The 122,130-nt window shown below is 47.6% G+C and overlaps 6 protein-coding genes, 1 long non-coding RNA gene and 3 pseudogenes across 21 annotated transcripts; 3 read left to right on the plus strand and 7 right to left on the minus strand.

The window, feature by feature from the left end:
• Positions 1 to 4,168: 4,168 nt before the first annotated feature.
• Positions 4,169 to 5,158, minus strand: LOC306663484 (olfactory receptor 2T33-like; annotated as a pseudogene). The gene has a single exon. The product of its transcript is annotated as an olfactory receptor 2T33-like (transcript).
• An 11,070-nt stretch (positions 5,159 to 16,228) lies between these two features.
• LOC306663277 (olfactory receptor 2T8-like) lies at positions 16,229 to 17,392 on the minus strand (the record flags this gene model as incomplete). The annotated part of the gene is made up of 1 exon (XM_079143712.1): positions 16,229 to 17,392. One exon carries the CDS (start codon positions 17,390 to 17,392, stop codon positions 16,466 to 16,468), a length of 927 nt encoding a protein of 308 aa, XP_078999838.1. The 3' UTR covers positions 16,229 to 16,465.
• A 13,768-nt stretch (positions 17,393 to 31,160) lies between these two features.
• LOC306663485 (olfactory receptor 2AK2-like) lies at positions 31,161 to 33,319 on the minus strand (annotated as a pseudogene). Its single transcript, XR_013766668.1, has 2 exons — positions 33,289 to 33,319; positions 31,161 to 32,128 (listed from the first exon to the last, which is right to left on the minus strand). The product of XR_013766668.1 is annotated as an olfactory receptor 2AK2-like (transcript).
• A 407-nt stretch (positions 33,320 to 33,726) lies between these two features.
• LOC306663267 (olfactory receptor 2L13-like) lies at positions 33,727 to 40,180 on the plus strand. 3 transcript variants are annotated; one of them, XM_079143700.1, is made up of 3 exons: positions 33,727 to 33,865; positions 36,386 to 36,852; positions 39,077 to 40,180. In XM_079143700.1, exon 3 carries the CDS (start codon positions 39,091 to 39,093, stop codon positions 39,898 to 39,900), a length of 810 nt encoding a protein of 269 aa, XP_078999826.1. In that variant the 5' UTR covers positions 33,727 to 33,865; positions 36,386 to 36,852; positions 39,077 to 39,090; the 3' UTR covers positions 39,901 to 40,180. The 3 variants fall into 3 exon arrangements, with proteins under 3 accessions (XP_078999826.1, XP_078999827.1, XP_078999825.1); XM_079143701.1 differs by lacking the exon at positions 36,386 to 36,852 and having other exon boundaries at positions 33,731 to 33,865; XM_079143699.1 differs by lacking the exon at positions 36,386 to 36,852 and having other exon boundaries at positions 33,755 to 33,865; positions 38,903 to 40,180.
• Positions 33,763 to 85,859, plus strand: LOC306663260 (olfactory receptor 2L13-like). 3 transcript variants are annotated; one of them, XM_079143693.1, is made up of 3 exons: positions 33,763 to 33,865; positions 65,860 to 66,812; positions 85,741 to 85,859. In XM_079143693.1, the coding sequence occupies exons 2-3, from the start codon at positions 65,907 to 65,909 to the stop codon at positions 85,780 to 85,782; spliced, it is 948 nt and encodes a 315-aa protein (XP_078999819.1). In that variant the 5' UTR covers positions 33,763 to 33,865; positions 65,860 to 65,906; the 3' UTR covers positions 85,783 to 85,859. The 3 variants fall into 3 exon arrangements, with proteins under 3 accessions (XP_078999819.1, XP_078999820.1, XP_078999821.1); XM_079143695.1 differs by having other exon boundaries at positions 33,787 to 33,865; positions 66,022 to 66,812; XM_079143694.1 differs by lacking the exon at positions 85,741 to 85,859 and having other exon boundaries at positions 65,860 to 67,100.
• LOC306663245 (olfactory receptor 2W3-like) lies at positions 33,876 to 56,121 on the minus strand. 7 transcript variants are annotated; one of them, XR_013764402.1, is made up of 5 exons: positions 54,065 to 54,169; positions 53,317 to 53,566; positions 52,859 to 52,965; positions 36,875 to 36,962; positions 33,876 to 34,904 (listed from the first exon to the last, which is right to left on the minus strand). XR_013764402.1 is itself a non-coding variant. In XM_079143676.1 (4 exons), the coding sequence occupies exon 4, from the start codon at positions 51,831 to 51,833 to the stop codon at positions 50,889 to 50,891; it is 945 nt and encodes a 314-aa protein (XP_078999802.1). In that variant the 5' UTR covers positions 51,834 to 51,843; positions 52,859 to 52,965; positions 53,317 to 53,566; positions 54,065 to 54,169; the 3' UTR covers positions 49,939 to 50,888. The 7 variants fall into 7 exon arrangements, 6 of the variants coding, with proteins under 6 accessions (XP_078999802.1, XP_078999801.1, XP_078999799.1 ...); XM_079143676.1 differs by lacking the exons at positions 33,876 to 34,904; positions 36,875 to 36,962 and adding an exon at positions 49,939 to 51,843; XM_079143675.1 differs by lacking the exons at positions 33,876 to 34,904; positions 36,875 to 36,962; positions 54,065 to 54,169 and adding an exon at positions 56,102 to 56,121 and having other exon boundaries at positions 49,939 to 52,965.
• On the minus strand, positions 79,893 to 82,222 carry LOC306663302. Its single transcript, XR_013764447.1, has 3 exons — positions 82,161 to 82,222; positions 80,775 to 81,042; positions 79,893 to 80,300 (listed from the first exon to the last, which is right to left on the minus strand). It is a non-coding gene; the product is annotated as an uncharacterized lncRNA (long non-coding RNA).
• LOC306663268 (olfactory receptor 2L13-like) lies at positions 84,835 to 85,772 on the plus strand (annotated as a pseudogene). The gene has a single exon. The product of its transcript is annotated as an olfactory receptor 2L13-like (transcript).
• A 14,054-nt stretch (positions 85,860 to 99,913) lies between the features above and the next one.
• LOC306663243 (olfactory receptor 2W3-like) lies at positions 99,914 to 111,604 on the minus strand. Of its 2 annotated transcripts, none has more exons than XM_079143669.1 (2): positions 110,520 to 111,604; positions 99,914 to 100,873 (listed from the first exon to the last, which is right to left on the minus strand). In XM_079143669.1, exon 2 carries the CDS (start codon positions 100,869 to 100,871, stop codon positions 99,924 to 99,926), a length of 948 nt encoding a protein of 315 aa, XP_078999795.1. In that variant the 5' UTR covers positions 100,872 to 100,873; positions 110,520 to 111,604; the 3' UTR covers positions 99,914 to 99,923. The 2 variants fall into 2 exon arrangements, with proteins under 2 accessions (XP_078999795.1, XP_078999794.1); XM_079143668.1 differs by lacking the exon at positions 110,520 to 111,604 and adding an exon at positions 101,205 to 101,675 and having other exon boundaries at positions 99,914 to 100,954.
• Positions 111,605 to 113,035: 1,431 nt separating this feature from the next.
• LOC306663248 (olfactory receptor 2W3-like) lies at positions 113,036 to 114,917 on the minus strand. Its single transcript, XM_079143681.1, has one exon. It carries the CDS (start codon positions 114,590 to 114,592, stop codon positions 113,552 to 113,554), a length of 1,041 nt encoding a protein of 346 aa, XP_078999807.1. The 5' UTR covers positions 114,593 to 114,917; the 3' UTR covers positions 113,036 to 113,551.
• Positions 114,918 to 122,130: the final 7,213 nt, after the last annotated feature.

Genomic DNA, 122,130 nt, shown 5'->3' on the forward strand with positions numbered 1-122,130 from the left:
TTGCCTGGGGCAGAGGGAGCCAGCTGGAGGAGAGCAGAGGGATTCCTGGGACAAAATCTCAGAGCGCGGTGATCCCTCTGCGCCGCACTACTTCTATGAGTCAGATGGAATTGTGGTCATCAGGTGGAAGCTCAAAAGAAAAACTAACAAAACATATTGCTTTCCAGATGCGAAAATAATTCACCCACAGATGTTTGAGGTCTTAAAGTTGATTAAACATGCACTTCATTTTTCCTGACAATTTACATTAATAGGGACCAAAACCAGAATGTGTGTTAATTACATTTGAATGTGAATACTTGTGTCTACCTATGAAGTAAACACTTACATTTATTGTTTTTTAGGAATGAAAATGTGGTACTCCATGATTTGTTGACTTCCAGCAATAAAATATTGTGCCAAGTATGATTTACCTAAGAAAAGAAAGCCTCAAAATAAAACAGAATGAAAATAAATTGGAGCAATAACATCAAGTCACGTGACGTGTTTCCTGGTATTATCAGCAATACCATCCAGTTCTAAGATGTGCTGAGGACGTTTCTTCATTTAAAGGAAATAAATCTGATAGAGATGATCACAGCGTTACTTTGAACTCGGATGGCTTTGAAGCGCCAATAAGCCGTGAGGGGCCATCAGTGTGCCCAGTGTTCCTGCTCATCATCTCTCAACTCTGCCTCAGGAGCAAATTCACATTCTGAGCCGTCACTGTCACGCTGAACGGAAGTGGGCGGGATGGGCTCCGTCCTCATCCACAGCAGTGTCAGGAGAAGCGGCACTTCCTTGATTCAATGAGGCTAAGTCTGTAGAAGAGTATTTCCCCGTTGGAAAAAACCTGGAAACTTAATTCAAATATCTAATGATTTCAGATGAATGTTCTCTGCTCACTGTGAGGGACATTTATTCTAGTGGATTGATAAAAATTTCATTCCACATCGACAGATTTTTCTGCTTTATAGAGTTGCAACTTCTTTCTAAATATGGGTCTTTTGCTTCTAAAAAATGAAAGCCACATTCCCAATTCCATATCCGTGATTACAGTGTTTACGAGATTCTACTCAAGAAACTGAAAATAATATTGAAAACTGTTTTCATGAATGAACTTCTGCAGAACTCGAGCGCCTGCTGACGCTTTTCTGTAAACATCGGGATGAGTGGGTGACTGCTAGTGCCAGACGTCCACCCACAGCGGGCCTCGAGCTGGGCAGCTGGTGTGCCCCCCGGACCTCGGGGGTGCCAGTGCAGGGCACTCCCTCCCCACGTCTGCTGTGTGTGCTGCCATCGCACCTCTGCTGCCGTGGACTTCCTTCTGCTTTTCCTGGTGCGTCTCACTGGCCCCCAGGAAGGCCGTGTTCCAACCACGGCAGGGGTGTAAGGCCAATGAGGAGTGAGACGGAGGCTCCCCAAGCTTCTGTTTCCATGAAAACCTCCCTTCCGTCACTCACTTTTCATTTGCCAGCACAGTCCTGAAGTGACCCAGGACTTCAAAGAGGAAGAAAAGGGCTGACTGCTGTGGCCCATCGAGGGGAGTCTTCCCCTTTGCTCCAGAGATAGTGATCCTACCTCCTCAGTCACATAAGAAGACACCACGTGTGGTAAACCCGTGTTTTTCCTCTTTCATTTTCAGTACCAGTCGATACTTGCCCACTCTCATCCCAATGTGCAAAGACACACAGCAGCTCCCTGGCGGATTCCACGATGCCCTTCTCTCCTACAGCTGCACCGTCATCTGGTCCCATGCTCTGGCCCATTCCCTGAGGTGCAAATCCCCTTGGTCTGGTGAAGGGACAGTGGCTGCTCAGAGCGTGTGCTGTCCTGATGGAGGAGCCGCCTTCACACAGAAGGCTGCTTGCAGGGTCGGCTGGGACTGCAGCGCTCCCAGTTCACCCACGTTGCACACACCAGTCAACACGGGTGCCAAGCCCAGCGTCAGGGACACCGGGTGACGGGGTTGCACATGGGGAACGCTTCACGGGACCCTGGTGACGGGGGTGCGCGTGGGAACGCTTCACCGGACCCCGGTGACGGGAGTGGGGGTGCACGTGGGGAACGCTTCACCCAACACCTTCTTCAATGGCTCTGGGACACACGCCAGGGTAGAGTCCATACTAGGAAATGAAAGAAACCTATACTTTACCACAAGGAAGAACAGCAAGACAATGGGAAGCTTTTTAATTTGTTCTCAGTAGTTATTCGTGACGGTGGCATTCATTCTGATAAGTCACATGTAAATGCACCGCAACTTCTCCTTCTTCCGGTTGCAGGTGATACAGAATCACACTGGGGGTGTAGTCCTGTATACAATGGGGTCATAATGTCTGGTTCTTTCTGTTATTGCTCCTGCCCCCTCACCCTCCCCTTCCTACACTCCCCTGGGCCCAGTCCAAAGTAACTGTTCTTCCCTAGCCCCACTCACTAATTGTGAGGTTGCCTACGCACATCAGAGAAAACATTCGGCCTTTGATTTTTGGGATTGGCTTATTTCTTTTAGCATGATATTCTCCCTCTTCGTCCATTTACCTGCAAATGGCATAATTTCATTCTTCTTTGAGGTTGAATAATATTCCATTGTGTATATATACTACACTTTTGTTATCCATTCACCTGTTGAAGGGCACATAGGTTTGTTTCACAATCTAGTTATTGTGAATTGAGCTGCTATAAACTTTGATGTGGCTGCATCACTGTAGTGTGCTGATTTTAAGTCCTTCGGATATAAACCAAGGAGTGGGATAGCTGGGTCAAATGATGGCTCCATTCCAAGTTTTTTGAGGAATCTCCATACTGCTTTCCACAGTGTTGTAACAATCTGTAGTCTTACCAGCAATGTATGAGTGTGCCTTTTCCCCACATCCTCACAAACATTTGTTGTTGCTTGTATTCTTGATCTTTGCCATTGGAGTAGGAGAGAATCTCAGTGCAGTTTTGATTTGCATTTCTTTAATTACTAGAGATGTTGCACATTTTTTCATATATTTGTTGGTAGATTGTATTTCTTCTTCTGTGAAGTGTCTGTTCACTTCCTTACCCCTTTTATTGATTGGGTTATTTGGTTCTTTGGTGTTAAGTTTTTGAGTTCTTTTTATAACCTGCATATTAACACTCCATCTGAAGTGCATGTGGTAAAGATTTCTCCCACTCTGTAGGTTCTCTCTTCACAGTATTAATTGTTTCCTTTGCTAAGAAGAAGCTTCTTAGTTCAAATCCATCCATCGATTCTGTTTTTAATTTTTAATTTTAAATTTATTTGTTCTAATTACGTGTGACAGTGGAATGCACTTTGATACATCACATATCATGGAATATGACTTCTCATTCTTCTGGTTATACATGAGGTAGAACCCACTCGTCGTGGAGTCACATATGCACACAGGGTGATAATGTCTGACTCACTTCTTCTGGTTATACATGAGGTAGAACCCACTCGTCGTGGAGTCACATATGCACACAGGGTAATGATGTCTGACTCACTTCTTCTGGTTATACATGAGGTAGAACCCACTCGTCGTGCAGTCACATATGCACACAGGGTAATGATGTCTGACTCACTCTACTCTCCTTCTACTCCCATACCCCTCCCTCCCTTCAGTCCCCTCTACCTAATCTGAAGTACCTCTGTTCTTCCGTAGCCACCCCCCCCATTGTGAATCAGCATCTGCATATAAGAGAAAACATTTGGCCTTCAGTTTTATGGGTTGCCTTATTTTGCTTAGCATGATATTCTCCAGCTCTGTCCATTTACCATTGATTCTTAACTTTACTTCTTGATATCTAGGAGTCTTGTTAGGAAGTCAGGTCCTAAGCTGACATGGTGAAGATTCGGACCTACTTTTTCTTCTATTAGGCGCAGGTCTCTGTTCTAGTGCCTAAGTCTTTGATCCACTATGAGTTGTTTCATGCAGGGTGAGAGATAGGGGTTTAATTTCTTCTTTTACATATGGATTTCGAGTTTTCCCAGCACCACTTGCTGAAGAGGCTATCTTTTCTCCAATGTATGTTTTTGGTGCCTTCAGACAATGGAATTTTTAATTGATTCACCAAACATACACACACACACACAAATTCTTTAAAAAGTAAAATGGCAAAGTGAAAGCAAAATCAATTGATAGTGCACAAAAGCACAAGTTCAATGGAGCAAAAAAAAAAAAAAAAAAAACTAGTGATTGGTAAATGTAGCGTGAATCCACTTGGGGGTACCATTTTGGTAAGTGCTCAGTGTTGGCATCACATAGCATGTTTCTTGCTCAGCCAATTTCTGAAGGCCCCCTTGACTTCTTTGTTCCTCACACTGTAGATGAGGGGGTTCAGCACAGGTGTGAGGATGGTGTAAAATGCAGAGACTACTTTGCTGTGGCCCACTGAGCGGTAGGACTTGGGCCTCATGTAGATGACCATGAGGGCACCATAGAACAGCCCCACCACAGCCAGGTGGGAGGAGCAGGTGGCAAAGGCTTTCTTCCGGGCTGTGGCCGAGTGCATTCGCAGCATGGCAGCCAGGATGAGACTGTACGAGACCACAATGAGGGACAGAGGGATCAAGAGCATCAGGGTGCAGCAGACATACATGAAAAAACTCAAAAACAGTGGTATCTGCACAGGCAAGGCGCACCAATGAAGGTGCCTCTCAAAAGAAGTGGTCAATCTCCCTTGAGTGGCAGTAGGGGAAGCTCAGAGTGGCACTGGCTTGCATCAGCCCGTCAACCCCTCTCATAAGCCAGGAGCCTGCTGCCAGGTGGGAACACAGCTTCTGGTTCATGAGAACATGGTAGTGCAGTGGGTGGCATATGGCCACATAGCGGTCATAGGCCATGGCCGCCAGGAGGAAGCATTCTCCTCCTCCCAGAGTGAGGAACAGGAAGATCTGAGAACCACAGCCAGCAGGAGAGATGGACCTGGAGTTCATCAGGTAGTTGGCTGCCATTTTGGGAATGATGGTAGAGACCAGCATCAAGTCCATGAGGGAGAGCTGGCTGAGCAGGAAGTACATAGGGGTGCAGAGGCTGCGGTCAGTGTGGATGAGAAGGATTATCAGGGCATTGCCCACCAGGGAGGCGACGAAGGTCATGAACACCAGAGAAAACAGGACTTGATGGGTCAGTGTGTAGTCAAAGAGTCCCAGGAGAATGAAGCTCATCCGTGAGGAGTCACTGGAGTTCTGCATGGCTGCAGTCAAACCTGGAAAGATGAAAACGGTTGAGGAATTGGACCTGATTAAAAATAACAATTTGGAATTTCCTTAAAATGACCTGGTCAAGTGACAGAAAATGTCATCTTCGATGGTTAGTTATTTAATTTTTCACGTTTCAGCAAAATGTTTTTCTTAGCATTCCACTGTCCATAACTGCCATTAGTTTACCATATTTTGAATTCCAGCAAAATTAGACAAAGTGTATGCAGAGTGAAGCAGCAACCAGGTACCCCCACCAAAAAGATCCACCATAATTAAACTTCTCCAAACACCCTCCCCATAACTAGGCTTCTTGTCATCAAGACTTTGCAAAGAGTGCCAACAGGATTTCACAGGTGTTCTGCTGAGAGCTCAGTGGGGTTTGAGCTTTCTTCTGTCTTGTAAAGGACAGGTTTCTATTTATTGTAAAAGCTAGTTCTGCCAGCAAGCTTGTTGCTCCAAAATTACTATTCCTGTTTTTGTGATAAAAACTTGTGAAACCTTTGTCCAGCTAAGAATATGGGACAAAAGTACCTTTTGTGAATCCACCCAGTGTTATGTAAATCCTCCCCACCCACTGAGTTTAAGTCTAAAAGAATTTCCAGATCCAGGTCCAGAGATTTTTTAGTTATTAGCCTCTCTGGACTGCTGCAGCTTAAATAAACCTGCATCCTGGAAGACTCCTTGGGTGTCCAGTCTCATCTGTCCCACATCATTTGATGACCCAGGTGGGACAGTGGAGGTGAAGAGGGCTTTTGTGCCTCTCTTGTCTCTGGGTCTGGCTTCCCTGGGACAGTGGAGGACAATATTCCCCTGGTGTGCAGCACCAACTCTTTGCCTGTAGTCAAGGCGATTCAGCCAGCACCTGGAGCAGCCTCCCGAAGCACAGCAGAACCCACGAGGGAACTGGGAGTCCCACCCAACTGAACAGGTAGGACCTGGGTCCATTAGTGGTAGCCCACCTGACTTCCCCATGGAGACCTGAGCAGGGGGACGAGGGGCTTGATCAACCTCTGAGGGCCCCAGAGTTATCTCCACATAAAGGAACTGGAGCTCAAAAGGACGCTGTGAGTGGCTCCAATAGTCTCTTCAGTGTCGGGGAGCAGAAGGGAAACCATGACTCCCTTGGCTTTGGAATTTTGCAGATTTGAGCAGTGTGGAAATTTTGCTCTGATCATGTCTGTGTGAAAGTGCATGAATGGGATCGACAGCAGAAGGGCTCCAGCCCAACCAAAGCGAGCGTTGAGTCCTGATTGGCAGTTCTGTGGTACCTCATGCAGTCTAAGGCAGAATCTCACCAACCAACATCCTGGTTGGGGGTTTATACGGACCTGCCAGGTTAAAAGGACCCTCAGTCCTCAGAGGGGCACAGCTGGAGATGGATGCCCAGGCAGGGTGGAACATGGGAGGCACACAAAGTAAATCGCGTCCCTCAAGCCCCTTACAATGTGTGCTACAAAACCTGAAGGCAAGTTTTAAGGGAGATTATGGAGTGAACTCACTCCACAAAAGTTGCATACTCTTTGTGAAATGTCCAACCTTTCAAAGTCGCACGGAAAAAAGCCCAAATCTGTCAAGAAAAGTCAACTACTCAGGGACAATAACAACTGGGCCCTGCGAGGTAACAGGCAGTCTGTTCAATTCCAGTCCCTTCTCTTTGTCACCAGATCTGGGAGTTCCTGGCGCTGCCAGATTCTGCTGTATGCGGATCCCCAACTTTTCAGTTATGACCAAACCCCTCTTGAAGCTACAAAAGGGGAAGAATGGGATTCTCTGATGTGGGACCAACACAACAAAAGGCCTTTGAGGACAATAAACAAGCACTCACCAGAGCAGATGGGCTAGGACGCCCTGACCTCCCAAACCTTCCCTTCTGTATGACCATGAATGGTCTGGAGTAGCCATGGGAGTCCTGACTCCTATGCTGGGGACATGGCACCCTCCAGTGGCCTCTCTCTCTGAACAGCTGGACTCTGTAGCTCAAGGCTGGCCTCCAAGTTCACGGGCCCCTGTAGTCATGGCCCTTCTGGTGTTAGAAGCTGACACGCTGACTGGGGACAGGAGTTAACTGTCCAGATGCCCCATCCTGACCAATACTGCTGGAGAGCAGAGGACAATACTGGCTGACTAATGTGAGCATGGTCGGACACCAGGGCACGTTACGTGAAAATCCACATATCCACATCTGGACTCCAAACGAGCCACTCCACTGCCTCAGGACTGGACAGCCTGATCGCAATGCATTAAGGCCATGGATAGTGTTCTCCAGGAGACCGGCCCTGGCAGACCAGCCCCTCAGGGACCGACGTGGAGCACTTCACACGTGGAAGCAGGTTCATGAAGGACGGAGATGCACTGGTCACTCTGGACTCCACGCTTGGGGTGGAACCTCTGCCTCAGGGAACTTCAGCACAAAAGGCAGAACTTACCGCTCTGACCCGAGCGCTCCAGTCGGCAGCAGGAATCTGTGTCGATGTCTGCACAGACTCAGAAAACGCACTTACCACTTTTCCTGTTTATGGCGCCTTATGCAAAGGAAAGCAGTTAATTAACTCAGGAGGAAAAGACATAAAATATGGCCAGAAAATTCTCAATCTTTCAGATGCAGAGTGGGTTCCCAAAAGATTGCAGTTATGCATTGCTGGGCCACCAAAAGGGGACAGAGTGGTTTCTCAGGGCAACCAAAGAGCCGGCCAAGAAGCAGTATTAGCAGCTTGCAAAAAGCAAACAGCACCCTCAGCTCCAGTCTTAAATGCTGCTCTTCTCCCTAATCCTCTAACTAAATGGGAACCAAAATATTCCCAACAAGAAAGTGATTGATTTAAGGCTAAAGATGGAAGCTGTCTCCCAGGAGGATGGTGGAAATTTTCTGACGGCCCAATAGCCATCCCTGAGACTCTAACCTCTGCCTTCCTCGGAGAGTTCTACAGGGGAACACACCCTGGCTGCATGGCACTCGAGGCTGTTCTGAGTCGGCATATCTGCATCCCCAGCTCACAAGCATTTCCTGGCTGATCCGTGAAACTTGTGCCCAAAACAACCCACACCAGGGGCAAAGACTTCCACTGGGAATCCACACTACAGGAGGTGCGCCTTTCGAGGACTTGGAAGTAAACTTTACTGAACTGCCAAGCTCACAGGGCGATAAATATCTTTTGGTTTTTGTGTGTTCTTATTCTGGCTGGGTGGGGCCTTTCCACCCCGTAAGCTGACCTTCCAGAGGAAGGAAGCACTGGGGTAGCTTGAGGATCAGGACAACAGCCCTTCTCCAGTCACTCTTTGCAGAAACTAGGTCTGCCAGTAGGCTTGTTGCACCAAAATTACTATTTCTGTTTTCATGCTAAAAACTTGTGAAACCTCTGTCAAGCCCAAGACGGGGAAAAAAGTACCTGTTACTTTACCACCCACTGGTGTAGACCACCCTGACATTGAGTATAAATCTCAAAGAATTTGCAGACTGGGGGTCCAGAGATGTTTGGGAATCAGCACCTCTGGATTGTTGTAGCTTAAATAAACCTGCTTCCTGAACATTCCTGGGTGGTCCAGCCTCATCTGTCCTACATCAAAAGCCCACATAAAACGGCGACTGCTCTGGCATGTTTTTGCCAGCATGGTGCACTTCACATTGTGCTGGTGTAAAGAAGCGGTACTATGAAATTCCAGTTTTCCACAGTGGGATATTTTCCTGTTGAAGGACTGTTGTGTTCATGTAGATTAGTGGATGTTGTAATATGTCTTGTAATTGTGACTTAGCATTTTTCTCACATTTGTATTTCAGGGAGATTCATGAGATTTTGTTCAATGCTTGGATGAATTGAAATTGAAAATTAAGATAAGCAATCAAAACAAAATGTATAACCACTGAAACCAGACTTTGCTGTCTAGCAAAGGAAACAAGGTTACTGTATTCCACACAGGCAGGGGACAAGTTCCCGAGGCCAGCATCTGGACACCTAGCTCCTGCCCCACCACGGCCACCTCCTCACCTGGCCACCACTTCTCCGCAGCAGGGGCCATGGTCAGTACAGCACCCTTTTGACAAATGACATCAAACAGATGCTAAATCTGACTGGAAAATTCCTACTTTAAAAGTTGATGATTTCACAGAGGAACATAAATAACCTGAGGAGCATAAATTGTGCTACTCATATGCGCTCACATTTACAGTGACCAACGCCAGTCTGTTAACTACGACGGGTCCAAACAGGCTTCTTCACACGAGGTAAGTGTGAGCACTCAGCATGGATCATGAGCAGGACGCAGAGCCTCCCGCTCAATCGGAGAGGGCTCTCTTGTCACCATGCCATTTCTCTGCCATGATGTCCATCAGCAGATGCAGTCCTATAAGTGAAAGGCTCTCTTCTCACACCTCTGTGAGATTTATCTTCTAACAAATTCAAGTTTGCACTATCAATAAAACGATGCTGAGGTTCTGTCATAATCTGTGTGGAGCAAATCATTTCTCAAGTATTTTTTTCAAAATAATAGAAAAACCAAGATAAATTGTAAGTGGATCCCACTTTCTGGTAAACACGGCAGCTCTTAGTGAGTACTGTATGCCAACAACGCTCTTTACTTCATTTAAACACTTAGAGTTCTGCTTATCAAAACAGCAGTTATCATGATGTAATGTTGCACCTACTACTGTCCTGCTCTGTTCATTGTACATGTATGTTTATGTAATTCTTAATTACTGCTGCACCTGTTGCATATTATGCATATAGCACATTATATTTATAAATATTTAGTCTCTCTCCAATGTTGATATTGTGATCTATGTCCAGTACATGTGGCAAGAGTTTCTGTAGTAATCATTCTCAAACTGTTTTCTTGTTTCTTGAAGCTAAGTGAATTACTTCTTTTTCACTACCATCAGCAGCCAGTCTGTTTTATTTCCTGCATCTATGATATTGTTAGATTTCTCAGGAGCAGTAATAATAACCAATCATAAAACAGCAAAAATAATTTTTGAGTCACATTTCTCTTGTTACTGAGGGAGAAATTTTCCTATTCCTTGACCTCTGGATTCATCTGCAAACACTCTGTGAAGTCTTTTCCTCTTCTTTTCTATTGAAAATATTTCTTACGTGTGTTGTTATTTATACATAATTGCTTCATCTTATCATATAGATACATTGCAGATATCTTCCTCAACCGATTTCATAGAATCCAAAATTTTATTATATTATTTAGAACCAAAATTTGCATTTTTTCTTTGCCAGGTGTATGTAAAAAGGATAGTGCTCTGTGTCAGGCTCAACCACAGAGGACAACGGAGGGCTTGCTGCGGCCAAGCCGGGCAGCGCCAGGGTACTGTGGACAGAGATGCCATCATGGGCTGCTGCGTTAACATGGGGAGTGGGAGGAAAACCCCAAAGTCCTGCACAAATCTGCTCAGCAAATGTGTGTGAGGTGTGGGGCAGGCAGCCCTCCCTGAGCCCTGCCCCAGCAGGTTCCAGGCTCGGGGGACCCCACACTGACCTGGAGGCTCCCAGCCCTGGCCTTGCTGCTGCCTGGTTCCCCCTCTGACCCATGCTTTAGGAAATCAGCAATATCTCTGCCGACACCAGCTTCCCATGAAATCTCAGGGTAAAATACCTTAAGTGTAATTTGGAAAGTCTCTATTCATAAGTGAAGAAGAAATTCATTTGACGCTAAAAGTACTTTAAAACATTCATTGTAAAGAGGGGGGGGAAGGGTGGGGGGGAGGGAAAAATAACAGAATGAATCAAACAACATTACCTTATGTAAATGTATAATTACACAAATGCCTTTACTCCATGTACAGAGAAACAACATGAATCCCATTTGTTTGCAATAAATAAAACATTCATTGTGATTAGATTGAGCATTTTGCTCACTGAACAATCCTTTCTATTTAAATTTTCAAATGAATCCTACTGTGGAATAGCTTTGTATTAACCAGTAGGACATCTAAAATCCAGAAATTTATGTGACTTGTTAAGGAACATTTTTAAAATATTAAAGAACTGATATGTATTTGTCTTTCTTATTTTATCTCAATAGAATCATTAATTGTGCGAATATAGGAATAGAGATTTATGGTCTGGGTACTTAAACTTGAAAATTTATATATCTCATCAATAGCGGGCTAAAGTGAGCTTAAGTCAATCTAAAACTCAACTTTATTCTGTGCAGAATGGATGACGTAACAATATATATCAGAATAGTATCCACTTCTTTCATTGTTTGACAATTACAAGAAAAAAAATCACATAAAAGCATTGTAGCATGCATAAACCTTCAGTTCCACAAACATTACCCAAAATTATAATTTTTGAAGTATTATCAAAATGGTCATGAATAGATATTGACTACCCAAACATTTTGGGTAAAAAATAAATAAATATTTCAGGACTAGCTTGCAATATAATTTTACTTACATTAAAATCAAATAAAGAGCTTAAAAGACAATACTTTTAAAATCACTGTGGACTCTGCTCTTTATCCATCTTTCATGAATTCTTTGAATACACAACACTCCCACAAGACCACAGCTAATTTAATCATTGTAAGGCTATTGCACTCTTTGATTATTAGTCTTGAAACTTTTCTTCAATTAGCAGATCAATTTTAATTAGTCAAATTAATATACTTAAAGAATCATTTTGAGTTAATATATCATGGAAATTTTCATGTATAGAATAATTTTTAAAGTTTCTCAAATTTGGAAGAAATGAGTTAAAAAGATCAAATCCTATAAGGTGTTCATGACAAAAGAGATGTTGCGGCCAAATGAATACAATCATGGGCTAGTCCGTACCATTAATTTGAAGAAAGATTCGTAGGTCACAGTGTTGTCAGTTCCCTGCCCGTTTTCTCTCCACACTGAAAACAATAAAACCATGCAGCTGCTTGTTTACAGTTGTGTGAAAGATGTGATTGTGGAGCGCTCGGTTCTTGCATCAGTACATCCATCCCACCTCGACCTGGTCCCCAGAACGAGCAAAGCGGCAACCTTTCCACCTGAACGTGCAGGTCACCTGCCTTGCTGACCTCGCCTGAGGAGGGCAATTTCCTTCAGTGATCCACAACATTCACAATGAAAGCACGCCTCGCCAGCTCCGCCAGGGACAGTGGCAGCGAGGTTCCAGCACAGACGGGAAGAGCTGTGGAAAGTGTCACCTTAAGCCCCACTTTGTCACGGATCGTCTTCTCTAGTTTACACAAAGAAAGGAGGCAGGCAGTGCTTATGGTACAGAAAGGCAGGTGTAGAAAATGGGGTTTGCTTTTCCTGGCACATCAAAGGGAGACATCTCTTCTCAAAGCAGAGAGAGCATGTTCCAGAACAAAGACAGAGCGTTTCCTTCCAGGGTTCCCCGCTCCCAGTTTTTATTGCAACGACTACTCTGACGGTGGGGAGGCAGACTTGCTGAATGGAACAAGCAAAATAAACAATGGGCTTTCCCAGGCTTAGGCCGGACCAAAGGATAAGCTCTACTGTAACTGACAAGTCAATTCAAGTAAGGCCCATGATTTCTGTAGTCACTCTGGGTAGAAGCAGTGCCAGTCTGTTTCACCAAAAACACGCTTATTGCACAAAGGGGGCATGAGAGAAATACTGTAGTAATTTATCATAAATGGAAACTATTTGACTATGGGAATATTGACTTTACCGAAGGAAAGCAGTAGCTCCTGACCCCTGTAGCCTAAGTCACCAGCCAACCTATCAGTATGTTCCAGTGAACCCCCCATTCCACAGGCGTGGGTTGAGGGCAAGGGCGTGGGCTTCTGATGGCAGAATCACTGGTTTCTGTTACGGCAGTGACAGGTCCCGAGAGGTGGGCACACTTCCCGCCCCACCTGGTTGCAGTCAGTGTTTTAGAATATGGATAGAAACTGTATCACAGACTCATAAGGAAAACGTGGTGGTGCAGACAGAGTGATCCATCAATCACTGTCACCACGTCAGCTCAGTGAAGTGTAGAAACCACTGCTTTCATCTACTAAAAACTGCACTGCTCCCAGGGGCAGGCTCACACAGGTCCAAATGGTGAGATTCACGGCACTGATCTCAACTAGACCTGCACCTGACCAACTCCCACTTCTGAAACCCTCATTAATATCGTTTGCCTAATTTCAACTTGATCAAACGAGATCATTTCAGCAGAGATAGTATGTAGTCCTCATGGAAACTAAAGACAAGTCTAGAACAATCACTGTGTTTCCGCACTCACGTTCAGACTTCAGTTTCTCTTTGTACTACGCATTGCCTGTTGGAATATACTGGATATTAACGACAGCGTTCTAATTTCAAAAATGTAACCTGTTGATTAATGTGGGGTGAAAATGTAGGGCTAAACTTGTACCTGAAATTAACCTTAAAGAAGGGAAAAGCAACTTGAGCACACAAAAGTTGCTCCTTTACAATGTACCGTGAGGACTCTAAGAGAACTGTGAAATTGTTATCAGGGAGCCCACTAAGACAGGCAGGATGATCATGCTCTTTCACAGAGGTAACAGCTGTATTTTGCACATCTTACAAAATGTATTGGCAGAGAGAAAAAGGGAACAGTTATGAGGTCATTGGATGAGACCAAGATACTTTAATTCTCATTTCTCAAAATTATGATATAGCCCTTAAAATTGGAAATAAAATTGACAGCAACAAAAGCTTTAGAGACACTACCTCTTTTCAGCACTCAGACTCCGTCCTGGCACCAACCTGCCTCAGGAGCAGCGGCTGTGCAGGTGCCTGGAGCTCCCTGGCTCTGGCCCTGGATCCCTGCTTGGTGTGTGAAACCCCTCTGCTGCTTGTGTGAAATGAAAGGCACCTGTCCAAAGTCCCGAGCATCCCGTAGACCCGGGGAGTCTCAGCAGGAGCGTGTTCAGTAAACGGAGATGACCAGTCATTTGCTCTGCTTATTAGCTCAAGGCAGATGATTCTCAAATCCCAGGATACTGGATCCCTGAAGTGAACTTCCTGTTGGGCTAGTGCACTGTTGTCCTCGGGATGCGACTCACTTGAAAGGGAGGCAGATTTCCCACGACAAATGAGTTGGTTTATGTAAATGAATTCTCTCTTTCCTGGGATCACAATCCACTCTGTTGGCCTGTACTTCAGGAGTATCCTTGTGTCAAGAAAGGTCTGTTAGTTACAGAGGATAGAATGTTCTAGAGACACCTTGCTCTAAAAGACGTTCTTTTAAAGTGGGGAAAAGAATCTGGACTAAATGTTACTCCAGGAAAGAGGAAGTTGTGGCAGAAGGAATTCAGATAAGAGTAAAATAAGCCAGAGTAGAAACAAAATGGTGAATCTCTAAATATTTTATGTAGACTTTGCCTTGGAGTTGATTTTGTACTTGATCATTTTATTCTTTGGAGGGCATATAAATAATGCCTAGACATTTCTACATTACATGAATATTTTATGTGTGATTATTTCACTTGTAAAATTAACAGATTTGCAAGCATGCCAAATTTCTTGCTTGAAAATTATTATAGGTTTATAATAATTCACAAGTTAAGGATAAAATATATAGTCTGATCACTCGAAACCTCATTTTTGAAATTCCTTTTTTATCCTTTGTCATCTACTAGTTTTACATTTAAGCATAAAAATTCTTTCTTGAAAAAAATTCAGATTCTCAGTGGCATCTGCCTCCAACAGAATTGGGAGAGTGTGTGAATTGCGTACTATACCAAACGTGTGTGTTTCAGTTTTTCAAGTAAAATGGAAGAGGCTGAAGATATGTCACACAAATCCACAACTAGTTAAAAACAGTTCATCTTCAGGCATTGGATTAAAGCATGTGTTTGAAAATATATAACAAATAACTGAATATACAGTTTCATTTTTTTCCATCTAATACTAAATTCCATCTAGCCTTTTAAATGTCATGCATGGTCTATGAATGAGCTCCCACGTTGGGTTAATTGGGTAGACTACATGTTTTATTATTTTTTTCCAAGATTAATGACACCCAATTAACAAAATAAGAAACAAAACAGGCAGTAAACTAATGAAAATTTTACAAAAATGCTCAACATTAATAGCCATGAGGGGAAGATAAGCTAAACACAAAATCAGTTACTACCACACTCACTAGAAACTCTAAGATAGAAAATGTCTGATAACAGCAGAAGCAGTGGAACCTTGAACCCGGTGCTGGTGGAAATGTAATATCAACAGCCTCTTTTAGAGACCAATTCAATGAAAAGCTCACGGTCCATCTGCCAAAATAATAAAATAAAACGACTTATGATCCCACTGAAGGACCTTTAATGACAACAGATCCAAACTGAACATAGTCTAGAAGTCCAGCCAAAGGGCCTGGGCTAACAAGTTGCGGGACTTTAGACAATAGAAGACCTGTAGGAATTTGAGAGGGTGAAGACCTGGTGAAAGCAGGATTGCAGGGGAATCTTCACAAGTGAATTGAACTGGGAGGAGAACACGGGAAGTGGGTCTCCACGGACGAGAAGGCATAGCGTAGGCCAAAGCAAAGGGTGGGAATAAAGAGCAGACCAGTGGTCGTACTCGGGGCGGGGGCCTCACTGGCGGGGCCAGGGACCTTGGAGGCTGGTGGATGTGGTCTCGCTGGATAACCGTGCCGACTGCACAGCTAGTATTTATTGAAACTGCTTGAAAGAAAAGGCTGGGCTGTGAGCACCCCACTGCTTAAAAAGTTACCTCGGTTGGGAACAAACACTAATAATCCTCATATTGCTGGAATAGTGAATTCTCTTTTTGAGTAAAAATTCATTAAAGCATAAAGGTTTACTGATAAAGTAAAACAGAAAAAAAAGCAGATATACAGAGCCACATGAATTCAGTAGTTCTCCCTTATCTCTGGTTTTTGTGCATCATGGACTATGTTACCTGAAATCTACTACAAACAGAAAAACTGAAGCTGAAAATCCAGAAATATAAAATCAATAAGTGTAGAATCTGATATAATCTGCTTCATCCTGACCTGAAAAGATGAACCTTCTCCATTAATAATGAATGAGAAAAGAATTATAGGTGGAGGTTGCAAAGATCTTTGCTAAGAACAAATATATATGTGAAATTGCAAAGAAGGAAAAAGAAATGTGTGCTACTTTTGCTCTGGAACCTCAGATTGCAAAAGTTATGGCCACAGCACATCAGAGGTCAGCTAGATAAACAACACATTCACAGAGAGGCTCTGTCCTCTTAGGTGTCCACTGTGCACCTTGGACCATATCTCCCAGGAACAAGGAGGCATCACGGGAGATGATGACTTTCCTTTCAATTACGCAGACTAGCTCTGCACAACCATGGAAACTGGGAGAAATTTGCACACTATTAATAAAACATCAAGGCCACACACTGGCCACACACTTTCTCAGGGCCCCCTTGACCTCACTGTTCCTCAGACTGTAGATGAGGGGGTTCAACATCGGGGTGAGGATGGTGTAGAAGGCGGACACCACCTTATCGTGGTTAGCTGACCTGAAGGATTTGGGTCTCATGTAGATAAAAATGGCAGCTCCATAAAAGAGCCCCACCACGGCCAAGTGTGAGGAGCAGGTGGCAAAGGCCTTCTTGCGGGCTTCTGTGGAGCACATGTGGAGGACGGCAGCCAGGATGAGACCGTAGGACGTCAGGATGAGGCAGCTGGGCACCAGGAGCATCAGCACACAGCAGATGTACATGACGTCCTGAAAGACAGACGTGTCAGCACAGGCCAAGCGCACGAGTGTGGGGGCCTCACAGAAGAAATGGTCTATCTCACGCCCTCTGCAAAACGGGAAGCTCAGGGCAGTAACAGCCTGCATCAGCCCGTCAGCTGCTCCCAGGAACCAGGACCCCGAGGTCATCCTCAGACACAGTGGCCAGCTCATGAGCGTGGGATAGCGCAGTGGGTGGCATACAGCCACATAGCGGTCATAGGACATGGCTGCTAGGAGGAAGCACTCTCCACCTCCCAGAGTGAGGAGGAAGAAGATCTGCAAGCCACAGCCAGCAAGGGAGATGGACTTGCTCCCAGTCAAGTAGTCAGCAGCCATCTTGGGCACAGTGGTGGAAACCAGCATGGCGTCCATGAGGGACAGTTGGCTCAGGAGGAAGTACATGGGCGTGTGGAGCCGGAGGTCCCGATGAATCAGGAGAATCATCAGGACATTGCCCACTAGGGAGGTGAAAGCTATTATCAGAACCATCCCAAAGAGAAACTGGTGGGCTCTGGAGTGGTCCAAGAGTCCTAGGAGGATGAAATCTGACGTGGCGTTCCCACTTCCCATGGTCTCACACAGAAGAGACCCTGCCAGGAGAAACAGGAGAGAGCTTCATATGTAAAATGCCCCACGTGACTTGCAGCCTTCTAAAACATTGCTTGGGTGAAAATGAAACCTATTTCAATTCCTTCGTCTACTCTTTCAGCATGTTTAAACTGATAAAATTAACCTCAAGTTTTTATTCCTCATTTCCAAGTTTCACATGATAAACGCCTCATAGGCTGAGTGTGATGAATTGGCACAGTAAATCCAAATTCTTGAGCCATTGCAACTGACATGCAAGAGAGGCTTTTTTGTGCCTTGGTCCCCGGGTAAGTGGGTGAGCAGGAAGTGGTTGGTGTGTGTTGTTCATACTGGTGCTTTAGTGGTGTCATGCACAAGCAGTACTCTTAAAACGTGAATTGTCAATATTTTAGTTTCATAAAAATGATGAACTTACTTGTGAAAATTCTTGATCTATAACACATAAAAATTGGCTAAACTACCAAATTCACATCATTTTCCCCGACACTGACTCCTCTGGAAAGCACTTTTCTAAAACTGGAGGACTTACCTTCTCAGATCGAGAAGAGAGAAGCATAACTCAACTTGAAGTTGATAGTACCTTAGTTACTTTAGGGTTTACACTTGACATAATCCGGGTTATGTGATTTCATTCATCAGTGCAGAGCTCTGTTGCTCAATGCACACTTTCATGAATCCCTCAACAGGGTTTTGGTATTGTCCCTGGCAGTAACAAAAAATTACTGGCTAACGGGCAGTGAACTGTGGAGAAGCATTAACTTCTTCCTCATTCCCCACAGAATCTAAATCTTTAAACCAATTTTTGCGTTCCATCTGCTGCTGCCAGAACTGGATAAAGAAGCCCAGTACTGGACAGATGTGGCTACTAGTCCATCCTCAGGGGTGCGGCCCGCTTCATCATCCTCACATGGCAGAGGGTGTCCATCTCTTCGGGAGCACCATGACCCATCCTGAGTCCAAGTGCTAGTGGTGATTGAGAGGACACCAGAGAGGGCTCGCTCCACCCCAGAGAGACACTGCTTTGTCCAACATGTCTTCATCTGCCAGCCCCTGTGACCTGCACAGCCCTGTGTCTGAAGCACGCGCCCTGCCCCTGGTGACCACGTGAATAGCCCAGCCACAGCTCTCAGAAGGCTGAAGGAACCCCAACCCATTCTTCACTCCCACAGCCTCTCGTTGTTCAAGATCGACCAAGCTTTACCTGTGTAGAGATCACGCTGCCATTAGGTAACTGTGGGGTGTGGGACCAGTTCCTTTAATCTGCTGCACTGCACTAAACATGTTTAGGTGGCAGTAACACAGTGACATTAGGTACATTCACATGTTGGCACGACTCTCACCAGTAACCATCTCGAAAGGGCTTCTCATCTCCCCAAATGAAACCGTACGCCATCAGAGAGAGGCCCGTTCCTCCTTCCCTGCCACCAGCAGCCTCCTTCTCTCTCCCTCTGTGAACTGGTCGACTCGAGGAAGTCCATTTGGGTGATGTCAATCCAGCCTAGTCTGTTGCACTTCCTGCCGACCCCGACCCCGACTCAGGTGCAGGGGTGCTGCTTCCCGGGTCAGACTTCCCTCCTCCTCGAGGGTCACTGCCGTTTGCTTATTCACGCACACATCTGTGGCCCCTGGGCACTTTCACACTCTTTGCTGAGCATTTACATATGAGATTAATGGAATTTTACAGCAGATGTGAGAGCTTTCACTTGAATAAGTTGATGTCACTTGATGAGAGGTTTATGTGTTTTCAGAGAATAAATTCAACAACCACCATAAATTTTCAGTTCAGAAAATACACTTTCTTATTACAAAGTTTCTACTTGTGTTTAAATCATTTTGAATTTAAAATCATTAACCCTTAATTTTTCAATGGGGATAGGGGATTTGTATATGCTTTTTAAAGGTAAAATAAGTGTATCAATGCGATTTGACATTACAAATCTAATTTTCTATTCAGCATACTATAGCATTTAAATTCAAGGAGAGATCAATTGAATTCTCCAAATAAGAAAATGAATAGCAAGTAGTTATTTTTGGAAGAAATGATAATGGTTGACTTTACTAAAATTACTATTTGTGTATTCATATTACACAAATGAAGTAAGTTACACTAGTTAAAATATTTGCAAAGCTCTGCAAATAGGATTATTTGGGATTCATTTCTGGAACAATGATCATGGATACAAAGTATCCTCAAAACGAGTAAAACAGCATTAACTCCTCTTGCAAGTGAAATACTACATGCCATTAAAAGCAGAAAGGAAGCTTAAGTCCCGGCATTGGAGAGTTCCTCGCCCTTTCTTCTGTGTCTTCGTGGAGTCAGAGATTTCCTACCTACCTTCTTCCCTCGGCTCCCCTGGCTTTTCCTCAGAGCGATGTGACATGGTGGCTTTTCCCAGGTCTTTGCAATGCTGTGAGGAGGCAGATAGACCCCTGCCCTGTTTTCCTTTTAAACCAGTTTTTGGGTAATCATAGAAACATCGAGACAGCGCCTGTAATTTTCCTTTCTATAGTTTTTCAAACTCATTGCCAAACTTTGATATTCAAATGGTAAGTTCCTTACCCAGTGCCCTGAGAGGAACCATCAGCATTTCCTGTAACTAATGGTACCATACAGATCAGTTATTTGACAGAAGCGGCAGGTTGTGAGGAGAACCAGGCTGGGGAGCACCAGCTAGCACACACTGCAGCTCTCCAGGGGGTGACAGGACAGCTCGGAGGACACTGTCACACTGGTAGCATGGAGGGCGAGGACTGGCAAGACTTACCCGTGTGAGGGCAAAGTGGCTGCAGCAGGCTGCGTCGGCATCCCCTGTGAGAAGCATGGCTGCCGCCCCTCTGGCTGCAGGAGCCACCTGCTGCCGCCGCTGTGTCCAGGGGCCTATATCAGTGCCCTGCCCTGCTCGGGGGTGTGGCCTGGCACCTGCTGGGGCGGAAGCACCGTCTCATCAGCCAGAGCATCAGGGTGCCACACTTCAGGGGCCAGAGCGGCTTGAATTTCAGGAGTGTTTTCAAGAGCCCAGGGTTCTGACCTTCTATGTCTGCTTCAGAAAGCTATGAGTCACTCAATAACCGAGGGTCATCTGGGAGTAAGAGGGAAATGTGAATAAGCATCCATGGGGAGGGTCTTGATTTTAAAAACACATCAGTGAGTGAAATTCAGGTTTCTTTCCTGAATGTCAATAGAAGGGAAGATTAAAAAGTGAACCACTGAGACCAGCATTGTAAAAAACTAGAAATGAAGCCCAGGGTAGAACTCAGCTACTTTTCCCCTTTTTCAGCTAAAGTTGAGAGAATCAACACTAAACTACATGTGCCGAATTTTTTGTGTCTATAAAAGAAAGCTTTATTTTATTTGTATATTTGCATCTTTGTGTCTGTGCAACAAAACCCATTGTAACAGCAGCAGCACTGGGGAGAGGCACATAGCCAGGTGTCTCCTGTCAGGGGATGTTGACTGACCAAAGTGGCCAATCCCAATCAAACTCAGAAGGGGATTGATCAAGCACATGGGGACAGTCTACATTTAAACTCAAGTTTTCTTATTTCTTGTGAAATATTTGTAATATGTTTAAAATAGCTACTGAAGTTATTTCAATTTTAATTTTATTGAAAGAGACAAATGAATAAAGTGAAAGAATCCCAATGCTATAGTGAGATGCATTATGCCACAGGGAACTCGCCTATTATGCAGATTGCCTGGGTGAGAAAAGGGAATACTCATCACTAGAGGACACAGCTCAGGCATTCAGAGCTGAGGGAGGACGAGCCATCAAGCTTTGGTCTTGCTAGGAACAGGCCTTGATTTTCTTTTAAAATCGCAAAGCTTAACATAATGTCAGTCGGCTAAGAGATACTAGGCAGAAAATGGCTTCACAAAGACGTCCATGCAGCAACCTCAGGAATCGGTCAGCATGTTAGGCTGCTTGGCCAAGAAAAGGTTGCAGATAGAATTAAATCTTCTAATAGGCTGATACTCAAATATGAATTATACAGGTTAGTCCAACTAACGAGAAGGATGTTAAAAGTAAGAGGGAGGCAGGAGAGAGGATCGCCGAATGCCTGAGTGAGGAGTTGGCCCAATACTGCTGGAGGCAGGGCACCAGGGCCACAGCACCAGGGGCCTCCGGACGGTGGGATGGTGAGAGGACCCCTCGGCCCATGGGCTTCCAGCAGGAGGCAGCCGTGATGTTAACCTCCCTGACCTCGATCCCGACCTCCGTCTTCCAGAAGGAAGGCAGCATACTTGGATTGTTGAATCACTAAGGGTGCGTTCAGTGTTGCAGCATCAGCAGGAAATGAAGCCATGTCAGCATCACACACAGGACATCTGTTGACCATGAGAGGCTGGGAAAAGCACAAGACCCTCAGCAATGGGGTCAGAGCAGGGGACCCAGGCATATGCCAAACCTCAGAGCACCGACCAAGCGCACTCCCAGCTGTCGTTCCAAAACCACTTGCTGCGTTAGCCTTGGTCTCCTGTGCCTTCCTGTTAATGGGATATGAGAAGATCCCTCACCTTGGAATTGCTCCTGCCTCAAGAAATAACAGCAGGAATCAACAAATGGGATGGATTCAAACTTAAAAGCTTTCTCTCAGCAAAGAAAACTATCAACAATGTGAAGAGAGAGCCTGCAGAGTGGGAGAAAATCTTTGCCACTCATACTTCAGATAGAGCGCTAATTTCCAGAATATATAAAGAACTCAAAAAACTCTACACCAAGAATACAAATAACTCAATCAATAAATGGGCAAAGGAAATGGGCAGACACTTCACAGCTTCACAGAAGATCTACAAGCAAGTAACAGATATATGAAAAAATGTTCAACATCCCTAGGAATGAGAGAAATGCAAATCAAAACTACCCTAAGATTCCATCTCTCCCCAATTAGAATGGCGATTATCAAGAACACAAGCAACTATAAGTGTTGGCGAGGATGTAGGGGAAAAAGGTGCACTCATACATTGCTGGTAGGGTTGCAGTGTGGAGATTCCTTAGAAAAGTTGTAATGAACCACCATTTGACCCAACTATCCCACTCCTTGGCCTATACCCTAAGGACTTAAAATCAGCATACTACAGAGATACAGCCACATCAATGTTCATAGCAGCCCAATTCACAAGAGCTAGATTGTGGAAACAACCTAGATGCCCTTCACTAGATGAATGCATAAAGAAACTGTGGTATATATACACAATGGAATATTATTCAGCCATAAAGAAGAATAAAATTATGGCATTTGCAGGTTAATGGATGGAGTTGGAGAATATTATGCTAAATGAAATAAGCCAATTCCCCAAAATTAAAGGCCAAATGATTTCTCTGATAAGTGGATGCTGATACATAATTGAGGGGTGGGTAAGGCAAGAAAGGAGGAAGGTTTGAATTGTGTAGAGGAAAACGAGGGATGGGGCGGGGGAATAAAGATAATGGACCGAAACAAACATCATCAACCTATGTACACATATAATTACACAAACAGTGTGACTCTACTTCGTGTACAAGCAGAGGAATGAAAGTTGTACCCCACTTATGTACAATGGATCAAAATAATAATTTAAAAAAGACTGCAGGAACCATGAACCCTTCCCAAGTCACCGCACACTGAGTGCCCAGCACCCACGACTTTTCTCAAGCCCTCTTGACGAGACCTGCACCCCCTGAACCTGTTGCTGCATGTTCCTGCTCACCCCAAGGTGTGCCGAGTCAGGCTGCCCACCCTGGCCCTGTCCTTGGTGGTCCCTGCAGGGCAGGGAAGGGAGCGTCTCTGAGAGCTCTGTCATCTCTAACGCACTGGCCAGCTGACATTCTCATTCAGTTTTCCCTGTACAGGTGGAAGTATGCGTAAACGGGACCTGCAGCATGTGTTAATTTTCTTCATTTTATTTTCTCCGAAATCATATTTGTGAGATTCATCCATATGGTACGCACCTTTCGTTTTTAAACATTGTGTTTGGTGCGAAGTTACCTGTTCATTCTGTTCTGCTGTTGGTCGAAGTTAGACTCGTTTTCATCTTGGTGATGGCAGAGATGAGGCTCCCCAGACACATTGTACAGGTGTTTAGTAAATATTTTTATGTGAATTTGGGGCAACTATGCCTCGGAGTGAAATTGGCAGGCCGTGGAGGATGGCGTTTAAGTTTCTGGAAAACACAGAAATGTATTCTATAAAGGCCATGCCAGCCAGCGGCAAAGAGTTCCCTTAGGTATGGGACGGCAGGTGTTGCCTTCTCCTTTAACTGAGACCTGCTGAATTTGAAGTGGTAAGTGACGATGGACATGATTTGGACTTGGCTCACGTCTGCTGAGGCTGAGGACCTTTCCAAACCATTACTAACAGTGCTGCGGACTGACACTTTAAGATGATTGGGCTTGTTTGCTGAGCTTTGGGACACTATCTAGGTATTCAGAGTTTTTTTTTCACAGTGTAGCTTTGGGGCTATTCCAGCTGGTTTCAGCTGCTTGCACTTCAATTGTGCATTTTAAAGTAAATCTTTCTTCAGTTTATTGATATTTTTCTTCATACTTGGTGAACTGAGGGTTTTTTGCCACCTATAAAGTACTTCTGCTCTCAAGCCCTGATAATGTTTGCCTACATTATCTTCTTAAAATTATTGTTTCACCTTCAGTGTTTAGACATAAAGTCACCTGGGTTCATCTTTTATATTTACTTTTGCTATAAAAATAGGTCTCTTTTCATGCGTCTGAATATTCAATTCAATTGGCAGCTTTCCTCAAAAAGACAAGGGCTTGCGCACAGCCCTGCTCGTCCTAAATCAGAGATCAGGGCGTGAGTTCTATTGTGGTTGCCCTGTTCTGCTTTATTGACCTGTATGTGTTCAACAATAATCACTTAATTATCACATTTTAAGTAAGATCTGTTATTCTATAGCACAATTTTATTTGTGTAATTGGAAGAAAACTGGAAAAATTAAGTCTTTTTGAGTTGCTTTTGTCTTTGACATCATTGCAAGTTCTGTAGCATGTACACACACACACACACACACACATACACACACACTGACGGGAACTTAATGGAGGACCATGTGTTCTGAATCAATTTAGCAGGTAATTTGGGGGAAATTTCCCCTTTAAATTTCTTGTATAGTTGACAAGCAAAATACATTTCACCATTAGCTGTGATTTAATTCATTTTTCTCAGCAATATTACTATTTCTTCAGTTGGCATTTTCACCTTTATGCAGAAATTTCATGATTCTGGTTAGTTATTTGACGCTAATTTAAAATTTAATATTTGTTTATATAGTTCATAATGTTATCTAAGTTTTATTATAAGTTCTCTTAATCTCCATTCCTTACATGGAATTGAATAACCTTCTTTTTCCAAACCAATGTTCAGAGACCTTGGGGTCCTGTTGTTCTACTCTCTGGCAAATGCATCCAGATGTGTGCCCCAAGGTGACCGCTGGAGTGCTCACACCACCACTGGCTGCAGGTGTCCCAAAGAGGAGCAGCCGACCCCCGTCACCGGAGGAAGTTCTGGTTAAGTCGGTGAGTCACAGAGCAGAATTCCACGGATGAGACAGCAGTAGGATGAGTTGGCCGCAGAGACAAAAGCTCCACAGTCAGTCCTCACAAACAGGTCAGTGAAGGCCAAATGCACAGAGTGCAAGACACAGACGTGCAAGACACAGAGTGCAAGCCATGGAAGTACAAGACACACAGAGTGCAAGACACACAGAGTGCAAGACACACAGAGTGCAAGACACAGAGTGCAAGACACAGAAGTGCAAGACACACAGAGTGCAAGACACAGAGTGCAAGACACAGAAGTGCAAGACACACAGAGTGCAAGACACAGAGTGCAAGACACACAGAGTATAAGACACAGAGTACAAGACACAGAAGTGCAAGACACATAGAATGCAAGACACAGAGTGAAAGACACAGAGTGCAAGACACAGAAGTGTAAGACACATAGAATGCAAGACACAGAGTGAAAGACACAGTGTAAGACACAGAGTGCAAGCCACAGAAGTGCAAGACACACAGAAGTGCAAGACACAGAAGTGCAAGACAGAGTGCAAGACACACAGAGTGCAAGACACAGAGTGCAAGACACAGTGCAAGACACACAGAGTGCAAGACACAGAGTGCAAGACACACAGAGTATGAGATACACAGAGTGGAAGACAGAGTGCAAGACACAGACATGCAAGACACAGAAGTGCAAGACACACAGAATGCAAGACACAGAAGTGCAAGACAGATTGCAAGACACAGAGTGCAAGACACAGAGTGCAAGACACACAGAGTATGAGATACACAGAGTGGAAGACAGAGTGCAAGACACAGACATGCAAGACACAGAAGTGCAAGACAGATTGCAAGACACAGAGTGCAAGACACAGAGTGCAAGACACACAGAGTGCAAGACACAGAAGTGCAAGACAGATTGCAAGACACAGACGTGCAAGACACAGAAGTGTAAGACACAGAGTGCAAGACACAGAGTGCAAGACACAGAAGTGCAAGACAGAGTGCAAGACACACAGAGTGCAAGACACAGAGTGCAAGACACAGAAGTGCCACACACATGCATGCAAGCAACAATACATGCTATGACATGTGGGAAGAACTCTTCTACTCTGTTGGGGGGATGTAAATTGGTGCAGCCTCTGTGGGAATCAGTATGGAGGTTCCTCAGAAAACTAAAAATGGGCCTCCCGTATGATCCCACTGCACCACTCCTTGGTTATTTATCTAAAGAATCAAAGACATCTCACTTGGGAAATACATGAATACCCACATGTATTGCAGCACAATTCACACTATGTGGAACAAGGCTAGGTGTCTGTCAACAGATGACTAGGTAAAGGAAATCTGGTATGTAAACAAAATGGAGTTTTACCTACCCACGAAGAAGAATGAAATCATGGAGTTTGCAGGAAAACAAATGGAACTGGAGACCATTGTGTTAAGTGGAATCAACCAAACTCAGAAAGGCAAATGCCATGTTTTCTCTTGTGTGGGGACATTAAGCAAGAGAGGCACAAAAGAACACCATGGAAACAGGATGATGATAGTAGGGCAGAGGAAGAGATTGGGGAGCAAGGTGGAGAGTACAAGGAGGTTCTGGAGGGCTAAACTGAGCAAAATCCTACTGTGTGCATGTCTGACCATGCCACAATGAAACCCGCCATTCTGTGTGATTGACATTCATCAATAAGATGTTTTTAGAAGGAGACATTTGGAAATTAAATACTGAAAAATAGTCTTCAAATGGGACAAACTCTTTGTTATAGTCACTTTGGGTGGACACAGTCAGGCTCATTTTGCTACTAAATATATCACATTGCAAAGAATAAACACAGAATACGTATTTTAATGCATTCATGAATAAATGGAATATTGTATGTACAAGGTGACTACAGCAATGTGGATTTAACCAGGGGAAAATGGGAATTTCCAGTTCTCTACAACCTAATCACGTGAACAGTACTATCAGTGGATCCTAGAGGTGCTCGCAGTAGCATTTGAAGAGCGTGGGAGTGTGAGTTTGTGTGTTGTACAGCGCTCACTTCTGTCTGTATTCCAAGAATCACAAGTGCCGTGGTGCTGGACACGTTGCTGGAACCCCAAGAACCTCAAGTGAGCATACTGATGGGCACAGTAATTACATTTAGGATTGCTGAAGGAACGAAAGCAAGTTTATAGACAGTCTTTAATTAGTTACTTATATCTAGAAAGTCATCAATAAGCAGCAGCCACTATTCCTTCCATCCATTCAAAAACTGACATTTTTCCAAGGAAAAAGCAGAGTAGTAGGTCTACATGACAAAACTGAGTGAATGCATCTGACATCGGGCTGGACCACAAGCAAGTCCCTATGCTCCTGAATAGCTTAGCAACTTCCTGCACATAACTGGGAAAGGAAGAAGGTGTATTCACCTGTGATTCACTGAAATCGAACAAATGCACATTAAACAAGAGAATTGTTGCTTTCATACACTGGCACATGAATTAACATTTTTCTTTTTCTTTTCCAGTGCTGAGAATGGAACTCAGGTCTGGAGAAGGCCAGGCAACTGCTCTGCCACTAAGCTACATCCTCGGCCCCTGGCGTTTTTCTTTATTACATGCATAACAGTCAGAATGACAAGTAATTCCAGGGAAAGATCTCTTAGAACACATCTCTAATCTGTTCGGTACTTCTTAGTTTGAACTGTATAACTGGTCTTTTTCACAGGTGCCTTTTTGTGGGTTCTGGTTTTCATTCTAAGATGGAACAAGAGAGCTAGAATACCCAAGACCCACGACATTCCCTTCGAGTTTGTTCACAGTGTGTCATAAGAAGAACGACTGTGAGCTGGACCAGGTGGCGCGTACCTGTGATCCTGGCGGCTCAGGAGGCAGAGGCAGGAGGATCACGAGCTCAAAGCCAGCTCAGCAACTTAGCGAGGCCCTAAGCAACTCAGCAAGACCCTGTCTCTAAATAAAATATAAAAAAGACTGGGAATGTGGCTCAGTGGTTAAGCACCCTGGGATCAGTCCCTGGTAGGAAAAAAAAAAAAAAGGCGGACTGTGGGCTATTAAAGTGCTTCTGTGGAACTCAGCTGTCTGTGGACATGAGTCCTCCCCCAAAAGTCCTGCTAATGCAGGGATATTCAGAGGTGGATGTCTGGACTGTGAGAGCTGCGATCTAACGGTCCATCCTGCCTTGAAGGGGAACTCGCAGTGGCACCTGTGAGCAGCGGCAGGTGGCTGCAGGAGGTGGTGGCTGGGGCGTGTCCGGGAAGCCCTCTTGTTGCCTGGGGCCCTTCCTCCCTCTCTGCGGCCTGGTTGCCAGGAGAGCTTAGCGGGGTCCTGGCTGCGCCCTTTCTCCCCTCCCACCGACGCCCCACCCCCCCTCTTTTCCAGGCGACGACCACGCCCCCCACGAACTGAAGCTCTGGAACCATGAGCCCAAACACACTCCCTCCGCTGACTTGTTCCCCTCGGAAGCTCCGCTTTCTGAGTTCTGAAGTGCGTGCGTACATCGACGAGCTGAAGGGAGGGTTGAGGACGCTGGTGAAACGCAGACACTTTAATTCCTCATGACCGTGAGCCTTATGACAGAAGTCTTTACATTTGCAAGAAAAGAGACAACGCCCGAAGGCTTTGCAGGAGGGGTGCCGCCAGCCGCCAACGTCCCGGGGTGAAGCTGACCTGCAGAGGCAGCTAACGTCCATGGCTGTGGCCCTGGGTCACCAGGTGCAACTCCCCACCTGCCTCGGCTGCTGTGGAGAGGCCAGAGAATGTCCTCTGGGGTCCTTCGGCTCTGGGAGTGCCCCGGGATCAGGTGGGGAACAACGTGGGTTTATATTGGGTTGAGCTTAACTGACAAGTGAAATAAGTGTGCCTGTGGCGTTCTGATGCGTGTGTGCACTGTCACACTCGGCCAGGCCAAGCCTGCCTGTCTCCTCAGGTGCTCGTCACTTCTTAATGGTCCACTCAGAATCCTTTCCTAGTATTTGATGTAAGCACTACGTTCTTTTCAAATCTCAGGATACTTATCCTGAGGAAAGGGCCCTGGAAATGCTCCCTCAGTGGCGCGCTCCTTAAAGGTGAGCAAATGGCCGTCCTCCAGGGTCAGCTTGACAGGGACACAGCACTGGGACCGAGGTCCTCCTCCTCGACCTCTGGAGAGGAGCCAGGGTTCACGGCCACACAGTCTGTTTTCCCGCGTGGCTCTGGGAGTCTGCAGTCATACGCAGCTGGTGACCCCTTTACCCTCCACCAGGAAGCCCTCCAGGCAGCTGGTGAGCCTGGCTTCCCACACTTGTGCTGTGACCCCGCAGCCCCGGCAGCCCTCCTGACCCCGGTGCCCTGTGCAAGCTCCCTCTGCCCCAGCATCACTGTGGACAGTCCCTGGGCCCTGGCTTCTGCCCGGGTAACCCTGGAGGATTGCGACTCTTGTGGCGCCAGGTCACATACACCCCACAAATGCTGGGTCCCTCCCTTCGTCCCCCTTCGTGTTCTTCTCTTCCTTTAGACCAGGCCTGCTGTGACACCGTCACAGTGGTGGTTCTGTGGGACTGGACTCTCTTGTCACTGGCCTGGCTGTGTTCTAGGATTTACATGACGCTTGGTTAATGAAAGTCCCATAGGACGTGAAGCTCACCCGAGTGAACATGCACCTGGATAACCAAGAAACCATCCCTGGGACAAGACAGGAGGACTCCAGAACTCACGGAAGTCATCTGATCTTGTTCTGTTTAGTTAATAGGATGAATACACCTTAATTCTCTGCTAAAATAGTGATCTTTTAAATTTACTTCAAATGCATAAGTGGGATGGTCAAACAAGGCCTCGTTGTGGTGCCTCAAGACAACTGGCCTAGACAGAGAAATACAACGGTCTTCCCCTGAGAAAGCAGCCCCAGCCTCTGGGAGCTGGGCAGGGTGACCTGCCAGGCCTCGGTGTGGGAGCGGCTGGCCTGGGGTCCCCTGTTGGACATCTTGGGGACCTTGCCACCCTCAGAACATGGAGGTGCAATGAGAAAACCGGCCACCAAGCAGGCCCGTGTCTCAGCTGTGGATCTGCCACTGTGTGACCATCAAGGGTCATCGCCGTGCAGTGGAGCCGAGGCGGCTCATCTGCAGACACTTGGTCTTTTAATTCATTTATATATATATATATATATATCAGTTGTAGGGTGACACAATACCTTTATTTTACTTTCACGTGGTACTGAGGGTGAACCCAGGACCTCACGGGTGCTGGGCGAGCACGCTCCCCCGAGCCATGACCCCGCCCCTGCAGAAATGTCTGCTTTTACTCTTGCTCGCCCACATGGTGTTTGCGGCCCTCACCAGCGCAGTCAGATCATCAGACTTCCACTGACTGCACGCGAGACTGAGGGGACTAAACGTTTCCATTACATTAACCCTTGACATTATAAAAATCATCTTTATACCAAATGCTGGTAGAGTTTATTTTCTATGCATTATTTTTCAAGACACTAACAAGGAAGTTCACACTGTCAGTGCTGTGAGTGGGCGTGATGGGGACGTTGTGTTCCAAGCTGACAAAGTTGTGTTCTACTGCTTTCAGGGCTGAGCAAGTGTGAGAAGCCCTGTTTCTCAGGCTGATATACAGGTGTCTGGGCTCTGCCTCTTTCATGGAGTAACTCTTACAATGTTGAAGCCTCAATCAGCACAGGACTCCTAAATGCAGGTGACTGCACCAATGTCCCTCGCCCTGTCATGGGGCGCGATTTAAGAACAGACCGATCACCACTGAGAAGTCCAGATTTGAGAGTCTTTATTAAGCTGGCCGGCTGACTGTCTCACACAATGCCCCAAATAATGGCTATTGGGAGAACAGCCCCGACCACAGGGTTGTAGGGGTTCTTATACCAAAAATCACATCAATCATAAGTGTCTGTTGCTATGATTTGAAATTACAAACTAACATCATGAGATAATAAACAGAGGGGGAAGTGGGTCAGAATGACCCTTACCTAGGTACAAACTAAAGAATGGCTACTAACATCCACACAATCACTGTTACATGGTACATTGTTTAGGAACAATAGGAATCAAAAGAGCAATTCTTTACTACATAGGCGTTGCCATTGTATATTATTAAACATGTCATACCAAGTAACTGATGATGGGCACAGAGGCGGGGTGTTCCCATGGGAGAAGCTTGTTTCCTACATAACATGGAATCTCAGAGCAAAATGGAGTCTGTTTAGTCATTTCCCTTAGGGTCTGGCCTATAACATTCTCATGGAGTCAGATCTGTCAGCCCATCACAGCCCCAAGTCTCCTCGCTGCCCCCATGACCTCCCTATTCCGCAGGCTGTAGATAAAGGGGTTCAGAAGAGCTGTGATCATGGTGTGAAATACTGCCACCACCTTGTCCTGTGCAGGGGGATGCAAGGAGTGTGGCCTGGTGCAGGTGGAGAGGGTGGTGGCATAGAACAGGCTTGTCAGGGTCAGGTGGGAGGAGCAGGTGGAAACAGCTTCCGTCGGTCCTGTGCCCAAGCTCACCTGGAATATGACAACAAGTACCAGGTGTAGGAAGGGAGGATGGCCAGGAATGGCAGCAGCAGGATCAGCACTCTGCTCACCAGGACTGTGTGCTCACACTGGGACGTGTCCCGACAGACCACGCAGCAGGGATGGAACCTCACAGAAAAGGTGGTAGGTGCGCAGAGCCCTGCAGAGGGGAAGCTGAAATATGTACAGCGTGTGCGTTAAGGAGTTGGCAGCCCTGCTGCCCCACACTCCCGTGAGCACGAGCCGAGGCTCTCCCTGCTCGTGAGCTGGAGTAGTGCACAGGGCGGCAGATGGCCACTTGCCGGTCAAAGGACATGAAACCCAGCAGCTGGACTTGGATCCACCAAGACCCGAGAACACAGCCCCAAAATGTAACGGTCTCACTATTGGACAGGGAGTTAGGTGCCATCTTGGGGACCGTGGTGGAGATGTACATCATGTCCATGAGGGAGAGCTGGCTGAGGAGAAGGTACGTGGGGTTGTGGAGCCTGGTGTCCACTCAGATGAGGTGGATCAGGGTGACATTCCCCATCAGAGCTACGGAAAAGAGGATGGCCATCCAGCAAAGAGAAGGGCGTCCCTTCGACCATACTGGAAAAGACCCACAGGTACAAAATCTGTCCCGAAACTTTGGTTTCCTGCTTTCATGGCTTGAATTGACATAGCAAGGCAGATAATGAACGAAGAGTCCATGGGATAGTGTTGGTGCCCTTTGAGGGAATCAAGGAGTCAATAATTAAATATGAAAGGCTTTCTGAAATCATTTTGTGTGAGCACATCTGTCCTGTAGGAGATCTCTATCTATTGAAAATGCCTACTTCTGCTCCTTTGAGTTTTTTATTTGTGCTTTTGATTGACATGTAATAATTGGCCAAATTCACTTGGTTCATTGTGATATTTCAAGGCTTGCCTCCAGCGTGCACTGAGCAAATCGGGGGACCTCACGCTTCCCTCTCCTCACCATGTCTCCATGTTTGCAGCCTTCCAGGCCTGTCTTGGTGATCTTCATGAGTGACAAGTGGCGAAATGAAATCGCAAGTGCTCACTGGTTGCAGAAGTAAAGTATAAAATAGCAACTTAAGGCATAGAGGTGGTTTGTTTGCACAGAGTGCATTTTCTCTTGCATGCCTTTGGGGTGACAGACTGAAGCCCTTTTCCCTTAGTGTGAAAACATTCCTGCACTCTCTCTCTCCTAAGAGTGGCTCATTTAGTAAGAATGAGTTGGTAAATAATAGTATAATTGTAAAAGAAATGTTCCTTTTCAATTTCATTGTTTATAAATATGAAAAAGCTATATAGTCCAATTTGAGTGGAAGTAATGGATAGACATTATGAATTTATCATCATTAATTTCTTCTTGTAAATGTAAGTGCAATTTCATGAATTTGCCTTAAAAAGGTACATGTAAAGGAAGGGTTTTGAAACATTCCAATTTAACTTAACATTCATTATACTTTGCACACATAAATAATGACTAATTCAAAGCTAAAACTTGAAAATTCTGCCTTTTTTCCAACACAATTTCTGGCTTCCATATGTTTCCAGAGCAATCAAATTCTTTTGTGTGTGTGTGTGTGTGTGTGTGTGTGTGTGTGTGTGTGTGTAGTGCTGGGGATTGAACCCAGGGCCTTGTACATGCACAAACTCTTAATGACTACAAGAACAATGTGCTGAAAGCATTTGGTGAATTTTATGGCTCTATATCCTGTGCTCTGGGCACCTATTGGACATTGACTCTACTCTCTCAAACCAGAAGACGTTGGTGAACATTGCTAAGTATCTCAGAGTTCTCCATCCTGTCCTGGAATAGCTAGTTCCTCCCTCCTGAGACTAATTCTGGGCAGCAGGCCAGAGCTGCAGAGCTGACCACATGAGAGGATTTGCTCTAAGCTTGAGCTGAGTTCATCTCTGCGTCAGCAAAGTCAGGTGAAAGGGCCAGGCTCCTGTCCCTGTTGGATTGGACACTGGGGATCAATTAGAAGGAAGAGAGGACATGTAGGGCCTGCTGGAGGAAGGCCTGCACACCAGGTGCCACAGCTCCTCCCTCTGTCCCCCTGTGGAACTGAGTAAGTGTGACATGTGTTGCTCTGTTTTGGTTGCACAAGGAAAGAGCAAAGGAAGATAAGTGGGCAAATAAGATCATTATAACGCAGGGAAGCATTGCATGAAGAAGAAGAGCTTTGTGGTTTCAGCATGAGGTCGATGGCTAGAGGAGGTACCCTGAGCAGACTGTGTTCTGAGGACTCCTTGCTGGTGCCTCTGGAGTCTCCCACCAGGAGAGCTGGGTGAGATCAGAGCTGCTGCTCATGGCAGGACCTTGTAGCCTAGCATGGCAGGGAGCAATCTCCATGTGCAATAGTTTGAAGAAGTCAGTAAACTGTCAGCAGGGAATCTTGTAGTTACACAACTATTTCTCTCAAAATACAAACTTGAGAACTTCAGACAAGGTGAGTCAAGATGATATTAGTGAACTGAGTTGCTTTGGGATAGATTTACATAAGGGGAATATTTGGAAATGAGGTTTCCTATCGTAAGGACACAGTTGCTGCTGCACAAAGAAAACAAGGGTTTAATAATGACCTGGAAAATCTAAGGGTGAAAGTACATGTAGCATGAGGCCGTGTGAGCCTGTTAAAATCACACAGTGTGCTGCTCTCAAGTGGCTGGACCTTTGCTGAGACAACGACTTCCTCTGTTCCGGGGTCTTCTCTGTATTCGGCACGTGGTCGGAGGAAAGGAGATGGACACACACCACCACCCTCCATATGCTGAGCTCACAGAGCTCACTCACTCCTGTCCCCTAAATTCTGTGCTCAGAACCTTCTAGTAAAATGTGGGGAAGGAGTTAGCTGAGGCTCAGACACGTTGCTGGTTGTCTTAGGCTGATGGTCCGTAGTTTTAAAACTGGGCACTGCTTATAATATTTGCAAGGTAAACTCAGGATCCAACTCCTGCTATGCTTACATAGGCTCTGCCAAACGAGTGTTTCTTTAATTCTATATATTTGAGCAATGGGTTTTGCAGGATGACCAGCCTATAATCACAGGAAAAGTATTCTCCAAGTTATAAAGCAAACAAGAACGTGGTGACATGCTATTTAATGTGACTCTGCTGCAAGAAATAAGATGCCACCCCTGATTTTTAAAAAGGTACTGGTGATCAACGGAATTACATATTCACGTCACATCCATGTTCTCCGGAGCCTAAGGGCTAATTATCCAGTGTAGAGGATCCTAAAAGTAACCTTCCGGCCCATTGTCTGACAACAGGGAAGTTTTCAATTTCATAAAAAACAGTTTGTGCAGTCACCATCAAGCCTATTTTATGATACTCTTATCTGTAATGGACGCAGCACAAAATCTAAATGTAAAGATAGGTCTCCCTTCAGAATGAGTGACGCAAGGCAGGCATTAACTTACAGCCCACTGTGTGCTCAGGGCTTGGCTCTGCCAGGACACCTGGCTCCTTGCTTCCTCTGAAATTAACCTGGAATAAACAAAGGAGTGGAGAAAGTACTGGAGAGGCTCCTGGGCCCTACCTGCCAGGGTCTCTGTGAAAAAGATTGAGTTATACTGTGACCTAGTCACATGTTGTTAGTTCACTCTACGTTCCTAATATACTCCTAAGGCTATCATCTGGTTCAGTCAATCAGCAGATCTGCTGAGCCTCCTGTGCAGTAGCCCCTGAGCCAGGGGCAGAGACAGAGGATTCAGTGGGTCCCCCTGTCCCTAAGCAGCACCCAGCTCCGCTGATGTGTCCAGGCCTCAGGGCTCCCTAGCAGGCTTGGCTTCCTCTGCTAAACCCAGGGCAGCCCCACTGTCCTCACTGCCCACTGCCCAGGCTCCGTGGGGCTCCTCCTCTCACCTCTGCTCAACCAGAGCCCCCTGTGGGGACTCTAGGGGACCTGACCCATGCACACCCACTGGCTCTCACCTGGTCCAGAACAGACTCCAGTCCTCTTTCCTCCACACAACTGCCCTGGAGCCTGGAGCTTGCAGAGCCTTCTGTCTCTGTGCTGTGCTGAGGACAGGCAGGCTCCTCCAGGGCTGGTCCTGCTGCTCAGTCTGTGCACAGTGTTCCAGAGCCTGAGGCTCCCATGGCACCTCCTGGAGTGGTTCTCAGTGCCCTGCCCAGCTGGCCCTCTGTCCTTCCCCCTGCTCTCCTGTGCCAGCTCTTACTGATATCCACGCACCTCACAGCATGTGTGTGAGCTGCTGCTCTGTGGTCCTGTCACCCACTAAACATGAACTCCAGATTGTGGACCCTCGTGTGCTTTAACCACTAATCAAGTCGACACCTGCAGCACTGCCACAAATCAGCAGCACTGAGCACGTTTGAAGATGTGACTGCCTCTCAGTGCTGGGGACTCTGTGGCCTCCTTCTCTGTGAGGGCAGCAGCTCTGTGTCTAGACCGTGCTGGGTGCACAGGGAGCTGGGACCACGTCTCTCCGCAGGTGCAGGGATGCTGTGCCCTACTGGCCTCCTGACCCTTCTGTCTCACTCTCAGTGACAGCCCTCGCATGTGTCCCCTCTGGTGGGACAAGCTGTCCCTCACAGGTTTATTCAAGTTCATCACAGGTGTGTGAAGCAACAAGAGCTCTTGGGTCAGTGAGGTGAAGAGTGACCACAGACTCCTAGTTGCTCCTCTTTAATGCAAATGAACATCCTCCACAGGCTGAAGCATGAGGGCTCCTTCAGGTGGAAGAGCACCAGCCTCAAGTGGGAAATCTCACCAAGACTGGACCCGGGAGACGCAGACACACACTGCACACACAGGGAACCTGCCTCCACCTGTGCATGTCGGGAGGATGCACAGAGTTAAAACCCACTTGCCAGAGCTGAGATGCTTAAAGGCAGAGGTGGTGAAGGGCTGGGCTGCAGAGGCGCCTTTCAGGAAAGGCCTCAGCTAGGAATCACCTTGGGGAACTTGCTCTTCCTCATCTCACTTGGGTTTCCTTCACCTGCAGGACTGACATCTAGTTTTGTCTGGCTTCCCGAAATGATTAAGTCTGGACAGGGCACGTGCTCAGCTGTGTGAGCTCCAGTCAGGAAGCCGCCTCTGCTCAGGTTCCTCCCAGGTGCACAGCTCAGCAGCCCTTAGCTCTTGCTGCACCTGGGAAGCCAAACTGCAGGACAGCCAGGGAGAAGCATCCTCCCAAGCCCAGGTGCCTGACCTGACCGGATCACGGAACCAGGCGTGATCTTTGAAGGACAGTCACACTTACACCAACTACTTGGGTAAATCATTCCCCAGTCTCTAAATGTGGCATGGTGGAATGATTAGGATGTGACGTCACTGTCAGATCCCAGGCATAACTGCATTTGAGAATGTCATCTTCACATCCATGAATTCACTTAACAGGGGAAATAAAAACCTTCGGACCTAAGTTCACATTAAAATAAACGTGGTATTGGGAAGAAAACCTCGCTCCAGGTAAGTTATCTTCAAGCCTCACCTATACACAGAGGAAAGTGTGTCTTTGTGCATTTCCAGTCTCTACACCCAGGTTGTGTTTCTGTTACTGTTCTGGTTCCAGCTTGGGGCTGTGAAAAGAGTGAAAACACGTATATCGTAGTCTGCCAGCTGTATCACGTGTGATCTGCTCACAAGAAGTAAAATGTATGTGGAAAGGGACGCATTTGTTAAGTTTGCAAGGTTTCCACAACTGGCAACCTCATTAGGAGACAATGTGCAAAGAACAAGTTATGATCAGGGTGACAGTATGGACGTGCATGCCTTCACCATTGAAGAACAGCGCTTCGCATGGCGACCCACGTTTAGGAGCAGCAGGGAAGCTTCTGTTGAGAAGGTGAGCAGACAGCTCCTGGAAGAGACCCAGTACTCAGCTGCAGTAGTGCCCGTGGGGAGGGAAGAGCAGGAAGAAAAGAGGTGCAAAGACAAGGTCACTGAGCGCAGAGCGTCAGGGTCACAGAAAACATAAGAGCCGCACAGCGCAGGTCTGTGGCGAGCACGCAGTGTGTAGGTGAGGTGCTGGAAAAGCAGGGATCCTGGCCTTCGCGGGTGCTGACCCAGGTCCTGAGGAACGTTCCTGCCCCGCACTGCCTAGGAAGGACTCCTTCAGTGTTTCTTTTGTGTTTGTGGTTCGTGGTTGTGGACTTTGTGGTTCAAGTTGAGATGGTTACCTGAGAGAATAGATTCTATCTGTCTGTCAGAAGTGTACCTAGCAAAGATTTTCTCCCATCCTCTAGGTTCTCCACGTTTTTTATTGTTTCCTTTGCTGTGCAGAAAGGTTTTAATTTGACAGCATGCCATTTATGATCTCTGGGCATTATTTCCTGAGCTTCAGCGGTCCCGTTGAGAAACTTGTTGCCTCTGCCTCTCTGCTTTCTTCTGGATGTTGCAACTTTCTGGTTTGATACCTAGGATTTTGATCCATTTGTGGTTGAATTTTATGCAGTGTGGGGGATATCTTGTTTCATTTTGCTACACATGGATAATCTGTTTTCCTATCACTGATTTTTTTTGAAAAAATTGTCTTTCTCCCATATGTTTTTGGCACCTTTGTCAGGGATCAGATGTCAATAGGTGCCTGGCTTTGTCTTGGTGCCTTCTCTTCTGTAACATGAACCATTAGGAAAAGCGAATCAAAACTACACTGAGCAGTCACCTCGTACCACTCCAGTGGCGGCCATCAGGAAAACCAACAGTAACAAACGCCATGGACGACGTGGGGAAAAGGGGCCCTTCATGCTGTCAGCGTTACAAATCAGTACACAACAGTGGAAGCTGTATGGAGTCCCTCAGAAGACGGAGCATGGAACCCCTGCGTGTGACTCAGCTATGCCACGCTGCAGGGTTTATCCTGAGGAAAGAAGTCATCCTGCTACACTGGTACATGCACACCTGTGTTTACAGCCACTCCGTTCACAATAGTCAAACTACGGAACCAGACAGGTGTCCCTCAAGGGATGACTGATCAACAAATGTGGTGCAAATACAAAATGTGACTTTATTAAACCGTAAAGAAAAAATACATGTCAACTGAAGGAAAATGGTTGAAACTGGAGTCCATTATGTTAAGTGAAAGAAGCAAAACTCAAAATTGAAAAGTCATGTTTTCTCCCATATATGGAAGCTTGAGAGGGAAAAGGGAAGGAGAGGGAAAAGGGGAGGAGAGTCCCATGAAAATCACAGGGAGATGAGTGGAGGAAAGCGACCCAGGGGTGAGAGGCAGAGAGGGAGGAGGAGAGAGTGAGGAAGTGCTGTCAGCTGCATTGTCTTGCTGCATGTGTGCATGCACAAATCGAGCAGCGGATGTGATCATTGTCTACAACATAATGCACCAAAAAAGAGGAAAGAGGCAGAAGCACATTAGCTGCTACGACACCTTTGTTGTCTAAAGCATACGATGCTTGTATGAAAAATCCATTTAACAAAAGCTGTGGTGCTGCAGGATTAACAATTCAATCTAAACAAACACTAATAAACTTAACTTCTTTTATTCTCCTCTTGTTTTTTTCAGATTATTACTTAAGTTTTGTTTCAATTTTTATTCCAAAAAAATTAAAGCAGTGCATTTTCATGGAGAAATGGAATGAAACATCGAATGGCTTTATTTTGTTGAGGTTGTTTCCTCAAACTCACACTGGCCTTCTTCTCTTGCTCCTCATCATGGTTGTGTTTGTCCTCGCCTCAGTGGGGAACTCAGGAATGATCGCCCTCATCCTCTTGGACCCCCGGCTCCACAGCCCCATGTACTTTCTCCTCAGCCAGCTGTCCCTCATGGACCTACTGTACATCTCCTCCACTGTGCCCAAGATGGCGTCCAACTTCCTCTCTGGACAGAAGAGCATCTCCTTCCTGGGTTGTGGTGTGCAAAGCTTCTTCTTCCTGACCATGGCTGGATCAGAAGGCTTAATCCTGGCCTCCATGGCCTATGACCGCTTTGTGGCCATCTGCCACCCCCTCCACTACCCCATCCGCATGAGTAAAGTGATATGTGTGAAGATGATCCTGGGGTCCTGGACACTGGGCTCCATCAACTCCCTGGCACACACTGTGTATGCCCTCCATCTTCCTTACTGCAGGTCCAGGGCCATCAATCATTTCTTCTGTGATGTTCCCGCCATGTTGCCTCTGGCCTGTGTGGACACCTGGGTCTACGAGTACATGGTGTTTGTGAGCACAAGCCTGTTTCTCCTTGTCCCTTTCCTTGGCATCACTGCCTCCTATGGACGGGTCCTCTTTGCTGTCTTCCACATGCGCTCAAAAGAGGGAAGGAGAAAGGCCTTCACCACGTGCTCCACACATTTGACTGTGGTGACCTTTTACTATGCACCTTTTGTCTACACGTATCTCCGTCCCAGGAGTCTCCGCTCACCAACAGAGGATAAGAGCCTGGCTGTCTTCTACACCATCCTCACCCCCATGCTCAACCCCATCATCTACAGCCTGAGGAACAAGGAGGTGCTGGGGGCCATGGGAAGAGTGTGTGGGATGTTCTCACCCAGGAAGACATGAGCACAGCTGAGCCTGCTCCTCGGTGTGGCTCTTTCCATTACTGATAGCACGTTCTAAAGCAGTCCTGACCCATGGAAGAATAACTTGATCCACGTAGGTAATTACATTTCTAAAGATATATTTATCAGTAAAATTAATTTAATTAATAAAAGATCATTATAAACAAATATAGTAATGACTTCAATTGAAACTATTAAATTCATGTTAATATTTAAAATGTGGGTATTAATTACATTTTTATATTATAAGTTATCATATACATTCTATGCTTATATCTTATTGTAATAATATTGATACTGATATTGATGTTATCACATCGACATGCTGAACCTGAAACTAATATTATCTGTATACATTGTTTTCCTTCTATTTCATCAATCCTCTGTGTAATTGACATTGATAGCACCCAAGTCCCAGCTACTTGGAATATAAACCCTTCAAGTGTCCCACAAAGACATGGGGCCAGTGTCCACAAAATCAAGGGGCCTCCTGGAGTCTCGAGTCCTCTCCCTCAGGGAAGGAGTGGATGTGGGACCCAGTCAGGGTAACACCCTGGGGATAAGCCACAGTTTCCTGTTCAGGTCGCTCCTTGCCAGGTGGCTTGGATCCACACTTACCACAGAAGCTGTCACAACCCAGTCACCCTGGAAACCAAGCACCAGGACCCTCACAAGGAATCCTTGCTGAGGGCACCAGAGAGCGAAACTGAGAAAGGGGGCAGGAAATTGGGGCACATTCCAAGACACAGCGTCCTCAGCGAGCACCACACAGCCTCTGGAGGGGGTCCACGCAGCTCCTGTGCTGTCAGTCAAAAGTCAGAAGATAGACATGGGCGAGATTCTGGAAACTTCCTTGGAACCACAATAAAACTGGAGGGCAGCAGGGGCATGCTGTGCCTGTCCTCCTAGGAGAAGCCTCCCTCTCCCTGGAGACTACCCCTTTTCCCTTTCCATCTTGTCTAATAAAATCAAGCCTGCTACTCTGAGCACCACGTCTGAAACCTTTCCGACTTGATGTAAAAATCGGGAGTTGAAGGGGGCTTTCCAGTGCCCCACTTTCCCTAAGGGTCTCTGCTCTGAAACAGTTAATCAAGCAACTTGCAACCTGCCTGGTCCTGGCCAGCCTGGGGGATCTCACTGAATTTCCACCTGCCTTCATGTGGTCTTGAGGACAGGCTGCCTGAGGCCAGAGTCCCTCCTCGGGGACTGGTGAAGCTGGACCTAATATGCTGCAGAGTGACCACAGACCACCTCTGACTTCATCAGAATAACATTCCTGAATGTTCTCCCCGCAGCAGCCAGCTCTCCCCCTCATTCCTTCTACCCTACATCAACCACGGCCCCATTTCAAGGACGGGAAGTTCACCTGGGAGTCTATCTTCATACCCTCTTCTTGGCAAGAGTAATAGTGTCCTTGGCTGCTCAAAGAGTGCTTGGGTGCTCGGTCATGTTCCTGGTTCCACATTCCAAGAGGGAAAAAGGACCCAGTCTTTGGGGTCAAAAATTGTCAACACTTTGTTCTTTCTGGGTCATTTTTCTGGGAGCTGGAAGTGTGGACTCTCTCAACTGAAGATGAGGGTGGATGGAGTCCACTCAGAACATGAGTGAGCTCTTTCCAAAAAGAGGAGTGTCCCCAGGAGTCCAGGGAGCTCGGGCTCATTCCCAGGGATCTCTCCCTGGACGGGCTCAGCACCAGCAGGACTCCTGGAGTTTAGTTCTGGGAAAGGCCTCACAGGGAGCCCGTCCTCCACTCTCAGCCTAGACTACGTTAATCCTTTACACAGGGGGTGCATGTCCACACCTGGGCTCCCCTGAAGCCCGGCAGCCCCTCCAGGGAGCTCTGGCTCATTTCCAGGTGGCCCATCCTGGGCTGCTGCCTTGAGACGTGTGTGGAGGGGAGGAGATGAGAGGAGAGGTGTGGACAGGCACAGGGATGGAGCTCAGGGAGGCGTAGGGCTGGGGAGGCCATGGTGGCGAGTCCCACCATCTTCTCATGCCTCCTGTCCCTGGTCTGGTACACTGTCTTGGCTCTTCCCTAAAGGTGTGTACCCTCAGGGCAAAGGCGACCTGCCCCTGGGCCCTCAGAGTCCCAGGAGTGAGCATCCCTGGGGAGGTGGGAAGTGCAGACCCTCTGTTGTGTCCAGTGGCTCGAGACCCCACAAAGACCACCAGAGACCACCATCAGTGCAAGCAACAAAGAGTCATTTATTAGCAAGCTCGAGCCTGGTCCTCCGCGCACTTGGTAACCGGTGACACTAAGAGGCCCCGAGCGCTTGTTCAGCAGGCTTTTTATAATGAATGGCAAGCAGTTTTACAGTGTTCTTTTTAATTGTTTAACATATAAAATTGTATACAATGTTATTTTAAGTTCTGGGTCACCCTGACCTCTGAGAGGAGGGTTATCATTATCTTTAAGTTTGCTTTTGTGCCAGCAAAGTTTGCTTTTGGGTCAGACACCTAGCCTTGACAGATAAGATAAGAGACGAAAATTCTTTGCAGCTTTTATGAGGGGTTGGGGGCAGTTTGGGAAGAGCCTCGTATTTGTATTTACACAGGTGCGGGCTCTTTCTATCTTTATATTTCCCCCTTTCCAAGAACATTTAGAGAGCCAATCTTGGGTCTCTATAGTTTTAACCCTTGCTGCTTCACAGATGATATTGGGCCCTTAGCACCATTAGCTGTACTGTATTTATTCTATCTTTAACAAAAGCAATTAACTTATTGATTATACAAGGTTATATAGTTAAAGCTAGTAGCAATAATATTAGGGGTCCCACTATAGTAGACACCAGAGTAGTTAACTAAGGGGAAAAATTGAACCAGGATTCAAACCAGCTCTGACTAGCTTCCCATTCTTTCTTTCTCTTTGTTAGTCCTTCTCTGACTTTTGCCATATTATCCTTGATTATCCCAGAGTGATCTATATAAAAACAACATTCTTCTCCCAGGGCTGCACATAGACCTCCTTGCTTACAGTCTTTAAAGGCAGGTAAATTTGGTAATCAATGAGCTCTGGAGATCCTTAACATTTTATTCTCCCAGGGGCAGTGTCCAACCTCCAGAGGCAGATGGGTTTCATGGTCTTCATTTCCTGGATTTGACCTGATCCCCTATTTCTACACTAACTACCTGTTCTTAATTCTGGCTTTATTTTCCCCTTTTGCTACAGGAACTCCTTGCTGCCTTAGGGAAAGGGGTGCCGATCCTTCCGGCTGCTTCAAAGCTGAAAGGGGGCAGCGAGGGGCAAGCAGTTTGGAGTTCCCTTTTTTAAAAATCGGGTCAATCGAGGGGTCCAAGGTAGAAGTCTAGTTGGGGAAGAGCAGGTTGTAAAGTCATCTGGGGGTGGGTGCTTCTATGAGAGAAGAACAAAAAGACATGAGCACTGAAATGAGATTAGTACAAAGTAAATGTTGCAACATCTGGAACATGCCACTGAGTATCATGAAAATGACAGAAGTTAATCTCTCACCAGGAGGTGGAAGAACTGAGAAATTGTTCCCATAACTAGGCCTAGCAAAGGCTGGAGAGGACAAGGCCTTTATTTGGGGACTTTAACATTGTCCAGGTTATCAGGAATGTAAACACAACATTTAACTCTTAATGTCATAGATGTCCCCATAAAATATAGTTAAGCTACTTAATGTCATCTGATTTTGTAAAATATCCCTTTATTGGTATAACTTGTGTTTAGTAGAGATCTCTATACTTCTGTTACTTAGGGCTAGATAATAATACTAGCAAACATAGATTAAGTCTACCTGTGTAGCTTAGGAAGGTCTTAAACTGACTAAAAACTTGTGACTCTGGCAGTTTCTCTTGATAGTTATCAGGCACATTTGCTGAAGAATCTTTCTTTCATTTGTAGCTTCCAGTCTTTATTCTAGTGGGCTAGTACAAGTGTACATCTTAAGTTACATTTAACTATTATTTCTTTTAAATGCCCAAGAATGGCTGTATTTTGGTTTTAACTGTTTTGCTGGGTGTCTAAGACCAATCTGGTCAAATTGACCTGGTTCCTGTCTTGTTAAAGAGTCAGCTGAGTTCCCACAGGGGTCACTCGTACAGAACTTAAGAGCGGCTCCTTAGCTCCACCAGTGACTTTGATTAGGCAGGGTCTCCTGATGAGGTGTCTTCCTTTGGAAGCATCAAGGGATGTCTCCCTTTTTTCATGACTTTCCTCTGCAGCAGATGCACTCAGTGATTTTTTATCCTCTAGTCTTAACAATCTCCTTGATCAGGAGGTTGCGTGACCCAGAGTTTCAGCGCTCCTTAGAGAAGTCCTCTTATTCCCTGGGTTCAGGCTGACTTTGGAGCAAGATACTGTTTTTTTCTTGGCCTCTGTATTTAATTCCAATTTCTAAGTTTGATCTTAATCATCCAGCAAGCCAGTCTCACCAGTCATAAAGTAAGAGTACTGGGCTTTAACTTCAATGTCTATAACTTCACAGTTATTTACCCTTTTATCTAACTGGACTCTGTATTAGTACTGGAAGTTACTACTATCTGTTCTATAGGTGATGGCTTATTATCACAGGTTACCTAGGTTGTATGTTCTGGAAGCAGCTACTTCTGCAAAACAGTAACAGGCAACAGTTTTACAAAACGAAATTAGCAAGGAATAAAAATATATTCAGCTTGTATAATAGCTATCTTGAATTTGGACTGAGAACCACATTATATTCCCTATTTGAGATCATAGTAATTTTACAACAAAAACCAATCTTCTGACTATAACTTTAAATAAGCTGAAATCTGACTTATTTTGGAGTCACTCTAACATGCAGTAAGGTGGGAGGCAGAGCCTTATCTCAGGTAAGGCGTGGCTCTTTACAGATCTTAAGTGTTCTAATTCTGATGTTGATCTTTGCTTTTTCCTTAAATATCATTAATTAGTTTACATATACTCTTTCCTGAGTCTATATAAACTTTATAATTAACACAATTTAACATTGTATCTAAAACATGAATCAACGAAAGGCTGAGAGAGCTTTTAAATTTCATTTTGTGTGGCAAAATGCTTTCACCTTCTACGATATAAACCTTTAAACAAATCAGGCTGTCACTAACTCTTAGATATACATTTACATTTACATTTTTATCTCAGTGAAATAAGTAACCAATTTTACATATATTTTATTGATAATAGGTCCCATAATAGAATATTAAGTGATAAAAATAAATCCCCAATAAAATGTACTCCTTAGGTTTAAGGTTACCATTACAGACAAGTTTATTCTGGAGAATAGCAGCGCTTGATAAATTCCCTGCTTTAAAAACTTGTATACCTGGAAAATATGAACACATTTAATATACAACTAGTGACCATTTCACAATTACCTTGACACTTTTATCTTACCAAATTTAGTTTTTAAAGAAAAATGTAGACTCTGTAACATAGTACAATACTCTAACAGTTGTTTAACCATAATTGTATACACCCCAATTTTTAAGACTAATTGTTCTAAAGAATAAAACTTAATAGACACAAAGTTAAGAGTAAATTAGTGTTTCAAATCCTTGTCATTTTACTATGTCATTTTACCATATAGATTAAACTTCAGTTTATGTCAGTACAGTAGTATTTAACTTTAAGAAAAACCTTAAACAGCTTTAACTGATTGTCTCACATACTTGTAACCAACTTAGTTTCATGCAAACTTGTTGACATTTGCCCTTGACTTACACACAGACATTCTTAGCACTTACTTAGACCTTCATGTATTTCATCACATAAACACTTTCTTACCCAGAAACATTTCCTTTTTCCTTTTACTAAATATATTTCCATACCCAGAACCTTTTATTTTCTCTTTCCTTTCTGTCGACACTTTTTTGTTCACGTTCTGAAACAACTTTTATGAAATTTCTGAATTTAGATAAATTATTCCATTTTAACAAGATAAAATACTTTGTTGTTTATAGTACTCTAACTGAAACACAGTGAGAGGGAAGATGGTAACTCTAAATCCAAATCTAGGAGCTCCTTGGAGCTTTGCAGAACTGGAGGGGGAGCAGGGGGAAGTGGTAAGGGAGCAGACGGAACGTTTACCTTTGGAGTTGGGGTTTTACCTGTTAGGACATAACTCTTAATAACCTTGTTTTTAGTAATGACACAAAGCAATTTTAAACATCTTTTTAATTTACCAACCTATGAACACACCAATAATGTTTAAGTATGTTACTCCATGGAATTTAAGGACTTAAGAGTACTTAATGTTATTTAACAACTAGCATTTTAGCTTTGCAAATTAATCAGATGTGGCTAACAAACACGTTTGAGTAGTCCCATACATGTTAAATTCAATTTACTTATTTTGAAAAAAAAAAAAAAAAAAACAAGGTAACAGACAAGTGTCCTGAACAATATTTGCTATCTCTTTCCTGTTGAAGAAAAGTCCTAGAAACAATTGATATTAGACATTGTTTAATATCAACATTTCATTAGTTTGACCACCTAGAGACTTGCGAATTATTTCTAAAGACATTGCATTTTTATTAGTTTACCCAATTTAAATTGAACTCTTTTAAATCACGTGAATAAAAGTATTTGGATCCATTTTTAAATTTTAATTTTATGCACGCTTATTATTTATGTCAATTTTGTCAGGTACATACATAGACAATACGACCTTAAACAATAACATATACATATAACACAAAAGCAAGGCCTTGTAATGTTTATCTCCATTGCAATGTAATAGATGTTTAAAAACTCTAGTTGAATAAAAAATAGAACTGATCAAAAAATTCATGAGCTCAAAAAATATAGAATTAAAAAAAAAAAAAAGAGTCCTGGAAAAATGATACGGCCGTTAATTACTTCAGTAAAGCACCATAAAATTTACTTTTGCTGGAGTTCAGGTAAGACTCTTTTTACCTTTTTTTTCCTTGGATTTGAGACTGGTCTCCTACTGAGCTTTTAGGCTTCTTTTATGTACATTTCAATGTAAGCCTTGACTGAGATCTGGAAAGATCTAACAGGTTTTAACAGAAACCTTGTGCCTAGGGCATTTTAGCCATCTCATCAGGACAGGTTGGATGTCAAAGAAAATTATGAGACCTTATTTTCCATTACTTTTGAGAATGAAGCTACTTTGCTAAGTTCCTCACTGAGATATGCCATTGGTTATTGAGCTGTCTATGGCTGCTTATCCAGGATTTATTTTCTCCTTTGTGACAAACAGGTTAAATCTTGCTTCATAGGCAAGCTGAGGACAGGAGCTTGAAGTAAGGCCCCTTCTTGATATTCCTGGGGCAGAATATTGTTTTATAGTGGCTATTTTCTGTAATATTGAACCTGTTGATGACGTAATTAAGCTTTATTTTTTGAGATCTTTTAATTCCTATTAGCTAAGAAGTTTAGGAGTTCTGCAATGGCCTTTTGATATTCCTCCTGGGTGGTGACACATAAAAGATGTACTTTACTTACTGAAGAACAATCACAGGTGTTTAAAAATAATTCTAGAGTCGGATAAAAATAGAACCGATAAAAAAAAATCATTAACCTAGGTATGTAGGATCAAAATTATGAGCTCAGAAATACAGCATTAAAGAAAAACAAAACAAAACAAGAATCCTAGGGAATGAGTTAGTTCTGTGTAGTAGCCCGGAGTTTAAAACGGACACACCTTTTTTTTCCCCCTCAGGTTACTCCCCCCTCTCCCGCTGAGACTGCTACAGTTCACATTCCAATGCAGGCTTCAGCAAGGCCAGGCAGCGGGAGGGAGGGATTGCCCTGGACTTTTTAACCCTTTTTTTTTCCTGGTTGAGAAATCAGGTTAGGTTTGAATACAGAAAATCACAAAATATTATTTCCCACTACTTTTGGGGAGTGGAGCTGCTGAGCTCTCCGCCTAGGGGGATTGGAGTAAACAAATCTCTTAGGAACAAGGAGAAGGACTGTAAAGTACCCTGCAATGAGTATCCCTAAGCCTAAGAATAGGGGACCTGAGGGAGGACAAAGGAAGACCATCCTCCGACAAACAAAGAGGTGCTTAGGACAGACTAGTGACGGTAACTATGCTGTGAACAACGGGAACCTGGGCATTTCCATACTAATTGTCCCAGGTCTTAACCCTACAGTTTGGATTCCTGTGTCTGACCAGCAAGGGAAGGGGAGCATCCAGGAGGGAGTGGATGTGCAGGAGTGTTGTGTAGCTCATTTTACTCTCCAAAAATGAAGAGACAGAGAGCTGCACCTCAAACAGATGTGGGGTGCATGGAGAGAGAAGCTTACTTATCTCACTCCGCGTAGATCCTGGTGAAGATTGGCTACTCCGTGGAGCAGAGTGTAGCAAACCCACCCTCCTTTAGGTGGTCCACACCGAAGTTCTCTCCTCTGGCACAGACCTCTGAAATGCGACTCAGGAGGAAAGTCTTAGGAGTCACCTGAGCCTGTTCCCTGTATAATTCCAAAAGGATGAAAGGAATTTGACCATTGATTAGTATTTCTCCTTTCTACCAGGAGATTTATGAACCCGTTTTCCTCCAGATTGGAGATGAGAAATTTAAGAATGAGAAACAGTGAGAATAGTAGCGGACTAACACAATGAAGAATTTAATAGGAGGCAAGAGTAAAGACCATACGGTACAATACACAAACAGACAGACATATAGCGCACTAGATCAAAACTGGCTAGTTGGTATTTTGTTGACAAAAATAAAAATTTATGATTGTGACACAGAATTGCCCAGATGCAACACAAAAGTTGCCTAGATGCAACACAAAAGTTGCCCAGATGCAGCACAAAGGCTGCCCAGATAGGTCGAGGGGACGTCTCCTGAGACCCTGCTGGGGTCCTATAGCATGTCCGCCAGGACTTTGCCAGCCCAGAACCAGAACCTGCAGGCAATCCAGACAGAAATGCGGCAATGCCTTACTCACCGGCCAATGATGTCACTTATCACTCTATGATCAGGTGTCTGGGTGGGGTTGGGGTATCCCGGACAAACCCCCATATGTTGTGCCCAGTGGCCCGAGACCCCACAAAGACCACCAGAGACCACGATCAGTGCAAAAAACAAAGAGTCATTTATTAGCAAGCTCAAGCCTGGTCCTCCGCGCACTTGGTAACCGGTGACACTAAGAGGCCCCGAGCGCTTGTTCAGCAGGCTTTATATAATGAATGGCAAGCAGTTTTACAGTGTTCTTTTTAATTGGTTAACATATAAAATTGTGTACAATGTTATTTTAAGTTCTGGGTCACCCTGACCTCTGAGAGGAGGGTTATCATTATCTTTAAGTTTGCTTTTGTGCCAGCAAAGTTTGCTTTTGGGTCAGCCACCTAGCCTTTACAGATAAGATAAGAGACGAAAATTCTTTGCAGCTTTTATGAGGGGTTGAGGGCAGATTGGGAAGAGCCTCGTATTTGTATTTACACAGGTGCGGGCTCTCTCTATCTTTACACCTCAGCTCCCCCAGGACCCCCGAATCAGTGTGCATCCCAGCTCTGAGGGGACTGTGTGCAGTCCAGACAGTGAGTGCAGGAGCCCCGAACGGGAGCCAGTCTCTAGTTGTCAAACGGTTGAGGACTTTTTCGCTTTGAAGGTTTGCTGTACAGTGGGAGCTGCGGGAACTGGCAGTCAGACGGGCCCTGGGTAAATCCCAGTACTCTTCTCCTGAACACCCTGCAACCTTCAAAACTCAAGCACCAAACAAGCCCAGTGCAAAGGGTGCCAGTCACGCACACCTCCCATAAGCATGGGGTGAGGTGGACTGGGAACACCAGGCAGGAGACTAACAAACACCAGGTGTTGCTCACAAACAAAATTAAAACCCGCTACAAAATCACGGTGCTTCACGAGTTAAATGATGAAAAAAATCAATGTCATATGTGAAAATCTAGATGCAACCAGAATCTTAAATCAGACATCAGGGGCAATGACCGAGATTAGGTAGGAAGGTGTTACAGACCCGGGGCCTTCTGGGAAACTGAGGCACAGCAAAGACCCCATTCAAACCCTGATTCTTGTGCTCAATTCAGAAAGACTTCAGACACGTAGTTCAGAGTTACAGGCATGAGTTTATTGAAGGGATAGGGAAAGGGGAACAGGACGCTGTCAAGGGAGAGAGTAGGTCCACTCAGAGGAGAGGGAAGTGTAACTCTCCTACACTCCAGCTCTATTGGGGTCCCAGAGAAGTTTCCAGAAAGACATGCCCAGGTCCACCTCTTGACTTTCGACTGACAGCGAGTGACATCACATTTTCAAGTCCCCACTGTCAGGGAAGTGCTATGTGGCCTTGGACCATGCTGACCACTCTAAGTGGATTCTTAACTATACTTTCTTAGAGGCTTTCTGGTCAGGAGGAATTATTCTTATCTTTCAGAATCTGGTCTGGGAAAAGGGTCTGAAAAGTCACTCCTTCCGTCTGACCTGGACTCATCCAGTCCATGGTACTTCCTCTGTGCATTTCCGTAGGTAAGGGGACTTTGCTGAGGACTGTGAGGCATCCTGCCCACGTAGGCCAGGCGGGTGGCAGGAAAACTGCTTTCTGGTGGGGGTCAGCACAGAGACCTTGCGGTGTGTAAGTATTCTATTATCCTCACGTTCCCCTTGTACTCATCCATCTGCCCCTAGCAAAGGGCAGGAAAAGAAAACGTGATTCCAGGTGGAATCTGGGAGGAGGAAACACCAAACCCCCTGAACTCAGCACTCAGTGGCCATCCATGAAGAGCATGGTTCACCCAGAGCTCCGCACAGCCAGGGTGGTTCCAGCTAAAGTGCTGAGACCTACTGTGAGCAGAAAGCAAGCAGCAGAGGCAGAGCTCAGCGGGGCTGCCTCAGGGCCTGGTGCAGCCGGGGTCTGGTCTTCTGGTCCAGGTGACCCTGAGGACCCTGGGCTCTTCCCTCACACACACCACGCTGGCCTTAGGCAGGAAGGCAGCCCACAGGGTGCTGGGAGCTGCGGGCTGAGGCAGATCTGCTGCATGCCCAAGGCAGCAGTGGCCCCATGGAGCCACCCCGAGCTGGGTGCCGCTCTCCCCGGCCTCAGTCCCTGCCCCCGCCTCTGGCTCCCAGCAGCAGCCTCCCGAGCGCCCCCTTCACCTCCTTGTTCCTGAGGGTGTAGATCAGGGGGTTGAGCAGCGGGGTGACCATGTTGTACAAGAGCGTGAGGAACTTGCCCTGGTCCTGGGAGGAGCGCTTTCCAGGCTGCATGTACATGTAGATGATGTTCCCGTAGAAGAGCGAGACCACGGTGAGATGGGAGCCACAGGTGTTGAAGACCCTATGCCTTCCTGAGGACGACTGGATTCTGCACACAGCCCTGACGATGTGGCCGTAGGAGCCCAGGATGAAGACCAGGGGGCACAGCACGATGCCCACGGCCAGGACGAAGACAGCGCCTTCCATGGCCACTGTGCTGACACAGGCCATGTGGATCAGGGCCGGCATCTCACACAGGAAGTGGTCCACCTTGTTGTGCCCACAGCGGGGTAATCGCAGGGTCAGTGGGGACATGACCAGGGAGTTGGCCACCCCGCAGCCCCAGGCCGCCAACACCAAGCCCAGGCAGAGCCTGGGACTCATGATCACCGTGTAGTGCAGGGGCTTGCAGACGGCCACGAACCTGTCGTAGGCCATGGCAGCCAGCAGCAGGCACTCCACCCCGCCCAGGCCCAGGAACAGGAAGAGCTGCACCCCGCAGCCCGCAGAGCTGATGGTCTTGTCGCGGCCACTCAGGTTGTAGAGCAGCTGGGGGATGGAGCTGGAGGTGAAGCCGAGGTCCAGGAAGGACAGGTGGCTGAGGAAGAAGTACATGGGCGTGCGGAGCCGGGGGTCTAGCCGACACACCAGGATGATGGTGCTGTTGCCCACCAGGGTCAGCACGTAGGCCACCAGGATGACCACAAAGAGGACCCTCTCCAGGTGGGGGCGGTCAGAGAAACCCAGGAGGACGAAGCGGCCCTGGCTGCTGCTGTTGGTCCCGTCCATCTCCGTACTCCTGAGCCGAGGTGTCGGCACAGGAGGAACAACCACTGAGGCTGGGACGTGGACTCCCAGACAGGCCCGAGTGAGCCCAGTGTGCATGCACTTGCTCACCCCCCTAAGCAGAGGCAGGGGCTCTGCTAGGTCGTCGATATCACCCCAGCTTACAGACCAGGGAAGGAGGCACCAGGTGCTAGTGATGTCACAGGCCCAGAGCAGACTTGGTCTCAACCCAGCACCTGGTGCCAGCTGCACCCCAACCACCTGGTGTTGTCATTCCAGGGAGCAAGACACCCCCTCCAATCCAGCCTGTGCTTCTTCCAGAGCACAACTTCCTGACCCTGGGAAAACCTCAGAGGCACCAAAGGAGACCCCAGACAGCCCCTGAGAGCATTTAGGAAATACCAAGTGCAGCTGATCCTTGAACACCAAGATGTGAGCTATGTGTGACACTCACAAAAAAATCATTTTACTACATGTACTGGGAACATGTTTGGAGATTTGCAAGCATTTGATAAAACTCAGACAAAACCTGTAACTATAAATACCCCAAAAAAGGAAGAAAAATTTAAGATGTCATGAGCACACAAAATACACACAAGTAACACTGCATCTTATCCTCTAATAATATAAAATATGCACAAATCTTATGTAAAAATCTAAAATGTCTCAGCACTAATGCTAACGCAGACCCTAGAAGGCGCCATTTGCAATGGTGAGAAATGGAGACCAAAGCAACACTGCAGGATGTCATGGCTGCAGGAGAGGAGCACGGGGAGCCCAGGCTTTCCCCGACCTCAGCCACCCCTGCTGTGGGAGACACTGTCCTCCTCCTCATCTACTCGGGGGACATGATTGTGGGCCCCTGGTACGTGGGCTGGAAGTTACCTGGTCAGCCTCTGCCCCCACCAGGAAACACAGGCCCCTGGGGAGCACCAGCTGCCCTGTCTCCCCTGACCCTTTCCTCCCAGTGCAGAGGAACTCAGCTGGAGGCCACCCAGACAAAAGGCACCCTGCACATAGAACCTCACCTGGAAGACGCAGAGACCTGCTGGGAGGGGCACCATGGTCCTCAGTCCTAAGGAGGCCCGCAAACTCTTCCCCTACCTTTCACATTACTCCCTTTCCAGGTGGGGTTCTGAAAAAAAAAAAAAAAAAAAAAAAAAAAAAGTCTCCCATGAAATCAAGGTTAGAGGAATACAGACGAGCCAGCTTTATGACCACGTATTCACATTATCTTAGGGCAAACACCTGGCAATTTCCAGTCCCCAAGGAGAGCAATAGCATGCACTTCTGCTCCATTAGGTCATGGCTTAGACTCAGTCTGAGAGGAACAACTTAATGTCACACCCACTTAAATCCTGTGACCAGCCCACCCCAGAGCTTGGACAGGGGCCATTCTAACCCTTTAGCAGGCCCAGTGGGGTTGGTCAGGTTGAGCACTACTGAGCCCAGAAACTGACACCACATGTTTCTCCTGCATCTTTACCTGAAATTGCTTGGATCTGCAGGGACTTGTCAGAAGGCAGCCTCCTGTGTCACCCCTGCCACCACACACGCTGTGCAGCTGGCCTCCATGTCCACCCTGAGCTGGGAATCCTGCTTCTCCTAGAATCCCTCTCCTAGAGGTTCAGGTCCTTTGATGTCGAGGCAGGGAGGGAGCCGGTGCAGTGGGCAGAGCCAACACTCAGGCTGTGGCATCTGCCAGCTCCCTGATGTCACCAGGTGGCGGAAATGAGCTGTAACAAGGACACAGTGCAGGATTCCTAGCCCTGCCAGGGAGCCAAACAGCATAGGAAACCATGCATTTTAGCAAACTGGGTAAAAACCCCACTGCTGCCGTTTCGAGAATGGGGACCTGTGTCACAGCCAGGCCTCCACGCTCACTGCTGATGCAGTGGGTCGCGAGTGCACACCTGAACTCCAAGGCCGCACTCGGAAAAAGGAGGCATCCTCAGCACACTGACAGACAATGCGCAGGCCTCAGGACACACGCCCGCAGTGGAAGCCACACTGTGTCCCAGCCCTGGACTGTCATACTGGGAGACTGTCCCCACTGAGCTGACTGAACTCTACACGGCAGCAGCTACACATCAGGTGCATGTCTGGAGGTCCTTTCTGCAGATGCCCCTTGATACCTGGATAATGGGCACAGCCCAGACGGAGGCAGAACCCAGACAGTGAGCTGGCAGGCAGAGTGCAGTGCAGGCTGGGTAAGCCTCCACAACATCACCCACCTGGGGAGCGGCAGAGCAGCTCACTGTCCTCTTCCCAGCCTGATCAGGAGGACTCTGGGTCCATTGGTGAGACAGACAGTGCCTGAGAGCTGGGTGGTCATGGGCACAGGCCTGCCAGCCTGCACCAGGCCTGCCTTTGAACAAGACAGTGGTCTGGAAAGATCTCTTCTTGCAGACAAGTAGCCTAGATTGTCTTTACTTTATAAGATGCTCAATTCAAAAATCCTTGCAGTGCAGATTTAGCTAATCTCTTCCAAAGACTTCCAGAATTTTATGTAGAAATGGAATATTCAAAATATGGGAGATGGGTCTGCAGACCTGCAGAAGGATTGCCTGCCACCTCACTTGGAGGTGGTGGTTAGAAAGTCCCAGCATTTTCTTCCTTGAAGAGCTTTCATTAAAATCACACTCTTTGGAGATCATGTATATTAAAAAGATATAAAAGCAGAAAGACATATCTAAGAAAGCAAGCTATTTCATAGGACCTCCTGAAACAGAGATCCTAAGCCTGGAAAATCTCTGAGTTGAACACTTTTCAGTAGCATTTCTCATACTGCGACTTTATAAGATCATTGCTTTGTGGCTCCAGAGAGTAAGGTTTGCATCACAGCTTTAAAACATTCAGTGCAAAATGGAATTCAAACAAAATATTGTGATTTTCTGAGCCAGTGAAAGACTCTGGTGCCTCAACCTCAATGGGCTGACTGCCTGGTGAAGGCTGAGCTGGGCTCCGTCTCCTGCCCTCCTAGGAAAACTCAGTTTCTAGTCCAGACTTAAACCCCCAGTGCACACAGAAAGTGACACTTCATTAGCACCTCTGTCTGCATTCCAAACACATGGTCCACTTCACTTCAAAATAAGTGAAGAAAATACACTTTTTCAAAGGAAAAACACTATTCAACTGGCAACTTTTAAAAGATCCTTATTCTGTGGCACACTTAAGATACATGCTCATAGAGAGACTCTATGATTATCCAAATGATGTATGATCATTGCAAAGCTCATCATTATGATGTGCAAAGGATCACACAACACAGGATCTGGTCTGTGTCACATACTACAACGTGTATACCTAAGAAGAATCACAGGAGACTGCATCACTCACAGTGGGAGACTCGGGGTCCAAAGGGCTCAGGGGCAGGAGCAGGTGGTCACAGCTGACTGCCTGTGTCCAGGCTCACAGGGAACAGCACTGTGCTCACCCAGTCCAGCTGGCTTGCCACAGAATCTATTCCGTGCAGGAACTTGACTGTGCGGTTGAATCTCCAGTCAGCCTCCTACCTCATTCCACCAGAGGACAGATGGCACCTTGCTCAGGAGCGAGACCCAGAATGCCCTGCAGTTCCAGAGGCAGGTTGAGGTGGCTGAAGTGAGCGGGGCCGGCGTGCTCCACAGCTGATTGGGAGCCTCTCACCTCACGCCCCTGAGCTAGCTGTACTTCCGTAGCTTCAAACAGCCTCTCTTGGTTTTTTGCAAAACATTTTTACTGGGGCCGACAGAAAGACCACTCTGCCCTCAGACATTACCCAGTGAGCTTCACGGGTAAGTAAAAAATGAGGACATTTCTTGTAAGGTCGAAGGACAAAACTAAGTTCTATGACACCTGTGGAACATTCGGGGTGTGATACTGTCCTTAAGAAAAACAATCAAGATACGTCTTGGGAGGAGCTGGTGCTGCCAGGGTGCCCGGGGTGGAGCTCTGTGCTCATCAGTCTCTGGCTTTAGATGTGACACTTCAGCAGTGCAGACCGTTTGTTCTTGTGCCTCCCCAGTGACTCTGTGTGGGAAGAGGATTCAAAGGTGACCACACACCAACGAACGCACCCACTTAGGAGGGTCATGAGAACATGACCTTGAAACCCTGGCCATGATGGGGAGCAGGGGCCCCTCTGCAGCTCTGGGTCTCGGAGGGAGCCGGGTGTGTGTGCCAGAGCCAGAGATGGTTGTCCTCTAGTGGAGAGTCCTCCGCCCTGCCCCAGCCCAGTTTCTGGGGACAGCACTACCCCTGGGCTGGTAGGGACAGCCCAGATGACTCACATCCTGGCAGGAAAGCTGCTCGCAGCAGGTGGCTGTCAATGGCTCAGCACGCCCGCCCTTTCTGATGTTCCCACTAGTAGACCACAGGTAACCCAGGTGGGCGCAGGGCCAGAGGCCGTGCTCTGCATCCCCACGTGGTCCTGGGCTTGGTACTTATGTCTCTCCCGGTGTGACCCAGCTCCTCTGAAGATGCAAACCCATCCGAGACCCACCCACTCCCGCCCGCCCTCCCGCCTGATGGATGTCACTGCCAGTCTTCTCCCAGATGGACGCAGCCCTGGCAGTGGCTCATTCTCCCTCTCCTGGCACCTGCCCATTTCCCTCCCTTGGGCAGCACTCTGGGCCCACACACAGGGACCCATCCAAGGAGAGACCTGGCAGAGAGCCCCAGGTGTCTTCCATATTCACCTTCCAAATTGTTACATTTGATCAAGTTCAATAAAGAAGCTGCACCAAGTTAGGGACTGGATTCCACTCAGCAGAACCACAGGGCTTCCCTTCAGGCCACTGAGAGGAACGGGCGGCTCTGTGACTTACAGTCCAGGATAGTGAGGAGTTGCGTTGCATCACAGGGAATTCAAAAGCTAACACTGAGGCACGATCAAGGTGTGACACCAGGAGGGAGTCCAGCCTCGGCTCCAGACCTGCTCAGCCTCACCCTTGGCCTCCATTCGGTTCTGCCTCATCCTGGCTCAACCCCTGCAGAACACCCGCTCCTGCTGCCTGAGCTCCAGGCAGGAGGTGAAGCCCTAAACACAGTGTCCTTGCAGTCCATCCCTCAGAGGGCCCTGAGGAGAGTCAGGGAACATGCCTGCTCATGGCACAGAGCACCTCCACAGTGTCTGTGGGTGGACCGGTCCAGCTGAAGGACCCCAACCGTGCCAAGGCCAGCAGGTGGGAAGGGGAGTGAGACCAGACCAAGGGGTCCTGGCAATAGTGTGGAAGGGGAAAACACTCAGCAGAGACCCGAGACAACTGGAATTTAGAGCAGAGTGGGATGTGACGGTGTCCGGGGTGGACTCCACTTTTGGCCATGGCCAACCTTCCACCTGAATTGTGCCCATGTCTTTAGAGGAGAACTGAGTCGCACCAGGATGAGCTGAGAGTTTCCAGGGCCCAGCTGCACACGGCAGCCAGCCCAGCACTGCACCAGCACCAGGCTGACACAGGGGCTCCCTGCTCATGACTCCAGGACTCAGCGCCCAGCACAACCCGCTCCACACATGGTCCAAGGCCTCCATCCACATCCCGCAGTCCAAGTGCAGATGTCCTGAGCCCACGCCATCTCCCTTGTAAAAGACTTGCCTCGTCACGTTGCCACAAGGACTCTGACCCCTGAGATGAGTACCAGCTTGCTGTGGCCTTGGTCCTCTCTGCAGAGTTAGCCAAGGTATGAAGGCCAGGGGAAGAGCGGGTTCATTTCCCATAACATGGGGCTTAAGGGAAGGAATGTGGTCACATGGACAAAGGACAGCCAAGCAGGACACTCACAGCTCAAGTCAGGTGTGGCATACGCAAGTAGCAAAGGGGACAGTGTCCTCGACCTGAAGCTCTGATCCCCAGCTGCCAGACCAGCGCTGCTTCCTGGGACCCTCAGAATGGCAGGGACGTGTCTCCTCCCTGTGCAAACTCGCATCCTCGCTGAAACTAGGTCCTCTTCAGCACCAACTCTCATGCTTCCCAGGTTCTCTGCCTCCAGAAGAGCAGGAGGAACGTGCAGGGCAGCCATCGAAACCCTCTGATTCTCCAGGAGCTGGGCGCTGGGGACGAAAGAACTGCGCTTTGCCGTTTCCTCCCACTCTTTACTTAGTGGAACCAGGAGACTTAAGGATCCACAGCATTAGATCACCAGGAGCAACGTTGCCACGACGTTTTCATTTCTTAGTATTTCACTGGTGCATTTTGGGTTCTCATCATTGTGAGGCCAAAGTGGAAATTTTTATAAATATATGGAATACAATTTGCTCCATTTCAGACCCCATATGTCTTCTCTCCCTCCCTCCTGCCTGCTGTCTCCTTTCCTCCACTCTGCTGGTCTTCCTCTTATTTATTTGCTCATTTATGGAGCTCCACAGACACACATAAAGGTGTTGTTCATGGACAGATGATCACATATCCACACCCCACAATTTGGTCTGTTTCACTCCCCAGTTCCTCCCTCTTCCCATTCCGTCTTCCTAACCTCCATCCCTTTGTCTGCCACTGATTGCTGCTCTCTTTCCATGGAATGCCCCTCTTGATTTTTCTTACTTTGCTCTAACTTCAGCAGATGGAGGAAACATTCCCCTCAAGTGTCAGAGTCTGGCTTATTTCACCTCACGTGAGAGTCTCCAGTTCCATCCTAACCAGCAGGTAGCATTATCTCACTCTTCTTTATGGCTGAGTGAAGCCACATTTTCTCCCTGCATTTGCTGGTTGGTGGCACCTGTGCAGGTTGCAGAACTTGACCGCTGTGAATTGAGCTGCTCTGAGCCTTGGTGTGCATGTGTCACTGCAGCATGCTGGTTTGGGTTCCTGTGGGTGAATACCAGGAGTGGGACACCGGGGTGACATGGGGTTCCATCCTAGTCCTTAGAGGAAGCTCCATCCTGCTTCCAGAAGTGGTTGTACTAATTTACAGTCCAACCAAACATGTATGAATTGACTTTTTCCCCATTCTCACCAAGAGTCATTATTGTTCCTATTTCTGGTGATTTCTATATAGTCTTGATTTGTGTTTCTCTGATCACTAGGGAATTCTCCTGGTGGAGTTTCTGGGGTCTTCTAAGTAGAGGAAGATGTCTTCAGCAAACAGAGACACATTCACTTCTTCCTTTCCTACTGTGTCTCTTTAATTTCCTCCTCTTGTTCAGCTAGAGTTCCAGGAACCACCTTGAATACAAGGGGCGATAGTGGATATCTGTGTCTTGTTCCTGAGTTTAGTGGACATGCTTTCGCTTTTCTTTTACTCCATTCGGCAGGTTGCTGACTCTAAGCTTGTCATACAGAGACCTTAAGATATTGTAGCAGGTTCTTTCTATGCCTAGTTTCTCTGGTGTTTCCAACATTTTGGGGTGTTGGAAATTTGCATCACTTTGACTGCAACTATTTAGATGACCATGTGCTTCCTGTCCCTCCTTCTATAGACGTGAAGTGTTAAATTTACTGATTTGTGTATATTGAGCCAAACTTGCACTGGTGACATGAAACTCACTTGATCATGGTGCAATATCTTCTTAATGTGTTTCTGAAGGCAGTCTATTGAATTTTTAAGGATTTTTATATCTATGTTCGCCTGGGACATCAATCTGTACTTTTCTTTCCTTGATGTTTCTGGTCTTCTTTGGATAAGACTTCACAGAAAGAGTTTGGAAGTCTTTCATCTTTTTGTATTTCATGGAATAATTTTAAAAAGATGGTGCTGAATCTTCTTTTTAAAGTTCTGGAAGAACATGGCCAAGGATCCACTGGACTAGGGCAATTTTTTTCTTGGAATGCTTTTAATTGCCATTTCCTTTCCATTGCTCCATATTTGCCTGCTTACATTTTCCATATCCTCAGGGATCAATTTGGGTTGGTGATATGTGACTAGAAATTCATCAATTACTTTGAGAATTTATAGTTTATTGGGGTAAAAAATTTTTAAATTGTTTCTACTGATCCTCTGCATTTCAGCACTGTCTGGGGTGATAACACCTTTGCTGGTCTAATTTGGGTTCTTTGTGTCCTTCATGGCTCTTTTAGTTAGTTTCTCTAAGGTATATCCATCATGTTTAGCTTCTCAAAGACCCATCTCCGTTGCATTCATCCTTTGTATTTTTTTTTGCATTCTTTATTTCCTAAATTATAGTTATCATCTGAAATATTTCCTGTCTTCCATGGATTTTGGAATTAGTTTATTCTTTCTCTCTGGGGTTCTAATGTGTAATAGTGTATTACTCGTCTATGAGTTTTCTTTCTTCCTTTCCTTCTGTCTTTCTTAATAGCACTCAATGCTTTCAACTTTCCTCATATGACATTCATACTGTCCCAGAGACTTTGATATGGTCTACCTGAGTTCTAATTTTTCTGAAATTTTTTCCACTATGATCCATTCATTATTTAAGTGTATTTTTCAACCTGCATTTCTTTATGGTTCCTATAATTTTTCTTGGTATTGATTTATAATTTTATTCCTTTATGATATAATCACTGGCCCAGAAATAGTTTTGTATTTTGTATTTTTCGGATATTTTCCTCCTTGTGACTTACTCAGATGAACATTCCTTAGTGTTCCTGCATCTTGTTCATCCTTACGTCTCTAACTTACAAAATAAGAGGATTTTCGCTAACATCATCAACTACCTCAGAGAGCTCTCCTTCCTGCTCTGAAATAGCTGGTTCCTCCCTCCTGAGACTAACTCTGGGCAGCAGGCCAGAGCTGCAGAGCTGACCAGGTGGGACGATTTGCTCTAAGCTTGAGCTGAGTTCATCTCTGCATCAGCAAAGTCAGGTGAAAGGCCAGGCTCTGTCCATGTGGGCTTGGACACTGGGGATCAATTAGAGGGAAGAGAGGACACATAGGGCCTGCTGGAAGAAGGCCTGCACACCAGGTGCCACAGCTCCTCCCTCTGTCCCCCTGTGGAACTGAGTAAGTGTGACATGTGTTGCTCTGTTTTGGTTGAACAAGGGAAGAGCAAAGGAAGATGTGTGAGCAAATAAGATCATAATAATGCAGGGAAGCATTGCATGAGGAAGAAGAGCTTTGTGGTTTCAGCATGAGGTCGATGGATAGAGGAGGTACCCTGAGCAGAGTGTGTTCTGAGGACTCCTTGCTGGTGCTCTGGCGTTTCCCGCCAGGAGAGCTGGGTGAGATCAGGGCTGCTGCTCAGTGGAAGTTCCTTGTAGCCTAGCATGGCAGGGAGCAATCTCCATGTGCAATAGTTTGAAGAAGTTAGTAAACCATCAGCAGGGAATCTTGAATTCCAAAACTATTTCTCTCAAAATACAAACTTGAGAAATTCAAACAAGGTGAGTCAAGATGATATTAATGAACTGAGTTGCTTTGGGATAGATTTACGTAAGGGGGATATTTTGGGGATGAGATTTCCTATCATAAGGACAGAGTTGTTTCTGCACACAGAAAACAAGGGTTTAATAATGACCTGAAAAATTTAAGGGTGAAAGTACATGTAGCATGAGGCCGTGTGAGCCTGTTAAAATCACACAGTGTGCTGCTCTCAAGGGGCTGGACCTTAGCTGAGACAATGATGTCCTCTGTTCTGGGGTCCTCTTTGTGTTCAGCACATGGACGGAGGAGAGGAAATGGACACACACCAGCACCCTCCATGTGCTGAGTTCACAGAGCTCACTCATTCTTGTCCCCTAAATTCTGTCCTTAGAACCTCCTAGTAAAACTCAGGGAAGGAGTTAGCTGAGGCTCAGACACGTTGCTGGTTTTCATAGGCTGATGGTCTGTAGTTTTAAAACTTTGAAATTCTCCTAACTTTTGCAAGGTCAGCACAGGATCCAACAACTCCTTCCCTTGCATGTATCAGGTTTTGTCATAGGAGGTTTTGCTATTTTTTAAAAAATTCTATACATTCGAGCAATAGGCTGTCCAGGATGCCCACCAGGCAGCCACAGAAACAGCTGTAATGCACGCAAGCTGTAATGCACGCAAGAACGTGGCATTTACAGTATTTCTGTTGCAAGAAATGATATTCAATACCTAATTTTTAAAAGGTACTGGTAATCAATGCAAAGAAATCTTCATGTGTCACCCACATGTGCTAGTTCCTAAGAGCTCAATTAATAAGTGTACAGGATCATAAAAGTACACATTCGAAACCATTTTCTGACAAAATGAAACTTTTCATTCTGGTTTAAAATACATGGTTATTGTAATACCTTTTATCAAACCTGTGCTAAGATACCCTGATGTGCAAAGGGTGCATCACAGAATCTAATATAAACATCTGCCTCCCTCAAAAGACCTGGTAGAAGTAGTTACAAACTGACAGCAGACTCTGCAGACACCAGGGGTGCTGGCGTCCGTCCTCCTCTAGATTAAACCTGGACTAGACACAGAACACAGGAAACCACCACAAGCAGCACCATGCCCACAGGCCAGGGTCTCTGTGGAAAGATTGGGTTACAAAATGACCTGGTCACATTTTCTTAGTTTGGTCTTTATTAATAATTTAATTCTAAGGCTCACTCTTGGTGCAGTCAATCAGCCGATCTGCTAAGAGCCTCCTATGCAGCAGCCCCTGAGCCAGGGGCAGAGACAGAGGATTCAGTGGGTTCCCTCTGTCCCTAAGCAGCACCCAGCTCTGCTGATGTGCCCAGGCCTCAGGGCTCCCTAGCAGGCTTGGCTTCCTCTGCTAAACTCAGGGCAGCCCCACTGTCCTCACTGCCCACTGCCCAGGCTCTGTGGGGCTCCTCCTCTCACCTCTGCTCAACCAGAGCCTCCTGTGGGAGCTCCAGGGACCTGACCCATGTACACCCACTGGCCTCTCACCTGGTCCAGGACAGACTCAGGTCCTCTTTCCTCCACACAACTGCCCTGGAGCCTGGAGCTTGCAGAGCACTCTGTCTCTGTGCTGTGCGAGGACAGGCAGGCTCCTCCAGGGCTGGTCCTGCTGCTCAGTCTGTGCACAGTGTTCCAGAGCCTGAGGCTCCCATGGCACCTCCTGGAGTGGTTCTCAGTGCCCTGCCCAGCTGGCCCTCTGTCTTTCCCCCTGCTCTCCTGTGCCAGCTCTTACTGATGTCCACACACCCCACAGCATGTGTGTGAGCTGCTGCTCTGTGGTCCTGTCACCCACTAAACATGAACTCCAGATTGTGGACCCTCCTGTGCTTTAACCACTAATCAAGTCAACACCTGCAGCATTGCCACAAATCAGCAGCACTGAGCACGTCTGAAGGTGTGACTGCCTCTCAGTGCTGGGGACTCTGTGGTCTCCTTCTCTGTGAGGGCAGCAGCTCTGTGTCTAGACCGTGCTGGGTGCACAGGGAGCTGGGACGACGTCTCTCAGCAGGTGCAGGGATGCTGTGCCCTGCTGGCCCCCTGACCCTCCTGTCTCACTCTCAGTGACAGCCCTCGCATGTGTCCCCTCTGGTGGGACAAGCTGTCCCTCACAGGTTTATTCAAGTTCATCACAGGTGTGTGAAGCAACAAGAGCTCTTGGGTCAGTGAGGTGAAGAGTGACCACAGACTCCTAGTTGCTCCTCTCTAATGCAAATGAACATCCTCCACAGGCTGAGGCATGAGGGCTCCTTCAGGTGGAAGAGCACCAGCCTCAAGTGGGAAATCTCACCAAGACTGGACCCGGGAGACGCAGACACACACTGCACACACAGGGAACCTGCCTCCACCTGTACATGTCGGGAGGATGCACAGAGTTAAAACCCACTTGCCAGAGCTGAGATGCTTAAAGGCAGAGGTGGTGAAGGGCTGGGTGCACAGGCGCCTTCCAGGAAAGGCCTCAGCTAGGAATCACCTGGGGGAACTCGCTCTTCCTCATCTCAGTTGGGTTTCCTTCGCCTGCAGGACTGACATCTAGTTTTGTTTGGCTTCCCCACGTGATTAAGTCTGGACGGGGCACGTGCTCAGCTGTGCGAGCTCCAGTCAGGAAGCCACCTCTGCTCAGGTTCCTCCCAGGTGCACAGCTCAGCAGCCCTCAGCTCCTGCTGCACCTAGGAAGCCAAACTGCAGGACAGCCAGGGAGAAGCATCCTCCCAAGCCCAGGTGCCTGACCTGACCGGATCACGGAATCAGGCATGATCTTTGAAGGACAGTCACACTTACACCAACTACTTGGGTAAATCATTCCCCAGTCTCTAAATGTGGCATGGTGGAATGATTAGGATGTGACGTCACAGTCTGATCCCAGGCATAACTGCATTTGAGAATGTCATCTTCACATCCATGAATTCACTTAACATGGGAAAAAAAAAAAAAAGTTTGGGCCTAAATTCACATTGAAATAAGTGTGATAATGGGAAGAATGCTACTTGTAAGTTATGGCATCTCCAAGTTTCCTCTAGTGTGTCTCTGTGTGTGCTTCCAATATCCACACCCATGTTGCACTTCTATTCCTCTGCTAGTTCTAGCTTGCCACTATGAAAATAGAATGAAAACCTCATATATCATTTAATCTGTCAAACTCATCATATGTAATTTGCTTCGAAGAATAAAAGAAAATATATATGAAAACCCTCATATTTGATAATAAGTTTGGAAGATTTCCACAGATGGAAACCTCATTAGAAAAGAGCATCCAGGAACATGTTATAATGAGTGTAATCATATAGGACTCATCATACTTTACATTAAAGAACAATGGTTTTGGAAGGTGACCCACTTTTACGAGCAGCAGAGAAGTTTATTTTGTGAAGGTGAGCAGACAGCTCCTGGGATAAGTCTCTGATTATGCAGTTGCAGTAGAGCTGATGGAGAGGAGAGAGCAAGAACTGCAGATGTGTAGCAGGCAGGTCCCTGAGGTTGCAGGTTCAAGCACACAGGGACCTTCTGGGCCACACAGCCAGGTCTGTGGTGAATATGAGTGCTGAGCTGAGGAAGGGAAGCAGGACCCTGGCTCCTCAGGAGCTGAGACTGGTGCACAATCCTGAGGAATGTCCTGCCCAGCACTGCCTAGGAAGGACTCCTTAAGCAATTTCATTTGTATTTGTGGTACATGGTTGTAGACTTTGTGTTTCAAGTTGAGATGTTTACCAAAGAGAATACAACTAGAACATTCAGTTCAGATATCAAAATCAATTGAATCCTTTTTTCATATATTTGTGGGCCATTTGTTTTTCTTCTTTTCAAAAGTTTCTGTTTAGTTCATTTCCCATTTATTAATTGAGTTCTTTGATTTTTTTCTAATATAACTTGTGAGTTTTTTGATCTCTCCTAAGTACTAATCCTCTGTCAGAATAGTACCCACCAAAGACTCCGTCCCATTCTGTAGCTTCTTTCTTCACATCCCTTATTCTTTCCTTTGCTAGTAGAAGTTATTTTCAACTTGATGGAATGCCATTAATAAAGTTCAGCCCTTATTTCCTGAGCTTTAGAGGTGCTATGGAAAAGTTGTTGCCTGTGCCTCTATGCTGGAGTGTTGACCCTGTTTTCTTCTAGCAGTGACATAGTTTCTGGTTTGATTCCTAGATCTTGATCCAATTTGAGTTAACTTTTGAGCAAGAATGAGAGATAAGGATTTTCTTTCCCTCTTCTACATATGGATAACCAGTTTTTCCAGCACCATTTGTAGAAAAGATTGTCTTTTTTCCAGTGAATGTGTTTGGCACTGTGTCAGGGATCACATAACTGTAGATGGGTGACTTTGTCTCTGTGTCTTCTAGTTTGTACCATTAGCAAGTAGGAAAATGTCAATCAAAACTGCACAAAGATTGCACTGCACACCACTCAGAAGAGCAGTCATCACCAATACAAATAAGAACAAATGCTAGCGAGGAGGGATGGGGAACATTCTAGGGAGGAATATCAGCCACACTCTACTGCTACAGTGTGCGCCCGTACAAACATCGGACTACAATGCCATCGTGACGTAAAACTACAATGTGCCACTAAAAAAAGGGGGAAAAGACCGTCACATTAAAGAGAGAGTAGATATCAGCTACTATTACACATTTGTTGTTTGAAGCATACAGACACTTGTATAAAAATTCATTTAACAAAAGAAGTGGTATTGTAGGTTAACAATTCGTTCTGAAAACACTAATAAATTTAAACTCTTTCATTCTCCTCTTGTTTTGTCATGTTTATTACTTAGGTTTTGTTTTCATTTTTATTCCAAAAAAATTAAAGCAGTGCATTTTCATGGAGAAATGGAATGAAACATCGAATGGCTTTATTTTGTTGGGGTTGTTTCCTCAAACTCACACTGGCCTTCTTCTCTTGCTCCTCATCATGGTTGTGTTTGTCCTCGCCTCAGTGGGGAACTCAGGAATGATCGCCCTCATCCTCTTGGACCCCCGGCTCCACACCCCCATGTACTTTCTCCTCAGCCAGCTCTCCCTCATGGACCTGCTGTACATCTCCTCCACTGTGCCCAAGATGGCGTCCAACTTCCTCTCTGGACAGAAGAGCATCTCCTTCCTGGGTTGTGGTGTGCAAAGCTTCTTCTTCCTGACCATGGCTGGATCAGAAGGCTTAATCCTGGCCTCCATGGCCTATGACCGCTTTGTGGCCATCTGCCACCCCCTCCACTACCCCATCCGCATGAGTAAAGTGATATGTGTGAAGATGATCCTGGGGTCCTGGACACTGGGCTCCATCAACTCCCTGGCACACACTGTGTATGCCCTCCATCTTCCTTACTGCAGGTCCAGGGCCATCAATCATTTCTTCTGTGATGTTCCCGCCATGTTGCCTCTGGCCTGTGTGGACACCTGGGTCTACGAGTACATGGTGTTTGTGAGCACAAGCCTGTTTCTCCTTGTCCCTTTCCTTGGCATCACTGCCTCCTATGGACGGGTCCTCTTTGCTGTCTTCCACATGCGCTCAAAAGAGGGAAGGAGAAAGGCCTTCACCACGTGCTCCACACACTTAACTGTGGTAATATTTTACTGTGCACCATTTGCCTACACTTATCTCAGACCCAAGAGTCTCCGCTCACCAGCAGAGGATAAGAGCCTGGCTGTCTTCTACACCATCCTCACCCCCATGCTCAACCCCATCATCTACAGCCTGAGGAACAAGGAGGTCCTGGGCGCCATGGGAAGAGTGTGCGGGATGTTCTTCTCCAGGAAGACATGAGCACGGTTGTCCCTGCTTCTTGGTATTGCTTCTATCCATGACACTGGGAACACTCTAGAAAATCACTGACCAAAAGGAGTATGAGACTGACATATGTCACTACAACTTTCAAGTGACACATTTATCAGTAAAATTAATTGAAATGATACGTTGACAATTATAAACTCATATAATGATTAATATTTTAATAGAAAACATTAAGTTCATGTTAAAATTAACAATGTGAACATTAATTACTTATTATTTTATACTATTATAAATTATTGCATACAATACAGCATATGTTCTTACATCAGTCAATGAAATATATACTGATATTGAAATGTAATCATCTCTACATGAATCACATTAAATTATTATTTTTGTATACTTCATTTTCACTATATTTTGTCAAAACTTGTGTGCAATTTATACTGATAACCCACACCTACTGGGCTCTAGGCATTCAAGTGTCCTACAAACACGTGTCCAGTGTCTACAATATGACGGGATTTCTGAGTGACTCAAAGTCCTTTTCTTTAGAGAAAGATGTGGCTTCATTTTCTGAATATGATTCCTCATTTGAGACAAAGAATTGTACACTAATCCCTTAACAATAGCCATTCACTACCTTTAAATTCCAGCGGTGCCCTCTGTGGACACATGCACGTTAAGCAGCCCCACAGGCCACAGTCACCCCACCTCTGACCATCCTGGCACGCGCTCTGTGAAGAAGCCCTCTCGGCCTCGCCGTGGAGGCTGCACTTTTCTTTCACATCCTTCTTCAAATTCTTTGACCAGCAGCGTCCATGGTCCTTGACTCCACTAAGAGATTCATCTTGGCTCTATCACCAGTGTCTCCTCTGAGCTGCTCTTTGGGGTCTTCTGTCCCACAATCTGGACAGTCAACGTAGTGTGGATCTCTAAGGGATCATGGTGTTATCCTCCCCAGCCTCACAGGCAGCCTGTGTCTGCAGGTATCACCGTGTCTCGTCCTTTCTACTCTGTCTGCCTGGTCAGTTCCACCAGCCATCAGCCATGAGTCCAGCTCCTTCCTGGAGGTAACTCTATCTCACACCTGTCCCACTTCACCAAACCTGGACTTAAGGGATTTATTGAGTCACTTGGTCTGTTAGTCCTGGAATGAGCACAGTTTGCCTTTTGTTTGACGTGGAGACATCGATATCTATCTCACACAGGTTCAGGGCATTGTTCTTCATGGGTGCACATCCAGCCTGATCGCTCAGTGTTTCTAAGATGGTCGGGGACATCTGATGTCTCTCAATATGCTTCTTTTCTATTTCAATAGGGATTAATATGCTTCATTCTTTTCAATTAAGAGCTCTGGTGGATATGATTGGTTTCAAATGTCAATTCGAATGTAACTAGAAAATATTATGGAAATCAGGAGCAGTAATTATACTAATGAAGGAGAGAAATGTATTTAAATATTTAGGAAACAATAAGGTTTTATAATTATCTAGATTGGTGGCAATTGGAGGAAAGTGCTCAGTGGGAGAACCAAATGTCAAACTAGCCTCCTATTTCATTCATTCATTCATTCATTCATTCATTCATTTTGGTACCAGAGACTGAATCCATGAGAGGTCACCCACAGGGCCACAACCCCAGCCTTCTTTCCTTTTTAATTTGGAGATTGGGTACCATGAACTCCCACTTATGGGACACTTAGGTTTACCACTATTTTCACTACAATACTATAAATATTCAGTATTTAGTGATTGATAAATCACCACTTCTTAAAGTAATTACTTCCTCAGCTCCTAAGATTTATTAATAATCCTGAGTAAGGTTCTGCACAGAAATCATCTAAGAAGAAATGTTACAGTTATTTTATTTATTTTTGCTATGTATAGTACTAGAATTAATATTTCAAAACAATGGATATATCTATTAATTACGGAAATATGTACCAGAAAGAATTTGAACAGGAATTCTTGTCGGTGTAGTGTATCTTTCAGTAATTTTTACAGTGCTCATGAATTCTTTTACTTTATTCTTGCAACAGAAAGTTTTTATTTCTTCTTCAATTCTGAAAGGTACCTTTGTTGAATATAACAAACTTGACTGGCAATTATTCTTTTAGGGTATGAGCAATCTCCTTGATTTTAGGGTTTGAGTTGAGAAGTCAGAGTGGGTCTTACTGGTTTACCTCAAAATGGGTCCAGAAGTTTTATTCTGTTGCAGCTTTTAATATTCTTTCCTTAATTTTTATGTAAGCCATTTTCATTATGATGTGCATTGGAAAAGTTTTTTTTGATCTTGTCTCTTCAGTTTTCTTTGTGTATCCAGTATGTGGTTTTTCATCTCATTCCTAAGGTAATAAAAATCTGAGGCTATTATTTCACTGAAAAGGGTTTGAATGCCATTAGCCCATATCTCCCTTCTTTTTAATCCATATGACTCTAATATTTTGACTCTTGATTTTGTCCAAATTGCTTGTATATTTAGGTCATTCTCGATTTTATTTCTTCATTCCATACTGAGTGTTCAATAAATATATCTTGCCGACAAGGACTGACGTTCTGTGCCTGATTTTCTACCCTATCTGATCTACTGGTGATACTTTCAGTTGGATTTGTAATGACTTCCTTGTGTCTTGCATTTCTGGAATTCTGATGGGCTTTTCTGTGTTTAATTTCTGTCTTTAATTAAATGGTCTTTCACTGTCTGTACTGAGTCTCTTCCCTTGTTCCTCTGATCTTTCTTTAGCTCTTTGAACACGTAGATAATCCACTTGTACAGTCTTTGTCTGGAATGCCATCCATCTCCACATCTGCAGGCTCCTTTCGTGGGGTACAGAACCTTCGATGGAGACTTGTTTGCTGTTTCCTCGGGTTTCAGAGGTCTTGGGCGTGTGCATCTGTGGAGACGGATTCCTGTGCCTTTTCTAGGTGAGAGCCCTTGCGTGTGTGGTTATCTCTCCTATCTTAAGTCCTGTGTGCTGGTATCCTTCAGCGTCACCACTTAGCCTCAGAATGATCTGAGCCTTAAGTTCAAGCTCCAGTTCCACTCAAGCTGCTGACGTAGGACAGCTGTTTTAGTCCATGGAGAGCGGCTACATACCACAGACACTCAGCACTGTCGACTGAACTCTCCTGTTTAGGGTGTATGAGTTGCTGTCCAGGAGTGGAGTGAGGACCCCTCTAGGTGATCCTACTCGGGGCCTGGTTGTGGTGTGAGGTTTGTCTCCACTCTTCTGTGCATTAAAGTATTGTTGGCATCCCAGGGGGCCCAGCTGGTGCTGGCAATGAGATTGGCTGTCACCTGACAGAGTTGATAGAGTAGCTCAGCAGTAGACTCTCTATGCTGTGAACCTGTAGTGTCCCAATCACTTCCCAGCCCCTTAGGAAAAGGGAACCAGAAATAATAATGGTGGCTATCCACATACAGCCTGAAAATAAATGTCTGGCACCTGCAATGATGTCTGTATCACTAATGGCCCCATAAAGAGGAACAGTGCATCAGCATTTAACCCAAGCAACAGCAATACACAGCCTCAAGGTGGGAATGGCACTAAATACCAGGTGCCAACTGGGTCACCCATCAGGTTAGCACACAACCTCACAGAGTGTGGGGCAGGAGTCACACTCACTGCACAGTTTTCACAGAGCAAGGTTCAGTTCTTTAAGTGAAGACAGACTGAGGTAGGAAGACAAGAGAAAGTTTGGAATAATTTTAAAAACAGGGGAGAGTCAGGGAAGAGGTAGCAAGTGATGGCTGGAAAGAGGGAGGAGCAATAAAAATCTTAAGCAATAGAATAAATACGGAGAGGATGAGGGAATGAGAGGATGTGTCTATCAGAGAGGAGTGAAGTCAAGGAGGAATGAGAACAAACCCTAAGGTAAAAAGAAAGAAAAACTCAAACCAAAACCAACCCAGAGAAACCTACCACTCCAGAACAGGAAGAAGAAGAGATGAGTGGGACAAAAAGGGTAAAAAGGAAAAAGAAGACACACACACACACACACATGCACACATAAAAACACACGTGTACATGCACATGCACACATATGCACACACAAATGCACAAACATGCACGCACAGGCACACACACATACACATTCAGAAATGCACAAACATGCACACATGCACAATACATGCACGCTCATATGCACACACACATAGACAAAGACACACACACAAACACATGCACACACATGTACACATGCACAAACACACAAACATGCACACACATGCACACTGATGGTGTTCCCTGCTGGAGTCCAGGTCTCAGGGACCTCCCGCATCCTGCTCTTGGACTGGAGGAACTGCCCTCCACAAGCCTCACATATTCTCATAGAGGCTGCACCAAGTTAGGGACTGGATTCCACTCAGCAGAACCACAGGGCTTCCCTTCAGGCCACTGAGAGGAACGGGCGGCTCTGTGACTTACAGTCCAGGATAACGTGAGGAGTTGTGTTGCATCACAGGAATTCAAAAGCTAACACTGCGGCACTATCACGGTGTGACACCAGGAGGGAGTCCAGCCTTGGCTCCAGACCTGCTCAGCCTCACCCTTGGCCTCCATTCGGTTCTGCCTCATCCTGGCTCAACTCCTGCTACCTGAGCTGCAGGCAGCAGGTGAAGCCCTAAATACAGTGTCCTTGCAGTCCATCCCTCAGAGGGCCCTGAGGACGGTCAGGGAACGTGCCTGCTCATGGCACAGAGCACCTCCACAGTGTCTGTGGGTGGACTGTGTCCAGCTGAAGGACCCCAACCGTGCCAAGGCCAGCAGGTGGAAAGGGGAGTGAGACCAGACCAAGGGGTCCTGGCAATAGTGTGGAAGGGGAAAACACTCAGCAGAGACCCAAGACAACTGGAATTTAGAGCAGAGTGGGATGTGACGGTGTCCGGGGTGGACTCCACTTTTGGCCATGGCCAACCTTCCACCTGAATTGTGCCCATGTCTTTAGAGGAGAACTGAGTCGCACCAGGATGAGCTGAGAGTTTCCAGGGCCCAGCTGCACACGGCAGCCAGCCCAGCACTGCACCAGCACCAGGCTGACACAGGGGCTCCCTGCTCATGACTCCAGGACTCAGCGCCCAGCACAACCCGCTCCACACATGGTCCAAGGCCTCCATCCACATCCCGCAGTCCACGTGCAGATGTCCTGAGCCCACGCCATCTCCCTTGTAAAAGACTTGCCTCGTCACGTTGTCACAAGGACTCTGACCCCTGAGACGAGTACCAGCTTGCTGTGGCCTTGGTCCTCTCTGCAGAGTTAGCCAAGGTATGAAGGCCAGGGGAAGAGCGGGTTCATTTCCCATAACATGGGGCTTAAGGGAAGGAATGTGGTCACATGGACAAAGGACAGCCAAGCAGGACACTCACAGCTCAAGTCAGGTGTGGCATACGCAAGTAGCAAAGGGGACAGTGTCCTCGACCTGAAGCTCTGATCCCCAGCTGCCAGACCAGCGCTGCTTCCTGGGACCCTCAGAATGGCAGGGACGTGTCTCCTCCCTGTGCAAACTCGCATCCTCGCTGAAACTAGGTCCTCTTCAGCACCAACTCTCATGCTTCCCAGGTTCTCTGCCTCCAGAAGAGCAGGAGGAACGTGCAGGGCAGCCATCGAAACCCTCTGATTCTCCAGGAGCTGGACGCTGGGGACGAAAGAACTGCGCTTTGCCGTTTCCTCCCACTCTTTACTTAGTGGAACCAGGAGACTTAAGGATCCACAGCATTAGATCACCAGGAGCAACGTTGCCACGACGTTTTCATTTCTTAGTATTTCACTGGTGCATTTTGGGTTCTCATCATTGTGAGGCCAAAGTGGAAATTTTTATAAATATATGGAATACAATTTGCTCCATTTCAGACCCCATATGTCTTCTCTCCCTCCCTCCTGCCTGTTGTCTCCTTTCCTCCACTCTGCTGGTCTTCCTCTTATTTATTTGCTCATTTATGGAGCTCCACAGACACACATAAAGGTGTTGTTCATGGACAGATGATCACATGTCCACACCCCACAATTTGGTCTGTTTCACTCCCCAGTTCCTCCCTCTTCCCATTCCGTCTTCCTAACCTCCATCCCTTTGTCTGCCACTGATTGCTGCTCTCTTTCCATGGAATGCCCCTCTTGATTTTTCTTACTTTGCTCTAACTTCAGCAGATGGAGGAAACATTCCCCTCAAGTGTCAGAGTCTGGCTTATTTCACCTCACGTGAGAGTCTCCAGTTCCATCCTAACCAGCAGGTAGCATTATCTCACTCTTCTTTATGGCTGAGTGAAGCCACATTTTCTCCCTGCATTTGCTGGTTGGTGGCACCTGTGCAGGTTGCAGAACTTGACTGCTGTGAATTGAGCTGCCCTGAGCCTTGGTGTGCATGTGTCACTGCAGCATGCTGGTTTGGGTTCCTGTGGGTGAATACCAGGAGTGGGACACCGGGGTGACATGGGGTTCCATCCTAGTCCTTAGAGGAAGCTCCATCCTGCTTCCAGAAGTGGTTGTACTAATTTACAGTCCAAACAAACATGTATGAATTGACTTTTTCCCCATTCTCACCAAGTCATTATTGTTCCTATTTCTGGTGATTTCTATATAGTCTTGATTTGTGTTTCTCTGATCACTAGGGAATTCTCCTGGTGGAGTTTCTGGGGTCTTCTAAGTAGAGGAAGATGTCTTCAGCAAACAGAGACACATTCACTTCTTCCTTTCCTACTGTGTCTCTTTAATTTCCTCCTCTTGTTCAGCTAGAGTTCCAGGAACCACCTTGAATACAAGGGGCGATAGTGGATATCTGTGTCTTGTTCCTGAGTTTAGTGGACATGCTTTCGCTTTTCTTTTTCTCCATTCAACAGGTTGCTGACTCTGAGCTTGTCATATGTAGACCTTAAAATGTTGCAGCAGGTTCCTTCTATGCCTAGTTTATCTGATGTTTTTAACATTTATGGGGTGTTCATGGAGTTTTTAATATTTATAGGGTAGTTTGCCTGCAACTATTTAGACGACCATGTGCTTCCTGTCCCTCCTTCTATTGATATGAAGGTTTAAATTTATTGATTTGTGTATATTGAGCCAAACTTGCATTGGTGACATGAAACCCACTTGGTCATGGTGCAATATCTTCTTAATGTGTTTTTGAAGGGAGTCTATTGATTTTTTAAGGATTTTATATCTATGTTCACCTGGGATATCAGTACTTGTCTTTTTTGATGTTTCTGGTCTTCTTTGGATAAGACTTCACAGAAAGAGTTTTGGAGTCTCTCTTCTTTTTGTATTTCATGGAATAATTTTAGAAAGATGGTGCTGAGTCTTCGTTAACGCTCTGGTAGAACATGGCCAAGGATCCACTGGACCAGGGCAATATTTTCTTGGAATGCTTTTAATTGCAGTTTCCTTCCCATTGCTCCATATTTGCCTGCTTACATTTTCCATATCCTCAGGGATCAATTTGGGTTGGTGATATGTGACTAGAAATTCATCAATTACTTTGAGATTTTATAGGGGGTTTTCAAGATGGCGGCCTAGAGGGTGGCTGCATTACGTGTTGCTCCAGAACTCAGGATTCAAGAGAGGAGATATTGAGACGCTTGGGACCAACTCAAAGTAGCCGGGTGACTCTCACCCCCTGGGGGGGCATCCCGGATGGGACGGGGGTCCCGGAACGCAGGAAACTTTGTGAAGTAGAACTGCCGGCGAGACGCCCCTCCCCCCGCTGGAGCGCCGTAGAGGAGGCCGCTCGGCACAGCGCTGGGACTCGGAGCAGCCACTGGGGCTCCGGCGGCTGCCCGGGGGAGGAGTGGCGGGGAGAACTGTGTGGACTCAGGACACCGGGGCCTGCCCTGAGGAGGAGGAGAGGAGCGTGGCCACTTGGATTCGGAGAGACTGCGCCAGAGCTGCAGGCGGTTGCCAGAGGAGAAGCCGCGCGGCGAGCTGTTTGGAATCAGAACGACGCTTCTGAACACCGGGGCCTGCCCTGAGGACAAGGAGGAAGAGGAGCAGCCGCTTGGATTCGGGTGACTATACGGGAACTACAGGCGGTTGCCAGAGAAGGGGCTGCGTGGCGAGCTGTTTGGACTCTGACCACTTCTGAACCCCGGGGCCTGCCCGGAGGAGTAGGAGAAGGAGGAGAAGGAGCGCGGCGGGTCCTTTGGACTCGCAGTGACTGCATTAGCGCTCCAGGCGGATGCTCAGAGGAGAAGGCGAGTGGTGAGTTGTTTGGTCTTAAAGTGACAGCTCCTGAACACAGGGGGGCTGCCTGGAGGAGAAGCGTGGTGGGACGCTTGGTCTTGAGGGGCCACACCAGAGCTCCGGGCGGTGCCCAGAGGACCCGTGCAGCGGGTCACGTGGATTCAGAGCCACTCAGAGGGACTGCTCCTGAACACCCGGGGGGTTATCTGGAGAAGGAGGAGGAACGGGCAGGGTCACTTCGACTCGGAGTGATTGATTGCCCCGGGCTACGGGTGGTTGGTGGGAGGAGGAGGCACGAAGTGAGTTTCTTGGACTCCTAGTGACCGCACCGGCATACTGGGCGGCTGTCTGGAGGAAGAGGCCTGTGGCGGGTCTCTGGGACTCAGAGCGATTGTTCGGGGCCACAGGTGGCTGCTCAGAGGAGGGGCCACGCAGCCAGGCGATTAGGTGCAGAACAGGGTCCCAGGATCTAGGAGGCTTCTGGGTGGAAGAGCCGCACAGAGACAGGCTTAGGGCGGAGCGAAGGTTCCAGGCCTATGGGCAAATTCTCTGAGGAGGGGCAGCCTAAGGAGATTCATCTGCGAAGGGTGAGGCTCCCAGGCCCAGGAAGTAGGGCCGGGCCACTGGAAACTTTGCAGAGGAAGGCAGCCCAGCCCAGGCAGTAGCTGTAAATTGAGGGGAACCTCTAGGAGGAAACTGACCAGCGAGACCTCCCCACCGGGTGAGTCTTCCCTGTTGGGTGAGGTTTCCCACAAGGACGGTAAAACCAGAGGCTCAGGCCCAAACAGGCCTTGCCTCAGCCCACAGCCTAGGTCCCCTTTGGATGACCATTGGTCAACAAGTGGAGGCACCTCTGCCCACTAGCAGGGAATATACCCCACCTGAAGGCCACCACTCCTAGAGAGGCAGCTTCCTTGTGGAGCACCGCATTATCAACCTCCTCCAAGACTTCAGCCTACTGAAGGCTAAGAGGGGATATATATAGAAATCTTCAGGGTCATTGTAAATCAACAGAGGAAATCTGCAATATCTCAGCGGTCCACTGATATCTGAACAACATGAGAAAACAAGGAAAGAAAATGCTGCAAACAAATCTAGATGTTACATCAATAAAACCCAATGACAGCATGGCAGAAGAAATGACAGAAAAGGAGTTCAGAATGTACATAATTAAAATGATCAGAGAAGCAAACGAGGAGATGAAAGAGCAAATGCAAGCATTGAATGATGAGATGAAAGAGCAAATGCAAGCATTGATTGATCGCACCAATCGACAGTTAAAAGAGCAAATACAGGAAGCAAAAGATCATTTCAATAAAGAGTTAGAGATATTGAAAAAAAACCAAACAGAAATCCTTGACATGAAGGAAACAATAAACCAAATTAAGAACTCCATAGAAAGCATATCCAATAGGATAGAACACCTGGAAGACAGAACCTCAGACATTGAAGACAAAATATTTAACCTTGAGATTTTATAGTTTATTGGGGTAAAAATTTTTCAAATTGTTTCTTCTGATCCTCTGCATTTCAGCACTATCTGGGGTGATAGTTCCTTTGCACCTGTAATTTGGGTTATTTTTGTCCTTTGTCTCTCTTTTAGTTAGTTTCTCTAAGGTATATCCATCTTGTTAAGCTTTTCAAAGACCCATCTCTGTTGCATTCATACTCTGTACTTTTTTATTTGTAATTCCTGAATTATATTTATCATCTGAAATATTTCCTGACTTCCACGGATTTTGGAATTAGTTTATTCTTTCTCTCTGGGGTTCTGATGTGTAATATTGGATTACTCAACTATGAGTTTTCTTTCTTTCTTCCTTTACTTTTTTCTTTCTTTCTTAATAGCACTCAATGCTTTCAACGTTCCTGTTATGACAGTCATACTGTCCCAGAGACGTTGATATGGTGTATCTGTGTTCTAATTGTTCTGAAATGTTTTTCTCCTATGATCCATTCATAATTAAATGTATTTTTCAACCTCTATGTGTTTATGGTTTCTATAATTTTTCTTGGTGTTGATTTATAATTTTATTCCTTTATGATAAGATGACAGGCTTAGAAATATTTTTGATTTTTGTAAATTTCTAATATTTTCATTGTGTCTCACACAGATGAACACTCCTTAAGGTTCCTGTATCTTGTTCATCCTTAGGTCTCTAACTTACAAAATAAGAGGATTTTCGCTAACATCATCAACTACCTCAGAGAGTTCTCCTTCCTGTTCTGGAATAGCTGGTTCCTCCCTCCTGAGACTAACTCTGGGCAGCAGGCCAGAGCTGCAGAGCTGACCAGGTGGGACGATTTGCTCTAAGCTTGAGCTGAGTTCATCTCTGCGTCAGCAAAGTCAGGTGAAAGGCCAGGCTCTGTCCCTGTGGGCTTGGACACTGGGGATCAATTAGAGGGAAGAGAGGACACGTAGGGCCTGCTGGAAGAAGGCCTGCACACCAGGTGCCGCAGCTCCTCCCTCTGTCCCCCTGTGGAACTGAGTAAGTGTGACATGTGTTGCTCTATTTTGGTTGAACAAGGGAAGAGCAAAGGAAGATGTGTGAGCAAATAAGATCATAATAATGCAGGGAAGCATTGCATGAGGAAGAAGAGCTTTGTGGTTTCAGCATGAGGTCGATGGCTAGAGGAGGTACCCTGAGCAGAGTGTGTTCTGAGGACTCCTTGCTGGTGCTCTGGCGTCTCCTGTCAGGAGAGCTGGGTGAGATCAGACCTGCTGCTCATGGCAGGACCTTGTAGCCTAGCGTGGCAGGGAGCAATCTCCATGTGCAACAGTTTGAAGAAGTCAATAAACTGTCAGCAGGGAATCTTATAGTTACACAACTATTTCTCTCAAAATACAAACTCAAGAACTTCAGACAAGGTGAGTCAAGGTGATATTAATGAACAGAGTTGATTTCAGTTAGTTTTAAATAAGGGGGAATATTTGGAGATGAGGTTTCTTATCATAAGGAACAGTTGCTGCTGCACAAAGAAAACAGGGGTTTAATAATGACCTTGAAAATCTAAGGGTGAACGTACATGTAGCATGAGGCTGTGTGAGCCTGTTAAAATCACACAGTGTGCTGCTCTCAAGGGGCTGGACCTTAGCTGAGACAACGACTTCCTCTGTTCCGGGGTCTTCTCTGTGTTCAGCACATGGACGGAAGAGAGGAGATGGACACGCACAAGCACCCTCCATGTGCTGAGCTCACAGAGCTCACTCACTACTGTCCCCTAAATTCTGTGCTCAGAACCTTCTAGTAAAATGTGGGGAAGGAGTTAGCTGAGGCTGAGACACGTTGCTGGTTGTCTTAGGCTGAAGGTCTGTAATATTTTAAAACTGTGCACTGCTTATAACATTTCCAAGGTAAAGCCAAACCTAACACCGGTACACTTGAATGTTTCAGATTCTGTCAAATAGGTTCTTTTGTTTTCTTTGTTTTTTTAATTCTATATTCTTGAGCAATAACCTGTGCAGGATGATCACCTGGCAGCCACAGGAACAGTCTTCACTAAGGCGTAATGCACCCAAGAATGTGGCGTTTACAGTATTTCTGTTGCAAAAAGTGACGTTCCATACCTAATTTTTAAAAGTTGCTGGTAATCAATGCAAAGAAATCTTCATGTGTCACCCACATGTGCTAGTTCCTAAGAGCTCAATTAATAAGGGTACAGAATCCTAAAATTCAAAACCATTTTCTGACAAAATGAAACTCTTCAATTTAGTTAAAAATAAATGCTTATTGTAATACCTTTTATCACACCTGTGCTAAGATACCCTGATGTGCAAAGGGTGCAGCACAGAATTTAATATAAACATCTGCCTCCCTCAAAAGACCTGGTAGAAGTAGTTACAAACTGATAGCAGACTCTGCAGACACCAGGGGTGCTGGCGTCCGTCCTCCTCTAGATTAACCCTGGACTAGACACAGAACACAGGAAACCACCACAAGCAGCACCATGCCCACAGGCCAGGGTCTCTGTGGAAAGATTGGGTTACAAAATGACCTGGTCACATTTTCTTAGTTTGGTCTTTATTAATAATTTAATTCTATGGCTCACTCTTGGCTCAGTCATTCAGCAGATCTGCTGAGCCTCCTGTGCAGCAGCCCCTGAGCCAGGGGGCAGAGACAGAGGATTCAGTGGGTCCCCCCTGTCCCTAAGCAGCACCCAACTCTGCTGATGTGCCCAGGCCTCAGGGCTCCCTAGCAGGCTTGGCTTCCTCTGCTAAACTCAGGGCAGCCCCACTGTCCTCACTGCCCACTGCCCAGGCTCTGTGGGGCTCCTCCTCTCACCTCTGTTCAACCAGAGCCTCCTGTGGGAGCTCCAGGGACCTGACCCATGCACACCCACTGGCTCTCACCTGGTCCAGAACAGACTCCAGTCCTCTTTCCTCCACACACCTGCCCTGGAGCCTGGAGCTTGCAGAGCACTCTGTCTCTGTGCTGTGCTGAGGACAGGCAGGCTCCTCCAGGGCTGGTCCTGCTGCTCAGTCTGTGCACAGTGTTCCAGAGCCTGAGGCTCCCATGGCACCTCCTGAAGTGGTTCTCAGTGCCCTGCCCAGCTGGCCCTCTGTCCTTCCCCCTGCTCTCCTGTGCCAGCTCTTACTGATGTCCACACACCCCACAGCATGTGTGTGAGCTGCTGCTCTGTGGTCCGGTCACCCACTAAACATGAACTCCAGATTGTGGACCCTCCTGTGCTTTAACCACTAAATCAAGTCGACACCTGCAGCACTGCCACAAATCAGCAGCACTGAGCACGTTTGAAGATGTGACTGCCTCTCAGTGCTGGGGACTCTGTGGTCTCCTTCTCTGTGAGGGCAGCAGCTCTGTGTCTAGACCGTGCTGGGTGCACAGGGAGCTGGGACCACATCTCTCAGCAGGTGCAGGGATGCTGTGCCCTGCTGGCCCCCTGACCCTCCTGTCTCACTCTCAGTGACAGCCCTTGCATGTGTCCCCTCTGGTGGGACAAGCTGTCCCTCACAGGTTTATTCAAGTTCATCACAGGTGTGTGAAGCAACAAGAGCTCTTGGGTCAGTGAGGTGAAGAGTGACCACAGACTCCTAGTTGCTCCTCTCTAATGCAAATGAACATCCTCCACAGGCTGAGGCATGAGGGCTCCTTCAGGTGGAAGAGCACCAGCCTCAAGTGGGAAATCTCACCAAGACTGGACCCGGGAGACGCAGACACACACTGCACACACAGGGAACCTGCCTCCACCTGTGCATGTCGGGAGGATGCACAGAGTTAAAACCCACTTGCCAGAGCTGAGATGCTTAAGGGGAGAGGTGGTGAAGGGCTGGGCTGCAGAGGCGCCTTCCAGGAAAGGCCTCTGTTGTGCCCTGCGGCTGGAGACCCCACAAAGACCACCAGAGACCACGATCAATGCAAGCAACAGAGTCATTTATTGGCAAACTCGAGCCTGGTCCTCAGCGCACTCGGTAACCAGGTGACGCTAAGAGGCCCCGAGCCTTTGTTCAACAGGCCTATTTATAATGAAAGGCAAACTGTTTTACAGTGTTCATTTTAATTGGCTGACATAAAATTATATACGATGTTATTTCAAGTTCTGAGTCTCCGAGAGGAGTGTTATCATTATCTTTTAAGTTTGCTTTTGCACTGGCAAGGTCAGCTGCCTGGCCTTTACGGATAAGAGGTGAAGATTCTTTGCAGCTTTTATGAGGGGTTGAGGGCAATTAGGAAAGAGCTTGTACTTACACAGGCCGAGGTTTTTATGAGGGGCTGAGGGCAGTTAGGGAAGAGGCTTTTGTTTACACAGGTGCGGGCTCTTTCTATCTTTACACCTCAGCTAGGAATCACCTGGGGGAACTCGCTCTTCCTCATCTCAGTTGGGTTTCCTTCACCTGCAGGACTGACATCTAGTTTTGTTTGGCTTCCCGACGTGATTAAGTCTGGACGGGGCACGTGCTCAGCTGTGTGAGCTCCAGTCAGGAAGCCACCTCTGCTCAGGTTCCTCCCAGGTGCACAGCTCAGCAGCCCTCAGCTCTTGCTGCACCTAGGAAGCCAAACTGCAGGACAGCCAGGGAGAAGCATCCTCCCAAGCCCAGGTGCCTGACTGTGGGGGCACCTGGCTCTCCTTGCAGTGCTTGACAGAGTTCCACTCAAGGATGATTGCAGAGACTCATCCTAAAAGGATTGTAGCCAGATGTATGCCTCCCTAGCTTGGATGTTATTCTCTGGAGTTTTCCTAATAATATATTACTCACTTCAGTCTGGGGATCTTGCTAGAGGTGATGGGAATAATTCTACAAATTTCCAGAAAAACATTACGGAGACAAAACACATGTTGAAACCCTGTGATGTTAACCTCACTACAGAAGAATGTTTTTATTATGTTAAAAATCAAACACTGCATTTACTGGCACAGCCAGAACCTGTTGGGGTACAGAAATTTACATATAACAATGTTTCCCCAAGTTCTAAGCACAAAGCACCTCCCACAGTAGCTATAGATATGGGCCAGCTTATCTTATCAGTGGCAAGCCCTGGTACCCGCCTAAAGGCAAGCCCTTAGAGAAGGTAGATATAGATATTCCCCTGTCTCCTACAGGGTGGTTTAATCCAGATGATGGTTTTGTTTATGTGTGGTGGTAAGGTAAAAGAATAAGGTTTCATAACATTCCTTCCTTCCTACAAAGAATATGTCACCCCTATAATAAACGTTGGTACACAATAACCATTGGGACCGCTGCCCTCCTGTAGCCCTTAACTCAGCAATTTAGATATTAATCAGAAGGACCTAGTAGAGATGGTCACATGACATTACTTGTCTATCTCTTTACCGCAAAAATAATAAAAATAGTCTTAGGTCATATAGAGTTTAGATATTAAGGAAATAAACATTGTATTAGCTCATTGACATAGTTAGATATTCTTAAAATAATTGTGATTTAGTAAGGATAATCTGTAAGGTTACTGTTTTCTCATAATCTTCCAGTAAAAACAATTTCTGCCTATGCTTTGGAAACTTCTTTTATTAGTCACAAGCCTGTTATCAAAGCCTGAAGAAAAATGTATATAAACCCAGCCTTCCCCGGAATAAAGTGGGATTGATTGCACCAGAACTAAAGTCTGTGTCTTTCATTCTCCATCCATCGCCGACGCTGTCTCCCGCATCCCGTTTACCAGTGTGGAACCCATGGACTCCTGCTAGGGCTGGACCCCGGCACCTGACCTGACTGGATCACGGAATCAGGCGTGATCTTTGAAGGACAGTCACACTTACACCAACTACTTTGAATCATTATTGCACACACACTACATTATTCACCAGAAACAAATTACACCATTGTCAAATAATTTAAAGTGTAAAGTCAAAGTTTCACCCAGGCATAACTGTATTTGAGAATGTCCTCTTCACGTCCATGAATTCTTCTTCATATCTGGGAGATGAAAACTTTAAGTCCTAGTGCAGGCCATATAGCTCATCTCGTAGAGTGCCTGCCTCTCATGCTGGAGGCCCGGGTTCAAGTCCGCAGCACTCTGGGATTGTGGAAATCACAAACAAACAAAAACTTTAAGTCCTTAATATGATTAAAATACATGTGATAATGTGAAGAAAACCTTACTTACCGGAGGGCATCTCCAAGTTCCTCTATACACAAAGGAAAGTGTGTCTCTGTGTGTTTCCGTGATCCCCACCCACGTGGCATTTCCACTCCTGTTCTAGTTGCACCTTGGCACTGCTGAAACAGAACGAAACCTTGTAAGACTTAGTCAGTCAACTTCACCATGTGTAATGTGCTTACGTGAAGAGCAGGAAAATGTTTAGGAAAACCTACATGGTTGTTCATGAGTTTGTAAGTTTCCCACAAATGGAACCTCATTAGGAAAGAGACAATATCCAAACAACAAGATATAATTGGGGTGACATTTTAGGACCTATGATCCCTTTACAATGTAAGAACAATGCTTTTGGAAGGTGAGCCACTTTTAGGAGCAGCAGAGAAGCTTCTGTTGAGAAGGTGAGCAGACAGCTCCTGGGAGAGACTTGGTTCCTCAGCTGCAGGAGCACCTGAGGCGAGGGAAGAGCAGGAACTGAAGGTTTGGAGCAGGCAGGTGACTGAGGATGCAGGGTCAAGCACACGGGACCTTCTGACCACAGAGCTGGGCTGTGGTAGACTTGCAGTGTTAGGCTGAGGTGGTTGCATGCAGGGTCCGGGCTTCCTCAGGTGCTGACTGTGCATAGTCCTGAACGATGTTCCTGTCAGCACTGCCTAGGAAGGACCCCTCGGTTATCACATGAGTGTGTGTCGCACATGGTAGTGGACTTTGTATCTCCAATTGAGATGGTTTCCAGAGAGAACCGGACAGGAATATTCAGTTCAGATATCAAAATCAATTAAACTCTTTTTTATATATTTGTTGCCATTTGTATTTCTTCTTTTGATAAGAGTCTGTTTAATTCATTTGCCCATTTATTAATTGAGTCCTTTGACTTTGCTAACAAGTTTTGTAAGCTCTTTATATATTCAAGGTACTCTTCCTCTCTCCGAAGAGTATCTAGCAAAGATCTCCTACCATTACTAATGGTTCCCTTTGGTGTGTGGCTTTTTAATCTGATGTCATCCCGTTTATCAACTCTTGGCATAATTTCCTGCGATTTTGGTGTCCTGTTGAGGAAGTCGTTGTCTGTGCCTGCATGCTAGACTCTTGACCTCTGTTTTTCTAGGAGTTGCATAGCTTCCGGTCTGTTTCCTGGGCCTGTGACCCATTGTGAGTTGAATTTTGCACAGGGTGAGAGAGAAGGCTATGGTTCCACTCTTCTATTATGGGCAACCAGCTTTTCCAGCACCGTTTGTAGAAAAGAAGATCTTTTCTCCCATGGATGGTTTTGGCACCTTTGTCAGGAATCAGATGACTGAAGGTGTCTGGCTTTGTCTCTGTATCTTCTGTTCTGTACCTTTTGCTATTAGTAAAATGCAGATCAAAAACATTCTGGGATTTAATCACACCCGAGTCAGAATGGCAGTTGTCAAGAATATAAATGGTAATAAATGCAGGAGAGGATGTGTAGAAAGGGAACACCTTTACACTGTTGGGTGACAGATTAGAACACCCACAATCTAAATCAGCAAGGAGGTTCTTCAAAAGACTAGGCAGGAAACCACATTTGCCCCAGATAAATCAATCCTTGGTGTTTATCCTAAGGAATCAGTCATCACACTATGGTGACACATGCACACCCAGGTTTATAGCAGCAGAATCCACAACAGCCAAATGAAGGAACCACTCGTAGTGTCCCTCAATGAATCATGTGGCACATGCACACAATGGAGATGTATTGAACCACAAGGAAAAACAAAACATTTTATTTGAAAGAAAATGGATGGAACTGGAGTCCATTATGTGAAGTGAAGGAAGCCCGACTCAGAAGGTCAAGAGTCCTGTTTCCCTTCATGTATGCCGGCCAGAGAGGAAAAAGGAAAAGGAGGGTGGGGAACGGAGTCTCGTGAACATCACAAGGAGCTGAGCAGAGGACAGGGCCCAGGGTGGCAGAGGCAGGAGGGATGGAGAGTTCTGGGAGGGAGACGAGCCATGTTATTTTGCAGTTTTGTTGCATGGACTAATACTATCATTATGTGCAACTGTAAGGCAGCAATAAAAAATGTGGAAAGAGAGAAACTGAGTACTATACAGACACATTTGTCATCTGAAACATGCAGATACTTGTTTAAAAACCATCCATTAGAACAAAAGCTTCCGTGTTTTAGAAATAACAATGCACATTAAACAAACACTAAAAGACTTAATTGCTTTTCTTCTCCTTTTCTGTTAGACCATGATTATTGCTTAGTTTTCTTTTTAATTGTTCTTTAAAGGAAATTAAAGCAGTGCATTTTCATGGAGAAATGGAATAAACATCAAATGATTTTATTTTGTTGGGGTTGTTTCCTCAAACTCACACTGGCCTTCTTCTCTTGCTCCTCATCATGGTTGGGTTTGTCCTTGCCTCAGTGGGGAACTCAGGAATGACTGCCCTCATCCTCTTGGACCCCCGGCTCTACACCCCCATGTACTTTCTCCTCAGCCAGCTGTCCCTCATGGACCTGCTGTACATCTCCTCCACTGTGCCCAAGATGGCGTCCAACTTCCTCTCTGGACAGAAGAGCATCTCCTTCCTAGGCTGTGGTGTGCAAAGTGTCTTCCTCCTGACCATGGCTGGATCAGAAGGCTTAATCCTGGCCTCCATGGCCTATGACCGCTTTGTGGCCATCTGCCACCCCCTCCACTACCGCATCCACATGAGTAAAGTGACATGTGTGAAGATGATCCTGGGGTCCTGGACACTGGGCTCCATCAACTCCCTGGCACACACTATCTACATCCTCCATCTTCCTTACTGCAGGTCCAGGGCCATCAATCATTTCTTCTGTGATGTTCCCGCCATGTTGCCTCTGGCCTGTGTGGACACCTGGGTCTACGAGTACATGGTGTTTGTGAGCACAAGCCTGTTTCTCCTTGTCCCTTTCCTTGGCATCACTGCCTCCTATGGACGGGTCCTCTTTGCTGTCTTCCACATGCGCTCAAAAGAGGGAAGGAGAAAGGCCTTCACCACATGCTCCACACATTTGACTGTGGTGACCTTTTACTATGCACCTTTTGTCTACACGTATCTCCGTCCCAGGAGTCTCCACTCACCAGCAGAGGATAAGAGCCTGGCTGTCTTCTACACCATCCTCACCCCCATGTTCAACCCCATCATCTACAGCCTGAGGAACAAGGAGGTCCTGGGGGCCATGGGAAGAGTATGTGGGATGTTCTCCTCCAGGAAGACATGAGCACAGCTGACTCTTCTCCCATGTGTGGCTTTTTCCATGCAGACTCAACACTGGATCTGAGCTGAGCAGTAGATGTATAGTGTGATCTATGTATGTAATTAGAGCTTCCTAGGGACATATATGTTAAATTAATTGAATTAATATATTGATCATTATAAATTAACATACTAACAATATCTTTAATTTAAAACTTTAAATCCATTTCATATTAACAATGTAGATATTAATTGCATATTAATTGTACATCATAATAGCATATACAATACATTTTTTGTTCTTACATCTATTAGCTGACTAATAGATGATATTCATTCTACTCACATTGAAATTTTATCATGTCTACATGCTTCACATATAATTATTATTGTAGTTTACTTTGTTTTCATTCTATTGTGTTAAATTCAATGTGTATTTTATACTTATAACCCATAGTTACTTGACCTAAAGACATTTCAAGTGTCCCGCAAACACGTGAGGCCAGTGTCTTTGCAATTACAGGAGTTCTTGGTGAGTCAAAATCTTTTCCTTTAGAAAAAGGTGTTTCTTCTTTTCTTTGTGATTCCTGGTCTTGAGACAAAGAATTGTACTATGAAAAATAGCCATTGATTTCCTTTAAGTGCCTTAAAAATAAGGCCTCAAATTCCAGCAGTGACTCCTGTGGACACATGCACGTTAAGCAGCCCCTACAGGCCACAGTCACCCCACCTCTGACCATCCTGGCACGCGCTCTGTGAAGAAGCCCTCTCGGCCTCGCCGTGGAGGCTGCACTTTTCTTTCACATCCTTCTTCAAATTCTTTGACCAGCAGCATCCATAGTCCTTGACTCCACTAAGAGATTCATCTTGGCTCTATCACCAGTGTCTCCTCTGAGCTGCTCTTTGGGGTCTTCTGTCCCACAATCTGGACAGTCAACATAGTGTGAATCTCTAAGGGATCATGGTGTTATCCTCCCCAGCCTCACAGGCAGCCTGTGTCTGCAGGTATCACCATGTCTCATCCTTTCTACTCTGTCTGCCTGGTCAGTTCCACCAGCCATCAGCCATGGGCCTAGCTCCTTCCTGGAGGTAACTCTATCTCACACCTGTCCCACTTCACCAAACCTGGGCTTAAGGGATTTATTGAGGTCACTTGGTCTGTTAGTCCTGGAATGAGCACAATTTGTCTTTTGTTTGACATGGAGACATCGATTTCTATCTCACACAGGTTCAGGGCATTGTTCTTCATGGATGCACACCCAGCCTGATTGCTCAGTGTTTCTAATATGGTAGGGGACATCTGATGTCTCTCAATATGCTTCTTTTCTATTTCAATAGGGATTAATATGCTTCATTCTTTTCAATTAAGAGCTCTGGTGGATATGATTGGTTTCAAATGTCAATTTGAATGTAACTAGAAAATATTATGGAAATCAGGAGCAGTAATTATACTAATGGAGGAGAGAAATATATTAAAATATTTAGGAAACAATAAGGTTTTATAATTATCTAGATTGGTGGCAATTGGATGAAAGTGATCAGTCTGAAGACCAAATGTCAAAATAGCCTCCAATTTCATTCATTCATTCAGTCAGTCAGTCAGTTATTCATTCATTTTGGTACCAGAGACTGAATCAGGAGAGTCACCCACAGGGCTACAACCCCAGTCCTCTGTTCTTTTTAATTCAGAGTCAGGGTATCATGAACTTCAATTTATAGGACACTTACCATTACCACTATGTCCGCTACAATGCTATAAATACTCAGTATTTAGTGGCTCATAAATCGTCTACTCCTTCAAGTAACTGCTGCCTCAGGTTCTGAGTCTTATTGATAATCCTGAGTAAGGTCTATGCACAGAAATCCCTAGAAAGGATTGTTTCAGTTATTTTATTTATGTTTCTTGGGCAGACTTCTAGAACATATATTTCAAGACCCTGGGTATGCTTAAAGTTCTATGCCTGATTTTCTACCCTATCTGATCTACTGGTGATACTTTCAGTTGGATTTGTAATGACTTCCTTGTGTCTTGCATTTCTGGAATTCTGATGGGCTTTTCTGTGTTTAATTTCTGTCTTTAATTAAATGGTCTTTCACTGTCTGTACTGAGTCTCTTCCCTTGTTCCTCTGATCTTTCTTTAGCTCTTTGAACACGTAGATAATCCACTTGTACAGTCTTTGTCTGGAATGCCATCCATCTCCACATCTGCAGGCTCCTTTCGTGGGGTACAGAACCTTCGATGGAGACTTGTTTGCTGTTTCCTCGGGTTTCAGAGGTCTTGGGCGTGTGCATCTGTGGAGACGGATTCCTGTGCCTTTTCTAGGTGAGAGCCCTTGCGTGTGTGGTTATCTCTCCTATCTTAAGTCCTGTGTGCTGGTATCCTTCAGCGTCACCACTTAGCCTCAGAATGATCTGAGCCTTAAGTTCAAGCTCCAGTTCCACTCAAGCTGCTGACGTAGGACAGCTGTTTTAGTCCATGGAGAGCGGCTACATACCACAGACACTCAGCACTGTCGACTGAACTCTCCTGTTTAGGGTGTATGAGTTGCTGTCCAGGAGTGGAGTGAGGACCCCTCTAGGTGATCCTACTCGGGGCCTGGTTGTGGTGTGAGGTTTGTCTCCACTCTTCTGTGCATTAAAGTATTGTTGGCATCCCAGGGGGCCCAGCTGGTGCTGGCAATGAGATTGGCTGTCACCTGACAGAGTTGATAGAGTAGCTCAGCAGTAGACTCTCTATGCTGTGAACCTGTAGTGTCCCAATCACTTCCCAGCCCCTTAGGAAAAGGGAACCAGAAATAATAATGGTGGCTATCCACATACAGCCTGAAAATAAATGTCTGGCACCTGCAATGATGTCTGTATCACTAATGGCCCCATAAAGAGGAACGGTGCATCAGCATTTAACCCAAGCAACAGCAATACACAGCCTCAAGGTGGGAATGGCACTAAACACCAGGTGCCAACTGGGTCACCCATCAGGTTAGCACACAACCTCACAGAGTGTGGGGCAGGAGTCACACTCACTGCACAGTTTTCACAGAGCAAGGTTCAGTTCTTTAAGTGAAGACAGACTGAGGTAGGAAGACAAGAGAAAGTTTGGAATAATTTTAAAAACAGGGGAGAGTCAGGGGAGAGGTAGCAAGTGATGGCTGGAAAGAAGGAGGAGCAATAAAAATCTTAAGCAATAGAATAAATACGGAGAGGATGAGGGAATGAGAGGATGTGTCTATCAGAGAGGAGTGAAGTCAAGGAGGAATGAGAACAAACCCTAAGGTAAAAAGAAAGAAAAACCAGAGAAACCTACCACTCCAGAACAGGAAGAAGAGATGAGTGGGACAAAAAGGGTAAAAAGGAAAAAGAAGACACACACACACACACACACACAGACACACACACACAGACACACACACACACACACACACACACACACACACAATGGTGCAGTCTGCTGGAGTCCAGGTCTCAGGATCCCCAATCCCTGAAATATCCTCACATATTCTACCACGATGGGCGCTCAGATGAGGGTGTCTAACCACATTCTGTCCTCTTCCCAGACGTCTGCATGGGCTGCCAGCAGCCAAGGGGGCCTCAGTCCTCAATGTCCCCACCCTGCCCAGAGATGCTCAGCATCCTTCCATCACCAGCTGGCCCCTCAAGGGTTGGTTGAGATCTGCCTCCCTCTCCTCCCCATGTTCTCCTGTGCCACGTTGACTCAAGGGCTTTCCTCTCTGGCTGCCACTCAATGATTATTTTACTCTCCAATGCTGAATTGCAGTGAATTTCACTGGACAGGGGAACTTCTGCGACTGGGATCCCAGCTCAGGGGCAGCCGTCACCCACAGCCTCCCTCCACTCCACCTTCCCCCGCGGAGTAAGTTTCTCCTCCAACACTTTCACCATATTACCAGGAAAATTCATCTTTTCTTATTGTGGAGTAAGACTGCTTATTTTCCACAGGCAATCATGTCACCGCCGTGCATTCATCTGAGCCATTAGGAAATCAGTTCCCTCTGAACCTCTTCTCCAGGGGACGTCTTCCCGAAGCACAGAGTGTGGAAGGCAGCATTTCTCTGCAAGGCAGAAGTCCCTCAAAGTAGTCAGGGTGAATATGATTGTACCACGGGCAGTTAGGTGCTTATTTGGTTTCTGGAAAGGTGGGGACAGTGAAGGCCACTCTGTTGTGCTCTTGGAGAACACCTGGAAGTTGCCACAGGTCCCAGAAGGTAAGCAGTGGCCCCCGATGGCCTGAGTCTCTGGCACCCATGTGGTGCCTCCACTGGACACCATCTAGAAGCAGACGGTGAGTCTGGCTACCTGCCTGCTGCTTCGGAGAACACTGCTTTCACCATCTACTCTCCTCGACTGCGGAAACCCTGTGACGGGCGGGTGCAGGACGAGATCACACAGGGATACACCCTGGATGACGGTCGCCAGCTCTCCTCTGCCAGGCAGCTGGACTCTCACACTTGGCTGGAGTGGCCACCACCCTGACCGTCAATCAGCATGTAAATATGAAATACTGTGATCTTGAGAGAGATTTATGCCTCTTTAATGAAAAGGAGAATTTTTAAAAAATCTTGCCTCTCCATTTTTCATTGAAAAATTAAGAGCAAATAAAAAGAAATAAGGCCATTGCTTATTTTTTTAATTCCTGAAATAATTCTGCACAAATTTTATAATTCAACTGAAACTGTAAGACTCATACTAAATTAACATGAAAAGACAAATTGTTTCCAAGATTGTTATCACACTCTGCCTTCTTCTCAGCAACTGTCATGCAAATAACTGGATTTTTTTCTTCTAAGAATTTGATAACTCTTTAGCTTGGTGGGATCTAATGACACACTGATTATAAAGATTTTGGATCATGTGAGGTGCCTCCTGGTATTGATTTTGGATGCATTTCCATTTGAATATTATGTTTTCAGTTTTTCTTAGCAGAATGAAAAAATATCAGACTAAATTTTTCTGTGATAGTATGTACTGTCTGACTGCAGATATGTTAGACAAGATCAGGGGCATGGAGCTGAATTACTCATATTACTCAAAAGACTCAATAGCAAGAAAATAATCTGATGATTAAATGGTCAAGTGATCCGATAAATATTCTATAAAAAGATGTCCAAAGGATCAAAGATGTTTGAAAAACGTATAACATCACCAATCACAAGTGAAATGCAAATAAAAACCACAGGAGATGCCACTTCACACTCATTTATTTGTGCACTTCATACCTATTTGAATGACTGTTATCAAAAAACAAAAGCTACCTGTTTGTGAGAATTCAGAGGAAAGGGAACCCTCCTACACGTTGCTAATGGGAATGATGATAGGCGCGTTCACTTTGGAAAAAGGTATGATGGCTCCTTGAAAACCTAAAAACAGAACTCCCTTCTCAGCCAGCTGTCCCCCATGGGCCTCTTGTGCAGCTCCACCTTCTTCCCCAAGATAGCCATTGACTTTTTGTCGGGAAGAAGCAACATCTCCCAGGCCAGCTGTGGGTTCCAGCTCTTCCTTCTTGTGACGCTGGTGGGCGCCCAGTACCTCCTCCTGGCGGTCATGGCTTATGACCACTCCGTGGCCATCTGCCACCCACTGCACTACTCAGCCCTCATACACCCGCCATCTCTCCCGTCCTGGTGGCTGGAACCTGGCTGGGGCACTCCTCAGTGCCCTGACCCAGGCCACGTGCACCATGACGCTCCCCTTCTATGCCTCCAGGGAAATCCACCATTTCTTTTGTGAGATCCCAGCTCTTCTGGAACTCGTCTGTGAGGACACCTCTCTTTATGAAGATGGTCTCTTGGTCAGTAGTGCGGTGTTCCTATTCCTTCCAATATCTGCCATCGTGGCCTCTTATGGGCAGATCCTCTCCACTGTTTTTAGGCTAGGCTCCAACCTGGGGTGAGAAAGGCTCTGACCACCTGCTTCTCCCACGTGGTTGTGGTGTTCCTCTTCTATGGGTCAGCCATCAGCAAGTACCTCCTGCCCAAGGCCTCCCACATGGCTGAGCAGGACCAAATGGTCTCCATCTTCAACACCATCCTCACCCCCGTGCTCAACCCCCTCACCTACACCCTGAGGAACAAGGAGGTGGCTGTAGCCCTCAGGAAGGTCCTGGCAAGGTAAGTGACCAGGAGGCTGGCTGCTGTTAGGACAGGGTGGGGAAGGCTGGGCCTCTGCTGCAGAGGGGCCTTGCTACCACCCAGAGGCCAGCACACAGAGGCCAAGGGCACCTCTCTGCTGCCACCTGGGACTAACATTCCACCTGCCGGAGGCCAGCTGTTGAGGGGCAGAGACTGCTTCACAGGAGTGTCCACTAAACATCATGCTGAAAACGAGAAACATACCAGCACCTTTGATCAGAAGGAAGCACAACTGTTTTAATTAGAGAGTGGGAATGTGTCCACTACGAGAGCATACTGAATTTCATACTGTATCTCAACAGGTCAAGATGGCACAGCAACATTTTATAAAGTAAATTTTTGTAATAAACTGTCCAGCATTCATTTTCCAGTTCTTAAGGCAAAATATTTAATTTTGAGTATATAAGCACAAGCGCATGTTTCTTTTTTAAGATTCTTTATTTAGAGATAATATGCTTTTAACTAAATGCTTAAAGCATGGATTTAGACTGATAAGTATTTGAAGTTTGGCCTAATTAACCCCTATTGTCTGCTTATCTATTATCTTATTGATCCATCCACTTTATGCTGTTACTAACACAACCGTTTCTATGGATTCGTTTTTCTTGATAAGCTGTCAAGAGTAAAATACTAGGATTGAGGGAATGGTTATTATCTTTATTTCTTAAATTAACATCTTGTACATTTAGATTGGTACAACATGGGCTGCATTGGTTTACCAATGAATATTTGGTGCCAATCAACAGTAAGGTCTTTTCTCACATCTCTGTGCTGGTTATCATCCTTATTGGAGGGGTTATTTGTAATATGACTTGTTACATATTTGCCTGATTTTCATAGTTTCTTATATATTCAACTGATTTTTTTATTTTTCTAATGAATAAATAATCCATTATTTATCTCATAATCGTAGTGCTATTTCTACATATTTTATATTTGAATTTATGTAAATTTAACCCTGCAAATTTGGTTATTAGAAAATTTTTTCACTCTCCATGTTTTATATTTTCTCTCATTTTTCACGTTTAGATTTTTCCTTCAAACTTAAAATTCCAAGTTCCATCAGTTCCTAAGGTACAGTATTTCTTTGAGTAATGATCAATAGAGTCTTGTATCATTTGTGTAGTAAGAAATAAAAAATCTTACTTACCAAATATTAATTACATAAAGTGTTCCCAACTAGAACTGACTCACCAGAGGAATAAAAATAATCGTAATGTTCACTTTTCCATTAACACCAACATTGTACAATTTCATAGCTCTTTAATCTGTTCTGATACCTGGTAGCACTTGCTTTGCCCAGGGTTTCCTCTGACTGTACGGCTGCATGATCTCCTGTAACTGAATCTCTGTGCATGAGTGAGCTCTTCCTGACTGTAAGACACCGAGGGCCTGGCACCACCAAGGGCACCAGCACAGAAACTGCTTTCACCCCCTCCGAAGTGTAGTGGCCTGCTCAGATTCTGTTCGTCCTTTTTCTTAGTTTACTATTAGTATTTACAATGCTAAAGAACACAGGACAGCTGATTTTCTTAGCTGAACGTAACCATGCTTTGTGCATCTTGCCGAGCCCCATTTCTGGAGCTCCATATTCTGCTCCTGAGAGTCCTGCATTCGATGGCGCTCACTTCCAGCTGGTGCCATTGGGGCATAAACACACCCACTCCCTGCACATTCTGTTGTCGCTGGGCCTCTGAATGCTTCCCATTTCCTGCCCATTCTGAGCAATCCGTAGCAGCATGTGTGTCCCCATCTTCTGGTAGAGAGAGGCAGGGGCCTTTGAGATCGTGCTTTGAGTGAAACTGAGAGGAATTCCGCAGTCAGGTGTGAAAGGTGTGGCTTTTTACGCCGTTCCTCCTTGCTCTGTGAGTTCAAAGAAATCCCACCAACGTTACCTCGGCCACCTTTCCAAATGTCCACAGTTAGATTCTCAGCTCTGGGGAAAACTTTTAAACCCGGGACATGCCAAGACAAGGCTGCAGAGCAATAGAGGGACTCACACGTCCCAGCTCAAGGGTAACGGGAAGCCGTGGCCTTCAAGAGCATCGCCTAGATGGAAGAAGATGAGCGAAGAGCACGGGAAGCACTCAGCAAGCCACAAAGCACAGCTAACTCGTCTGATAGCGAACCCAGACAGCGCAGTGGCAAGATGACTGACTTCCCAACGGTGGATGCTGAAACCGTTGGGCGTCCACACACCAGGGAGTGAAACCAGGCGTGAACGTCAACCTGCTGGAAAGCTAACTCACAGCATGTAGCTTAATGTAAAATGCAAAACTCTACCATCAAGAACGCAGAAAGTCTAGACCACTGGGTTTGGCAGAGAGTTTTTACTTAGGAATCCAAGATGGCTCCAAGAAAGGTGAATATGATAGAATGAACCTTTTTAAAGTTGAAGACTTCTGAAATCAACAGCATTAAAGGGGGAAAAACATGCCCCACAATGAGGTAAAATATTTGTAAAAAAAAAAAAAAAAATACATTTGTAGCTGAGCACCGTGGTGCTTGTCTGTAATCCCAACAGCTCCGGCGGCTGCGGCAAGAAGATTGGGAGTTCAAAGCCAGCCTCAGCAAAAGTGAGGTGCTAAGCAACTCAGCGAGACCCTGTTTTTAAATAAAATACAAAATAGGGATGGGATGTGGCTCAGTGGTCCAGTGGCCCTGATTTCGATCCCTGTACTCTCCCCCGCCCAGAAACAAACAAACAAACAAACAAACAAACATATATAGCTGGGCATGGTGGTGCACATCTGTAATCCCAATCACTCAGGAGGCTAGGGTAGGAAGGTCACAAGATCAAGGTCAGTTTCAGTGACATAACAAGATCCTGTCTCAAAATTAAAAAAGGGCTAGGGGTGTAGCTCTTTTCACTCCTAGGTTCAACCCCAAAACCACGAAAGACAATAGATAGATAAATAGATAATGACCTTGTTTTCAAAATATGTTAAAACTATTAAAAGTAAACAATATGAAAGGAAAAATGATTTAAATGAACAAAAGATCTGAAAATCACTTCCGCTCAGAAGATACGCTGATGGTAAATAAGCATGTGAGGTGACAGATACCATCTCCCTTGGGGAGCAGAAGCTGAAGCACGGGTGGGACGCCACACACCTGTTAGAAGGAGCCCTAACTGTGGCCAGGCCGGCGGTGCCCTCCGACGCACAGCACAAGGGCACTCTGTGCTTCTAGTGAAGATGAATTCCAAGACAGCCACCAGATGGCACTTGGGCAGCTCCTTGCAGACACATACGTTCTCCCACGTGATCCACGTCTGACTATCGACCCAGTTGATTTCTGAACCTGGAGTCACACAAATCTTTAGAAGAATGTCAAACATGGCTTTGTTCATTCACCAGAAACTGGAAGCCACCAAGACACTGTTTAATCGCTGAATGGCTAAACCGGGCTCCTCCACCACGGAGTTTCACCCAGAGGGACAAAGAAATCAAGGCAAAGGTGTTTGCTGAGCGCACATTGCCAAGTGAAGGAAGCTGGTCTGACGAGGTCCCTCCTCACAATCCCACCACGGAACAGGCTTTAAATGCAAAGCTGAGAGTCCACCTCCCACGCCCTGGCTGCTCAGCGGGACACCCAGCACCTGCGGAGCGGAGTGCAGTCTGTTGCGCGCCTCCTCTTGGCACCTGGGAGACAAGGGCAGGCCCTGTGTGGCTGTCCCTGCGTGGCCGTCCCTCGCCTGCTCGTGATCGTACCGCTGTCCTAACAATTGCTCTTCAGTTAGTGGGAAGAGTAGGAAAGGCAGCAGGCAGCATCCAGTTCTTCCTCTCCATCATTTGAAACTGGGGTAAGGCATCATCTTGGAGTCTAGATTTAATATTCAGCATTGTAAATGATCCTAATTCTGAGTTTTTCTGTGATGATAAAATATGGTACATGTAGGAGCCTGTCCCAGAGACTACGACCTGTAACGTGAGAGTGACCATAAATGTCTCACTTAATGAAGAAGAATCTTAGACCAGAGAAGGGAGACATGTCCCTGAGATGACCTCACAGGACACTCAGGAGGGCCTTCAGAGTCACCTTCCTCATCCTGCTCCAGAATTTCTTCAAAGCAAGTGCAAAGTGACAACGCGTCCCTCTCTATCTCCCAGCCGGCAGCAAGGAGCCCAGGTGCCACTAGGGACTGCATGTGTGGAGGTGAAGCCCTCAGGCCATGGGGATCTCAGGTGACCGCAGAATCTAGTGACCTTTGACACCAGAGCTCCTGCTGCCTTCTTCCTGGAGGCTGATTTCTGTTCCCTTGTGTCCCATCTAACTTAGGGCCAGAAGGAAGAGCGTACTTTGGAACTGGACTGCATAACAATTTCCACTAACTCTCCCTGAGAAGGTGCTTGAACCCTCTGTGCCCTGCTCCGGGGGTGCAGAAGGAACCTGGGGCAGCCGCTCGTGAGACTGTCATTCTGTTGTCCTTCTCTCTGACATTTTCATGCATGGAAAGCAGAGGCCTGCGGGTGGAATCATCAGGACTCTGCCACAGCCCCGCCTTGTTCCCAGAAACCTCCCACGTCACCTCTCCACTCCTGCCTCCCATGACTCATCCCCCTGGACCCCGGGTGTTCTGACTCCTGACTGGCTGCACTGTGCTATTTGTTCCACCCCCCTCCCCCCAGATGAGAAACCCCGGGAAGGTAGTCTCAGCAGTCTGTGGATGCACACATCTACACCGGGCTCTCAGGGAGGTCTGTTGAGTCAGCCTGAATCCCCACAGTGACCCCAGCTGAAAGTGATTGAGCTGCAGTTGGCTGCCCGTAAACCCACCCTCCAGAAAGAGACTGCATGTCAACCAGATCCTGATAGCCGCCTCTGCAAGAGGAACTTCCTCATTATCAGTGCCAAGTCGGCGTTCCACGGGCGTGCAGCAGTGTGCACAGGAACATCAGCTTCTCCAGAGGTGCCTTCGGGTGGAGACAACCCAGAAGTTTGAATGGGAAATCACAGCCAGAAAGCGCAAGGAAGACCTTCCCTTGTCAGGACCCCCCGCACCTGCCTCTCTTTTCTTCCCACTTTTTGTGTCTATGATGCTGTTGGTCATCCAGGCATTCAGCAGCCTTCCTGTGACCATGAAATGGACACAAGGATGGGGTACCACTCAAACTCCAGGCAAGAACTGAAGCATGAGGCTCCTCTGCACTAACCGCTCCTCCTCTGCACTAACCGCTCCTTACAGCATAGAGTGCCTCCGATGTTTCTGACGCAGCTTTGACCTGCTTCTACGTATGGTAACAGAAATGACTCTTCCTCCTTCTTCCCAAACATTGTGATCGCTCCGGGAATTCCAGTCCCTGTCATACCATTTGCAAGCAAGGCTAATACAATTTTCTGGTTTCAAACTGTAGATTGCAGATGGAGAAAGGGTTTGTCTTGGATCATACACACTTGGCAAAGCCCCATGCCGGGAAGCACTTCACTGTTTGCTAACAGCACATACCTCTCAAGAAAATCTGCAAAATCAGTTTGAGTGCATGCCCCCAAAAGACATGCCCCCAAAAGAAAACAGAACAGGCAACGGGCTCAAATCAGGTGGAGCTTGCAAAGAGGGCTCAGTGCTCCAGCTCAAGGGCATGCTCCACCTTCTCCCCTTTCTTCAGCCTAAGCTCTTGCCTGGCTCTGCCTCCCTCTGTGCTCCACTAGTGGCTGGTTCTTCACTGTGACCAGGAACCAGGTGCAGCCAGGAGCTCCATGAGTCACCTCCATGAGCACAAGAACTCCTCTGCACCGTCCATCTGCACTGTCTGTCAGCCTGCCCACCATTACAATGGAGATCTCCTGGCTGCCGCTGAAATCCTCGCCTGGATCCTCATGTTGGACCTTCTAATGGTAACGACAGAGTCTCCTTTCTTATTGAAACATCGGCTTCAATTTACAAGTACATCGAACATGTGTTTCACTTCAAAAGTAAACCTTCCAGTTTCTGTGAAGTGTTCCCCATTTATCCATTTTCTTTTCAAGCCCCAGGGTAAACTTTTAAAAGCAAAGTCTCTCCTTTATTGCTGCAAAACAAACGGTGCCCAAACTAAGGGCTCAAAAGAGCTGTAATAGTTTTATTATTGTTCCCAAGTCTCTGGATTTTTATGGTTTTATTTTCCCTATCAGTGTTCAGCCTGTTCAGGATCACTTGGGAAAGCGCATGCTCCGAGCGCCAGCTTCAGGAGAGGGGGCCTGTCCCCGGGAGCACCAGTCTCCCCTCCTGTGGTCCTTCACGTTCAGCGGTCTGGCCTGACCTTCTTTGGAAGCTGGACCCCCACAATCAGTAGCCGACAGCCTCCAGGAGCTGGTCCAGGACTGACACAGGAGACACTTGCCGCATCCCGCTGCTGAAGGCGGCTCCCATGGCCACGTGGAGCAGAGGGCGTGAGGCGCAGGTCATGCTTGCCCAGGTGCCAGGCCTGGTGGAGTCCGGGAGTGACTGATCTCCCTGCCATCCTCATGCGCTTTGCTGGCCCCGTTCCCGCTGCCTGGATTATAAACGTGCATCATGGTGGGCTCAGTCCCCGTCCTTCACTTTCTCTTTCCTTTGATCTTCATTTCAGTTCACACCTCACCTATTTCTGCCTCTGACTAGGGTAGAACAACAGCCAGTGTGTGCTGGCGAGTTCCCACCTTCACCTCCAGCCCACCTTTTTATTTTTATTTTTTTTCACGTTTTTATTTCTTTTTTTAATTTATATTGCTTTTATTTATTTCATAAATTTTTTAAAGATCTCTGGTTTTTCTCAGCAGTGCTTTCTAGTTTTTTGTCCTTATTCTTTTTCATTTAACAGACTGCATTTGGATGCGTTGCTGCAGCCCGCCCTCCTGACGGGGCTCCTGCCTCACGTGGCCTGCAGTATTCATCTCGGCTGTCATCTGTCCTGGTGAGAACACTGCCTCCATTCCCGCCTGCTTCTCCTCTAGCTGTTCCCGTCCCAGAGGTTTCCGGAGACTGTCCGATGGTGAGCCTGAAAACGCAGAGGCCGTTCCTACTCCTGCTTGCCCTCCCTCCACAAGTTCCAGTCCCAGTGCGACTGGCCCGCCCTCCGAAGCAGCCGGAGGCCCACGGAGCTTCTCTGCCACCTGCAACGCCTTGGCACGAACCAGGCTGGCCGCCTCCGGCGGACAAGGGCGCTGTCCCGCAGCCGCGACGCCTCCGCAGCGGACGGAGTGGCCTGCACACCAGACCGCATCGCGGAGCTCCCGCAGGACGCCCGCGCTGGCCTTCGCGCCGGCGCGTCCCTTCGCCTGGGGGTCCTCGCTCTGGCGGCGTCGCTGCTTTCCTGTCCGCGGCCAGGCCGAGCTCGCTCCAGGCACCCCGCAGTCTTCCCGGTGCCACAGAGCTGCGGCCAGAACGTGGCTTGGAACCGTCCCTGACGTCGCCCTGGCCTGGACCCCCAGCCGTCTCCACGGGGTTCCGTCCTGTTCACAGCACGTAGGCTACGTGGCAGTTTCCTCCTCTGTCATCCATTGTCACCGCCCCTCCCAGAGCAGGAGGTGGAGCAGATGTTCAGACCCAGCCTGGAACAGCGCCGGGAGCAGCAGGGTGACCCCACGACCTGCACGGGCGGCAGGGGAGGGGCCCTAGCAGCCACACGGCGCCAGGTGAAGATCCGCTGTAGGGCTTCCATGTAGGACGGCGACGGGTCAATGAAACTCCTCTGCCGTCGACAGCATCTGACCAAGGTGTGCAAAGACGCGCGGTTCGGAAGAGACGCTCAGTGTGCTGTGGCCGCCATGATCAGCAGCCCAGAGCCACTGGAGGAAGCGCTATTTCCCTCCTCCCTGCCTCTCTAGACGAGGCCGAGCGATAAGACCACACAGCCTCACATGAGCATCAGCGGTGGTCCGTAGACCCTCCCTTGAGAAGTCCTGCTTCCGAAGTCCAGCTGGGCTGTACGCTGGCACGACACACACCAGACAAACCACAGGTGGATCGGAAGCCAGTGAGGAATTCTGCTGAAATTCTGAAGGTTGGTGACGCAGAATCGTGATCCAACACCACGGCTTTGTAGGCAGGATTCTAAATTCACCTTTGTCATAAAATCCTCCTTAAACTTACATTTCCCAGCAGCAGCCTCCCGAGTGCCCCCTTCACCTCCTTGTTCCTGAGGGTGTAGATCAGGGGGTTGAGCAGCGGGGTGACCATGTTGTACAAGAGCGTGAGGAACTTGCCCTGGTCCTGGGAGGAGCGCTTTCCGGGCTGCGTGTACATGTAGATGATGTTCCCATAGAAGAGCGAGACCACGGTGAGGTGGGAGCCACAGGTGTTGAAGACCCTGTGCCTTCCTGAGGATGACTGGATTCTGCACACAGCCCTGACGATGTGGCCGTAGGAGCCCAGGATGAAGACCAGGGGGCACAGCACAATGCCCAAGGCCAGGATGAAGGCAATGCCCTCCACAGCAGCTGTGCTGACGCAGGCCATGCGGATCAGGGCGGGCATCTCACACAGGAAGTGGTCCACCTTGTTGTGCCCACAGCGAGGTAGCCAGAAGGTCATTGGTGACATAATCAAAGAGTTGGCCACCCCGCAGCCCCAAGCAAGGGACACCAAGCCCAGGCAGAGTTGTGGATGCATAATAGACATGTAGTGCAGGGGCTTGCAGACCACCACGAACCTGTCGTAGGCCATGGCGGCCAGCAGCAGGCACTCCACCCCACCCAGGCCCAGGAACAGGAAGAGCTGCACCCCGCAGCCCACAGAGCTGATGGTCTTGTCGCGACCACTCAGGTTGTAGAGCAGCTGGGGGATGGAGCTGGAGGTGAAGCCGAGGTCCAGGAAGGACAGGTGGCTGAGGAAGAAGTACATGGGCTTGTGGAGCCGGGGGTCCAGTCGACACACCAGGATGATGGTGCTGTTGCCCACCAGGGTCAGCACGTAGGCCACCAGGATGACCACAAAGAGGACCCTCTCCAGGTGGGGGCGGTCAGAGAAACCCAAGAGGACGAAGCGGCCCTGGCTGCTGCTGTTGGTCCCGTCCATCTCTACAACTCCTGGAAATTGGAAATTGAAATAAAGAAACAAAAAAAAAAAAAAAAGAAAAAAGAAAAAGTAGCTCCCAGCCACTCTGCACCCATCACACACTGAGACCTGTGCACCCATCACACACTGAGACCTCTGCACCCATCACACACCGAGACCTCTGCACTCATCACACACTGAGACCTCTGCACCCATCACACACTGAGACCTCTGCACCCATCACACACCGAGACCTCTGCACTCATCACACACCGAGACCTCTGCACCCATCACACACTGAGACCTCTGCACCCATCACACACTGAGACCTCTGCACTCATCACACACCGAGACCTCTGCACCCATCACACACTGAGACCTCTGCACCCATCACACACTGAGACCTCCTGAATCAGACTCCCCATCAACAAGCAAAGCTCATCTGTCCTCTTCCTCTGCCTCTGCAGGAAGTCGAGATGTGGTGCCAGGGTCAGAGTCACTTCCTCTCCTCCGTGAATGGACTTCCTGAATGTGCCTGAGGCTGGGTAGAAATGGTGGGCAACTTGTGGCCATCACCAATCTTTAGGGAAGGTCGACTTCTCCCCAGTGTCTCAGAGACAGGAAAAGAAGGAAGTCAGAAGGGAGGGAGGGAGGGAGAAAGAAGGAAGGAAGTAGAAAGGAAAAGAAAAGAAAAGCAAGAGGCGGGAGGATCCAGATCCCTGCACTGGTTTTTCCATATTCGCGATCTTTCGTTACCAAGAGGGATGTGGATTTTTCCACCTGTCTGATCACACCAGGGACTGCGATTCCAGTCTCCCTCTGTACTGAGTCTTGAGGAACTTGGTGTCTACCCCAGACTTACTACATGATAACCGTCACACACCAGTAAGATTGGCCAAGTGACTCACTCTTACTGAATTGCCCCTGATCTCCCTTCAAAACACTTTGAAGATGTGGATTATGGTCATTTCATCCTGTGTCTCTATCACCTGTATTCAGCTTGAGAACTTCGCATTTTAACTAATTAGTGCAACAGTTACTGACTTCCCAATGGACCCAGAGGGAGAAATATTTTAGCCAGATTTTTGGAGTTTACTGATAAATAAAATGTTTAAATGTAGATCCAATGCAGACTCTAAATGAGCCTGTCCCTTTCTGTACCTGCTAGGATGCAGGAGAGGGCCCTTGGCGGAGGGGCCTGGCCCTCTTGTGCCTCTTTTCTTCCTCGCTGATGCCAGGTTTCTTGACTCTGGAGCAAACTTCACTTCTGGTTTCCCACTATTTCTGTCATTGGATAAAAACCACTGCGTCCTGAGATTCCAAGCTCTCCAGGTGGTAGGAGATCAAACTTCAGTCCATGAAACGCCATTTTTAAATTTCATAGAGCCTAAGGTGCTATCACTCCTTTTTTTAAGTTAAAATTTTTTTTATAATATTTGCAACTTAAAGGCTTATATAAACCAAAATTTTAGACTTCACACCATCAGTATCCAGCAAGAGAAGCCGTGAAGACACAGACCTGTTCAGTAAGACATCATTACAGCAGGATGACAGAGAGGAGCTGGGCGTCCTCCTGGGGAGCTTCCAGTGCCCTGCGTGTCTGCCGACAGTGCCTGCCCAGGTGTTCCGTGGCCACGGCCTGGATCTCTGCCGAGTGCCCCTCTGCTTCCCCCTCCTCCTCTACTCCTTCCCTCCTCCATTTCCTCACCACTGCCCGTGACCTTCAGACACTCTGCTGAATCACTGCTCTCCCCAACAGAGTTCAGAGGTCTCCCTTTGCTCGCCTCCTGAAGAAGCCCCGCCCGCTACCTTTGCCGACTTTCCACGAGCCCTGCCGTGTGCACGGGCTTGCTTACAAACCATTCCCTTCTCAATGTCCTAAGTGTCTTCTGCTCCCAACTTCTACTTTCTGAGGCTGAGAATTTCCCAGACCTGTGACCTGCGTGTGGTCATCTGCAGCGTCCAAGTCTGCCTGGACGGTCAGTCCTGGGCACACTCTTCACTTCGTCCCTGTCTCACCCTCCTCCGCCAAGCTCTCAGGACTGCTCACCTTCTTGCGCGGACGTCACCGCCTTTGGTATCCTTTGTCTCCACCTGTCCCCATGTGCCTCCCTTCTCCCTACCACACGGCGGTTCCTACACCTAGGCCTTCGTTTCGTCCTGCCTCACACTGGGTCTCATTCTGGCCTGAGGTTTCACTCTATGGAGGTCTCTGAGCACAAGAGGAGTGACTTTTCTCCTTCCTGCGCTGCTATCAGGCACCCTCAGGCAGATCTGGAGTAGTAGCCCAAATACTTGTGACCAGAACAGAGCAACTGAGTGGCAGGAGCTCTCCCTACCCGGTCTCAGGTCCAGGCCCTGAGGGTCATTTTACTCCTGCCTGAAACAGCGCTGCTCTTCACACTGCTCTAGAGTGACCGGGTGGGCGCCTGGCGCCATCTCATCCAGGCCGACGTTGGCTGTGAGCTTACAGCACTCCAACACTCCACTCTCACTCCCTAAACCCTGGTCCTCCTCACATCCCGATGTCCTCCCGCAGCCTGTGTGGGGTGAGGCTGATGGCGGGGTGGTTTTCTGCTGCCTGTCTAGGTTGTGGTTTTGTTTTGTTTTGTTTTCTCATCCTATCTCTACCTATGTTTATTTCAAATTCAGCTGAGATTGTTCTCAGCCGGGCACCGCCCTTCATTAGCATGTCGCATTTGAGAATCTTCCCAACCCTGTGGGCCATCCATAGGAACACATTGCATCCACTCTGTTTTACATGGCTGTGCACATCCTTGCCTATTATTTTATTTGAAGTGTAGCTCACAATGTATTTTCTATAACCTGTGTTCTCTGATTAGTTGGCAGAAATAAATTCCAGACATTCGGATGTGCATGGCTTCCTTGTCTGTGTGTCTCTGAGTAGGTCAGTGCGTGGCCTGCACCGTGCAGGTGTGCACGGCATCGCTGAATGGAATTCTCTAAGAACAGAGGCCATGTCTCCTCTCTTTTGCATTACCTGCACACTCTGGATGGTTCAAGGAAGGTTGTTAATTGGCATGCTAATGCACAGAGTAAGGAGTGAAGTATCAAAAGAAAGGCTAAGTGCATACCCTGCTCTCCATTCTTGGTGGTATGTTGCCAAGGAAGCTAAGGCTGGCTGATTGTAGAAGCAGGAAGCGGGAGGTTGGACTCCAGCGAAGCTCTCTGCTCTGCGACTTCTGACAGTCATTCATCCTCTGGTGCTTGTCTCCAGAACAGGTCCAGCCTGAGGCTGGTGAATGTGAGGCTGCTCCTGTGCCCTACAGCAGCAGAGGCACTGGGAGAGAAAGAGGAGGGGGCCCTGGAGCTTCCCCTTCCCTACTTGACTCCTGCGGCCTCAGTGGCCCTGAGGACAAGGGTTTTGTGGAGCTGACATCAGACAGTGGTCTCCCCAGGGAGACCCTCGGAGACAGCGGGAAGAGGACCCAGCGTAACAGGGCTCAGTCCTCCAGAGCCTTCCCCTTCCCCATGGAATCCGTCCACCCGCGGGAGGGACAGAGGCAGAAACCACAGGGAATCAGTCGCCCTTCTGCTTTGTACAACTACATGTCCCCTCTGGCCTGGGACAGAAAATATGGAAACCAGAGTTGTGGTCTTTTTTTTTTTTTTTCCATTGATAGAAAATGTGCTCATAAGCTTCTTTAAACTAAAAATGTGAAGGATGCGTGATTTCTAGGAATGCTGATGAGTCAGGTGCTCTTTCCTGTTCTCCCAGCGTAGCCACGCCCCACACCTGAGGGCACAGAGAGGCTAGAGCAGTGTTTCCTCCCCCCTCTTTCTCGCCACGTCAGGACGGGTGAAGGCGCCTGCGTCTCCCACAGACTCACACGGGCTTCACCAGGCACCATCTGTGGGGAGCAGCACGAAACCTGGAGGCCGATTTCTTCCTGATCTGAGGGGGCAGAGTCAGCCTGCATCAGTACTTCAAATACACAGAGATCCAGAACGTCACTGGGGAAAGTCACTTAAAAACCTGTTGTCTAAGTACATTCCTAATTTTCTAATAAGAGTCTGTGGCAACAAAAGAACTAGAGCGACTTCACAGTGGGATGGCATCAGTCCCGAGAAAGCAGAACCATCAAATACAGTTCTCCGGAGAACTGGGCAGAGAAATTAGTGGAAGTCTTCAATTTGACCAGGCACCGTGGTTTTGCCTGTAGACCCAGCTACACGGCTGAGTGAGGCAGGAGGATGGCAAGTTCCAGGCCAGCCTCAGCCACTTAGCAAGACCCTGTCTCAAGATAAAAAGTCAAAAGGGCTGGGGGTGTGGCCCCGTGGTGGAGCACAGCTGGGTTCTGTCCCCATACCACAAGGACAACTAACCAACAAGTCTGCCGTCTGAGTCCTGTGCTTCCGAGCACGTGGAAGACACTTGGCTGTCTCTTTCTGCTCAGTGTGAGGGACCAGCTGCACCAGGAGAGACGGACAGCACACAAATAGAAAGCATGCTAATTGCCTGACAACAACTAGAGGAAGAAGCAGAGGGCTTAACGAGTCCCAGGAGACTCAAGCAAGTTCCTGCTCTAAACTTGCTGATCTCATTCTCTCTAAAATAGGAATTGTTTAGGAATATTTTTAGTTGTTGATAGACACAGTACCTTTACTTTATTTCACAATATCTTTATTTTATTTGTATGCAGTGCTGAGAATCAAACCCAGTGCCTCACGTGTGCTAGGCAAACAATCTACCACTGAGCCACAAACCCAGCCCCGAAATAGGGATCTTACAGCAGGCCCTTGTATGGGCCCCAAACACCATGCTGTCCACACTCCGAGCACTGAGCTTCCCACACTAGATGTGATGGAAGATGTAGTCATTTAAGTCTTAGTCTCTGCAATCGCTCCCTCTTCTTCCCCTTGGTAGAACTGAGAGCAGAGTTCTGAGCACAGCTTAGGAAATACCAAAGTTTATCTTATTTTCCCAACATTAGGCAAGAGGAACGGTAGTTACACCACGTAGAAAAACTAAGATCACATCAGAAAGAAAATACTGGTATGGTCAGGAAATCAGCAGAATGGACACACACGGAGACTCGGATAGGCCAAATAGAGGATTCGGTGCTTATAAATCACCAGAAGAAAACAGACAAGCCTGCACAACGTGGGGGAAATAAGCCATTTTGGTCTCTAGAGCAGAGAGACGGCGTGCTCGTATTAGTGATCAGCACAAGCATATTTCACTGTAGTCGTACCGTGAGAGTGTGGAATCTGGAGAACACCTACTGCCGGACTTGTCTACACCTCAGAAAGGGAACAGCCCCATGGAGTGGTCGGGGGCCGAGGCTGACGTCTGGCCTGCTGGGGGTCACTCTACCTGTTCTGCCCTGGTGGCCCTGCACGCCACAGGCACGGCCCCATCTCGGTGCCCAGACCTCCTCTGGCTGCGGGCTGTACCTCCAGTCCCCGTGACTCACGTCTCCTCCTTCATATTTTCTGTTTCAAGAGAAACAGTTTCTTTTAAAACATTTCCTGGAAAAGTCAGACTTTTGAGATCTTAAAAATGCTTATTTTAGGTTCTACGAGAATGACAGGGTCAGCTACAACATCTACTTTGAAAATTTCCCAGTTACTTTCAGTTGTCACTTTTTTCTTTTTTCGCAGTGCTGGGGTTTGAACCCAGGGTCTGTGCTTGCAAGGCAAGCACTCTACCAACCGAGCTTTGTCCCCAGCCCCTTATCTCCGGCTTGTTAATGAGAAAGGAAAGCTACGAGTATTTCTGGTCCTTTATCCTCTCGAGAAGTTTATGAACAAATTGCACTCCTTGCATATTATGAATAATAAAATATCTGCACAGTCTTGCCCTGGTCTCAGAAAGCCCTTTGATGTGGCAATACATGACTTCCAGATGGTGAACACTTTCAACTGGTTCTATTAATGATTTCTTGTCTCTATTTTCTATTTTTAGGACAACTGTTATTATTCATGGTCCCATTTCCTGCATCAATTTTATTTTTTTCCTTTATTTTCTTTCACTTTTGTTTTTAGACGCTTGTTTGAATTGTTCCTCACTGTGATCATCCAGCCCTTCTCTTGGTTTTTAAAATTTCTTACCCTATTTTTAATTAGCAGGAATGTGTTTAGTTTGATGAGTGGATATTTTCACATAGGGTATTTTTATTTTGGCATGTCTGCTCCTTAATACACCTTAAAGTTGGCTTCCTGAAGGTCAGCTCTCCTGTCCGCCCTCTGTGTGCTTCTCTCCTGGGTCCTGTTCTGACGTTGCTGTTTGCGCCCCGTTTTATGAGCACAAAGTGCCTCCCACATTCGCTGGCCCTTGCTTTCCTGCTGTCACCTGTGAGGGAGCCCTCCCTCCGTGACAGTTGCGGGAGCGGCATGGCCTTTTCGCAGGTAGCCATACCATGTGCATCAAACGTGGATACCGTTTAATTTTGAAAATTCCTAAACACTGGTGTCTGGACCCTCGTACCCTCAGCCTCCCGTCGGCCACCTCCAGCCTGCTCCCTGGGGCTCTCAGGGCGGCCCTCTGTGTTCCACACTCAGGGGACAAGCGTCTCCAACCGTCAGCTGTGCCCCAGGGCCGTGCCTGGGATACACAGACACCGCCTGCCAAATCTTCCAAGGAGAAGCAGCAGCTTCCAGAACATGCTGTGGCTACCTAAGTCTAAATTTCTTCATGCATTCTCCAAAATAAAAACAATGAGAATGAAAGTAATCAAAACCACCTAAACTTTATATTGGCATGGAAACAATTTAAGAAGCAACAACGTCCACTTCAGGGAACTCTGGAACTGAATGTGAGTCAGAAGACACCTCACCGTGGGTCACCATGCAGAGTGGGCACGGTCATAGCTGCCCTTTCAAAAGAAGGCCCACCCATAGAGAAGGACGGGGTGAAGTCGGAGACCTGTCAACGGAACACCTTGGCTGCAGGGAACAGAGAAAGGGTTATATGTTATAAATATATGTTATAGGTTATAAATGTATGCTGTGAAATGTGAATAAAAAACACTACAGCAAAAATTGAGCAAAAGGTGGGGACCTCACAAGAAACCCAAGGAGTAAAGAAAATCTGACATAGCAAATCCACAAGCAAAGTGAGGGCTTGTTGAGCATCCTCTTCTGCAGACAGGAAGTGATCGCTACAACAGAAGCTGGAAAATGAGCCAAAAATAAGCAGAAGCTCAGGCGATACCCACAGCAGTTTCCTCCTCCACACCCTTCAACTGAGACGCTCTGCCCCACCCGAGACCCCCCAGAGCAGTGGCCGGTGGCTGACCGTGGACTAATCTCTGAAACTGTGAGCCAGAATTAACTTTTCCTCCTCTGAGCTGTTCTTGCCAGGAATTACGGGCACAGGGTCAAAAAACTAACACAGTAGACAGTAAACCCACAGATCAGGGTTGATCATGGATATTTGTAGAAACACAGATGAGTGCCTTCTGCATGCTGGAGTGAGGGACAGTGGCTTCCTGAGGACTGCACAGGAAGTGGAATCAGGCCATCACATGTGCACGAGGAGCCTGCAGAAGCCTTCCCACGTGGGTGCCTTGGAGAGAAAGAACGGGCCAGATGTTGAGGCTCACACATGTCACCCCAAATTATGACCCCAGAGGACCAAAGGAGGCCCCCCAGGATGCCCGCTGGTGTGCTGACAGCTCAAGGGCGTTCTCTCGAGAAACTGTGAACCTGTGTGTGGAGGCAGGTTGCATTAGCAAAGGTGTCTTCCAGGAAGAGGGCTGCTCCCCGCAGCTCGGACTCCTGGGGGCCTCTGTCAGCAAGGCCACCTCGTTCCCGCACTGTCTCCCTTCCCTCCTCTCATTGGATCCACCGTTCCGACACCCATGCCTTTTCTATAGCTCAGGAGGCTCTGCCACCCTCAGTAACCTGGCCCTTCTCTAGGTCTGTGCTTGTGGGAGACTCCCGTGCACATGCGAGCAACTGAATAGCTTTTCTCTCTTAATTCCTCTTTATGCCAGTTTAATCTGCAGCCGGCCTGGAAGATTTCCTTCCTGAGGATTTCCTTCCCGACACCTCCTAGAAAGCGGTCACTCCCTGCTCTCTGTGCTGTGCTCCTGCCTGGAGATTCCATCCAGGAATTCCTGGGTTCCTGAGGTTAGAACTCAGTCCTTGACTCAGCTGGACTGGTTTTCAACCCTTTGCAGTGAGCAGAGTGCCCCCTGCTGGCCGTCCTGCTGTTATGGCCTCTGATTCTACAAGCCTTCCTCCAGGGGGTTAGATCATAAGTTCCCACCACACATAAGATCCTCCTGTCCGGTGAGCTATTCAATATCTGTGTGGGTGCATCAGCTGCTGTACCTTGCTTTCAGGCAAAACGGGTGTTTCTGTTGAGATCCCTTTAGTTAATGCACCTGTACCTAAAGATCATTGTTTTAAAGTTTGTCTGTAGACTATTCCCCCATAAGCTTTCCAAATATCAATAAATAATAAATAAAAGGCCATTTTTAAGAGATACTGCATTTTTTTTTTCTTCTAGCTGCTCAGAGTATTATATGGCCTATTTTCCTCTCGATCTCCGGGAAAAGAAGGCTTTGACACTTTCACATCACTGTAATGTCTTTTACTGAGAAAAACAAATCAGCGATATTTACTAACTTGCAGTAGGAAGACAGTAGATAAAGAACACTGTGCTGGGCCACGGGGCTCAGTCCTGACAGGGACTGGGGTTGACTCTGAGTTCAGGAGTGGGGATGGAGTGGCCTGGGATCAGTAGGAACATGGCTAAGGGCCTCTGGCTACGACGGCCTAACAGGACTCTTGTGAGGCCTGCCCAGGGTGCTCCGCTGCTGCCTGTGCAGTGGTGAGGGACCAGGACCCTGACCAGGGACCAGACCAGGAATTTCCACCTAAGCTGATGTAGCAAGGGTTCTTTGCTGAAACTGCATTTCATAGGATGAGTCAGAAGCCTGACTAAAGGTTGGCCAAGCAAACATCTCTCACCTTCAATGGAGCTGTAACACCCGTGCTTCGCATAAAAACTGAGCCAAGGAGCAGCTTCATTGCACACCTACGATCAACCCTGTCTTTGCTGCTTGTGGGTTGTGGGTTTGCAGGAAAATTAAGAAAGCTAAGAAGTGTTAACTTATTGAGCGTGGATCGTCACCGCCGTCTTGCTGATGATGCACGGCAACTGATCTGCCTTGGAACATGGAAAGGGCAGCTACCTCCACGTCACAGCTGTGCACTGTGGGACAAAGCGCTATCTTCCCTGTGTCCTCCAGGTGGCGGTGTTGCACAGCTTCTGGCCACCTCACGCCTTCATGGGCCAGAGAGTCCACAGGAGCATTTCAAGGTTTCTGAGTCTGGGGTGAAGGAAGCTTAAGTATGAGCTCACAGCATTGAGTCTTTCTGTCACAACTGTGTGAAATCAAACTCTTTGACACCCAGTGCCCTCAGCAGCCAATACCTAGTTATCAGTGTTCGCATGTATCAACCCACCCAAGTACGCACTCTCTTCTCCAATACATTTGTCCATGTCTGCAGAAGTCCTCCTTGGGTAGAGTCAGGCCCAGACCTACAGTAAAACAGGAGGGAAATGAGGTCTGTTCTCACTTCTCTTCTAATTCTCTTCATCTAGCAACTGACTCAGGTCCAAAAAGCAGATAAGATTGTGAAATTCTTTCAGCTGGTTCAGGTCAGAACTCTTTTTACCCAACCGCAACTAACCTTGGTTTTGTAAGCCTGGTAAGAAGGGCTCAGAAGCATTCCTTACTCCTCAGCTGGATCAACTGACTGTGTGAACAGGTGGCTGCAGAGAAACACAGGCTCAGCAGCGTCTAGTAAGCACAGCAAACACAGCAGGTGTGCCTCGGCCTTAGGCCTTGGTCTCCCTCCTTCCCTACTAGAATCTGGGAGTCTTCTTTCACTACAGGTTCTCTTCTGTGTTCCCAGAAGAAGAAGTAAGTTTGCTGAGGGAGATTCAAAGGGTAACAAACCAACTGAGGGGGTAGGAAATTGGGGCACATTCCGGGACATAGCATCCTCAGCGAGCACCACACAGCCTCTGGAGGGGGTCCACGCAGCTCCTGTGCTGTCAGTCAAAAGTCAGAAGGTAGACATGGGCGAGATTCTGGAAACTTCCTTGGAACCACAATAAAACTGGAGGGCAGCAGGGGCATGCTGTGCCTGTCCTCCTAGGAGAAGCCTCCCTCTCCCTGGAGACTACCCCTTTTCCCTTTCCATCTTGTCTAATAAAATCAAGCCTGCTACTCTGAGCACCACGTCTGAAACCTTTCCGACTTGATGTAAAAATCGGGGGTTGAAGGGGGCTTTCCAGTGCCCCAGTTTCCCTGAGGGTCTCTGCTCTGAAACAGTTAATCAAGCAACTTGCAACCTGCCTGGTCCTGGCCAACCTGGGGGATCTCACTGAATTTCCACCTGCCTTCATGTGGTCTTGAGGACAGGCTGCCTGAAGGCCAGAGTCCCTCCTCAGGGGCTGGTGAAGCTGGACCTAATATGCTGCAGAGTGATCACAGACCACCTCTGACTTCATCAGAATAACACGCCTGAATGTTCCTCCCCGCAGCAGCCAGCTCTCCCCCTCATTCCTTCTACCCTACATCAACCATGGCCCCATTTCAAGGACGGGAAGTTCACCTGGGAGTCTATCTTCATACCCTCTTCTTGGCAAGAGTAAAAGTGTCCTTGGCTGCTCAAAGAGTGCTTGGGTGCCTCGGTCATGTTCCTGGTTCCACATTCCAAGAGGGAAAAAGGACCCAGTCTTTGGGGTCAAAAATTGTCAACACTTTGTTCTTTCTGGGTCATTTTTCTGGGAGCTGGAAGTGTGGACTCTCTCAACTGAAGATGGGGGTGAATGGAGTCCACTCAGAACATGAGTGAGCTCTTTCCAAAAAGAGGAGGGTCCCCGGGAGTCCAGGGAGCTCGGGCCCATTCCCAGGGACTCTCCCTGGACTGGCTCAGCACCAGCAGGACTCCTGAAGTTTGGTTCTGGGAAGGTCCTCACAGGGAGCCCGTCCTCCACTCTCAGCCTAGACCATGTTAATCCTTTACACAGGGGGTGCATGTCCACACCTGGGCTCCCCTGAAGCCCGGCAGCCCCTCCAGGGAGCTCTGGCTCATTTCCAGGTGGCCCATCCTGGGCTGCTGCCTTGAGACATGTGTGGAGGGGAGGAGATGAGAGGAGAGGTGGGGTCAGGCACAGGGACGGAGCTCAGGGAGGCGCAGGGCTGGGGAGGCCATGGTGGCGAGTCCCACCATCTTCTCATGCCTCCTGTCCCTGGTCTGGGACGCTGTCTTGGCTCTTCCCTAAAGGTGTGTACCCTCAGGACAAAGGTGACCTGCCCCTGGGCCCTCAGAAGGTGACCCGAGAAGGTGACCCGAGTCCCAGGAGTGAGCGTCCCTGGGGGAGGTGGGAAGTGCAGACCCTCGGCCCCCCAGGTCCCCCAAATAAGTGTGCACCCCAGCTCTGAGGGGACTGTGTGCACAGTGCGTGCAGGAGCCGCGACGGGAGCCAGTCCGCTCTTCAGTCACAGTGCATCTTGGACACTGCCTGTCAAAGGCTGGGGACGCTGCGCTCTGAAGGCCGCGGTGGAGCAGGAGCCTCAGGAGTGGGAGGCAGACGGGCCCGGGAGAACCCCGGTTCTCTTCCCTAAGCACCTGATGCAACTCCACACCTCAGGCATCAAGTGGGACAGTGGGAAGGGTGCCAGTCACACCAGCCTCTCAGGAGCACGGAGGCGAGATGAACCGGGAGCACCAGGTGGGAACCACAGGAATAGCCGTGCTTATCACAAAAATCAAGACAGCACTGTGAGACCTTCTGCTGCAGGATTTACATGGCCCACAAATAGTCATGTGAAAACCTGGACATAGCCAAAGTCTTAAACCAGCTGTCAGGGACAGTGCTGCTGGGCAGGCCCTGACTGGCTGCAGCTGGGCTCCCACACTGAGCCCTAGGCTGATGGGTTATGGCCTCGGTGTGCAGCCAGGGCTGGGAACTGGCTGCGCTATGGTGGTCAAGGCCAGACACTCCATGCTGGTGCAGACTCAGGCCACAGGCATCAGCTTGCGAGCCGTGCCCCTGTGCACCCTGCTGGCGGGTGCCTTCCTCCTGTGGCCTGGCGTGAAAACAGCCTGTGGAACAGACCTGGGGCTGTGGAGGCAGGAGGGCTGATGGAACTGGCCGGTGCTGACGCGAGGCGGGGCCGGAGGCTGTGCCACTCTGAATGGAGCACGTCTCTCCCAACTGCACCTGGAACCTCCTTCCACCTGCCGAACTCGGACTTCGTTTCCTGGGTCAGAGGCCCCACTCAATAGTGACCCATTTTGGGAATAAAGGGCAGAAAAGGCAAATGATTTCATGAGTGACTGAGGGTGGAATCTAGGAAGAGGAAATGCTCGATGGCCATCCATGAAGAGCATGGTTCACCCAGAGCCCTGGCGGAGCCGGGTGGTTCCAGCTAAAGTGCTGAGACCTACTGTGAGCAGAAAGCAAGCAGCAGAGGCAGAGCTCAGCGGGGCTGCCTCAGGGCCTGGTGCAGCCGGGGTCTGGTCTTCTGGTCCAGGTGACCCTGAGGACCCTGGGCTCTTCCATCACACACACCACGCTGGCCTTAGGCAGGCGCAGGAAGGCAGCCCACAGGGTGCTGGGCGCTGTGGGCTGAGGCAGATCTGCTGCACGCCTGAGGCAGCAGTGGCCCCATGGAGCCACCCCGAGCTGGGTGCCGCTCTCCCCGGCCTCAGTCCCTGCCCCCACCTCTGGCTCCCAGCAGCAGCCTCCCGAGCGCCCCCTTCACCTCCTTGTTCCTGAGGGTGTAGATCAGGGGGTTGAGCAGCGGGGTGACCATGTTGTACAAGAGCGTGAGGAACTTGCCCTGGTCCTGGGAGGAGCGCTTTCCGGGCTGCATGTACATGTAGATGATGTTCCCGTAGAAGAGCGAGACCACGGTGAGATGGGAGCCACAGGTGTTGAAGACCCTGTGCCTTCCTGAGGACGACTGGATTCTGCACACAGCCCTGACGATGTGGCCATAGGAGCCCAGGATGAAGACCAGGGGGCACAGCACGATGCCCACGGCCAGGACGAAGACAGCGCCTTCCATGGCCACTGTGCTGACGCAGGCCATGTGGATCAGGGCCGGCATCTCACACAGGAAGTGGTCCACCTTGTTGTGCCCACAGCGGGGTAATCGCAGGGTCAGTGGGGACATGACCAGGGAGTTGGCCACCCCGCAGCCCCAGGCCGCCGACACCAAGCCCAGGCAGAGCCTGGGACTCATGATCACCGTGTAGTGCAGGGGCTTGCAGACGGCCACGAACCTGTCGTAGGCCATGGCGGCCAGCAGCAGGCACTCCACCCCACCCAGGCCCAGGAACAGGAAGAGCTGCACCCCGCAGCCCACAGAGCTGATGGTCTTGTCGCGGCCACTCAGGTTGTAGAGCAGCTGGGGGATGGAGCTGGAGGTGAAGCCGAGGTCCAGGAAGGACAGGTGGCTGAGGAAGAAGTACATGGGCGTGTGGAGCCGGGGGTCCAGCCGACACACCAGGATGATGGTGCTGTTGCCCACCAGGGTCAGCACGTAGGCCACCAGGATGACCACAAAGAGGACCCTCTCCAGGTGGGGGCGGTCAGAGAAACCCAGGAGGACGAAGCGGCCCTGGCTGCTGCTGTTGGTCCCGTCCATCTCCGTACTCCTGAGCCGAGGTGTCGGCACAGGAGGGACAACCACTGAGCCTGGGATGTGGACTCCCAGCCAGGCCCGAGTGAGCCCAGTGTGCATGCACTTGCTCACCCCCCTAAGCAGAGGCAGGGGCTCTGCTAGGTCGTCGATATCACCCCAGCTTACAGACCAGGGAAGGAGGCACCAGGTGCTAGTGATGTCACAGGCCCAGAGCAGACTTGGTCTCAACCCAGCACCTGGTGCCAGCTGCACCCCAACCACCTGGTGCTGTCATTCCAGGGAGCAAGACACCCCCTCCAATCCAGCCTGTGCTTCTTCCAGAGCACAACTTCCTGACCCTGGGAAAACCTCAGAGGCACCAAAGGAGACCCCAGACAGCCCCTGAGAGCATTTAGGAAATACCAAGTGCAGCTGATCCTTGAACACCAAGCGTCCACTTACACACAGATTTTTAAAAGTGTTCAACATAACCATATAAAATACATGAAAGTGTGTAAATATAAAAGTATGTACATTAAATAAAGCCAATGTGTTGTGAAAGTAGAGAACAAGAAAATAAGCCCATTGTTTTCAGAAAAAAATTCTTGCAGGATAATCTATATAACAGGGCCCACTTCACCTTTTGAATACAGCTCTGGGGCTTATTTTTTAAAGGGACAGCTTTCCTTTTTCTTTCCTCCCTTTCCCCTCCCTGAGCTGGGGGCAGGGAGCAAGATCTCCCTGGGCTCTCTGTGCGTCACCCGGAGGAGATGTGGGCCAGCGGATCCAGGAAGTGAGTGTCTCCCAAATCAGCTGCCCTGGAGGCTCCCTGGAACTCCCCACCAGAGCACACCTGGAATGTAACCAGGACGAGCGCCTTTTAACCCGTCCTTCCTGGTGGCAGAATCACAGCCTGTGGGACAGAAGTCTCCCCTGTCTCTCCTTTGCTAGCAAAGCAATAAACCTTCCTTTTCCTTTTTCTCAAAACCGTGTCCTCGCTACTGAGTTGGCCCTGGGGACAAGGAACGAGCTTTCATCAACACTGGCTCATATCTGAGCATACTTCGAAAACACAATAATCAAAACGTGACTGACGTCCGTCTGTGGAGGAGGGACGTGCAGATCCCTGCTGTGTTCCTTATGCCAAAACCAACCAAATGACACACGTAGACACTTAATCAAACAGAACTAATAGAAGACAGTGTGACGACTTTCCTTTTTCCTCATCATCTTGGACTTCAGCAGATTTCATGAGCCAAATGTCAGTGTTTAAAACTGTGAAGTAAAATGTGAGTAAATTTGCTTACAGATTTTTAAAAGTTTTTGCTTCCAACAAAGTCTGAAAAATGACCACAGTAGAAATTTCTGCAAGACAATGAAAAGTCTACCTGTATGATTTTTTTTCAAGATGTTTGCAAGAAAAACCTATAATAACCAAAATCAGAAATGCCTTGGAACAGCCCACAGGAAAATAAATGATTTACAACGCAGCGACTTGTAGGATGAGCAGTGTTCCCCTGATGACCAGGACACACCACCTGGAACACAAAAGGCTCACTTTGTAAATATGTAAATCCAGAGCTGAAAGGCCTGGGTGACAGCTGCGCATAGGGAAGTGTGGGCCAGAGCCTCTCAGGGCCCTGCGGGAGCTCCACAGAGCAGCCTCTGAACACACCAGTTCAGAGTCCCCCCAGCCGAAATGTCACTTTTCAAAACAAAACAACATAAATAAATCATCAACACCGGTCCTGCTGCCCACACCTGCCTCTCTCTGGAAGATGGTTCCGGAGGAGTGTGGGCTTCTCCACCTTCTAGAAGCTTCTGGGAAGGGCCAGCGTGTTCACCCCAAATCCTGACTCTAGAAGGAAGCGGATCCTGTTGTTCCCTCTGTGCCAAGGTCCTTTCCAGCACGCCAGCCCAGGGCACAAAGCTCCCTGCACCCTCAGCCTGCCCTGCACACACCTTCCACGGTCACTGCCAACGTCCTGTTAAGTGATCAGCCTCCTTTTCTTGCACCTAGTGGGTCTTTCCGTCTTTCTTTCAATTGTCCTTAGTCACACATGACAGCACAGTGAGTGACGTCCGTAGTGGAGTGCTGCTCCCCTTCCCGTGGCTGTACGTGGTGCGAGTCTCACTGGCCGTGTGTCACAGAACGAGGGACAGCTGCCTGACTCATGCCTCTCTCCCATTCCCCTCCTCCCTCTGTGCCCCACCTGAACCTCCACTGCCCCACCCTGGCCCCAGCCTGTAGTGAGTCAGCATCTGCACATCAGAGAGAACTTTGGGCCTTCAGTTTTGGGGACTGGGTGTTTTCGTATTTCCTGTGGAGTTGCAACCACTCTCCCAGGTCCTCTCCTGGAGAAAGGGTAGATTTGCCAAAACCCCTTTGTGTCTTCCACACGGGGCAGGTGGGAGCGCAGCTCAGTGAGCCTGCCGCTGGTTGACAGCTAGAGGCCCGCAGGCCAGGGCTCCCTCCTCATGATGCCTAGAGGAAACACCCCGGCAGCAGTGGGCACTACGCTGGCGAGGGCTCCCCCACAGATGCCCACCATGGTGGCAGTGCAGAGGACAAGAACCAGTTGGAGACAGGGGATTGTCAGACAGGGTTCCACCTGGGCCTGAGGAGAGCAGAGCACTCACCGTGTGCAGACCTGCTCAGCTTGTGTGCAGTGGGCTCGGGCAGACACTCGCAGGTCCAGTTGCTTTCTCCTGGTGCTGCTGACTGATCAGACAGCAGGAAAGCTTCCCCCAAAGGCACGCACTGTCCATCTCAGAAAGAGCCACAGTCAAGCCATGAGTCCAAGAAGTGCCCTTTTCAGTTCCTGGAGGGTGGAGGGAGTCATATGGTTGAGTATTCTAGTTTATCTTAAAACTAAATAAAATTAAAATGAAATTATTTTCAGGTTTAAATTAAAAATAATTTTAATTCACCAAATCTATGAATGCAGTAAGATGACGGGAAGCGAGATCTTGCTTTCGGGGAAGGGCACGGGCCTCATCACCAGGTTCCTGGTCCCCACAGGAGGCTGACCACCACACCCTCTTCATGTTTTGTTTTGTTTTGTTTTGTTTTTCTCAATGAAACTCACATCTGGGATTCCATTTTCTTACTTCTGCCTGTCAAATCTGTTTTTTTTTCCCAACATACTCCAGTTACAACATTTAAAAAAAAAGATTTTGTGTTTTTCTTGTGCTGCCTTCGAGAAAATTAATACCTGATCTTTTACTGTAATTTTTCATTGATGAATCTACAGCTTGTTCTGATTGAATAAGGTGAGCGGTGGTGAACTGCTCTGGGTGACCTGCCTGAGGGTGTCTGTCATGATCCACACACTCTTCAAGAGCAAAGAGAAGCTCTGCATTTTCTCTCTTCCTGCACCTTCAAGGCACACCTTGTGGACTTATCTTCCAGCACTGGGGAGGAACCCAGGGCCTGGAGCTTTCTGGGCGAGGGCCCTACCGCTGGGCGACACCCCAGCCGGGCATCCTTCCTCAGCAAGCCAGCCTGGAGGAGCTCACCTCTGGGAGGACCTCTCCTCTGAGAGGAGCTCTGAAGGCTGGAAGCCCACTCACCATCTCCTCCTGCGCTCGCGCACCGCTGGGGACCACTGCAAACCAGGAGGCAGAAGGCCGACCAGCCACGGGCTCCCCCATGCACAATGCGTGGGCGGAACTGCGGGTGCCCTGCTCAGGTGGGCCTGTTCCAACATCCCACAGGTCGCCTCCGTGTGCAGAGGGGTTTATGGCGACTGCAGGTTGATGCAGCTCTCCTGAGGAAGGATCAGGGAGGGACCTGGGGGTGGTCCAGGTGCATCAGCCTCCCCAAGCTCTGGGGAGAGTTCTGAACCCACCAGGGTCAGGCAGCCCAGGTGTGCGGTAGGCGAGTGTCACCTCGAACCCTCCAGCCTCCCTCAGGGTCCAGGCAGAAAATGAGGACCATGAGAATCTGTCCCTGGAGACAGAAGGAATCAATACTTCACACAGTGAAGCTGGGCTTCTCCGTCCACGTTGCTCGGACGTAGTAAACCCAGGCCCACTTGCGCCCCTCCCTACTCCCCAGGATTATTACAGGCCAAGAAGCAAGCAAAGGCTCAGCGCCCCAAGTCCACGGAGAACAGCATCATACTTCTGTTTCTCCTTGGATCCACTAAAAAGGGCAAATGTATTGACATCTTCTCACTAACAATTCTGTTCATGAAAAAGAAAAGACCCGTTGTCCCACCGACTGAAAACCAGGAGGAGCCTAGAGAAGCAGAAGGCCGGTTAAAGGTGGAAAGGGCAGATCTTGTTTCATTCATTTTTACTTCCTTTTGCTTTTAGAGATGAGAGGGAGATGCCAGCACATGCAGGTTAATATTGTTAATTTCAAAACTAACCAGAAGGAAGTCGATCTGTGGTTGATCCGTTACACTGTGGACCCGCGCCCAGGTTTATGACACTCCCGTAGAGGCAAAGCCAGCGTCACAGGGTAAACAGTTTTGAAAAGTAAGCAAATGAGTAGAAACTGAGGCCTTTCCGTCAGCAAGGCAGTATCGGAGAAAGAGCGGACGAACGAATCTGACTCGAGCACTAAGGGGTTAATCAACACTGGCACAGGCACTGTGGCCGAGGCAGAGGAGTGAAGAGGCCACGCTGCAGGGCATCTGTGGAGCTGTGCTCTGCACCCCGCAGGCCTCCCTCCTCCCACCCTGGGCAACAGGTCAGACCCACAGCAGGGCCCAGACGCAAGCCGGAGTCGCACCTGGAAATCATTCATCAGTAGGCTGGTGCTGAGAGAGCTGGCGGGTTTAATCAGTCCCCGGCGCCCGATTTCTCTGCCCTCTGGGATGCTGGGAGTTTAAACAAGGCCTCTGAACGCGCCCATCCCTCCTGCTGCTAATGAGGTAGATTCGCTTCCCATTCCAACAGGCTCCCATGTCCCTGCTTCCTTCCCTCAGGCCTTCCCCAGGGCCAGGAAATGGCTCTGTTTAGCTAGTTCTCTTGACAAACCTGCCACCTGACTCAGCAGAGGGACTTAAGGGACTGCAGCTTAGCTATCAAATTAGTGACTGGAGCAACGCGCCCAGTCTTCTGGGAGTTCAGACCTAGTGGCTTTGGCACAGCTGAGGAGCTACAGCTTAGGGCAAATGGGCATCCAGGATTTAACGCTGAGGCTTCACTTGTTTTTTGTTTTTTGGTTTTTTTCCAGAAGCTGTGGGTCGGACCCGGGCCTTAGCGGGAATTCGATATTTATTAGGGCAGCATTTAAGGATACATCAGAGAGGAGGGAAAAAACGGAGCTAGGAAAAAGCCCGACATACAGCCACAAAGGGAAGGGCAGCAGCAGAAAGCCCGTGGGGAGCAGGGCAGACCCAGAGTTGGTTCCTGGAGCCAGGGCTGGGCCCTGGGGTTCAGAGGAGACGCACAGAGGGCACCGGGGAGCCTATTCTTTTAAGAAAAGGTTTAGTCCACACAGTTCAGAGAGGATCTCCACCTTCCCAGCCAGAGGTCATCGGGAGCCATGGCCCTGCAGCACGAGGGCACACTGATTCCAGCCGGAGCTGCAGGAGGCTCCATGTCTTGCTGAGATGCTAGTTCCCGTGTGGCTGGCCTCCACTAGCCCTTCCAGCTGGGCTTTGCTGTCACACGTCCCCTGTGCCCAATCACTGACTTGGCTCATTGAGCGCCAGGTACTGAGCTTCACTGAAGCCAGGAACGGTGGTGCACGCCTGTAATCCCAGGGACTCTGGAGGCTGAGGCAGGAGGATTTCAAGGTCGAGGCCAGCCTCAGCAACTTAGCAAGGCACTATCTTGAATAATAAAAATTAAAAAAAAAAAAAAACTTGGATATGTAGTTCAGTGATCCCCAGTACCAGTACCTCCAAAAACAAAAATGTAAACCAAACAATAACTTAAACCCTTTATTGGACAGTGGTTACTATTTACTACTAAAAGCATCATAATAATTCATTACCTTTCACAAACTTTCAGATCCATGATTCAGTTCTGCTCTCCGGAGAGTCAAACGTGTATTTATGCAGTAAGTAAGCGTGCAGTGCTCTCCAGGTGCGAGCGCTGGGAATGTCTCAAAGACTTAGGCTGCAGACAGATCAAGCACCCCTCCCTCCTGGCGCTTGCTCCCACCCCAAAAAGCAAATGAATAAACCAATAAGTTAATTCTAAAACAGAACATAAGGGAACAGAAGCTGACACTGAAGGACAAACAACAGAATGAATCCAACATCATTACGCTGTGTACACGTAGGTCACACCAGTGATGCGCCTCTATTCATGTGCAGCCAGAGAAACAAGGTGCACCCCATCTGTTTACAATAAAAAATAAATAAATTTAAAAAAAGAAGCTGATGCACCATGTGGGGGAGGAAAGAGTCCCTCGCCCAAGGGCAGGGAGGGGACCTGGGGTCTGGGTGAGGGGCCCTGTCCTTTGGAGGGGCAGGACTGGAGTAGCTCAAAGACGGAGGAAAAGAGTCCAGGAGGCCTGGGGAAGGAGCAGAGTGACCTGGGCAAGGCCCAGGGCTCAAGCGCTGGCCACAGAGAGCCCAGCCAGGGGCAGGCAGATCAGCAGAGGAAGAGGAAGGAGGGAGGGAGGCGGAAAGAGAGAGGGGACGGTCCCTCCCTCTGGGGATCTTTGTCTCTAAGTCTGACTTGGGTCACTACGATGCCACCCTATTGGGAAGGTCAGTCCAACCTTGGAGCTGAGAGTAAGTGACAGGGGCGGGTCAGCCAGGACACCAAGAAGCCCACTCAGCGATGCCCACAGAGGGGCCAGGACACCGAGAGGCCCACCTGATGATGGTCGCAGAGGGGCCAGGACACTGAGATGCACCCAGCGATGCCCACGGAGGAGCGGGGAGCTCAGACACCAGGACAGACACCCGTAATGAGGGCTGGCTGGACTCCACGGGAGCAAATGGGGCTGTCACTGCGGAGGGACTGGCGGTGGATTGAAATCCAGAAAGGAGTCACCAAGATGTTTGGTCTACGTGACAAAGAAAGGAGCCACCTCCTCTCACACGGGGAAGGCTTTTGAATTTATTGTTATCTTTTGGGAAGACTTGGGGAATATTTATGGTTAAGTTTTGGGCATGTAAGTTTAGAACATCCATGTTGATGACAAGTGGACACTGGACTGTGAAGAGCTGAGGCTCAGGGGAGAGGATGAGGAAGGTCAGGAATTAGATATGGATTTAGAGCATCCGGCTGGTAATGAACCAGAATTCCAGGAGAGTAGCGGAAACCTTTAGGAACAGGAAGGAAGAAGGAAGAGGTCACAATAGAAACTACAGAGATTCGTGAAGTTTAGCACGCAGGGGCTGAGAAGGACTGACTCAGTTTAGTGACTGGAGGTGACAAGTCTCAAGACCACTGTGGAGACCAGGCTGTGGGCTTCCATGGCAGGCAGGGAGAATAGGGGATTGTAGGCTAGGCCTTCCCAGAGAGACTTCCTGTCTTAGCAAATGGCGGGAGACCCCAGGAGGCTCTCCCAGTGGGGAGGGCTGCACTAGGCGGCCCCCTGCCCTGATCACAGGCCAGAGACAGCATGGTCCCTACAGTGTCAACAAGAGGGCCACAAGGACACGCTCTTCCTACTTCTTCTGTTTGCAAGTAAGAGGCAGAGAGGGCAAGCATTGCTTGTGATCAGACAATTAAAAATCTGA

The sequence above is a fragment of the Sciurus vulgaris genome (assembly GCF_902686455.1).
Source record: "Sciurus vulgaris genome assembly, chromosome: 6".
Lineage (NCBI taxonomy): Eukaryota > Metazoa > Chordata > Mammalia > Rodentia > Sciuridae > Sciurus > Sciurus vulgaris.

Bases quoted from the DNA above. Each gene is read 5' to 3' on its own strand.
- LOC306663260 (XM_079143693.1), top strand. From the start codon at position 65,907: ATGGAGAAATGGAATGAAACATCGAATGGCTTTATTTTGTTGGGGTTG. The intron at 66,813-85,740 runs GTGTGCGGGATG...CCATGGGAAGAG, and splicing joins TCCTGGGCGCCATGGGAAGA to TATGTGGGATGTTCTCCTCC.
- LOC306663245 (XM_079143675.1), bottom strand. From the start codon at position 51,929: ATGCACACTGGGCTCACTCGGGCCTGTCTGGGAGTCCACGTCCCAGCC.
- LOC306663267 (XM_079143699.1), top strand. From the start codon at position 38,962: ATGGAGAAATGGAATGAAACATCGAATGGCTTTATTTTGTTGAGGTTG.
- LOC306663248 (XM_079143681.1), bottom strand. From the start codon at position 114,592: ATGCACACTGGGCTCACTCGGGCCTGGCTGGGAGTCCACATCCCAGGC.
- LOC306663243 (XM_079143668.1), bottom strand. From the start codon at position 101,241: ATGGGTGCAGAGGTCTCAGTGTGTGATGGGTGCAGAG. The intron at 100,955-101,204 runs GTCTCGGTGTGT...ATGGGTGCAGAG, and splicing joins AGTGTGTGATGGGTGCAGAG to TGGCTGGGAGCTACTTTTTC.